Genomic DNA, 144,179 nt, shown 5'->3' with positions numbered 1-144,179 from the left:
CTCCAATCTCCTGATTCTGCCTCCTCAACCCTCCTCTCCTCCCTTTCTGCATCCTTTGACTCTCTGTGTCCCCTATCCTCCCGGCCGGCTCGGTCCTGCCCTCCAGCTCCGTGGCTTGATGACTCATTGCGAGCTCACAGAACAGAGCTCCGGGCAGCTGAGCGGAAATGGAAGAAAACTAGACTCCCTGTGGACCTGGCATCTTTTCACTCCCTCCTCTCTACATTTTCTTCATCTGTTTCTGCTGCTAAGGCCACTCTTTACCACTCTAAATTCCAAGCATCTGCCTCTAACCCTAGGAAGCTCTTTGCCACATTCTCCTCCCTGCTGAATCCTCCCCCCCCCTCCCTCCTCCCTCTCTGTGGATGACTTCGTCAACCACTTTGAAAAGAAGGTTGACGACATCCGATCCTCGTTTGTTAAGTCTAATGACACTGCTGGTCCTGCTCACACTGCCCTACCCTATGCTTTGACTTCTTTCTCCCCTCTCTCTCCAGACAAAATCTTGCGACTTGTGACTACAGGCCGCCCAACAACCTGCCCGCTTGACCCCATCCCCTCCTCTCTTCTCCAGACCATCTCCGGTGACCTTCTCCCCTACCTCACCTCGCTGATCAACTCATCCTTGACCGCTGGCTATGTCCCTTCCGTCTTCAAGAGAGCGAGAGTTGCACCCCTTCTCAAAAAACCAACACTTGATCCCTCTGATGTCAACAACTACAGACCAGTATCCCTTCTTTCTTTTCTTTCCAAAACTATTGAGCGTGCCGTCTTTAGCCAACTCTCTTGCTATCTCTCTCAGAATGACCTTCTTGATCCAAACCAGTCAGGTTTCAGGACTGGTCATTCAACTGAGACTGCTCTTCTCTGTGTCACGGAGGCTCTCCGCACTGCTAAAGCTAACTCTCTCTCCTCTGCTCTTGTCCTTCTAGACCTGTCTGCTGCCTTTGATACTGTGAACCATCAGATCCTCCTCTCCACCCTGGGCATCTCCGGCGCGGCTCACTCTTGGATTGCGTCCTACCTGACCGGTCGCTCCTACCAAGTGGCGTGGCGAGAAGCTGTCTCCGCTCCACGTGCTCTCACCACTGGTGTCCCCCAGGGCTCAGTTCTAGGCCCTCTCCTATTCTCGCTATACACCAAGTCACTTGGCTCTGTCATATCCTCACATGGCCTCTCCTATCATTGCTACGCTGACGACACACAACTAATCTTCTCCTTTCCCCCTTCTGATAACCAGGTGGCGAATCGCATCTCTGCATGTCTGGCAGACATATCAGTATGGATGACGGATCACCACCTCAAGCTGAACCTTGGCAAGACGGAGCTGCTCTTCCTCCCGGGGAAGGACTGCCCGTTCCATGATCTCGCCATCACGGTTGACAACTCCGTTGTGTCCTCCTCCCAGAGTGTGAAGAGCCTTGGCGTGACCCTGGACAACACCCTGTCGTTCTCCGCTAACATCAAGGCGGTGACCCGATCCTGCAGGTTCATGCTCTACAACATTCGGAGAGTACGACCCTGCCTTACAAAGGAAGCGGCACAGGTCCTAATCCAGGCACTTGTCATCTCCCGTCCGGATTACTGCAACTCGCTGTTGGCTGGGCTCCCTGCCTGTGCCATTAAACCCCTACAACTCATCCAGAATGCCGCAGCCTGTCTGGTGTTCAACCTTCCCAAGTTCTCTCACGTCACCCCGCTCCTCCGCACACTCCACTGGCTTCCAGTTGAAGCTTGCATCTGTTACAAGTCCATGGTGCTTGCCTATGGAGCTGTGAGGGGAACGGCACCTCCGTACCTTCAGGCTCTGATCAGTCCCTACACCCAAACGAGGGCATTGCGTTCATCCACCTCTGGCCTGCTGGCTCCCCTTCCTCTGCGGAAGCATAGTTCCCGCTCAGCCCAGTCAAAACTGTTTGCTGCTCTGGCACCCCAATGGTGGAACAAGCTCCCTCACGACGCCAGGACAGCGGAGTCACTCACCACCTTCCGGAGACATCTGAAACCCCACCTCTTTAAGGAATACCTGGGATAGGATAAACTAATCCTTCTACCCCCCCCCCCCCCCTAAAAAAATTAATAAAAAATAATAATAATAAAAAAAATTAAGTGGTTATCCCACTGGCTATAGGGTGAATGCACCAATTTGTAAGTCGCTCTGGATAAGAGCGTCTGCTAAATGACGTAAATGTAAATGTAATGATAATGGTATATTTCGTTTCATGTGTACTATGGCAGCTAAACGCTGAATTACAATAACACATACAATATTATTTTTTTATATGGTCCCGGTTGTTCTGTGTAAAATTAGCTACCTGAATTATTTAGATCTAGCTAGTGGTCGACCACAAAACAATAAATAGTTTTGTGAAAATATTCATGGTTGACCCTATACAGTCAACAGCTGCTGTGTTCGTTCATTGAAAACAAATCTATAAAAAAATGAAAAATAAACTATAAATATCATGTAAAATAACGTTCTATATGTTGAATGATTAGTGTTTCCAGCTGACCCCATTCCTCACTTGAACACAATGTAAAGTGATGTGCTCTACTCAGACTGTTCGCAGCCAGAAACTTATGTGTGACACAACAGTTATCACTCATAATAACATATTATTTGTTGAACAACAATTACAGTCCATCCATTCTGGTTTACAATACATTTGAACTTTCCACTAATAATAACTACAGTGAGGAGAACAAGTATTTGATACACTGCCGATTTTGCAGGTTTTCCTACTTTCAAAGCATGTAGAGGTCTGTAATTTTAAACATAGGTACACTTCAAATGTGAGAGACGGAATCTAAAACAAAAATCCAGAAAATCACATTGTATGATTTTTAAGTAATTAATTTGCATTTTATTGCATGACATAAGTATTTGATCACCTACCAACCAGTAAGAATTCCGGCTCTCACAGACCTGTTAGTTTTTATTTAAGAAGCCCTCCTGTTCTCCACCCATTACCTGTATTAACTGCACCTGTTTGAACTCGTTACCTGTATAAAAGACACCTGTCCACACACTCAATCAAACAGACTCCAACCTCTCCACAATGGTCAAGACCAGAGAGCTGTGTAAGGACATCAGGGATACAATTGTAGACCTGCACAAGGCTGGGATGGGCTACAGGACAATAGGCAAGCAGCTTGGTGAGAAGGCAACAACTGTTGCCGCAATTATTAGAAAATGGAAGACGTTCAAGATGACGGTCAATCACCCTCGGTCTGGGGCTCCATGCAAGATCTCACCTCGTGGGGCATCAATGATCATGAGGTCAGGTGAGGGATCAGCCCAGAACTACACAGCAGGACCTGGTCAGTGACCTGAAGAGAGCTGGGACCACAGTCTCAAAGAAAACCATTAGTAACACACTACGCCGTCATGGATTAAAATCCTGCAGCGCACGCAAGGTCCCCCTGCTCAAGCCAGCGCATGTCCAGGCCCGTCTGAAGTTTGCCAATGACCATCTGGATGATCCAGAGGAGGAATGGGAGAAGGTCATGTGGTCTGATGAGACAAAAATAGAGCTTTTTGGTCTAAACTCCACTCGCCGTGTTTGGAGGAAGAAGAAGGATGAGTACAACCCCAAGAACACCATCCCAACCGTGAAGCATGGAGGTGGAAACATCATTCTTTGGGGATGCTTTTCTGCAAAGGGGACAGGACGACTGCACCGTATTGAGGGGAGGGTGGATGGGGCCATGTATCGCGAGATCTTGGCCAACAACCTCATTCCCTCAGTAAGAGCATTGAAGATGGGTCGTGGCTGGGTCTTCCAGCATGACAACGACCCGAAACACACAGCCAGGGCAACTAAGGAGTGGCTCCGTAAGAAGCATCTCAAGGTCCTGGAGTGGCCTAGCCAGTCTCCAGACCTGAACCCAATAGAAAATCTTTGGAGGGAGCTGAAAGTCCGTATTGCCCAGCAACACCCCCGAAACCTGAAGGATCTGAAGAAGGTCTGTATGGAGCAGTGGGCCAAAATCCCTGCTGCAGTGTGTGCAAATCTGGTCAAGACCTACAGGAAACGTATGATCTCTAATTGCAAACAAAGGTTTCTGTACCAAATATTAAGTTCTGCTTTTCTGATGTATCAAATACTTATGTCATGCAATAAAATGCAAATTAATTACTTAAAAATCATACAATGTGATTTTCTGGATTTTTGTTTTAGATTCCGTCTCTCACAGTTGAAGTGTACCTATGATAAAAATTACAGACCTCTACATGCTTTGTAAGTAGGAAAACCTGCAAAATCGGCAGTGTATCAAATACTTGTTCTCCCCACTGTATAAGTATAATGTAAAACAATATTCTATAGGTTGAATGATGAATGTTTCCAGCAGACCCCATTCCTCACTTGAACCCCATGTAAAGTGATGTGTTCTATAATACATGTCTTCTTATTTGTCTCCCTATCAGCAGACTCTGTCTCTCCACCCTCAGCCTCTCTGATGGACTGTCTCCACCTTCCACCACCGTGCGCCAAATACTCAAAATGTGAATCTGAAGACTGGCACCCTGAGCCTGAGATGGTGTGTCTGGACAATAAACGAGTCAATCTCAAATGTGAAAACTGTTCAAAGGTGTGTAGACTTTCACTAGGCATTGATTCTTGAAGAAACTAGGTTATAAATGCTTGTTGAGCTTAGTTGAATTGTTCTTCCCCATCAGAACCAAACATAGGCCTGTTTAACTGAAAACAAACACTGTATAGCCTCAAAACATGGTTAAAACTATAATTTGTATATAATGGATGGCCAGTCCTTGCATCCATAGCTCTTATGTTTATGATCAGTGCTATCTGGAATCCTTGGGACGTCCCTACTCTAAACCATAACACTAATCTTAACCTTTACCCTAACCTTACACATAACCAAATCCCTTACCTAACCTTTACCATTTTAAATGTCAACTTCAATGGGGTAGGGACGTCCAAAGGATTCTGAATTGCACGCACCATATGTTTACACTCTGAGAGCTGTACCCATGAATACTGGCAGGGGACACAAGATAAGAGAGACTGGTGTGAGAGACTGACAGTGGCCAGACCATAGAATTAGATATTAGAATACTATTATGACATAGCCTGACCATAGATCACAGAAAATAGTATTTTTCTGAGGGAAATTGATCTGGGGACTTCTGTGCATAGGTCCCTCTTCTTACAAGGACCCATAAGGTCTGCCATTTTTATTTTTGAAAACCACTCAAATTACATCTCCTCCGGAACCACAGGGCCGATCTGGATAAAACTTAATATATGGAATTTTTTGGACCAAGGCCTTTCAACACAATATTTTCCAGACTAGTATGTCCAACAACTGACCAATAAACATTCATGTGGGCGTGGTCTAGCACATACAGTGCCTTCGGAAAGTATTCAGACCCCTTGACTTTTTCCACATTTTGCTACGTTACAGCCTTATTCTAAAATTGATTAAAACAAAAACATGGTCATCAATATACACACAATACCCCATAATGACAAAGCAAAAATAGTTTAGATATTTTTGCAAATGCATTACAAATAAAAAACGGAAATATCATATTTACATAAGTATTCAGACCCTTTACTCAGTACTTTCTTGAAGCACCTTTGGCAGTGATTACAGCGTCGAGTCTTCTTGGGTATGATGCTACAAGCTTGGCACACCTGTATTTGGGGAGTTTCTCCCATTCTTCTCTGCAGGTCCTCTCAAGCTCTGTCAGGTTGGATGGGGAGTGTTGCTGCACAGCTATATTCAGGTCTCTCCAGTGATGTTTGAACTTTGCTCCGCCCATCTTTGCCTCGATCCTGACTAGTCTCCCAGTCCCTGCCGCTGAAAAACATCCCCACAGCATGATGCTGCCACCACCATGCTTCACCGTAGGGATGGTGCCAGGTTTCCTCCAGACGTGACGCTTGGCACTCAGGCCAAAGAGTTCAATCTTGGTTTCATCAGACCAGAGAATCTTGTTTCTCATGGTCTGAGAGTCTTTAGGTGCCTTTTGACAAACTCCAAGTGGCTTACATCTGACCACTCTAACATAAAGGCCAGATTGGTGGAGTGCTGCAGAGATGGTTGTCCTTCTGGAAGTTTCTCCCATCTCCACAGAGGAACTCCGGAGTCTCCCACAAGGCTTTTGGCGAACACCAAACATGATTGCTTATTTTTTCCTTTAAGCAATGGCTTTTTTTCTGGCCACTCTTCCGTAAAGCCCAGCTCTGTGGAGTGTACAGCTTAAAGTTGTCCTATGGACAGATACTCCATTCTCCGCTGTGGAGCTTTGCAGCTCCTTCGGGGTTATCTTTGGTCTCTTTGTTGCCTCTCTGATTAATGCCCTCCTTGCCTGGTCCATGAGTTTTGTTGGGCGGCCCTCTTTTGGCAGGTTTGTTGTGGTGCCATATTCGTTCCATTTAAAAAAAAAATGGATTTAATGGTGCTCTGTGGGATGTTCAAAGTTTCTGATATTTTTTTATAACACAACCCTGATCTGTACTTTTCCACAACTTTCTCCCTGACCTGTTTGGAGAGCTCCTTGATCTTCATGGCGCTTGCTTGGTGGTGCCCCTTGCTTAGTGATGTTGCAGACTCTGGGGCCTTTCAGAACAGGTGTATATATACTGAGATCATGTGACAGATCATGTGACACTTAGATTGCACACAGGTGGACTTTATTTAACTAATTATGTGACTTCTGAAGGTAATTGGTTGCACCATATCTTATTTAGGGGCTTCTTAGCAAAGGGGGTGAATACATATGCATGCACCACTTCTCCGTTATGTATTTTTTTGAATATTTTGAAACGTCACCAATTTTTACTATTTTGTGTATGTCCATTACATGAAATCCAAAACAAAATCCATTTAAATTACAGGTAATGCAACAAAATAGGAAAAACGCCAAGGGGGATGAATACTTTTGCAAGGCACTGTATTTTGTGTAGATTGCTGAGGATTTTTTTCAAATGTAATCCATTTCAGAATAAGGCTGGAAAGTTACAAAATGTGGAAAAAGTCAAAGGGTCTGAATACTTTCCGAAGGCACTGTTAATGCATATAAATCATGCACAGATATTTGTTTGGTACCGAACTTGGTACACATGTTCCAAACCCTTTCAAGACTCAACATATGTAAGCACATTCAGATTGACCACACGGTGGCACTACCACAGGCACATATTTATATCTCTTGATCTGTTTGACTCAGTGTTGAAATTGAAAACCTCTGTGGTTATTGTCTTGTGTTTATGTGCTTCCCATTTGTGGTCTGGATTGTGATTCCTGGGATTTTTGTGTGGTGTCAAAATCTGACTACTTTTTTTGCTCTTTTGTTCTGTTATTCAAAGGCGCTGTCAGAAGAAACACTTTCACATCCAAGGCTACAGATGGAGAGACGGAGAAGATGAGAAGTCATAAGGTGGCTGTGGCTTGCACCAGACAGAGGCAGAAAGGAGAGGACCGAACACAGCAAGGAAAGGGTGCATAGACCCAGAAAGACATACTGTACGTACATTTAGAATTGAGTGGATTTGGGTCATTGCTGGCCTGATTCTGGCCCTAAAATGGCAGCTTTGGCTCAGTTCAGGCTGCCAGATCTGTCCCGAATGACTCTTGCCTAGTCTGTACCGTCATTCATCTCAGACTCGGGCCGGCAGTTTTAGATCTGGCATGCCGGAATCAGGCCAGATGTGGGCAAGACGTTTGTGCTACCTGGGTAGTCAGATAATTCATTTAATGGACTAATTGCTAAGACTTATTACGAGTCGCAAGTGAGGTGTATATAGTATGAAAATATGATAACTATTACCCCACTACACTTCCGCCTTTAACACTTGTACTTGTCTTTTCTTACTCACACTGATTTAGCTAATAGCTGCTTTATTGGGGAAAGTTTCTACTTACTATGACTGTGATATGAGGTTGACCTACCAAGCTACCTTAAGTGTGATGCACTAACTATACGTCACTCTGGATAAGAGCGTCTGCTAAATGTCTAAAATATCAAATGTTTGAAATTAGCTTTTTATGTGTGTGCTACTTAATTTAATTAATCAGAATGCTCCACATAAATTGCAGGTTGTCACAGCTACAACCTTTGATTCATCGCTCTGAAATAGTGCTCTTTGTCGCTATACAATTAACCCTCAATTAATAATTAATTTGTCTCTTGTTTGACATTACATGAAGTCACTTAATTGTGTCCTTGAGTGTTGACTCATTCTTTTGTTTCAACATTAAAAACTAATTTAACTCCTTTCGAGTTTGCAGCAAATTGACAATTCCAAGCAGCAGACTACTTTCTGATTGGTTGACCTACATGGAGAAGACAACCGGCCTATAGTATAGACAAAATACAAAAAATTGAATGCTGGGAATACTTACTGAAAGTACTGCATTGTCTTATAAACTCATGCAGTGCTGTATCATGATTGCCTTGGGGTCAGGTTGGGGTCAGGCCCAATATTGGCAATTCACCCAAGATGGAAAGAGGTTGGGCCATCCTAAAAAATAAATCTGTATGACACAACAAAGTTATAGATGCTTGGTGAAGGCACAATTTAATATGATTTATAAAGCCTTTATTAAGCAGTGCTTATGTCAACTGCTTCCACTGATTTGTCATATTTGACATAGTGGGTTATGTCACATTTGACATTGGTGGTTATGTCACACAGTTATGCCACATTTATGAATCCTTTATAGAGCATGCCATACGTTTAAAGATGATTTGTGACCCATTTATGTTTCTTATGAAGCCTTTATAAGTTGCACTTCTTTAAAGCAATTGCTGCTCAAGGGGGTAGCCACCAAATATTGAAGCAAAAGGAGCAAATACTTTTTCACACTAGGACACTGAATGTTGAAACATTTTTGTTTAATAAATGTTAAAAGAGTATCATGTTTTGTAGTCATGTATTATTCAGGTTATCTGTATCTGTTATTAGGATATTTGTATTTTTTATCCTAAGGGGTTCACAAACTTTTTCATAGCACAGTTTAGGCTATCAATTAACCAATCAGTCAGTCATTAAAAAGGCATGGAATTGTCCCACAATTAATATCACAAAACACGTGTTATCGATGTAAAGGGGGAATTTGTGTGTGAGTGTGTGAAGCTGCCTCTTGGGCACTCTAACGCAAGAGCATCTTGGGTTTCAAAACAAAACTGTCAAAATTAACACTCAAGCGCCAGCTACTGGACTGGCCATACTACCAGACCAAGTGGAATAAAATTGCCCATAGATGCTGTTCTAAGATCTGTTAACAGTTTTCCCCAACCACCATAGGTTACACTTAGGATTTGAGGAGGGTAAGCTGACCCTATACACACTCACTAGACTATATATACACACTCACTCACACACACTACATTGACACTCCCACACAACACCCACACACATTCACATACACTACATACGCACACACACACACACAACACAACACACATACATACACATTACACACACACTTTTATCTTGATCACTGTCCGGTAATATGGTCAGGTGCAGCAAAGAAAGACCTAGCAAAGCTGCAGCTATTCAAAACAAAGCAGCACACCTTGACCTTAACTGCACACACAGAACCAACATCAACAACATGCATGATAGTCTTTCATGGTTGAGGGTTGAGGAAAAATTGACTACTTCCCTTCTAGTGTTTTTAAGAAACATTTGTGTGTTGAAAATGCCTAACCACTTGTATAATCTATTTTCATACACTTCAAAACGGACATACAGTGCCTTCGGAAAGTATTCAGGCCTCTTGACTTTTTCAACATTTTGTTACGTTACAGTCTTATTCTAAAATGGATTACGTTTTTAAAAAATCCTCAGCAATCTAAACACAATACCCCATAAAACAGAAATACCTTTTTTACATAAGTATTCAGACCGTTCGCTATGAGACTCGAAATTGAGCTCAGGTAGGTGCATTCTGTTTCCATTAATCCGTTTCTACAACTTGATTGGAGTCCATCTGTGGTAAATTCAATTGATTGGACATGATTTGGAAAGGCACACACCTGTCTATATAAGGTCCCACAGTTGACAGTGCATGTCAGAGCAAACTGCGAATAACGAATAGCTCAACAAAAAACGGAATGGATTCAGCGGAGCAACAGCGGCGCCTAAACCATCAAGAGGAGTGTATTGAGGAAATCTGCCATCTTCTCCGCCAGCCTATCCCTACTCCTCCGATGCCTGGTATCGTAACCCATAGCCCTCCTTCATTCATTTCCATGCCTGGAAAGTATGACGGTTCACCTTGGAAATGTCAGGGATTTCTGATGCAATGCAGCAAATGCATAGAGCACAACCCCACTAATTTCGCCACCGACAAGAGCAGGGTGGATTTTGTTGTGTCTCTACTCACAGGCAAAGCCCTGGAATGTGCCACCGCCATATGGACTACCAACAGCACAGAACTCGGATCCGAGACCCATTTCCACACCCTCTTCAAAGAGGTATTCGCTCGCTCTCCTTCCGGTCGTCCTATAGGAGACCTCCTCATAGAACTTAAACAAGGATGCAATTCAGCTGCCGAGTATGCCCTCGAGTTCCGCACCATGGCTGCAGGGAGTGGATGGAGTGAGGCTGCTTTACTTACCGTCTACCGAAGAGGGCTCAACAGGGAACTTCAGGCAGAGCTGGCCTGTAGAGGTGACCTTCAGGATTTAAATCAATACATTCGTATGTCCATCTCCATCGACCACCTCATCGCCGACTGTCGAAGAACTCTGCCACCCAGGAACCTGAAACCTTCTCTTTCCATGATTCCGTCATCCCGTCCGAGTCTTCCAGAGCCCATGCAGTTGGGCCATGCTCCTCTCCCGCGTATCGAACGTCAAAGGCGGATCCAAGAAGGGCTCTGCCTATAATGTGGAGGGAAAGATAATCTACTCAGCCATTGCCCTGTTCGCCCCCCACGGAGAGATGAGAAGGGTCCCTCTACTGCCATGCAGGTAGGCATGTCCTTATTTCTAAATATCTCCCAGAAGCAATTCTCCATCCCAGTATTGATAACCACGAAGGGGGTTACTAAGTACGTAGAGGGCTTGATAGATTTGGGAGCAGCAGGTCATTTTAACGATCACCAGCAAGTACAAGAGCTTGACATTGATCTGACACCTGTCACACAGCCGTGTTTACCCCTATCTAACCTGGAAAATGAGGCAATGGAGAACTACATTGATGATGGACTCGACCGGTTTAAATTCATCCTTCTTCTTCCCCGGCTGCATCCAGCTTCTTCTTCGTTGGAAAAAAGGACGGTGGTCTCCGTCCATGTATTGATTACCGTTCCCTGAATGACGTCATGGTCAAGAACCGTTTCCCTCTTCCTCTGATCCCAGCGACCCTTGAACAAGTGGGCCGCGCCAACATCTATATAAAACTTGACCTGCGAAGTGCATATAACCTTGTCCGTATACGTGAAGGCGACGAGTGGAAGACGGCCTTTATCACCACACGAGGGCACTACGAATACCTGGTCATGCCCTACGGCCTTACTAACACCACCGCCGTCTTCTAATCCTTTATGAACAAGGTTTTCCAGGATATGATCAACCGCTTTCTCATCGTCTACATTGATGACATCCTGATTTACTCCCACTCCCTGAAGGAACACATACAGCATGTACAAAAGGTTATTCAATGGCTCCTTGACCACAACCTTTATGTGAAGACTGAAAAGAGCACCTTCCATGTAACCTCGGTAAACATCCTCGGTTTCGTACTGACACCTGAAGGGGTCAGCATGGATGAGAACAAAGTCACCGCCATCAGTAACTGGCCCAAACCCACCACCGTTAAGGAACTCCAACGTTTCATTGGGGTCTCCAACTTCTATCGCTGGTTCATTCTGAACTTCAGTTCTACTGCCGCTCCCCTCACTGCCCTTACCAGCCAAAAGACCCTTCAATGGACTGATACCGCCCTGACTGCTTTCAGCAACTTGAAACACCTCTTCAACTCAGCTCCTGTCCTTCGCCAACCTGATCCGACCCTTAATTTCACCCTGGAGGTGGATGCCTCCGAAATAGGAGTAGGAGCCATACTCTCTCTTCCAAAATCACATCCCTGTGCCTTCTTCTCCAGGAAGTTATCTGCCGCTGAGAGGAATTACGATGTGGGGAACAGAGAACTCCTTGCCATCAAGCTGGCACTTGAGGAGTGGCGCCACTGGTTGGAGGGCACACAACATCCCTTTCTCGTCCTAACAGATCATCGTAATCTGGAATATATCAGAGGGGCCAAGAGGTTAAACTCCAGACAAGCCCACTGGGCTCTCTTCTTCACACACTTCCATTTTCATGTTACTTACATCCCTGGAAAGAAAAACGTAAAAGCTGATGCTCTCTCCCGCCAGTTTGACCTTCCAACCAGTAACTCAGACCTTACACCCATTCTTCCTTCCTCTTGCATTATGGGACCCGTACAGTGGGAGGTTCACTCTGCTATACAAGAAGCCCTAACCTCAGACCCGGCTCCGCCTGAGACAGCAGCTGGGAAGAGTTTCGTACCAGCAGCTGTTAGACCCCAACTGATGCAATGTTGTCACAGGTCCTTGGGGTCAGGACATCTGGGCATTACACGAACTCTCCTGTCCAGTCAGCGCCCAAACCAAAAGCCCTCGTCTGGTTCCTCTTCCTCATTTACCTAATGCCATGGAATTGGCTGAGTGTATGTTCCAGCAGGTGTTCCGTCTGTAAGGGATTCCGGAGGACATCGTCTCTGGCCGCGGGCCCCAGTTTGTCTTCCGGGTGTGGCGAGCCTTCTGTGACCAACTGGGGGGTCGCCCTCTGCCTCTCCTCTGGGTACCATCCCTAGACCAACGGAACGCCTGAACCAAGAAATAGGGAAGTACCTCCGTCAACAATGTTCTGCCTCTCCACACGACTGGAGTCGGTATATGGCCTGGGCCGAATAAGCTCAGAACTCACTCATGCATTCATCCCTTCGCCTTACTCCGTTTCAGTGTGTACTTGGTTACAACCCCCCATGTTTCCCTGGGAGGCGGAGCCTGGTACTGTCTCAGCTGTCGACGACTGTTTTCGGCATAGTGAGCGGGTATGGGAGACCGCTCACAAGCTTCTGCAGGAAGCCTCTAATACCCAGAAACGCTTTGCCGACAGACGCCGTTGACCTACGCCACTCTTTCACCCCGGACAGCGTGTGTGGCTCTCTATCAGAGAAATCCGGCTCCGCCTACCCTGCAAAAAGTTCTGTCCTCACTTCAAGATCACCCGTCGCATCAACCCTGTCACGTACCGCCTCCAGTTACCCCGTCATTATAAAATCTCCTTGTCATTCCATGTGTCTCTGTTAAAACCGGTCACCTTCAGTCCTCTTCATCCTCCAGTCTCAATCCGCAGTGTGCCCCCACCGTTGGACGTCGGAGGGGAACCTGCCTACGCCATTCAGGCCATCCTTAATTCCAAACGCCTGAGAGGTCGCATCCACTATCTAGTGGACTGGGAAGGTTGTGGGCCTGAAGACCGGTCCTGGGTTCCCGACCAGGACATCCTCGACCCAGAGATGATTCTGGCATTCCACCGTAACCGTCCAGATCGTCCAGCTCCACGACCTCGGGGTCAACCCCCAAACAGACACACTGGACATCAGCCTCAATGCAGAACGTCGGGTCAGTCCAGGACCTTGTCGAACCAGCCTGCCGGACCTCGCCCCTCAGGGTAGGGGGGATACTGTAAGGTTCTGTATTTATTTTCTTAGTCAACCTTGTGTTCTTGAACGTAGCCCTGTATTTCATTTTTTGTTCATTGATTTCACCTGTGTTTGTTACTCACCTGGTCTCATTAGCTCCTTATATAGTTCAGTTCATTCTGTTTTTGCCTTGTGAAGTATTGTTCGTTTTGACTCTACTAAGCCTTTTCCTAGCTCGTTTCTGACAATCAGTTATAACCTTCAGTCCTAGTTTTTGATTCTCCTGCCTGTTTGCCTACCTGTGTATGACCATTGCCTACCTGTGACCACGATTCATGCCTTTTGCGAAGGCGAAATAAACACCTGCCGCGCTCTGCTCGTGAATCTACCCCTTTTTCTCCTTGAGTATTCATTACAGCAGCGATAACAGCAGTGAGTCTTTCTGGGTAAGTCTCTAAGAGCCTTCCACACCTGGATTGTGCAACATTTTCCCATTATTCTTTCAAAATTCTTCAAGCTCTGACAAATTGGTTGTTGACCATTGCTAGACAACCATTTTCAGGTCCTGCCATAGATTTCCAAGTATATTTAAGTCAAAACTGTGACTCAGCCACTAAGGAACATTCACTGTGTTCTTGGTAAACAACTCCAGTGTAGATGTATGAAAAATGTATGCACTCACTAACTGTAAGTCGCTCTGGATAAGAGTGTCTGCTAAAATGACTAAAATGTAGATTTGGCCTTGTTTGAGGTTATTGGCCTGCTGAAAGGTGAATTAATCTCCCAGTATCTGGTGAAAAGCAGACTGAACCAGGTTCTCCTCTAGGATTTTGCCTGTGCTTAGCTCCATTATTTATTTTGGGAAAACACTTTATTAAGATGAACATGTACTCTTTATGTCAAATAGTTGTTTTTGACAAATCAAATTGAGTTGGTCGCATACACATATTTAGCAGATGTTATTGCAGGTGTTGCGAAATGCTTGTGTTCCTAGCTCCAGCAGTGCAGTAATATCTAACAATTCACAACAACACACACAGATCTACAAGTACATTTTCTGTTGTATTTTTTACTTTGTTTTGTTTACCCCATATGTAACTCTGTGTTGTTTTTTTATCGCACTGCTTTGCTTTATCTTGGCCAGGTCGCAGTTGTAAATGAGAACTTGTTCTCAACTGGCTTACCCGGTTAAATAAAGGTGAAAAAAATAATAAAAAAAGCTTCCTCAAGGCATCACAACTTGCCATACATTATTTTGTCTCTTTGGCCTACTTGCCTCTGCTCGCCAGTCTTTCCCCTATCCCCATTTTTCTACCCCAAACCCTGAGCTAATTAATCAGTTCAGTTATTGCCTTAATTCAACACACCTGGTCTTCCAGGTCAGTTAATCAAAAACATGAAGTGCCTACAGCACTCCAGGACCAGGGTTGCCAACCTCTGACATACTGTTTCGGAGGGAACAGGCACACACTGCTTTCATTGTGAGATTTCTGCAATACAACCCAACAAAAGTGGCCCCGCTGTTGATCCCTCACTTAAACCACACATGCATGCAAACATTTCATTTAAGATTACATTAAATACCGGTACTTTATTTGAATCCACAAATAACATTAACAATTATTAAAACATTTCAAAAGGTCTTGGATAAAAGGACAAGGATACAAAAATCCCCTTTCTCCACACAGCTAGGCTGCCCATAACAGCTGAAACAGAGCAGTACCTTCTCTACCACACAGCAAGGCTGCCCATAACAGCTGAAATAGAGCAGTACTTCACCAGTTGCTTTGCTCTACTCTTAGACAGGCCTGCAATCTGAAGGCCACATACCGTAAGCCTATGTACGTGGCCGAGACGGCCAAATATCAGCGCCATCAACTTGCACTTATATCCAAGGCTGTCCGAGCGTGATACAAGGTTATGGTATTTCAGATGCTTGTCAGCAAAGGTCTGATCCATTTAATAGTGAAATGAGCAGCCCACTCCCCCAATAACAATATTTGTTGTATTTGGTACAGAGGAAACCACAAACATCATCATCATACCAAATCAAATTGTATTGCCCACATGCGCCGAATACAACAGGTGCAGACATTACAGTGAAATGCTTACTTACAGCCCTTAACCAACAGTGCATTTATTTTAAACAAAAAAGTAAAAATAAAACAACAACAAAAAGTGTTGAGAAAAAAAGAGCAGAAGTCAAATAAAATAACAGTAGGGAGGCTATATATACAGGGGGGTACCGGTGCGGGGGCACCGGCTAGTTGAGGTAGTTGAAGTAATATGTACATGTGGGCAGAGTTAAAGTGACTATGCATAAATAATTAACAGAGTAGCAGCAGCGTAAAAGGATGGGGTGGGGGGGCAGTGCAAATAGTCAGGGTAGCCATGAGTAGCTGTTCAGGAGTCTTATGGCTTGGGGGTAGAAGCTGTTGAGAAGTCTTTTGGACCTAGACTTGGCACTCTGGTACCGCTTGTCTATGACTAGGGTGGCTGGAGTCTTTGACAATTTTGAGGGCTTTCCTCTGACAACGCCTGGTATAGAGGTGCTGGATGGCAGGAAGCTTGGCCCCAGTGATGTACTGGGCTGTACGCACTACCCTCTGTAGTGCCTTGCGGTCGGAGGCCAAGCAGTTGCCATACCAGGCGGTGATGCAAACAGTCAGGATGCTCTCGATGGTGCAGCTGTATAATTTTTTGAGGATCTGAGGACCCATGCCAAATCTTTTCAGTCTCCTGAGGGGGAATAGGCTTTGTCGTGCCCTCTTCACGACTGTCTTGGTGTGTTTGGACCATGATAGTTCGTTGGTGATGTGGACACCAAGGAACTTGAAGCTCTCAACCTGTTCCACTACAGCCCCGTCGATGAGAATGGGGGCGTGCTCAGTCCTCTTTTTTTTCCTGTAGTCCACAATCATCTCCTTTGTCTTGGTCACGTTGAGGGAGAGGTTGTTGTCCTGGCACCACACGGCCAGGTCTCTGACCTCCTCCCTATAGGCTGTCTCATCGTTGTCGGTGATCAGGCCTACCACTGTTGTGTCGTCGGCAAACTTAATGATGGTGTTGGAGTCGTGCCTGGCCATGCAGTCATGGGTGAACATGGAGTACAGGAGGGACTGAGCACGCACCCCTGAGGGGCCCCCGTGTTGAGGATCAGTGTGGCAGATGTTGTTACCTACCCTTACCACTTGGGGGCGGCCCGTCAGGAAGTCCAGGATCCAGTTGCAGAGGGAGGTGTTTAGTTCCAGGATCCTTAGCTTAGTGATGAGCTTTGAGGGCACTATGGTGTTGAATGCTGAGCTGTAGTCAATGAATAGCATTCTCACGTAGGTGTTCCTCTTGTCCAGGTGGGAAAGGGCAGTGTGGAGTGCAATAGAGATTGCATCATCTGTGGATCTGTTGGGGCGGTATGCAAATTGGAGTGGGTCTAGGGTTTCTGGGATAATGCTGTTGATGTGAGCCATGACCAGCCTTTCAAAGCACTTCATGGCTACAGATGTCAGTGCTACGGGTCGGTAGTCATTTAGGCAGGTTATCTTAGAGTCCTTGGGCACGGGGACTATGGTGGTCTGCTTGAAACATGTTGGGATTACAGACTCAGTCAGGGACATGTTGAAAATGTCAGTGAAGACACTTGCCAGTTGGTCAGCACATGCTCGGAGTACACGTCCTGGTAATCCGTTTTGCCCTGCGGCCTTGTGAATGTTGACCTGCTTAAAAGTCTTACTCACATCGGCTACGGAGAGCGTGATCACATAGTCATCCGGAACAGCTGGTGCTCTCATGCATGCTTCAGTGTTGCTTGCCTCGAAGCGAGCATAGAAGTGGTTTAGCTCGTCTGGAAGTCTTGTGTCACTGGGCAGCTCGTGGCTGTGCTTCCCTTTGTAGTCTGTAATAGTTTTCAAGCCCTGCCACATCCAACGAGCGTCAGAGCCAGTGTAGTACGATTCAATCTTAGTCCTGTATTGACTCTTTGCCTGTTTGATGGTTCGTCGGAGGGCATAGCGAGATTTCTTATAAGCGTCCGGGTTAGAGTCCCACTCCTTGAAAGCGGCAGCTCTACCCTTTAGCTCAGTGTGGATGTTTCCTGTAATCCATGGCTTCTGGTTTGGGTATGTATGTACGGTCACTGTGGGGACGACATCATCGATGCACTTATTGATGAAGCCAGTGACTGATGTGGTGTAATCCTCAATGCTATCTGAAGAATCCCAGAACATGTTCCAGTCTGTGCTAGCAAAACAGTCCTGTAGCTTAGCATCTGTGTCATCTGACCAATTTTTTATTAACCGAGTCACTGGTGCTTCCTGCTTTAGTTTTTGCTTATAAGCAGGAATCAGGAGGATAGAGTTATGGTCAGATTTGCCAAATGGAGGGTGAGGGAGAGCTTTGTATGCGTCTCTGTGTGTGGAGTAAAGGTGGTCTAGAGTTTTTTTTCCTCTGGTTGCACATTTAACATGCTGGTAGAAATTAGGTAGAACGGATTTAAGTTTCCCTGCATTAAAGTCACCGGCCACTAGGAGCGCTGCATCTGGATGAGCGTTTTCCTGTTGATTTATGGCCTTATACAGCTCATTCAGTGCAGTCTTAATGCCAGCATTGGTTTGTGGTGGTAAATAGACAGCTATGAAAAATATAGATGAAAACTCTCTTGGTAAATAGTGTGGTCTACAGCTTATCATAAAATACTCTACCTCAGGCGAGCAAAACCTCAAGACTTCCTTAGTATTTGATTTTGTGACCAGCTGTTGTTTACAAATATACACAGACCGCCACCCCTTGTCTTACCGGAGTCAGCCGTTCTATCCTGCCGATGTAGCGTATAGCCCGCTAGCTGTATGTTATCCATGTCGTCGTTCAGCCACGACTCGGTGAACATAAGATATTACAGTTTTTAATGTCCCGTTGGTAGGATAACTGTAATCTTAGGTCATCCAATTTGTTCTCCAATGATTGAAGATTGGCTAATAGGATTGATGGGAGCGGCAGTTTACTCGCTCGCCGTCGGATCCTTACAAGGCACCCCGACCTACATCCACGATATCTCCGTCTCTTCCTCATGCGAATGACGGGGATTTGGGCCTTGTCGGGTGTCTGTAGGATATCCTTCGCGGCCGCCTCGTTGAAGAAAAAATCTTCGTCCAATACGAAGTGAGTAATAGCTGTCCTGATATCCAAAAGCTCTTTTTGGTTATAAGAGACGATGGCAGAAACATTATGTACAAAATAAATTACAAATAACGCGGAAAAACACACATAATAGTACAATTGGTTAGAGGGCTGTAAAACGGCAGCCAGGTGTGTTTGCTGTTGGTGAGGCTACATTTCTCACCTCAGTGGCTATCTGGTCATTGAGGCGGTCATGTCTATTTGGTCATTGAGGTGGTCATGTCTATCTGGTCATTGAGGTGGTCATGTCTATCTGGTTATTGAGGTGGTCATGTCTATCTGGTCATTGAGGTGGTCATGTCTATCTGTATAAAAAAACCTTGTATGAACACCAACCATTCAACACACACCATTACATTTGGCAGTGTATAGGATAGTGGGGGAAAAAAGTATGTAGTCATCCACCAATTGTGCAAGTTCTCCCACCTAAAAAGATGAGAGAGGCCTGTCATTTTCATCATAGGTACACGTCAACTATGACAGACAAAATGAGGAAAAAAAATCCAGAAAATCACATTGTAGGATTTTTAATGAATTTATTTGCAAATTATGGTGGAAATTAAGTATTTGGTCAATAACAAAAGTTTCTCAATACTTTGTTATATACCCTTTGTTGGCAATGACACAGGTCAAACGTTTTCTGTAAGTCTTCACAAGGTTTTCACACTGTTGCTGGTATTTTGGCCCATTCCTCCATGCAGATCTCCTCTAGAGCAGTGATGTTTTGGGGCTGTCGCTGGGCGGCAACACGGACTTTCAACTCCCTCCAAAGATTTTCTATGGGGTTGAGATCTGCAGACTGGCTAGGCCACTCCAGGACCTTGAAATGCTTCTTACGAAGCCACTCCTTCGTTGCCCGGGCGGTGTGTTTGGGATCATTGTCATGCTGAAAGACCCAGCCACATTTCATCTTCAATGCCCTTGCTGATGGAAGGAGGTTTTCACTCAAAATCTCACGATACATGGCCCCATTCATTCTTTCCTTTACACGGATCAGTCGTCCTGGTCCCTTTGCAGAAAAACAGCCCCAAAGCATGATGTTTCCACCCCCATGTTTCACAGTAGGTATGGTGTTCTTTGGATGCAACCAAAAAGTTATATTTTGGTTTCATCTGACCATATGACATTCTCCCAATCCTCTTCTGGATCATCCAAATGCACTCTAGCAAACTTCAGACGGGCCTGGACATGTACTGGCTTAAGCAGGGGGACACATCTGGCACTGCAGGATTTGAGTCCCTGGCGGCGTAGTGTGTTACTGATGGTAGGCTTTGTTACTTTGGTCCCAGCTCTCTGCAGGTCATTCACTAGGTCCCCCCGTGTGGTTCTGGGATTTTTGCTCACGGTTCTTGTGATCATTTTGACCCCACGGGGTGAGATCTTGCGTGGCGCCCCAGATCGAGGGAGATTATCAGTGGTCTTGTATGTCTTCCATTTCCTAATAATTGCTCCCACAGTTGATTTCTTCAAACCAAGCTGCTTACCTATTGCAGATGCAGTCTTCCCAGCCTGGTGCAGGTCTACAATTTTGTTTCTGGTGTCCTTTGACAGCTCTTTGGTCTTGGCCATAGTGGAGTTTGGAGTGTGACTGTTTGAGGTTGTGGACAGGTGTCTTTTATACTGATAACAAGTTCAAACAGGTGCCATTAATACAGGTAACGAGTGGAGGACAGAGGAGCCTCTTAAAGAAGAAGTTACAGGTCTGTGAGAGCCAGAAATCTTGCTTGTTTGTAGGTGACCAAATACTTATTTTCCACCATAATTTGCAAATAAATTAATAGAAAATCCTACAATGGGACTTTCTGGAAAAAAAAATCTCAATTCGTCTGTCATAGTTGACGTGTACCTATGATGAAAATTACAGGCCTCTCTCATCTTTTTAAGTGGGAGAACTTGCACAATTTGTGGCTGACTAAATACTTTTTTCCCCCACTGTATGGTTTGCAGTGCACCAGAGTGCTACATTCTTTAACTTTTTTTCTTACTTCAGGTCTCACATTACCAGAAAAGGTGAGAATGTCCTTGACAATAGCACAATTCTGGTAAATTGGATGGGAGACAGGGGTCAGCATAGTCCAGCAGTGTTTCCCCTGCAGCCTCAGGCTCATCCAGTGCTGCCACACACACAGTTGTTCAATATGGCTTATTTGTCTTCCCACTAACATGCCATTCAGTAATATAAGATGAAGATGAATACTGGCCAGGGTCCAGTGTTTAGAAGAATCTGCAGGGACATTCAAGTATGAATGTAGAGTATGAAGAATGATTTATCTTATTATTTTACATTACATAATAAACATCAACCACTACTGAAAAACAGGAATTATTCTAAACTTTTCTGTGTTTTCTGTGTTGCTTTTTTTCACAGGGAAATGCACAAATAGTCACCATGCAGTATGTCCTGACCTGGGGTTTGTCTGAAATTGGGAAGCAGCCTCACCTGGGAAATACAAATGGGCTGTTCACACAAGCCAACACTTTGAGTGATACTTTGATATCCAGTCACGACCATGTTCTGTATCAGAATCAGCATTAGTCTGTCATTATGAATTGCTTTGTCTTAAAATCCATTTTCCTTACCTTATCCTGACACTTTTTGTGGAACCTTTATATAGAAATGTATTGTGTGGAACAAACATGCCTCGCTGACTATATAATAACAAATCATGTCAGCTCTATTCATGGCATTTCTATCTGCAACATTCCACAACTTTAGCCTACTGAAAGTGCCCCAGGAAATAGAGGGGTCCAATCAGGGGTGTATTCATTACACAAATTCTATTGCAAAACATTTAGTCTGTCACAAAATGTTTACTGCAAATGCTGTTCAGTTCCGTTTTGTTCTGAACTCCCTTTCCTCTACTATTCATTTTCCTAGCTTCCTTTCCTATTGTTTGTGCTTCCTTTCCTTTTCTCCTTTCCCGGTTCCCTGTCATCATTTATTTTCCTCATATCCAAGCTCCCTTTCTTTATTTTCTTTGCCATCTCCCTTTCCTTTCCTCCTTTTCTATTCTAGCGCCTCTACCTTTCCTAGCTCCCTTTGCTTAGCCATTAGTGTTCTTGAAATTAATATCTAGTGTATTGATATGTTCAACATTATTTGGATTGGGATTATTATAAATTGCTATGATTTCTTTATTTTTGTTTACATTTGTGAATGATGTATGCAAGGTGGCTGACTATATAAAAAAAGCAATTTTATGTCCGTTTTAAATTAAATTACACTTCAATTGTTGTGGCAATGGGGGCTTCAAATAGTGATCAAATAAAATAAGTACAAAGTTTAGCATATCAAAGTGCATTTGGAATTTTACACCGGTGACAAAGTGTACACACTACTTATTTTCCCCAATGTAGTGAAACATTTTTAGATATGTACATTTTAAGTATTGTATAACATATCATGGCCTAGCCTACTGCTTGGGCTTATTAGTCACCCACAAATAATTAAAAATGCCTATTTCCTATTTAAATAGGATATTTATTTTGTGCAATGGCTTGAATAATTTGGTTATGCTACTTTGTTGATAAAGCAACACACACAGTATTTAAATACTTAGATGGCTCACAACTTCCTCCAGCTATATCAAGACAAGACCGAGGTACTTATTATTGGAGCCAAAGCACAGAGAATCTGGCCGCACATTTTAATTCACAGCCAATAAAGATAAAACACCAGGTAAAACAACTGTGGACATATTTAAAAGGGATCTTAGGGTGCTTTTTTAGTTTAAAATAGTTATTTTGTTTCTTGTGTAGTAAATATTAACGTTTTTATTTTCATAATTTTTTCCTGTGAAGTGCATTGTTGCATTCATGTCTGAAATGTGCTATATAAATAAAGCTTGATTTGATGTATTACTCTGTTCCAGAATAAATTGGCTTTGGAATGACCCATTTATGGTTTTGAAAAATCTATTCAGTTCCTCCACATTGAAATGAATGGCAGCCAACTTGAAAATAGGCTGCTGTGACTGATTTTACACTAAATCTATGATGACTCTGAAACTTTTCCAATGGGTCTCCTTGTTCTGTGGGAAGTTTGGTGTAGTTATTATCTAGGGTACCATGTAATAATAAAGCACAGGGCAGGGGTTAAGACCCCTCTGGGGGTTGGCCCCCCTTCACTGGGCCCTCTACCCCCAACTCCTTGGGGCAGGGAGCTGGCTGGATGAAGTGGCGGAGGTCAGCCCCCCTTGTTCGGGGGTCGGCTCCCGCTCCCTGGGTCGGCCCCAGCCCTCTCTGGGTGTATTTAGTGGCGCCCCTTGGTGGCCACGGGCAGGGGTTGGCCCAGCCCTCTCCCCCGATCTCCCTAGTACAGGGAGCTAGGTGGATGTAGTGGCGCACCCTGGTGGCCCTGGGTGGGGGGGTCGGACCCCTCCCTGGGTCAGCCTCAGCTCTCTCTGGCCGTCTCCCCCCATATCCCTGGGGCAAGGAGCTGGCTGGAAGTAGTGGCGCCCCCTGCTGGCGGGGGTCAGGCAACCTCCCTGGGGAAGGGAGCTGGGTGGAAGTATTGGTGCCCCCGGTTGCTGTGGGCGGGGGACGGTCTCCCCTCCCTTTGTCGACCTCAGCCCTCTCCCCTCATCTCCCTGGTGCAGGAAGCTGGCTGGATGTACTGGTGGCCATCGGCAGGGGTAGGCACCCCTCTCCGGGGGTCAGGCCCACCCTCACTAGGTCAGCATCTCCCCTCTCTGGCCCTCTCCTCCCATATCCCTGGGGAAGGGAGCTGGCTGGATGTAGTGGTGCCCCCTGGTGGCCTTGGCCAGCGGCGAAGGGTCGCCCCCCCTGGCCGTCGGCCCACCTAGTCTCGAGCGAGACTCTAGACAGAGTCTCTGGGTTAGAGCGTTAACATCACCTGTAAATGCGCACTGAACAGGTGTAATGAACACGTGTAAAAATGACCAAAACAAGCGTTTGCTACACCTGTAAATGCACACTAAACAGGTGTAATGAACATGTAAATATAACTTCTGACACTTTATAAAAACAAGTGAAAAATGATCATTACAAGCATTCAAATCACCTGTAAATGCGAAAAGTGAAAAAAAAGCATGTAAAGAAAATGACATTTGACACTTGAAAAAAGCAAGTGAAAAATGATCATTACAAGTGTTAAGACGTCTTCCGGGTAAGACGATTTTAACCTTTTGGCCTACCATAGATGTGCAGTTCGCAAACGAGTTAGATTTTTTTTTACTGACTCGAGAGTCATGATTAATTTATTTTAGTCGTTCGTTTGACCTGCTGGCTTGAATGAATTCTACAGTATGATTAATACGCGCTGCTCCGGTGACATGCTCCGACAAACAACTGTCATATATGCACGCAGGCAAAATAGATTAGAAAAATAGATGTTTAGAACTGATAATTGATCGCATGGTGCAATAATTAATGCAATTAATTGATTATTGAATGTGATGTAGAACCAAAACATACAGCCTCTACTCAAACTTGAACTCGTGAATGAATCATTTGGGGTGCTGCAGTTGGCAAACGATATGGTGCTCATCAGCCTCAGGGCAGTCAAGCAATTAATTCTGCCAATACTTTAATACTACACAAAAATATAAAACGCAACAATTTCAGTTACACTTTACATGAGGAAATCAGTCAATTTAAACAAATTCATTAGGCCCTAATCTATGGATTTCACGATTGGGAATACAGATACCTTTAAATAAATGGGCCTCAGGATCTCATCACAGTATTTCTGTGCATTAAAATTGTCATTGATAAAATGCAATTGTGTTCGTTGTTCGTAGGTTATGCCGGTCCATACCATAACCCCACCATGGTGCACTCCGTTCACAATGTTGACGTCAGCAAACTGTCGCCCACAAAACACCATACACGTGGTCTGCAGTTGTGAGGCTGGTTGGACATACTGCCAAACTCTCTAAAAAGACTGAGGCGGCTTATTGTAGAGAAAATAACATTCAATTATCTGGCATTAGCTCTGGTGGACATTCCTGCAGTCAGCATGCCAATTGCACGCTCCCTCAACTTGAGACATGTGGCATTGTTGTGACAAAACTGCACATTTTAGTGGCCTTTTGTCCCCAGCACAAGGTGTATCTGTGTAATGATCATGCCATTTAATCTGTTTCTTGATATGCCACACCTGTCAGGTGGATGGATTATCTTGGCAAAGGAGAAATGCTCACTAACACTAACAGGGATGTAAACAAATTTGCACACAAAATGAGAAACTTTGTGCGTATGGAACATTTTTAGCTTATGAAACCAACACTTCACATTGCATTAATATTTTAGTTCAGTGTACAATCTAGTCCGGTTGCAGCCACAACTAGACCTCGTTTCTAATGTACCAAGAAGTAATCTTATTTGTATGCCAAGCAATCAACAAATGTACATACACTGCCCAAAAAAATAAAGGGAACACTAAAATAACACATCCTAGATCTGAATGAATGAAATAATCTTATTAAATACTTCTTTCTTTACATAGTTGAATGTGCTGACAACAAAATCACACAAAAATTATCAATGGAAATCAAATTTATCAACCCATGGAGGTGTGGATTTGGAGTCACCCTCAAAATTAAAGTGGAAAACCACACTACAGGCTGATCCAACTTTGATGTAATGTCCTTAAAACAAGTCAAAATGAGGCTCAGTAGTGTGTGTGGCCTCCACGTGCCTGTATGACTTCCCTACAACGCCTGGGCATGCTCCTGATGAGGTGGCGGATGGTCTCCTGAGGGATCTCCTCCCAGACCTGGACTAAAGCATCCGCCAACTCCTGGACAGTCTGTGGTGCAACGTGGCGTTGGTGGATGGAGCGAGACATGATGTCCCAGATGTGCTCAATTGGATTCAGGTCTGGGGAACGGGCAGGCCAGTCCATAGCATCAATGCCTTCCTCTTGCAGGAACTGCTGACACACTCCAGCCACATGAGGTCTAGCATTGTCTTGCATTAGGAGGAACCCAGGGCCAACCGCACCAGCATATGGTCTCACAAGGGGTCTGAGGATCTCATCTCGGTACCTAATGGCAGTCAGGCTACCTCTGGCGAGCACATGGAGGGCTGTGCGGCCCCCCAAAGAAATGCCACCCCACACATGACTGACCCACCGCCAAACCGGTCATGCTGGAGGATGTTGCAGGCAGCAGAACGTTCTCCACGGCCTCTCCAGACTCTGTCACGTCTGTCACATGTGCTCAGTGTGAACCTGCTTTCATCTGTGAAGAGCACAGGGCGCCAGTGGCGAATTTGCCAATCTTGGTGTTCTCTGGCAAATGCCAAACGTCCTGCACGGTGTTGGGCTTTAAGTACAACCCCCACCTGTGGACGTCGGGCCCTCATACCACCCTCATGGAGTCTGTTTCTGACCGTTTGAGCAGACACATGCACATTTGTGGCCTGCTGGAGGTCATTTTGCAGTGCTCTGGCAGTGCTCCTCCTGCTCCTCCTTGCACAAAGGCGGAGGTAGCAGTCCTGCTGCTGGGTTGTTGCCCTCCTACGGCCTCCTCCACGTCTCCTGATGTACTGGCCTGTCTCCTGGTAGCGCCTCCATGCTCTGGACACTACGCTGACAGACACAGCAAACCTTCTTGCCACAGCTCGCATTGATGTGCCATCCTGGATGAGCTGCACTACCTGAGCCACTTGTGTGGGTTGTAGACTCCGTCTCATGCTACCACTAGAGTGAAAGCACCGCCAGGTGACCAAAACATCAGCCAGGAAGCATAGGAACTGAGAAGTGGTCTGTGGTCACCACCTGCAAAACCAGTCCTTTATTGGGGGTGTCTATAATTTGCCTATAATTTCCACCTGTTGTCTATTCTATTTGCACAACAGCATGTGAAATGTATTGTCAATCAGTGTTGTTTCCTAAGTGGACAGTTCGATTTCACAGAAGTGTGATTGACTTGGAGTTACATTGTTTTGTTTAAGTGTTCCCTTAATTTTTTTGAGCAGTGTAGTTTAAAGCACGCGTTTACAAGCCCCTTATGATGAATGAGAGACTAGTACATTATTTTTTAAAGTTTTCAGTTCATCGCTAGCCGGTACGGGGTCCTGGGCATTACGGACTCTAATGAAACGAGTCGAAGACTTGTTCTTTTGACTGAACGAGTCAAAGATCAGAGTCAGTAAAACAAGCCAAACTTTACTACTGTGCAGGGGCACACCACCAAAATGTCTAGCAAAACCCAGACTGATGCACAAACCCCACTGTTGCCTAAAGGTCGATCATTTGTCCGTCGCCCAAGTTGATCCTTTCACAACTAAAATTGAGACATTCAAATTCCTTTGCACATAATTATTTTGGAATTGCCCACTGCGCGCTCTGATGGCGCTTATGAAAGAACTAAGAATGTGGTCAAATGCAGCTGAAAATGTAAGATCTCTTGCTACAAACCCCCACCCACCCAACATAGCATCAGGGGGTCTCAATGAGGAACTGGACCTTTACCCTACCATTTTCAGCCTTGTACATGAAGAACAATTCAAGATATGTCAAACTTTATTTATATAATACAAAACATGTATAATCCATACAAACATTACATCACACATTCATCACACACCCCTCACCTTCATCGGGAATAACTGATTGCATACACCTCTCAAACACTCCATTTATACTATGTGCATTTGTCCTTTACGCCACCAGCATCCCATGAGAAAGAGAGCAGCCATTTGTTTTTTGACGATTGCACCCTTATTGAACTATTTTGTCATCATCAAGCCAAACGTGACAATTTCATAAGGAGTTGGCAAGAGCAGAAACCGACCCAGGCACCCAGGCTAATTTATTGTTGGTTGCCCTTGATCTTCTGTAGTCTCTTCATGAGGTCGGCTAGGTTGCCCGTGGAGGCGGAGTCGGGGTTAGTGGGCCGGGAGGGGCTCTGTGGGCGGGGCTGGTCCTGTGATTGGCGGTTGTGGAGGATCTGGGACATTTTGCTCTGGAGCACGACCATAGAGGAGGAAGGGGTCATGGGGGGCTTGGAGAGAAGAGTGGCGCGCTTATCCTCATCCTCCCTCTGCTGGGGCTACACGGGAGAGGGGATAAAGGAGAGAAAGTAAATCCACTCACTATTTACAATCACAGCAACAATCAAACTACTAGAACGAAAAATATGATTCAGTAACCACATTTCCATCCACTGTTTTTATGCGAGTAAAGTCATAATGTACATAAAAAAGTTTTGGTGTAATTTAAAAAATCCCGACGGATGATTTGGTTGTTCGTCATGGTGGGGTCTTTTTGTGTCAGTAAAATTAAAGTACGCGGTAAATGGCAGGGGAAACGCCTTTATGCGCAAATATTGATAAAATAACCATTATATCGAAGTAAATTTGGAGTCACGCGATGATATGGTGTGTGGTCCTCCCACTATGACTCAGAAAACCATGCAGTTCAAATTAAACTACGGATTAAGTAAATGATGATGATGAACTCCACAGGGTGGTGAAAGTGCACAGTGATGAGCTTGATGCTGCTTTCCAATAAATCAAGGGTCTTATTCTGGTGAATCGATGCTTGACAAATAAAAAATATTTTCGCTCTTATCCATAATAATCTCATGTAGACTAGCCAATCCGCACAGCCTACCTGTGAGCTGTTGGCTAGAACGCAGGTGCCAAGACCAGAGCAGGCACATTTGCTATTTAACGCAACAGTTTGTGACTAAACTAAATCGGTAGAGTTGAAAATGCGATGGAAACACATTGAACTTCAGATTTTTATTCGGTACATGAAACCTTAAGCGAAATAGTACATTGTGTGCACTACATCATCACACACTGATTTTTATCTGCAACAAATTTATTTGGTGGAAACATACAGTGGGGACAACAAGTATTTGATACACTGCCGATTTTGCAGGTTTTCCTACTTACAAAGCATGTAGAGGTCTGTAATTTTTATCATAGGTACACTTCAACTGTGAGAGACGGAACTAAAACAAAAATCCAGAAAATCACATTGTATGATTTTTAAGTAATTTGCATTTTATTGCATGACATAAGTATTTGATACATCAGAAAAGCAGAACTTAATATTTGGTACAGAAACCTTTGTTTGCAATTACAGAGATCATACGTTTCCTGTAGGTCTTGACCAGGTTTGCACACACTGCAGCAGGGATTTTGGCCCACTCCTCCATACAGACCTTCTCCAGATCCTTCAGGTTTCGGGGCTGTCGCTGGGCAATACGGACTTTCAGCTCCCTCCAAAGATTTTCTATTGGGTTCAGGTCTGGAGACTGGCTAGGCCACTCCAGGACCTTGAGATGCTTCTTACGGAGCCACTCCTTAGTTGCCCTGGCTGTGTGTTTCGGGTCGTTGTCATGCTGGAAGACCCAGCCACGACCCATCTTCAATGCTCTTACTGAGGGATGGAGGTTGTTGGCCAAGATCTCGCGATACATGGCCCCTTCCATCCTCCCCTCAATACGGTGCAGTCGTCCTGTCCCCTTTGCAGAAAAGCATCCCCAAAGAATGATGTTTCCACCTCCATGCTTCACGGTTGGGATGGTGTTCTTGGGGTTGTACTCATCCTTCTTCCTCCTCCAAACACGGCGAGTGGAGTTTAGACAAAAAAGCTATATTTTTGTCTCATCAGACCACATGACCTTCTCCCATTCCTCCTCTGGATCATCCAGATGGTCATTGGCAAACTTCAGATGGGCCTGGACATGCGCAGGCTTGAGCAGGGGCACCTTGCGTGCGCTGCAGGATTTTAATCCATGACGGCGTAGTGTGTTACTAATGGTTTTCTTTGAAACTGTGGTCCCAGCTCTCTTCAGGTCATTGACCAGGTCCTGCCGTGTAGTTCTGGGCTGATCCCTCACCTTCCTCATGATCATTGTTGCCCCACTAGGTGAGATCTTGCATGGAGCCCCAGACCGAGGGTGATTGACCGTCATCTTGAACTTCTTCCATTTTCTAATAATTGCGCCAACAGTTGTTTCATTCTCAACAAGCTGCTTGCCTATTGTCCTGTAGCCCATCCCAGCCTTGTGCAGGTCTACAATTTTATCCCTGATGTCCTTACACAGCTCTCTGGTCTTGGCCATTGTGGAGAGGTTGGAGTCTGTTTGATTGAGTGTGTGGACAGGTGTCTTTTATACAGGTAACGAGTTCAAACAGGTGCAGTTACAGGTAATGAGTGGAGAACAGGAGGGCTTCTTAAAGAAAAACTAACAGGTCTGTGAGAGCCGGAATTCTTACTGGTTGGTAGGTGATCAAATACTTGTCATGCAATAAAATGCAAATTAATTACTTAAAAATCATACAATGTGATTTTCTGGATTTGTTTTAGATTCCGTCTCTCACAGTTGAAGTGTACCTATGATAAAAATTACAGATCTCTACATGCTTTGTAAGTAGGAAAACCTGCAAAATCGGCAGTGTATCAAATAATTGTTCTCCCCACTGTACCACTGGTGGGAAAATGCTGATATTTCCTTTGAGGATTCTAGATTATTCGCATAATCAGGTTCGTCAGAGGATGTTGCTTGCAAATAGGGATGTTAATTGTTAACTGTAAACCGCCTAAATACATGTAACCAGTCATGCTTGTCGGATTATAGGTGAATTTGAATAATGTAGTAAAATTAAATAAGTGTGTGTATTTGTATAATTCGCTATACATCTTAATTATCACACACCCACCGCATACAGAGCAAAGTTTAAGCGGAACATCACCTGGTCAGCAGCGAGAGCTCGCAGCTCCTCAAATAGCTGGTTGCTATTTAAGCCTGGTCCTTGCGCAACATTTCTAAATGCAATCGCGTGAGAAAACAGTTTTGATGGTCACCATTAAAAAAAAGGGGGATCACTGCTTTCCATTGCTACTATATTTATTTCTCAACTTGTAATATCAAGCAGATTGCACTGTTTTATAACCTGAGTAGCTTATCTGGCATGGCTTATATTAAAAAGGAACCACGGGATGTGCATCCTCCATTCGCCATTCCAGTGCATAGGCAATACGGTGGGGAATAAGACAGACAACATTGTCACTCTGAAAATAGACAACTCACACCCCCCCCGTTACATTCATTTGTTTTATGATACAATATTTTTTCCAGTTGTTGGACAAGCTGATTGTGTAAAATTTGCCAATAGGCTTTTTTTTTTTTACATTGGCTATTTCATTTCAGTAGTTGAATGAATGTTCAATAATATAGCCTCTTGACTGTGATGATAGGCTTGCTATTGTCACGTTTCAGCTCTTAATGAAAAATTTAAGTTCCTTGTACGCATGCATTAGTATTTTCTGTGGGTCACGTCATTTTACTAGTTGGAACGAGTTTATCCAGTTGTTAACCCCTAGAGTTGATCTAAGTTACATAACAAAAAAAAATCCATACAAATCCATCAGTGTAAGGATTTTTTTGCATTGGATGAGTCTCAACCCACCGCCTCCGCCTTCTGCATCTGCGGTGGAAGCTGGCAGAGCCAAGTGCGGTGTTTGTCAGACCACGAGACATCCCAAAAATTGGTCTTCTTACAAAAACGTCTGTAGCGTCCGAACGGTTTGACATAAAAACTATTATGACCACTCTATGGAAAGGGGAGATTCTCACAAACATGGTGTTCTCGGTTTTGATCTACGACCCCCACAAGTGTCATGGGACTCGTCTGAAGGTAACCGGTACCGGTTTAAAAAAACAAATGGAAGTATGAAGGTATTTTATGCCTAGCCAAAAAAAGGGGTTAAATATGTGTAAAAAAAATAATTTTCCAGATTTACAAAATATATATATCTACTAGATTTAGGACAGACACCTTGTTTCTTACACAATTTTTGGTGTCCTTTTTGCCATTTATGAATGTGTTGAATGCGTTTCTATGGGCTTTAGTTGTAAAGGCCAAAACCAATATTGTGGTCCTCTGTAGCTCAATTGGTAGAGCATGGCGCTTGTAACGCCAGGGTAGTGGGTTCGATTCCCGGGACCACCCATACCTAAAAATGTATGCACACACGACTGTAAGTCACTTTGGATAAAAGCGTCTGCTAAATGGCATATTATTATATTATTATTAATACAATTCTAAATCAAATAGCTAAATGATTCATAGTACGACCATCTTAAAACAACTACATGTCAGCTTAGCAACCCACCCTCCCCCATCGTCTTAGACTAAAGAATTCACCAGTTAATGGGGGTCGGTTAGTCGGCAGCAAAATTGACCAGAATTTGCATCCCTTCCTACAAATACTGTACCTTGGTGGTGTTCTCCAGGCCGTGCAGCTGTCGGAGTATCTTGAGTCTCTCCTGGTAGACTGAGGGTCTGAGCTCCTCTCTGCCAGGAGTAGGGTCCAGACCTACACCTAATGAGGATAAATAATAGGTTAGAACAGGTGGTGTTGAGAAGCATTTGTGTGCACCTATTGTGAGGGGCTGTATCCGCTATGCCTCCCCTCTTTTTTTAGTCATTTAGCAGACGCTCTTATCCAGAGCGACTTAGCTAGTGAGTGCATACATTTTCATACTGGCCCCCCGTGGGAAACGAACCCACAACCCTGGCGTTGCAAGCGCCATGCTCTACCAAATGACCTACAGGGGACTGTTGTGTGTGTACCTGTGGTGGGCGATGGTATCCTGGCCTTGTCTCCTCTCTCTGTGCAGAGTATGTTCAGGCTGTGTTCTACAAAGGTCTGAAAGGTCTGTGGCAGCTTCTTCAGGTGGGAGGCAAGGTCCACCTCAGGGTGTCTCTGCTTAAACTCCCACAGCTTAGACAGACCCTACACACACACACAATTAAAGAGAGTCATGCTGTCAGGGAAACACTATGGCAGAGCATGGAAAAACCCAGACCCATCACACTGGGTAGGAAGACCCACTCACACACACGGCTGATGCCAAACCTCTCATCCCTAACCTAAGGCCCATATTTTGTAGATAACGTTCTAGGGTGCAGTTTGCCATTGGGTTAGATTGTCTGACAGTAATTACATGGAATCTGAACCTCACCTCTTTGCTGTTCACCTTGGAAGATATATTTTTGAAGATCTCCCCCAACACCTCTGCATCCTTTGATTTGTGAACCTTTTAGGAGACAACAGATAGAAGATATGAGGCTTTATACTCAGTAACAAGCAGCATTCAGAGTGTCCTTGATGGAAATGTAGAACCATTTCTGTCATGATGGAAACAGAGCCCGTGAACAAACTAGATGGGTAGGAGTGTACCGTGTGTGCAGTCTCTCTTTCCGTCTTGGCAGACTTGACAACCTTCTTCAGATGAGCCTCCAACTCAGACTCAATCTTGTCCTCGATAAGTGACAGGTGATCCAGGATCTGTTTGTGGAAAAGACAAATACTCAAAACAAACAAAAACTATTGGGATAAATGTTTAAATCAAGTTTTAGTAAATGTATCGCGCCAAGTCAGTGAACATGCATATAATCATGACATAATGGGTCTGTCATGAAAGCCAACAACCTGAGTAAACTGGCTGCGTGTGCACCATCACGTTTATGTTGATTTTGTCCATCCACACCAGACATGATAATGATACACAGGTTAAAATATCTACACCAACTGTGAATCAATTATATTAATTTGGGGGCAGCTGGAGAAACACATGAAACGTTAATGGACATTTAGCTAGCTAGTTTGTGTCCTGGGAGATTAACAGTGGGGTGTTATTTAACCTGAAATGCATATGGTCCTTTTTTTGGTGGCCGGATCTTTGTATGATTTGACCCAGAGTCATACAAAATCATGCGTTTCTCTAATCTGATGATTAAGCCACAGATAAAAGGGGAAACCTAGTTAGTTATCTTTGATTAATCTCTCCTCGATCATCTTCCAAGCACCAACGTGAAAACCAATGAGTAGATGGGAGAAGCTGTGCCGAGTGTCTCAAATAGAACCAAGTTCTATTTTAGCGTTTTGCAACAAACGGTCGTTGACACGCGCAAGCAGTGTACATGCAATGAATAACATGTACACGTTAAATTATTTTGCAACGCTCGCAACACGCCCAGTGTGGTTGGGTGTAATATAAAATAAGCAAATTATGAGGAGCAAAGGAGAATCCAATGGTGTTTAAATAAGCAAATTACACTACATGACCAAAAGTATGTGGACACCTGCTCGTCGAACATCTCATTCCAAAATCATGGGCATTAATATGGCGTTGGTACCCCCTTTGTTCCTATAACAGTCTCCACTCTTCTGGGAAGGCTTTCCACTAGATGTTGGAATATTGCTATGGGGACTTGTTTCCATTCAGCCACAAGCGCATTAGTGAGGTTGGGCACTGACAGGCGATTAGGCCTGGTTCGCTGTCGGCGTTCCAATTTATACCAAAGGTGTTCAATGGAGTTGCGGTAAGGGCTCTATGTAGGCCAGTCAAATTCTTCCGCACCAATCTTGACAAACCATTTCTGTATGTACCTCGCTTTGTGCACAGAAGCATTGTCATGCTGAAACAGGAAATGGCCTTCCCCAAACTGTTGCCATAAAGTTGGACGCATAGAATTGTCTAGATTGTCAATGTATGCTGTAGTGTTAAGATTTCCCTTCACTGGAACTAGCCCGAACCATGAAAAACACTGTTGGCACTATGCATTGGGGCAGTTAGCGTTCTCTTGGCATCCGCCAAACACAGATTTGTTCGTCGGACTGCCAGATGATGAAGCGCGATTCATCACTCCAGAGAATGCGTTTCCACTGCTCCACAGTCCAACGGCGGCAAGCTTTACACCACTCCAGCCAACACTTGGCATTGCACATGGTGATCTTAGGCTTGTGTGCTGCTGCTTGGCCATGGAAACCCATTTCATTAAGCTCCCGACGAACAGTTATTGTGCTGACGTTGCTTCCAGAGGCAGTTTGGAACTCGGTAGAGAGTGTTGCAACCGAGGACAGACGATTTTTATGCGCTAAGCGCTTCAGCGGTCCTGTTCTGTGAGCTTGTGTGGCCTGCCACTTTGCAGCTGAGCAGTTGTTGCACCTAGACGTTTATACTTCACAACGGCAGCACTTACAGTTGACCGGGGCAGCTCTAGCTGGGCAGAAATTTTATGAACTGACTTGTTGGAAAGGTGGCATTCTATGACGGTGCCACATTGAAAGTCACGGAGCTCTTCAGTAAGGCCATTCTACTGCCAATGTTTGTCTATGGAGATTGCATGGCTGTGTGCTCGATTTTATACACCTGTCAGCAACAGGTGTGGCTGAAATAGCCGAATCCAGTCATTTGAAAGGGTGTCCACATACTTTTGTGTGTGTGTATATAGATAGATAGATAGAGAGTGTATGAGGATGCAAAGGGGAATCTAATGGTGTGTGTGTGTGTGTGTATGTGTTCCCACCGTGGGCCCTGCCAGGCGGCAGAGTGTGTGTAGCAGAGTTTTGAGTGTGCGGTGGGGCATGTCAGTCTTGAGCTGCCGTAGGCGGTCTTTGGGGAAGAGCTTCATGAAGTTGTGCACATCCAGCAGGATCTTGTCCAGATTAAGACGGTTTATGGTATCAGGCAGGAACTTGATCATACGCCACAGACACTACACACAGAGAGAGAGAGAGGTTTAGATTACATACACAAAATCATACACAGGTCCTTGATGGCAGGGAGCTCGGCCCCAGTGATGTGCTGGGCTGTCCGCACCACCAAGTACATCACTGGGACTGAGCTCCCTGCCATCCAGGACCTCTATATCAGGAGGTGTGAAAGGAAGGCCCAGAAAATTGTTAAATACTCCAGCCACCCAAGCCATAGCCTGTTCTCTCAGCTTCCACACAGCAAGCAGTACCGGTGAATCAAGTCTGACACCAATAGACCCCTGAACAGCTTCTATCCTCAAGCTATAAGACTGCTAAATAGCTAACAAAATGGCTACATTGACATCTGCATTGACCTTTCCATTTAACTTTTGCACTTTTTGCGCACACACACACACACACTCCATGCACACTCTACACACACACACTTAATTTGCTCACACACACACATTCATACTGACACAACACGCACGCACACACTGACATACAATCATCATATACACTGCTGCTACTCTGTTTATCATACACTGAGTATACAAAACATTAATAACACCTTCCTAACACTGAATTGAGTTGTGCGCGCAACCCCTCCCCACACACACACCCCTTTTGCCCTCAGAAAAGCCTCAATTTGTCAGGTCATGACTCTGCAAGGTGTCGAAAGCATTCCACAGGGATGCTGGCCCATGTTGACTCCAACGCTTCCCACAGTTGAGTCAAGTTGGCTGGATGTCCTTTGGGTGGTGGACCATTCTTGATACACATGGAAATTGTTGAGCGTGAAAAACCCAGCTGCGTTGCAGTTCTTGACACTCAAACCAGTGCGCCTGGCACCTACTACCACACCCTATTCAAAAGGTACTTAAATATTTTGTCTTTCCCATTCACCCTCAATGGCACACATACACAATCCATGTCTCAAGGGTTAAAAATCGTTCTTTAACCTGTCTCCTCCCCTTCAGCTACACTGATTGAAGCGGATTTAACAAGTGACATCAATAAGGGATCATAGACTGACCAGGTGAAAACCATGTCATGGGAAGAGCAGGTGTTCTTAATGTTTTGTACACACAGCGTATACCCTGATGCCCAGTCACCTTACCCCTATACATATCTACCCTACCACTCCAGTATCCCTGCACATTGTAAATACGGTATTGGCACTGACCCTGGAACTGACCCTGTGTTTTTGTTCTACTTGACTTATTTTTTATAGTACTACTGATATTTGATTACTGCATTGTTGGGAAAGAGCAAGCAAGAAAGGCATTTCAATGTACTAGTGCACGTGACAATAACTTGAAACACAGGACAGTGGACAAAAAGGGAAGCGATATTAAATGACAGTTTTTCACAAATTGGACCAAACATTTTTACCTTCATAATGAGTTCAGAGAATTTTGGGGAGCCAGCGGAGGACAGGAGGCTGTCCTGCAGTAGCACCAGAAGAGCACTGGAGAAAAAGCGGTGACAGCACATTAATAAACATAACAGTACCTGCTAGAAGACCATCTGATCAGTCCTCTCCAATACTACATTATACAAATGAATAAACTAATACAATTATTTGATGCTTACAGGTCTGCTTTCTCCAGCGTGCAGTACACACAGAGCATTTGGTGCCGTTCAAGATTAGGGAGATTATTTTTTTTTGGGGGGGGGACCATGGCCTCATTTCCATTACAGCATATTGGATAACTGTCATTCATATTCGATTCACCCAGCTCAAAGTAACAGCGATAGGTTTAGGCTACTACATCATACTCAAATTTGCCCTAAACCAATCAAGAGATTGCTACAACCTAGCCTACAAATGAAATGTTATAACGTAGGTTCACAGGTCGAGAGACAAATTGGAGTAGTCAAGGTGACCGACAGTGACACATTCAATACCGCCTTGAAGTGGCACAGTGGTCTAAGGCACTGCATCGCAGTGCTAACTGTGCCACTAGAGATCCTGGTTCGAATCCAGGCTCTGTCGCAGCCGGCCGCGACCGGGAGACTCATGGGCGGCGCACAATTGGCCCAGCGTCGTCCAGGGTAGGGGAGGGAATGGCCGGCAGGGATGTAGCTCAGTTGATAGAGCATGGCGTTTGCAACGCCAGGGTTGTGGGTTCAATTCCCACGGGGGGCCAGTATAAAAAAATAATAATATATGTATTCACTAACTGTAAGTCGCTCTGGATAAGAGCGTCTGCTAAATGACTAAAATGTAAAATGTAAATGTAAACACGCTTGCCTGCATCTAGCTGATCTGAGGTGTAATCATTTGTTCAAACAGTTGCAAAACAAGAGTTTCTATTGGACAAATTCAGGTAAGGTCCCTCCACATTTTGTTTGCTTCCGTTTAGCTCTGATCACCCGCACACAGTTCACTTCCATAGCAGCCACATCCAGCATTATCACTTTGCTTATTGTATAATTACTTCTTGCATCTACGCGCTTTCCTCCTCACCTTTTCCCTTCGCTTGTGGACTTCAGTGCACAACACAACAAATCAAATCAACAGTCTGACCAGTCGCAAAAACCTATCCAAGCCAAACCTTCATATCATAATGGCTAACCAGCCTAAATTGTTGTCACCATATTGTTAGCCAACAAACTAGAACTAAACGTGTTAGTAAACCCACAATCCAATCTGTGTAGTTTAGCAGTTACACTGGCCAGCCCCGGTGACAATAATTAATAAAACCGGAAGCTTACATTGACTTGGAAGTTGCAGTGCTTGATAGCAAGCCAACATATGCAGTACCAGTCAAAAGTTCGGAAACACCTACTCATTCAAGGGTTTTTCTTTATTTTTGTAGAATAATAGTGAGGACATCAAAACTATTAAATAACACATGGACTCATGTAGTAACTAAAAAAGTGTTAAACAAATCAAAATATATTTTAGATTTTAGATTATTCAAAGTAGCCACCCTTTGCCTTGATGACAGCTTAAAAAATTATTGGAATTCTCTAAACCATGCTTTTCCAACAGTCTTGAAGGAGTTCTCACATATGCTGAGCACTTGTTGGCTGCTTTTCCTTCACTCTGCAGTCCAACTCATCTCAAACCATCTCAATTGGGTTGAGGTTGGGTGATTGTGGAGGCCAGGTCATCTGATGTAGCACTCCATTGCTCTCCTTCTTGGTTAAATAGCCCTTACACAGCCTGGAGGTGGGCTGAGTCATTGTCCTGTTGAAAAACAAATGATAGTCCCACTAAGCGCAAACCAGATGGGATGGCGTATCGCTGCAGTAGCTATGCTGGTTAAGTATTCCTTGAATTCTAAATAAATCAGAGACAGTGTCACCAGCAAAGCACCCCCACACCATCACACCACCATGCTTCACGGTGGGAACCACACATTCTGAGATTATCCGTTCACCTACTCTGCGTCTCACAAGACACGGCGGTTGGAACCAAAAATCAAGACTCATCAGACCAAACGACAGATTTCCACCGGTCTAAGGTTCATTGCTCGTGTTTCAAGGCCCAAGCGTCTTCTTATTGGTGTCCTTTAGTAGTGGTTTCTTTGCAGCAATTCAACCATGAAGGTCTGATTCACGCAGTCTCCTCTAAACAGTTGATGTTGAGATGTGTCTGTTACTTGAACTCTGAAGCATCTATTTGCGCTGCAATTTCTGAAGCTGGTAACTAATGAACTTATCGTCTGCAGCAGAGGTAACTCTGGGTCTTCCTTTCCTGTGGTGGTCCTCATGAGAGCCAGTTTCATCATAGCGCTTGATGGTTTTTGCGACTGCACTTGAAGAAACTTTCAAAGTTCTTGAAATCTTCCAGATTGACTGACCTTCATGTCTTAAAGTAATGATGGACTGACGTTTCTCTTTGCTTATTTGAGCTGTTCAAGCCATAATATGGACTTGGTCTTTTACCAAATAGGGTTATCTTCTGTATACCACCCCTACCTTGTCACAACACAACTGATTGACTCAAACACATAAAGGAGGAAAGAAATTCCACAAATTAACTTTTAAGAAGGCACACCTGTAAATTGAAATGCATTCCAGGTGACTACCTCATGAAGCTGGTTGAGAGAATGCGAAAAGCTGTCATCAAGGCAAGGGGTGGCTATTTGAAGAATCTCAAATATAAAATATATTTTGATTTGTTTAACACTTTTTTGGTTACTACATGATTCAATGTGTTATTTCATAGTTTTGATGTCTTCACTATTATTCTACAATGTAGAAAATAGTAAAAATAAAGAAAAACCCTTGAATGAGTAGGTGTGTCCAAACTTTTGACTGGTACTGTATATCATTCCTCTCAGAGTCAGGTTGTTGAGTAGGCCAAATGAACGAAGGAAAATATATATATATATATATATAGCTAGCTCTTGCTGCTGCTTGTCCTTAATATTTGAAGAAATTAATTTGTTAAAAACTGTTCAACTATTGTCTCGCTGTAGCTTATGCTTTTAGTACTAAACAGAAACGTCCTCTCTGTCAAATTAGTTTATTTTCAGCAAACTTAACATGTGTAAATATTTGTATGAACATAACAAGATTCAACAGACATAAACTGAACAAGTTCCACAGAAATTGAATAATGTGTCACTGAACAAAGGGGGGGGGGGGGTATCTGGTGTGGCCACCAGCTGCATTAAGTACTGCAGTGCATCTCCTCCTCATGGACTGCACCAGATTTGCCAGTTCTTGCTGTAAGATGCTACACCACTCTTCCACCAAGGCATCTGCAAGTTCCCTGACATTTCTGGGGGGAATGGCCCTAGCACTCACCCTCCGATCCAACAGGTCCAAAAATGCGCTCAATGGGATTGAGATCAGGGCTCTTCGCTGGCCATGGCAGAACACTGACATTCCTGTCTTGCAGGAAATCACACACAGAACGAGCAATATGGCTGGTGGCATTGTCACGCTGGAGGGTCATATCAGGATGATACACCGCCCCAGACCATGACGGACCCTCCACCTCCAAATCGATCCCGCTCATTCCTTCGACGATAAACGCGAATCCGACCATCACCCCCGTTGAGACAAAACCGCGACTCGTCTGTGAAGAGCACTTTTTGCCAGTCCTGTCTGGTCCAGTGACGGTGGGTTTGTGCCCATAGGCGACGTTGTTGCCGGTGATGTCTGGTGAGGACCTGCCTTACAACAGGCCTACAAGCCCTCAGTCCAGCCTCGCTCAGCCTATTGCCGACAGTCTGAGCACTGATGGAGGGATTGTGCATTCCTGGTGTAACTCGGGCAGTTGTTGCCATCCTGTACCTGTCCCGCAGGTGTGATGTTCGGATGTACCCATCCTGTGTAGGTGTTACACGTGGTCTGCCACAGTGAGGACGATCAGCTGTCCGTCCTGTCTCCCTGTAGCGCTGTCTTAGGCATCTCACAGTACGGACATTGCAATTTATTGCCCTGGCCACATCTGCAGTCCTCATGCCTCCTTGCAGAATGCCTAAGGCACGTTCACGCAGATGAGCAAGGACCCTGGGCATCTTTCTTTTGATGTTTTTCAGAGTCAGTAGAAAGGCCTCTTTAGTGTCCTAAGTTTTCATAACGCTGACCTTAATTGCCTACCGTCTGTAAGCTGTTAGTGTCTTAACGACCGTTCTACAGGTGCATGTTCATTAATTGTTTATGGTTCATTGAACAAGCATGGGAAACAGTGTTTAAACCCTTTACAATGAAGATCTGTGAAGTTATTTGGATTTTTACAAATGATCTTTGAAAGACAGGGTCCTGAAAAAGGGACGTTTCTTTTTCTGCTGAGTTTAGATTCATTCTCTGATCATTTGATTGGATGGACAACATGTCAGTTCATACGGCAAGAGCTCCGAGGTTGGAGGACATCCTCCGGAAGTCGTCATAAATCACTGTGTAAGTCTATGGAAGAGGGTGAGAACCATGAGCCTCCTAGGTTTTGTATTGAAGTCAATGTACCCAGAGGACGGAAACTAGCTGTCCTCCAGCTACACCATGGTGCTACCCTAGAGGGTGCTGTTGAGGCTACTGTAGACCGTCATTGCAAAACAGTTTTTTAAATCAGTCATTTGTTGACGTGAATATATTTAGTAGTTTTAACTAAAAAGGATACCTTTAATGTTTCACTATTTTTATGAAATTCACTGATTGTCCTCCCCTTCCTTCACTGACACATACACACACCTGAGTATGTTGGTCTGGTCTGAGCCCTCGAAGAGTCGTCTCAGCAGCATGTTAACAGAGCGGATGAGCTGTTGTCCCTCCTGGCTCTCCTCTATCCGGGGGTCCAGCAGAACTGTCACCAGACCCTGGACCAGGTCCTTTAGCACCCCCATGGAGGCTTCCCTCGCCAGCCGTGCCACACCAAACAACTAGGGAGAGATGGTATAATGTACACTATTATATAAGCAGCCCCTGATGGAAATAAGGTGCAAATAAGTTATTTTTGTCTTACTCTCATTCATCTTAAAAGCAGTGTATTCATTTGTGTGGCAGAACACAGTCCATATTACTCAACTACAATCTCTTTAAATCTGTGAAGGACCTAAACAGACCAATTTCTAAATCTTAAAGATGAACTAAACAAAACAAAAAACAGGAATGGGCAATGATTTAAATAGCTACAACCATGTTTGTGAAATTCATGGCTATCTATGTTGCAGTTTAATAAAAATAAGTGGCTGCAGTTCCGGATTTTCTTGCCATAGCTAATGAGAGATTTCTCTGCATGTGCAGGATTTTTTTCCCGTACATAACTGCTGCCCACTCAACTACAATCTCTAAGTCTAAACCATGCATGAAACTCCAATTCTAACTGCATTCGTAAAACAATGCCACTCGCACAATTGAAGGAGTAAATCAATAAGTCAGCAATGGAAAACTGGGACCTCCCTCTTTTTAACAAAAGTCCAAACTGCTTTGAAGTGTTTTCCCACGAATGCATTACGATTTGTTTCCCCTGACTGCTTGTCAAAATACGTTTCCCTCCCCATGGCTCTCGCAACTTGAATGCGCCTCTAGAGGATTATTTATCTTGCATAGAACACACAAGCTGACTAGGTAACTATTCTACTATAGGGTAGGTAACAATACTGATACGCTGATCCTCAACACGGGGGCCCCTCAGGGGTGCGTGCTCAGTCCCCTCCCGTTCATCCATGACTGCATGGCCAGGCACGACTCCAACACCATCATTAAGTTTGCCGACGACAACTGTGGGAGGCCTGATCACAGACAACGATGAGACAGCCTATAGGGAGGAGGTCAGAGACCTGGCCGTGTGGTGCCAGGATAACAACCTCTCCTCAACGTGATCAAGAAAAAGGAGATGATTGTGGACTACAGGAAAAAAAGAGGACTGAGCATGCCCCCATTCTCATCGACGGGGCTGTAGTGGAACTGGTTGAGAGCTTCAAGTTCCTTGGTGTCCACATCACCAACAAACTATCATGGTCCAAACACACCAAGACAGTCATGAAGAGGGCATGACAAAGCCTATTCCCCCTCAGGAGACTTGGCATGGGTCAAAGATCCTCAAAAAGTTATATAGCTGCACCAGCGAGAGCATCCTGACTGGTTGCATCACCGCCTGGTATGGCAACTGCTCGGCCTCCGACCGCAAGGCACTACAGAGGGTAGTGCGTACGGCCCAGTACATCACTGGGGCCAAGCTTCCTGCCATCCAGGACCTCTATACCAGGCGGTGTCAGAGGAAGGCCCTAAAAATTGTCAGACTCCAGCCACCCTAGTCATAGACTGTTCTCTCTGCTACCGCACAGCAAGCGGTACCGAAGCGCCATGTCTAGGTCCAAACTGATTTTTAACAGCTTCTACCCTCAAGCCATAATCATGGCTACCCAGACTATTTGCATTGTCCCCCCCACCCCATCTTTTACGCTGCTGCTACTCTGTTTATTATCTATGCATAGTAACTTTAACTCTACCCACATGTACATATTACTTCAATTACATCGACTAACCGGTGCCCCCGCACATTGACTTCGGGAATAAACAGTCATGCTTCGGTATTAGGCTGTCAAACCAGCCACCACCCCCCCCTGAGATTTTCATTGCAGATCTACACTGGTCTCAAAAACAACTTCCAGAATCCATGACAGAAATCCATTGCAGTGATGGAGACCTTTAACCCGAGTATTGCAAACATAAGCACGACACACAGGCAGTCTAGCGATTATGTTCTTCTTAGCTGCTGAGTTACATGTAGATATTTAGGCAAGCATATCAAACAAGCAAAACAGATAGGCAGTCAAAATAGCGATGCAATGTTATTTTCTCATCATTGCAAGCATTGGCTCGTTCTTTTTTCAGCAACTCTCGTTATGATATGGCAGCATACTATTAAGATAATCATCACAAATAGTAGGCAGGTTAAAGCAGTAGGTGACAAACGACATAGGGAATAATAGTGCACAGGGCTATGCAAAACAAACTTGCCCATTGTCAGACTGGTTATAGGTCCGGATACATGTTCGGCTGCCCAGAGGCGGAACAGCTAGGTAGCCTACTCGTGTGGGACTTGCATGATCATTGAGAAGCGAAATAGCAGATAGTAGGGCCCGTGTGTGGTTAAAACGCAGTTGCAAAACTCAAGTGGGGCGTTACATGCAGTTATCTAGGCAGGATATCAAACATAAGCGAGACACAGACACACAGTATAATTAGCGATTTAATTTTATTTTTTTATCATCATTGCAACCATTGACTAGCAGGAGGCAGACATGCAGTCAAAGTAGTAGTGTTCATTTTTCAGGAACTCTGGCTAGTGGCTACGATATGGCAGCAACTATAAAGATTAGCCTACACCACAAAAAAAGCATTTCACTACACCTGCAATGACATCTGCTAAACATGTGTATGTGACAAACAAAATTGGAGTTGATTGACTGTTTTTGCTCCAATGCAATGTGTAGGGACAGTGTCCTGCTTGTGCAACGGCAATATCCATTACAACAGACTGGTTGTATAGCCTTCATAATATAATCGATCTATCCATCTATATATTGGAATGCTTGTTCAAATCGCCACAAGGTTTTTATTTCAACTGTTCAGAAATACGAGGCAGAGACATACATATAGGCTACACCATCATGGTTCAGAAGAGGGTGAGTAAAGAGAAACAAAGGGAGTGGGAGTGTGTGCAGCAGCTACGTAATAACACATGCGCAGAACGTGATCCGGATCCTTAGCTTTGAGAAATACAGTGAGGGAAAAAAGTATTTGATCCCCTGCTGAGTTTGTACATTTGCCCACTGACAAAGACATGATCAGTCTATAATTTTAATGGTAGGTTTATTTGAACAGTGAGAGACAGAATAACAACAAAAAAATCCAGAAAAACGCATGTCAAAAATGTTATAAATCTATTTGCATTGTAATGAGGGAAATAAGTATTTGACCCCTCTGCAAAACATGACTTAGTACTTGGTGGCAAAACCCTTGTTGACAATCAGAGGTCAGACGTTTCTTGTAGTTGGCCACCAGGTTTGCACACATCTCAGGAGGGATTTTGTCCCACTCCTCTTTGCAGATCTTCTCCAAGTCATTAAGGTTTCAAGGCTGACGTTTGGCAACTCGAACCTTCAGCTCCCTCCACAGATTTTCTATGGGATTAAGGTCTGGAGACTGGCTAGGCCACTCCAGGACCTTAATGTGCATCTTCTTGAGCCACTCCTTTGTTGCCTTGGCCGTGTGTTTTGGGTCATTGTCATGCTGGAATATCCATCCACGACCCATTTTCAATGCCCTGGCTGAGGGAAGGAGGTTCTCACCCAAGATTTGACGGTACATGGCCCCGTCCATCGTCCCTTTGATGTGGTGAAGTTGTCCTGTCCCCTTAGCAGAACCCCCCCCCCCAAAGCGTAATGTTTCCACCTCCATGTTTGACGGTGGGGATGGTGTTCTTGGGGTCATAGGCAGCATTCCTCCTCCTCCAAACACGGCGAGTTGAGTTGATGCCAAAGAGCTCCATTTTGGTCTCATCTGACCACAACACTTTCACCCAGTTCTCCTCTGAATCATTCAGATGTTCATTGGCAAACTTCAGACGGGCATGTATATGTGCTTTCTTGAGCAGGGGGACCTTGCAGGCACTGCAAGATTTCAGTCCTTCACGGCGTAGTGTGTTACCAATTGTTTTCTTGGTGACTATGATCCCAGCTGCCTTGAGATCATTGACAAGATTTTAAATGTTTTATATTTTAGTCATTTAGCAGACGCTCTTATCCAGAGCGACTTACAGTTAGTGAGTGCATACATTTTTATTTTTTTCATACTGGCCCCCCGTGGGAATCGAACCCACAACCCTGCCGTTGCAAACGCCATGCTCTACCATCTGAGCTACATCCCTGCCGGCCATACCCTCCCCTACCCTGGACGACGCTGGGCCAATTGTGTGCCGCCCCATGGGTCTCCCGGTCGCGGCCGGCTACGACAGAGCCTGGATTCGAACCAGGATCTCTAGTGGCACAGCTAGCATTGCGATGCAGTGCCTTAGACCACTGCGCCACTCGGGAGACATCCTCCCGTGTAGTTCTGGGCTGATTCCTCACCGTTCTCATGATCATTGCAACTCCACGAGGTGAGATCTTGCATGAAGCCCCAGGCCGAGGGAGACCGACAGGTCTTTTGTGTTTCTTCCATTTGCGAATAGTCGCACCAACTGTTGTCACCTTCTCACCAAGCTGCTTGGCGATGGTCTTGTAGCCCATTCCAGCCTTGTGTAGGTCTACAATCTTGTCCCTGACATCCTTGGAGAGCTCTTTGGTCTTGGCCATGGTGGAGAGTTTGGAATCTGATTGATTGATTGCTTCTGTGGACAGCTGTCTTTTATACAGGTAACAAACTGAGATTAGGATTACTCCCTTTAAGAGTGTGTTCCTAATCTCAGCTCGTTAACTGTATAAAAGACACCTGGGAGCTAGAAATCTTTCTGATTGAGAGGGGGTCAAATACTTATTTCCCTCATTAAAATGCAAATCAATTTATAACATTTTTGACACACGTTTTTCTGGATTTTGTTGTTGTTATTCGGTCTCTCACTGTTCAAATAAACCTACCATTATTTATTATAGACTGATCATGTCTTTGTCAGTGGGCAAACGTACAAAATCAGCAGGGGATCAAATACTTTTTTCCCCCTCACTGTATATTTTTTTTATTATGTTTTAGAACACCTACTCATTCAAGGGTTTCTTAATTTTTTACTATTTTCTACATTGTAGAATAATAATGAAGACATCAAAACTATGAAATAACACATATGGGATCATGTAGTAACCAAAAAAAGTGTTAAATCAAAATATATATTTTATATTTGAGATTCTTCAAATAGCCACCCTTTGCCTTGATGACAGCTTTGCACACTCTTGGCATTCTCTTGGCATTCTCTCAACCAGCTTCACCTGGAATGCTTTTCCAACAGTCTTGAAGGAGTTCCCACATAAAATTAAAAAAATAATGTATGCACTCACTAACTGTAAGTCGCTCTGGATAAGAGCGTCTGCTAAATGACTAAAATGTAAATGTTGAGCACTTTTCGGCAGCTTTTCCTTCACTAGGTCTACAGAGCACAGCAGGACAGCACGCAAACAACATGGGGCGAGCCTTTGGCCATACAGTGGCCAGACAAAAGCAGGCGATAACCGATGCGGACGTGTGAAGGCTGGATGAGGGAGAGCAGCCAGGAGCCCTGTCGTGATGCAAGGCTTCAGTAAATCACTAATTCCCCTTGTGCAAAACCAGAGCTCCACTCCCAAGCAACAAGAGAGGGAGAGGCCTCCTCTACCTTCAACCCTTTAGGCAAATGATTCCAATTGTAGTACAGTAGGACCTTGTAACTAGTACAAGTTGAACATGGATAACCTATAATAGCTGTATGATATTTTCTATCAGATCTGGCTGAGATGTCTTAGAATACAGTTTATTTTGTTTTCTTCCCCTATAATAAAAATACACTACATGACCAAATGTATGTGGACACCTGCTCGTCAAACATCTCATTCCAAAATCATGTGCATTAACATGGAGTTGGTACCCCCTTTGCTGCTATAACAGCCTCCACTCTTCTGGGAAGGCTTTCCACTAGATGTTGGAACATTGCTGCAGGGACTTGCTTCCATTCAGCCACAAGCGCATTATGAGGTCGGGCACTGAAGTTGGGAGATTAGGCCTGGTTCGCAGTCGGCGTTCTATTTCATCCCAAAGGTGTTCAATGGGGTTGAGGTCAGGGCTCTGTGCAGGCCAGTCAAGTTCTTCCACACCGATCGACAAACCATTTCTGTATAGACCTTGCTTTGTGCACGGGGACATTTTCATGCTGAAACAGGAAAGGGCCTTCCTCAAACTGGAAGCAGAGAATCATCTAGAATGTCATTGCATGCTGTAGCATTAAGATTTCCCTTCACTGGAACTAAGGGGCCTAGCCCGAACCATGTAAAAACAGCCCCAGACCATTATTCGTCCTCCAAACTTTACAGTTGGTACTATGCAGTCGGGCAGGTAAGCGTTCTCCTGGCATCCGCCAAACCCAGATTCGTCAGTCGGACTGCCAGATGGTGAAGCGTGAATCATCACTCTAGAGTCCAATGGCGGTGAGCTTTACACCACTCCAGCCGACACTTGGCATTGCGCATGGTGATCTTAGGCTTGTGTGCGGCTGCCGACGAACAGCTATTGCGTGGACGTTGCTTCCAGAGGCAGTTTGGAACTCTGTACTGAGTGTGTTGCAACGGTGGACAGACGATTTTTACGCGCTATGCTCTTCAGCACTTGGCGGTCCCATTCTGTGAGCTTGTGTGGCCTACCACTTTGTGGCTGAGCAGCTGCTGCTCCTAGACATTTCCACTTAACAATAACAGCACTTACAGTTTACCGGGGCAGCTCTAGCAGGGCAGAAATTTGACAAACTGACTTGTTGGAAAGGTCGCATCCTATGATGGTGCCACGTTGAAAGTCACTGAGCTCTTCAGTAAGGCCATTCTACTGCCAATGTTTGTCTATGGAGACTGCATGCCTGTGTGCTCGATTTTATACCCCTGTCAGCAACGGGTGTGGCTGAAATAGCCGAATCCACCCATTTGATGGGGTGTCCACATACTTTTGCATATATAGTGTATATTGTACCTACAACCCAACGGAAAATGTTTAATTGAAACAGCTTTAATTAGGGCCAAATATTAGCTATTTCTCAAATTAAGATTTCTCAATTACAGCAAATCATGCTATTAATGGAATTCATTTTTATATCGTATGACATCCCTAACACACACACCTTTCATCCAGTACTCACTGTAAGCATGTTTCCAATGGCACAGCTGTAGAGTTTGAAGATGTCCTCCTTGGGAAGGCGTGTGTCAGCCATGTGTGTGCTGTGGGCCAGACGGAGCTGGAGGGAGGTAGCGATGAGGAACTGGTCTATGTGACCAACCATCACCTCCGCCCTGCTCTCCTGACGAAGCACCTCATCTATCTACAGGGGGAGAGGAGAGAAGGTAATGGAAATACAACTGCGTGAGTGAGGGTGAGAGGATGAGGAAGAAGAGAAGAGAGATAGGTGAGCATGTGGGTGCATTCATGAGTGTATAGCTGCATCCAAGCGCACACACACCATAGCACATCTGTGTATACAAATACACTAATACACTTTGGAGTTGGACACTGGCGTTGTTGAAGAGAGATTAACTATGTGTGTACCTGTGCAAGGGCCTGCATGCTAGTGTTAATATCTCCAGAGGCCACCTGGGAGATAACCAGGTTGATGGTGGAGGGGGGGCCTGCGTGCAGCTCATCAAAGTTGGCAGGAACTGGGCGGAGCCTGGGGAGGAAGTACATCATCACTGAGGCACAGGACGACAGAGGCACAGTGCTGAAGTGCTTGGGCTCTGACATGCAGTGGGTGAATGCGTATGTTACTTGCTTGGGCAAGAGTTGCTTGCTGAGTTGCAGAGGTTATCAACTCAGACCTGGGCTATGAGCTACACTACATGACCAAAAGTATGTGGACACCTGCTCGTCGAACATCTCATTCCAAAATCATGGGCATTAATATGGAGTTGGTCCCCTCTTTGCTGCTCTAACAGCCTCCACTCTTCTGGGAAGGCGTTCCACTTGATGTTGGAACATTGGTGCTGGGACTTGCTTCCATTCAGCCACAGGAGCATTAGTGAGGTTGGGCACTGGCTGAAATAGCCGAATCCACTCATTTGAAGGTGTGTCCGAATACCTGTGTGTTTATGTTGCACTAGGTCAGGCAGCATGCTGACAGAGGTGTGTTTATGTGGTAACCTCTTACTTGGGCTCTGGGATGATAACGGGGTCCAGCAGGTTATCTAGTTGGTGTTGCACCAGGTCAGGCAGCTCATCAGAGGTGTGGTCACTCTCCAGCTGCTCCAGCAGCTCCAGGTCCAGATGGAACTCCCCAACAGGGATAACATGGGAGGGCTCAGCCTGCTGGTACTGGACCAGGGTATTCAGACGGATCTGACTGGAAGGGGGAGGAGAATATAAGTTGCAAAAAAGCAAAACATTTGAAATCATGTCTGTGCCAGTATTACTTAAATTGACCCACTCAAAGCTTTCATCTTTTTGTGAAATTATTTTATTTCAATGTTAAAGGAATGCAGTCAAATAAGGTAGTAGAAAATGTAAGTGAAAAGGTGGGTGAAGAGAATACAGTTCGAGATATAAGTAATGTATTCTTGGTACAGATTAATTGAGGGGAACGTTGCGTACCTGAGTTTTATAGGGGGCTGCACTCTGTTGGAGGGCTTCAGTAGGAGGCTGGCATTGGAGTGAGCAGGCAGAGCCTTCTCCTCCCCCTGTTTGGGGGTAGGGGCTGTGGAGGCTGGAGTCTTCTTTGCTGAGCGTTTGATCCTCTCCTCCAACATGCTCATGTCCTTCTCCGACAGCTAAAGAGGACGAAGCGCGTGTTTGAGATGTACTACACTGCAGTCAGACTCCACAGTCCGACTGTAGTGTAGTCATTGTAGAGCAGTGATTTTGCGCAGTCGGACTGATCGACAATGACTACAGAGCAGTTGGACTGCGCTGAATCATTGACAAACCTGTGCAGAGCCTTGCACCAACCGATCCCCTCAAACACTTAGTAGGATGAAACGACACCAACACTTGTATGCACATAATTTGAATTAGGGATGTGACAAATTTACAATTGTGCTTAAGGTTTAAACCGCCATAAAATTCCATGTCAATTCACAATGCAGAATAATGGTCCCATTACGTATATGACCGCTAGGGCCAGGCAATGAAGTTATATCGACCGCAGTCATAGATCCTTGAAAATGCCTTGACTACGTCATGTTTGTCTGCAAGGGTACACTATGACTTTTTAAATGCCGACATGAAACCTTCTGAGATGAACAGGCATTTTACTTGTCTGTAAAGGAGTCCCACTTCAGAAGCGGCATTAACGTCCATCACTAGGCGACCATACCACTCTCTCCTAAGAAAGTACTTTAAAGTTTGTTAAATACTGTGACTTACCAAGACATTTAGTATAAAGAAAACATCTTCTGCTAGGAATCGACTCCTAAGAGTCAGTATTTTTGGAACGGAGAAGAGTGATTAGTACTTCCAAGAACAACATCTTTCATAGCGAGCTAGCGAGGGACAGAGAGAGGAGAGGGGCACAGTAGATTTCTTGGCTTGCAATGTCCTGCAACTTCAGTAAAGGAAGGCTTATCATCAATGAATAGGCTATGATATTCTACAAGCAACAGACCGAAGATTAAACACACTCTCGTATCATTAGTGAAGAGAAAGCGCAGGCGAGCCCAGCTGCACTGTGATAAAAAAAATATATATATATATTGTTTTTCTGTTAGGGATTTTTCTGAACGTTAAGGATCCCAATTTTGTTTTAACATTCACACCCCTAATTTGAATGGCAAGAATTTAACAGAATACAAAACATCCACACAGGAACATAAAATGGACAGTGTGATCAATGTTGGCATGTATTTGTTTGCACATGGGCAATGGCTTCTCTAAACATACAAGGGAGAGACAGTTAAGTCAGGCTGGAGGAGTGCTGTTATTTTCAAAGCAAGGCACTCAAAATTGCCATGTAGAAATGATAATGGACCAACATTTCTATTATATTTTTTTTTACTCAAACCACCAACATTGAATCGACTTGTGGCCACGGGCCCCATCTTTAACATGACAAGTCTGTATCTGATGGTGGATGGCGGGTCAGATGGCCTGTGTATCTGGGTTAGTATCTACCTCAACTCCGTTATGCTGTTGATAGATGTGGTGCTGGAAGTGACAATGTGTATGTGGTGCGTGTGTGTTGCCTCATGTCTCTAGATACAAACCACACCCACATAACGATTTAAAGAGTGATAGACTGAGGCGTGAAACCTACATTGCCGATGAGTTTGTAGACTTGCTCCCCGCAGACGTTGTAGACAGTCACCATGGTGTTGAGGGCTGTGTTGCGGACGGACGTGTCTCGATCTCCGATGTGTACAGCGATCTCTTTGAGGGACTTGGCGGCAGTCGGCTGGCAGACAGACATGCCGTAAAAGCCAATGAGACAACCCAGCTCCTCCAAGCACTCTGAGGACGGGAGAGGGATAATTCCAGGGAGTTAGATAGAGAACACTATCAATATTTGTGATAAAATGAGCTAATGTTGCCTTTGAAGATAAACATTGTGGTAGGTAGTCCTGGGGTAGGTTAGGGCTGTTAGTCAGTTTTAATAGTACTTGTGACAAAAAATCCTTGTTTAACACTTTGTGTGTGTGTGTGTGTGGGGGGGGTCAGATGGCCCCTGTACACGTGTGTGTCCCCAGAGAGGTATACGGGACGCCTGTGCCACTGCAACCAGCACCCCGACAGAGTGCAAGTTAGTGGTTACACCAACAACATCAGTCAGCTTGGGTGTGAATTGGATAAGTACCTGGCGGGCCGTGAAGGGCTTAACAAAGGTAAACCCATTTTTGTATTCCTAGCTCAGACCTCAAAATGGCTTGACAATGACACCCTAGACTCTGGCAAGTGCGCTAGTCCAGTGTCACTTTGATTATGCCTGCACAGCATGGTTCACCAGCAGCCCCAAACATCTAAAGAATAAGCTACAGAAGAATTGTACTTAAAATCCTGCAGGTAGCCAACTCACTGTTGTGCAGCATGCACCATGTGATCTAATTACAATGTGGAATTCACAACTAAATGTTTGCCAGCAAGATATCTTATACCTATTAAGTTAATTGTCTAAAATGTGCTAAATGCTCTGCAGTTGTGTATTTGGTTTGCTAATTTAGTAGCTAGCTAGCTAAGCTTCTTCCAAAATCAAGCATTCGCTTGGTGACAGCAGAGAATCCCCTCTTGGATCCTTGCTGGCTAATATTTGTTATGTCCGTGAAGCAAACTGAGTAGCATTTTTGAGTTACTTGTATCGTTTATGTCAGACACTGTATCAGATGTTCGCAATGCAGTCATTAGCATTTAGTAAGCATTCTCTATGGGATTTTACATGTACTTGTTAACATTGCTAACCTTTGGATTACAGAGTATCTGTGGGGTTTGAAAACAGCGCCCCTATGTGTTCAGTGCCAGTATTACCGAAAATCCCAGTATGGCACAAGGTCTGTATGAAAGTATGACAATCTGGATACTGCCAAAGCCTATTAGCAGCCTAGTGTTGACATATGGCTATAGCAAGAGAACAGATCAATAACTGATTTATTAACATAGGTCTAATAAAACAAGACAATGGCAGAAATGGAAACAGGCACAACTTACTCAAATCAAGGTGGGTCCATAGTTTCAAACTCTGGGTTAACCCTCTGCTTAAACATTTTGGAAGATCTGCAGCAGCTGTGAGCTTTTCCCATAGGAAAACAAGTAGCAGCCTTGCTACCATGAGCCACACGTGCGCAGTTATATTTCCGGGGAGAAATAGTGCACCAACCAATCAAAGTTCTTAATATAGGTCAACTTGCGCATCAGAGATAGCTAAACCTCCATATTCAAAGTTTAGCTTGTTTCCACAGGTCTGAAAACGAGGGCTGGACAAATGTATTTGCATGCATCCTTGACAAAATTCAAGGCACATTTTTACATCCTTGACAAAATGCCAAGTTTTTCCAGTTACAAGCACAGGCGTGTGCTTTCAAAGAAAAAGATGTAGGACGATTACACAAAATGTATGCATAAAAAAAAAGCATGCAAAAAAAATTAATATATATATACAGTGCCCGTAATTATTGGGGCAGTGACATTGCTTTTTTTGTCTCTGTACTCCAGCACTTTGGATTTGAAATAGGGCTGTAAAAGGTTCACGTATTCATACCTATCCCTTCGGTACAGGGAGCTCGGGTCGGTCCACACTGACCCCAAATGAACACAAAATATTTTTCAAAATAAAAAACACTAGGCCTATAGGCTATGCCTACGCTGCGTTGTATGCCATTGCTTCGTGAGTAAATCTGAGCTGAAAAAACATAGTAGGCTGTCCCGTTAAAACCTATGCGGACGTTGTAATCAATATCCTAACCTTAACTGGCAGATTTCAAATTATCCTTTTGTGTGGTGCAGCCGGGAACCCTGCAGATATCGAGTGGTGGGATTGATAAATCAGAATTGGAGGATCCTCCATCATTGTTTAAAGTCTCCAGTTTGGGAACAGTTTGGCTTCACAGTCGATTACAACGGCGATGGACAGAGTTGTGGATAAAACGTAAATAGCATGTTCTCCACTGCTCAACGAGAATAGCCCAGAGTGGCGCGTGTAGCTTGTGGTCGGCTAATTACAAGTCATGAAAGTGCCACTACAGGCAGAGCCTCAGTGTATGGCAAAGCAAGCTGGGAGACTATCTAATCAACGGAAGATACAATTAAAAGTTATTCGAAGTATATGGTAGAACGACCAAGAGCCAACCGGTCGGCTGCTATTTAATAAATCTGAATGGAGGTGTTATTTGTAACTGTAGATCAGGAAAAAAGCGCATGCAGACTCGATTAACCAACTAGCTTCTCTCGGTTTGATGCAGTCAAGACAAGTATTAATTAATCATATTGGATGATAAATAACCTAGCTATGACAAGGTAGTCTCTCTCTCTCTCTCACTCTCTCTCTCACTCTCACTCTCACTGGGGCCAAGCTTCCTGCCATCCAGGACCTCTATACCAGGCGGTGTCAGAGGAAGGCCCTAAAAATTGTCAAATACTCCAGACACCCTAGTCAGACTGTTCTCTCTGCTACAGCACAGCAAGCAGTACCGGAGCGCCAAGTCTAGGTCCAAAAGGCTTCTTTTTTAATCGTTATTTTAACAGGGAAAAACAGACAGACCTGGATCTCTTTTACGGCTGTGCCCTGTGTAAACATGTTGACATGTACAGTTTTAGACATACAGACAAGAACATTTCAAACATACAAAACAAAAACACAATTCAACAGAAACAATCACAGACAACATCATATTGATCCTCCATAACATTTTTTAAATGGCCAAGGGACACCAGAGTGTCTAACTTAAGTTGGATCTGCAGTTTGTTCCATAAATAAAGTGCAAAGGAATCTCTAATGTAATCCACATCTGTGATCTGGTTTTAAAATTAGTATATCTAGTGGAAATTAATGATGATATATATGGAGGTAGTTTTAAAAGAAGTGCTTTATAAATAAACAAGAGAGCATGTTGCTCTCGCCTCACAGATAGAGGCCCAACCCACATGTTGATATAGGAAACAGTGATGAGTTTTGTAACTATCACCCGTGATAAACCTGAGTGCACAATGGTAAATAGCATCCAGTGGTTTTAATGTGTTTGCCGATGCATGCATATAGATAATATCACCATAATCTAAAACGGATATAAAAGTAGCCTGCACTATTTGTTTTCTATTTACGGAGGACAGACAAGCCCTGTTTCTGTAAAGGAACCCTATGTTGAATTTAAGCTTTTTTCCCAATTCAGTAACATGTTTTTTAAAAGAAAGCCTATCATCTAACCATACCCCTAAGTATTTATATGCAGAGACCTGTTTGATTTGAGTACCATCCAAGCTAGTGATTACAAAAGTGTTTCTAATTGAGAGTTTAGACCTAGAAAAAAACATGACATTTGTTTTCTTCGCGTTTAAAACAAGTTTAAGCTGTAAAAGAGACCCCTGTAGTATCCTAAAATCAGACTCCAACTGCATTAAAGCTTGGTCCGCTGTTGGAGCAATAGAGTACATCACTGTGTCATCTGCATATACATGGAATTTACAATATCTGACATCATCACCAATGTTGTTTATATAAAGTGAGAACAATAGTGGGCCAATTATTGAACCCTGAGGGACCCCTTTAAGTAACTAAGGGGTCAGACTTGACCCCGTCGACCATGACGGCCTGAGTTCTATCTTTAAGATAGTCATAAAACCATCGACAGGCATCAGTGCCCAGTCCTATAGATGACAGCTTACTCAAAAGGATAGCATGGTCTACAGTGTCAAAAGTTTTTGACAAATCTACAAACAACGCAGCACAGTGCTTTCTATCATCTAAGGCATTTGCAATATCATTTACAACAAGCATAGTGGCCGATGTGGTACTGTTTTTAGATCTAAAACCAGATTGATTGGTGCTAAAAATACTGTTAACAGAAAGAAAAGATTGTAACTGTTTGTTGACTATAGATTCTAGGATCTTTGCCAGACAAGGGAGCCTAGAGATGGGTCGATAGTTATCCAAATCACTACCGTCACCTCCCTTATGTAATGGCAGAACAAAAGCTGCTTTCCACACCTTAGGGATATTTCCTGTGCTTAATGTTAGATAAAAAATGTGTGTCACTGAACCAGCAATGATAGGTGCAGCACACTTAAGTACGGGTCTAAATTGTCAGCGCCTAAGGATTTCTTAGTATCAATGGCACACAGGGCAGCTAGAACCACTGCTTCAGTTATTTTCTGGAAACTAAAAACAGGGTTACCATTTTTCAGAGTAACGGTTGAAAAGCAAGACGAAAAATCAACTAACTGGCCAGTACCACAATAGGCACTTTTCTTTTCAAATAAAAAACCAGCAGAGATGAAATGCTTATTAAAAGCATCACAAATATCATTTTTTTCACTTAGAATACAGGAGTCTGAGATAATTTGCTTAGGAAGAGAAACAGCAGAATTCCCCCATTTCAGTGAATTAACGGTTTTCCAGAATTTTGCAGGATCTCCTGCAGAATCTGTCATAGCATTAAGGAAATAATTGGATTTTGCCTTTTTGACAGCTGCAGTACATTTATTTCTCAATAGCCTAAAAAACAGCCAATCAGCTGGAGTACCTGTTTTCCTCACCAAGGCCCAGGCCCAATTATTTTGCAGAAAAAGACCTGACAATTCAGGAGAGAACCAAGAACTGGTTCGGTTTCTTACTCTGTGATTCTTAAACGGGGCATGTTTATCAGACATAGAGGTAACAATAGAAGAGAAAAAAGCAAGGGCTAAAACCGGGTCCAGAAAGCAGCAAGTGGATAAAAGCTCAGAGTGATATAAGTCAAGGGTAAAAGCTTGCTGTGAGAAATGTTTATAATTTCTCTTAGAGATTATACAGGGATCAGAGTGTTTCAGCCTGGTATCTCTAATACAAGCAATAGAGCAGTGGTCACTGATATCATTTGAAAAAAAAAAAAAAAAACACTGGCTGTGTATTTATGGGGGGGGGGGGGGGGGGGGGGGGGGGTCTTTGTTAGAATAATGTCTAGTAGAGTAGATTTGACTGGATTCTTAAAGTTGGGACGGGTTGGTTTAGTTGGGACGGGTTGGTTTAGTTATCAGCTGAGTTAGATTTAGCTCAGTACAAATATCTTTTAATTTATCGGATACTGGTGAAAGCCAATCCAGGTTAAAATCTCTCAAAATCAGTAATTCAGAGTTTGCATAATTAGACAGTATATCAGATAATTTGCATAGAGTACAAGAGGAGCTGAGGGGGGGCAATATACCCCTGCTAGAGTTAAATGAGCATTATTACCAAGTACCACATTTAAAACTAGACATTCATATTGCTTTGGGACAGAGGTTGATATGGACACAAACATTTAAGCAGCATTTTACATAAATCGCGATACCACCACCTCTACCAACTATCAGCTCTATAAATATTGTACCTAATCAACTGAACATCTGAATCAGGCACAGAATCACACAGCCACGATTACAATCAGATACAATCAGTACGTCAACATTTGATTGTGAGACCAACATTTCAATAAAGTCAAATTTTTGGATCAGGTTTCTAGCATTCAAAAGGAATTATTCCAATGCCATTGCTACGGGAATTCATATCAGATGGAGTATCCAAGGTAGCACCTGAAGCTGCACTGATTGAGCAATAAACAATTTGAGCTATTGACAGAACTCAATTTTATGGGGACAAGATTACTACTAACAATACCTCTCTGCATGTAAGTAGTATTCGCAATACGGTGATTGGACAATAATCTAGGAATTGCAGAAAGGTTGTTAGCTGAAGTTTGTTCCATATTTGCAATTGAGGGACTAATTAATGAAACTGGGAGAGGAGCATTGAACATAGTCTGATAGGGTAGCGTACAATCCCAAAAGTCAACCCCCGAAAATACACAACGTCAGGTATCAAAGGCTCTACATGAGGCAAGAGTAAGAGACATGTTGGTGGAGAGGACGCTGGAGCCATACCTGTTAAGATGTAAATTGTCCCGAAGAAATAGACCTGGTCGGTCTGTAAAAGCTGCAAAGTTATCCACAAAAGGAATTCCCATCGTGCAGCAGTATCCCTTAAGCCAGGTGTTTAATTGGCGTATACGACTAAAAACCATATCCGTGTAGCGTGGGGATGGAAAAGGACCGGAAACAACACACTGCTTCCCAGAAGCGTATTTATCAAGGTTTTAAAATCGTCTCAATTTCTCTGACTGCTGGAGTTTAATGTCATTTGACCCAACATGGACAATGACAGTTGAAGCGGCAGAGTGCTTGCTAATAAGTAGCGGTAGCATGGAATTTAGGTCAGGGATTCTAGCGCCAGGGTAGCAGAAAGTCTCAGCTTTCCGGATTGAAACGTTTCGGACCATGGGTGAACCCACCACGAGAATGGAAGGAGTACAGATGGGTTTATTGGGTAAATGACGGGGCCTCTCCCGGGTGATCTGCCTCCTAGCAGGTTGAGGGGGGCTAGCAGCTGAGACTGACGACCTAGCGGTAGGCAAGGAGCGCAGATGAGTGTGCTTGGGCACTTCCACCTGAGAGTGAGACGGCAGCAGTAGAGATGTAGCGGAGGGACCCTGTACAGTATGATTGGAATGCACTTCCAGTTTCTTCCAGGACCTTGAATCTCCTCCCCAATTGTAGCACTTCCGAAACATTTGATGGATTCCGTTTCCTGGAGTGCTTCACTCCCCGGACAGCAATCCAGAAATCCTGAGGCGGAGCAGAAGAGGTGGAACAGACCGGGCCCTTCGGTTTAGCTCCTAGCCTGGGCCATGGCTCATTTAAGGGAACCGAATGGAGTTTCTCTGTTACAGGCTCCCCAGAAGTGGAGGTGCCGGGCCAGGGGCAGGTGACGTCGTCGATTGTGGAGGTGGTTTGTGCAACCATGGAGTCCAGGAGTTCTTCATCCTCCTTGATCTGGCGCAAGACAGATACTCTCCCCTCCAGCTCAGCGACTCTCTGGCTCAGGTACTGGCAGGTGGTACATCCAGGGGTGAGCGAAGACATGAGAGACATCCAACTTTCAGCTTGCTCCTCTCTGTAGGTCGTCTCGTCTTTGTTGGTAACCAGGAATCTGGGACACAAACTTGCGGTCCCAGCCGTAAAGGCTGACCGCGTCGCGGAATCAGTAGCAATACAAACTTTAGCTATGTTTAAAAACGATTTCATAAAAACAGGCAGTACACAGTTCTGTGTAGCTTCTACCCCCAAGACATGACTCTTGAACAGCTGATCAAATGGTCACCCGGAATTTTTGCATTGTCCCCCCCACCCCACCTGCCTCTTTTACAGTGGTCCTACTCTCTTTTTATTATCTGTAAACAGTCACTCTACCTACATTTACATATTACCTTAACTAACCTGTGCCCCCGCACATTGACCCCCTTGGCATTTTTCCTATTTTGTTGCCTTACAACCTGGAATTAAAATGGATTTTTTGGGGGTTGGTATCATTTGATTTACACAACATGCCTACCACTTTGAAGCTGCAAAATATTTTTTGGTGTGAAACAAACAAGAAATAAGACAAAAAAATAATAAACTTGAGCGGGCGTACATTTGCCCACTGACAAAGACATTATCAGTCTATAATTGTAATAGTAGGTTTATTTGAAATGTGAGAGACAGAATAACAACGAAAAAATCCAGAAAAACGCATGTCAAAAATGTTATAAATTGTTTTGCATTTTAAGGAGGGAAATAAGTATTTGACCCCCTCTCAATCAGAAAGATTTCTGGCTCCCAGGTGTCTTTTATTCAGGTAACGAGCTGAGATTAGGAGCACACTCTTAAAGGGAGTGCTCCTAATCTCAGTTTGTTACCTGTATAAAAAGACACCTGTCCACAGAAGCAATCAATCAATCAGATTCCAAACTCTCCACCATGGCCAAGACCAAAGAGCTCTCCAAGGATGTCAGGGACAAAATTGTAGACCTACAAAAGGCTGGAATGGGCTACAAGACCATCGCCAAGCAGCTTGGTGAGAAGGTGACAACAGTTGGTGCGATTATTCGCAAATGGAAGAAACACAAAATAACTGTCAATCTCCCTAGGCCTGGGGCTCCTTGCAAGATCTCACCTCATGGAGTTGCAATGATCATGACAACGGTGAGGAATCAGCCCAGAACTACAGGGGAGGATCTTGTCAATGATCTCAAGGCAGCTGGGAGCATAGTCACCAAGAAAACAATTGGTAACACACTACGCCGTAAAGGACTGAAATCCTGCAGCGCCCGCAAGGTCCTCCTGCTCAAGAAAGCACATATACATGCCCGTCTGAAGTTTGCCAATGAACATCTGAATGATTCAGAGGAGAACTGGGTGAAAGTGTTGTTGTCAGATGAGACCAAAATGGAGCTCTTTGGCATCAACTCAACTTGCCGTGTTTGGAGGAGGAGGAATGCTGCCTATGACCCCAAGAACACCATCAAACATGGAGGTGGAAACATTATGCTTTGGGGTGTTTTTCTGCTAAGGGGACAGGACAACTTCACTGCATCAAAGGGACCATGGACGGGGCCATGTACCGTCAAATCTTGGGTGAGAACCTCCTTCCCTCAGCCAGGGCATTGAAAATGGGTCGTGGATGGGTATTCCAGCATGACAATGACCCAACACACACAGCCAAGGCAACAAAGGAGTGGCTCAAGAAGAAGCACATTAAGGTCCTGTAGTGGCCTAGCCAGTCTCCAGACCTTAATCCCATAGAAAATATGTGGAGGTAGCTGAAGGTTCGAGTTGCCAAACATCAGGCTCGAAACCTTAATGACTTGGAGAAGATCTGCAAAGAGGAGTGGGACAAAATCCCTTCTGAGATGTGTGCAAACCTGGTGGCCATCTACAAGAAACATCTGACCTCTGTGATTGCCAACAAGGGTTAATACTTTGTAGAGTCACCTTTTGCAGTAATTACAGCCGCAAGTCTCTTGGGGAATGTCTTTATAAGCTTGGCACATCTAGCCACTGGGATTTTTGCCCATTCTTCAAGGCAAAACTGCTCCTTGAAGTTGGATGGGTTCCGCTGGTGTCATACCACAGATTCTCAATTGGATTGACGTCTGGGCTTTGACTAGGCCATTCCAAGACATTTAAAAATGTTTCCCCTTACACCACTGGAGTGTTGCTTTAGCAGTATGCTTAGGGTCATTGTCCTGCTGGAAGGTGAACCTCCGTCCCAGTCTCAAATCTCTGGTTTCCCTCAAGAATGTCCCTGTATTTAGCGCCATCCATCATTCCTTAAATTCTTTAAATTCTGACCAGTTTCCCAGTCCCTGCCAATGAAAAACATCCCCACAGCATGACATGTAGCTAGCTAAACAATGAACCGGCATTATCCCAACTCATACTACTACCACCAATACAAACATCGTCATAACTGTAGTATGAATCTGCAGGTTGCTAAAGCTAACAAACTAGGTTCAATGTTATGTAGCTAACATTAGGCTATAACTAGCAATGCAAATTTCTGATTCGAATAATATTACTACACAGATCATACATGTAACATTAGCTAGGGAGCCAGCAAGCTAACGTTTGCAAGCTAACTAACAGTACTTTTTAACTTGCAATAAAAACGACTGACAAAATCAGAAACGTATATCTGAAAATATAGCTAGACTCTCACACGTATACATGGATCAATGTTTCACGGCAGACTGGAACCATTTAACTCAGGTTTGTTTGTAGCTACATCTTGTTTGGCCAGCGTTGTGTCAAGTCACTCCGGTTCACACTGACCATGGCGTGTGCAGAAAGTAGCCCATCACTTTTCCCAACTGATCTGTCGATAGCGCGTGCAAAATTCAGGGCTTCAATGTTTTTGAGAAAAGTAGAAAAACTTTTGTAGTTCTTGATGGCTAACGTTATATATCTTTCAAAAATGGCGGGGTAGAAAGGACACATACTGAACAGCTCACGTTATAGACAGAAGCTTGCTACATGGCAGACCAATCCAAACTCATATCCCGGCATGTCCAGCCCCTCCATTATCTCAGCCAATCATGGCTAGCGGGAAGGTTCCTGTCTTTTTCCATGGCAAAACCAACTAGGCTAGCAATTTAACAAGTTTGTTATTAAGGCACATGAAAGTTTACGTTCCAGAAGGCATTTCTGCCAAAAAATGCATTTTGATTTAAAAAATATTATGTTTACATTCAAATGCCGCTCCTGTGAAGTAGTGACGTGCGACATACACCTTGTCTCCTGAAACAAGTCATATATATATATATATATATATATACATACACACACACACACATTAGGGGTGTAACGATTCGTTTTAACAACGATTCGATTTGTATCACGATTCGTGGTTGTCGATACGATTCAAGGACGATATTGGTTCATTTAGAACGATACGATCCGAAACGATTCAGTGACTTGAAATCGATTCAGTAACCTTTTAGCCAAAAATTCAACCAGTGTGACTGAAATAAATACCTGGATACTGGACAGTGCAGGTGAAGTTTCCTAGATTCCTGTTTCTTGTAAGGACCGCAATGGTGGCTTGATAATTTCTCGCTCGTCGGCTTCTCCTCTGTCGTCCGCCATGCTATGTTTTGTTGTCTTTGCGCCGCTGCTGGCGCGGGGCGATGACGTCACGGATAGGCAGACTGAATCGAGTAATGTTTAAAGCCTTTATCGTTAAAAGTGCTAAGAAAAAACATCCATATAAAGTCAGATGTGCTTAAATCCAATGGGTTATTTCCTAGTATCGATACAATCGATTTATTACATTTTAAAACGATGTTAGATTGATATATGTTGTCCAAAAGGCCAACTCGCCGAGCACAGATCGATGTAGTTGGATCATAGGAATATAAATCGATACATCGATGTAGTAGATGGATCGTTACACCCCTAATATATATATATATATATATATATATATATATATATATATATATATATATATATGATTATTTGTAGCAGTGTGTTTGTCTACAAGGTTGAAGAAAGAAGCAGTTCCTTTTTAAATATATTTTAAAAGTTCTTGGCTGCTCTACACACTACCACAATAAGCGTAATATCTATCTACTCTGAACAAAAATATAAACACAAAATGTAAAGTGTGGGTTCCATGTTTCATTATTTATTTCTTTCTTACATTTTAGTCATTTAGCAGACGCTCTTATCCAGAGCGACTTACAGGTGAGCGCATAAATTCCCCCCCCCCCCTCATACTGGCCCCCCGTGTGAATCGAACCCACAACCCTGGCGTTGCAAGCGCCATGCTCTACCAACTGAGCTACAACTGAGCTACATGAGCCTAAATAAAAGATCCCAGAAATGTTCCATACGCACAAATAGGTTATTTCTCAAATTGTGCACACATTCGTTTACATCCCTGTTAGTGAGCATTTCTTCTTTGCCAAAATAATCCATTCACCTGACAGGTGTGGCATAACAAGAAGCTGATTAAAGAGCATGATCATTACACAGGTGCACTTTGTGCAGGGGACAACAGGCCACTAAAATGTGCAGTTGTGTCACAAGTTTGAGGGACTGGAATGTCCACCAGAGCTGTTGCCAGATAATTTAAATGTTAATTTCTCTATCATGAACCGCCTACAATGTCATTTTAGAGAATTTGACAGTTTGTCCAACCGGCCTCACAACCGCAGAGCACATGTATAGAGTTGTGTGGGCTAGCGGTTTGCGGATGTCAACTTTGTGAACAGAGTGCCCCATGGTGGCGGTGGGGTTATGGTATGGGCAAGCATCAAATCAAATACACATATTTAGCAGATGTTATTGTGGGTTTAGCGAAATGCTTATGTTCCTAGCTCCAACAGTGCAGTAGTATCTTACAATTCACAACTATACACACAAATCTAAGAGTAAAAGTATGGAATTAAGAAATATATAAATATTAGGACGAGCAATGTCAGCGTGATATTGACTAAAATACAGTAGAATACAGTATATACACATATGAAACGAGTAAAGCAGTTATGTAAACATTATTAAAGTGACCAGTGATTAAATGCCTATGTACAGTTGAAGTTGGAAGTTTACATAAACCTTAGCCACATACATTTAACCTCAGTTTTTCACAATTACTGACATTTAATCCTAGTAAAAATTCCCTGTTTTAGGTCAGTTAGGATCACCACTTTATTTTAAGAATGTGAAACGTCAGAATAATAGTAGAGAGAATGATTTATTTCAGCTTTTATTTCTTTAAATCACATTCCCAGTGGGTCAGAAGTTTACATACACTCAATTAGTAATTGGTAGCATTGCCTTTAAATTGTTTAACTTGGGTCAAACGTTTTGGGTAGCCATCCACAAGCTTCCCACAATAAGTTGAGTGAATTTTGGCCCATTCCTCCTGACACAGCTGGTGTAACTGAGTCAGGTTTGTAGGCCTCCTTGCTCGCACACGTCTTTTCAGTTCTGACCACACATTTTCTACAGGATTGAGGTCAGGGCTTTGTGATGGCCATTCCAATACCTTGACTATGTTGTCCTTAAGCCATTTTGACAACTTTGGAAGTATGCTTTGGGTCATTGTCCATTTGGAAGACCCATTTGCGACCAAGCTTTAACTTCCTGACTGATGTCTTGAGATGTTGCTTCAATATATCCACAATTTTCCTTCCTCATGATGCCATCTATTTTGTGAAGTGCACCAGTCCTTCCTGCAGCAAAGTACCCCCACAGCATGATGCTGCCACCCCCGTGCTTCAAGGTTGGGATGGTGTTCTTTGGCTTGCAAGCATCCACCCTTTTCCACCAAACATAACGATTGTCATTATGGACAAACAGTTCTATTTTTATTTAATCAGACCAGAGGACATTTCTCCAAAAGGTACAATCTTTCTCCCCATGTGCAGTTGCAAACCGTAGTATGGCTTTTTTATGGCGGTTTTGGAGCAGTGGCTTCTTCCTTGCTGAGCGGCCTTTCAGGTTATGTCGATATAGGACTCGTTTTACTGGGGATATAGATACTTTTGTACATGTTTCCTCCAGCATCTTCACAAGGTCCTTTCCTGTTGTTCTTTTCGCACCAAAGTACGTTCATCTCTAGGAGACAGAACGCGTCTCCTTCCTGAGCTGTATGACGGCTGCGTGGTCCCATGGTGTTTATACTTGCGTACTATTGTTTGTACAGATTAACGTGGTACCTTCAGGCGTTTGGAAATTGCTCCAAAGGATGAACCAGACTTGTGGAGGTCTACAATTTCTTTTTCTGAGGTCTTGGCTGATTTCTTTGGATTCTCCCATGATGTCAAGCAAAGAGGCACTGAGTTTGAAGGTAGGCCTTGAAATACATCCACAGGTACACCTCCAATTGACTAAAATGATGTCAATTAGCCTATCAGAAGCTTCTAAAGCCATGACATCATTTTCTGGAATTTTTCAAGCTGTTTAAAAGGCACAGTTAACTTATAGATAGAGCCGTGCTCCCTCTGCTGTTTCCTGAAGTCCACGATCAGCTCCTTCGTTTTGTTGACGTTGAGGGAGAAGTTATTTTCCTTGCACCACTCCGCCAGGGCCATAAACTCCTCCCTGTAGGCTATCAAGCCTACTACGGTTGTGTCGTCTGCAAACTTGATGATTGAGTTGGAGGCGTGCGTGGCTACGCAGTCATGGGTGAACAGGGAGTACAGGAGGGGGCTGAGCATGCACCCTTGTGGGGCCCCTGTGTTGAGGATCAGCGAGGTGGAGGTGCTGTTTCCTACCTTCACCACCTGGGGGAGGTCCGTCAGGAAGTCCAGGACCCAGGGCCCTGAGCTTAATGATGAGCTTGGAGGGTACTATGGTGTTGAAGGCTGAGCTATAGTCAAGGGACAGCATTCTGATGTAGGTATTCTTCTTGTTCAGATGGGATAGGGCAGTGTGCAGTGTGATGGCGATTGCATCGTCTGTGGATCTATTGGGGCGGTAAGCAAATTGAAGTGGGTCTAGGGTGTCAGGTAAGATAGAGATGATATGATCCTTAACTATCCTCTCAAAGCACTTAATGATGAGAAAAGTGAGTGCTACGGGGCGATAGTCATTTAGTTCAGATACCTTTGCTTTCCTGGGTACATGAACAATTATTGACATCTTGAAGCAAGTGGGGACAGCAGACTGGTATAGAGAGAGATTTAATATGTCTGTAAACACTCCAGCATGCTCTGAGGACGCGGCTAGGGATGCCGTCGCAGCCTTGCGAGGGTTAACACGCTTTAATATCTTACTCACGTCAGCCACGGAGAACGAGAGCCCACAGTTCTTGGGAGCGGGCCGTGCCGGTGGCACTGTGTTATCATCAAAGCGGGCGAAGATGTTTAACTTGTCCGGGAGCAAGCTGTCGGTGTCTGCGACGTGGATGGTTTTCCCTTTGTAATCTGTGATTGTCTGTATACCCTGCCACATACGTCATGTCTGAGTCGTTGAATTGCAACGCCACTGTCTCTGTACTGACGTTTTGCCTGTTTGATTGCCTTACGGAGGGAATAACTGCACTGTTTGTATTTGACCACAGTCACCTTGCCATGGTTAAATGCGGTGGTTCGCGCTTTCAGTTTTGTGCGAATGCTGCCATCTATCCACACTTTCTGGTTTGGTTAGGTTTTAATAGTCACAGTTGGAACAACATCCCCTATACACTTCCTGATGAACTCAGTCACTGTGTCCGTGTATACGTCAATGTTAATAGCAGACGCTACCCGGAACATATCCAAGTCCGCATGATCAAAGCAATCTTGAAGCATGGATTCCGATTGGTCAGACCAGCGTTGAATAGACATTAGCATTACATTTTTAGTCATTTAGCAGATGCTCTTATCCAGAGCGACTTACAGTTAGTGAGTGCATACATTTTCATACTGGCCCCACGTGGGAATCGAACCCACAACCCCTGGCGTTACAAGCGCCATGCTCTACCAACTGAGCTACACGGGGGGCTCCCAGACCTGTTTGAGTTTCTGCATATAGGAAGGGAGGAGCAAAATGGGAGTCGTGATCTGATTTGCCGAAGGGAGTGTGGGAGGGCCTTGCAGGCCTCCCCGGAAGTGGGAGCAGCAGTGGTTGAGCGTTTTTCCAGCGCAAGTATTACAGTGTTGATAGAACGACGGTATCGTTTTCCTCAAATTTGCTCTGTTAAAATCCCCAGCTACAATGAGGCCTCAGGATAAGTGGTTTCCAGTTTTCACAAATGCTAGTGTAGTTCCTTGAGGGCCGTCGTGGTATCGGCTTGAGGGGGAATATACAATTCTCTTCGGAGGTAATATGGTCGGCATATGATTGTGAGGTATTCTAGGTTGGGTGAACAAAATGACTTGGAGGGAGCTGAAAGTCTGTATTGCCCAGCAACAGCCCCGAAACCTGAAGGATCTGGAGAAGGTCTGTATGGAGGTGTGGGCCAAAATCCCTGCTGCAGTGTGTGCAAACCTGGTCAAGACCTACAGGAAACGTATGATCTCTGTAATTGCAAACAAAGGTTTCTGTACCAAATATTAAGTTGTGCTTTTCTGATGTATCAAATAGTTATGTCATGCAATAAAATGCAAATTAATTACTTAAAAATCATACAATGTGATTTTCTGGATTTTTGTTTTAGATTCCGTCTCTCACAGTTGAAGTGTACCTACAGTGAGGGAAAAAAGTATTTGATCCCCTGCTGATTTTGTACGTTTGCCCACTGACAAAGAAATGATCAGTCTATAATTTTAATGGTAGGTTTATTTGAAAAGTGAGAGACAGAATAACAACAAGTATTACCTACAATAGGAATACTTTTTTCCCCTCACTGTATGATACAAATTACAGACCTCTACATGCTTTGTAAGTAGGAAAACCTGCAAAATCGGCAGTGTATCAAATACTTGTTCTCCCCACTGTATGTGCATGGAATGATGAGCAAGGCATTGAAGATATTCGATCACATCCTGTTACCAAAAATAAAACTGTGCATGCCCAAAGACGTTCCATAAGGTTTAACCCGGTGGTTTAAGCCAGATGTTGTAAGTATAGACCCAGTGTGTCTTAATATATTTTAGAAAAAGACCAAAATACAAGACCAAAATACAGATAAAGCGATAGAAACATTCTAATACAAGGGGTGATGCTCTCATCCCATGCCCAGAGTATTGTGTCATCTCACCGGCTCTCTGTTTGGAATTCTTGGATTTGGTTCCCTCCATGAGAAAAGGGAAGATCCTGCTGGCAGGGTAGACCTTACACAGCATGCCCATGATAGCACGCACGTCCTTCCTAACCACGTCCTTAGACTCACCCACCTGAGGGGGGACACAGAGCAAACAAATAAGTAAACCCTCAGGAGGGCTAGAGTTATAGACCAGTCAGGGCAGTTCAACTGCAATCTGGGACTGTTTCCATCCCTCCTACTGTAGGTAATACTTGTCAGATTAGAGTTGATTAACTTGAAAAAAAATTTGGTGGGGGTGAATCAGATGGCCCCTGTGCACATGGTGTGTCCCCAGAGAAGTGCGGGACGAGACGCTCGTGCCACTGCAACCAGCGCCCCGACAGAGTGCAACTCATCACTCTCACACCCCACCACAGCTAATTACATGTTGCTAGCGAATAAACAACTCCTTATTATCGTATATAACAAATCTATACCCAGGCCAGCATAGTAGAGCTCAGCTCGGAGTGAAAAAGGTATCAGTGAAACACAGGTCGAGTCTCAAACGCCACCCTATTCCCCATGTGGTGCACTACTTTTGACCAGGGCCCATAGTGCTCTGGTGAAAGTGGTGCACTATATAGGTATTGGATGTCATTTGGGACGTAGCCTTGATCCCCCAGTGACAGACCTTGAGGACGAGGTAGGGGATGAAAGAGGTGGCCTCCTGTTCACTCAGGTGGTAGTTGTGCTTGCTGAGGCTGAGGAAAAGGAGCTTCAGATACTCCAGGGCCTTCATCAGCACGCTGGTGTTTGTGTCGAAGAAGCGCAACGTGTACCACTTCAGGACCAGGTCCAGGCAGGCCACCGTTGCCTCGTGTTCCTCCTCCAGACACTAGCCAAGGGATGATGGGAGGAGAGAGAAGGGGAGAGGGTGAACTTTATTCATTCATACATGTAGGATTGCTACCGAATTAAAGGTAGGGTCACCATGATGTTTATACTGGTTATTTCCTACTATTCATCAAGTACTATGGAAATCATGTGTGGCTCAGTTGGTAGAGCATGGCACTTGCACCAGGGTGGTGGGTTCGATTCCCACAGGGGACCAGTATGAAAAGGTACGCTCTCACTACTGTAAGTCGCTTTGGATAAAAGTTCCTGCTAAATGGCATATTTTAGTATTAAAAGGGCTAGCTATGGGATTTTGCTTTTATTGCAAGAGAAGTCCGTCTCACCTCGTACACATCATCGAGTACGGTTACATGCACACAATAATGCAATTGTGGATAGTCAGATTAAAACGTTTACATGCTTTGCAAAAATAAAGATTTCCCTAATATTCCTTCTTACATGGACACATCTGAAATCAGGCTACCTAGCCAATCAAAATAAACGTTCTACCCCATGTCTGATTCTGAGTTTGGACATAAAGTTTATGTGAAAACTACTTCTAAAACGTATACATTCAGTTTTCTGAACTCACTTCACTCGTGCTAAAGAGGGAGGCTCGCTCGGCTGGTGCTAGCATACGTGCAGATCAAATACACAGCTGGAACGCCGTTTAAGGTGTTTACATGTCCTAATAATTTTAACGATTGCTCAGAAAACAAGGTTTTTAATCGGCGTATGCTTACTTTGATTCTGACCTTACGCTGATTAAGATAAGCAGAGTAATGTGTTTACGTGACTATTGCATAATCTACCTACTGCCATAAATTTTATATCAAATTATTACTGTGCATTAGGGCTGGGATGTATCCAGATTTTCATACCGTTTCTGTACCATACCGGGGTATACAGTATTATCGGAAGTGCGCACAAGGGGTGCCATTTCAAAAAAATAATTTTAGAAAACGCACAAACAATTTAGGCAAAGGGATCTTGATCCTGGAAGGGATTCGATGTCTAGTCTGGGTACCAGTCTTTTTAGCTAACATTCCACTCCATGTCATTGCCAAAGAGACTGGCCTTTCAGCAATCTCAACGTTCAATATGCAGCTGGATTTACTGCGGAGTTGCTTGTTGGTAATAACATTAATATTGGAAAGAACAACATTATCCATATCCATGACATGTGGAGCCACGAAAATAGAATTCCAATTATAACAAAGTCAAAAATAAACATTTAGCTAGGCAAGTCGTATTTTGAGGCTTAAAATCAAAGCAAAGAGTTTTTGTGGCTGGATTTGCAGTATGTATTTAGTTTGGGAATTTACACGAGCCAGCTATTTTTGACAGACTGGACAAACAAACAAAAAACTTGCATAGCAACCGGATATCAACATGTTCTATGGAGAGAGAAAAAGTGAGCGTTCCAATATTTTGATAATCGTTGTGATTGGAGGATAGCGGTGAGGATTATCGAATCAGGATCAACTCCGAGCTCATTAATGATAGAATGTTCATATTTGAAGATGGCAGAAAGGCCAGTCTCTTTGACAATGAGAAGGAGTAGAAAGTTAGCTAAAGAGACTGGTGCTCAGGCTAGAATGTCTCTGCTGTAACCAAGAAGCTTGATCTTGACATCTAGCCACTTAGCTAGCAAGTTAGCAAACCAAATGCAAAGCTGGAGCCCTGAGCTGGATGCAATTTGACACACTTGCGGTCTTACAGTTATACTTACTTCATAGTTATTAGCAGTGGCGGTGCACTACGTTTTTAAATGTTATATTGAAAATTATACCGTTGGCATTTCGAAATACACTACATCACCAAAAGTATGTGGACACCTGCTGGTCGAACATCTCATTCCAAAATCATAGGCATTAATATGGAGTTGGTCCTCCCTTTGCTGCTATAACAGCCTCCACTCTTCTGGGAAGGTCTTCCACTAGATGTTGGGACATTGCTGTGGGGACTTGCTTCCATTCAGCCACAAGGGAATTAGTGAGGTCGGGCAATGATGTTGGGCGATTAGGCCTGTTTCGCAGTCGGCGTTCCAATTCATCCCAAAGGTGTTCGATAGGGTTGACGTCACGGCTCGGTGCAGGAGAGTCAAGTTCTTCCACACCGATCTCGAAAACAACATTTCAGTATGGACCTCGCTTTGTGCACAGGGGCATTGTCAAGCAGAAACAGGAAAGGGCCTTACCCAAACTGTTGCCACAAAGATGGAAGTACAGAATCGTCTAGAATGTCAATGTATGCTGTAGCGTTAAGATTTACCTTCACTGGAACTAAGGGGCCTAGCCCAAACCATGTAAAACAGCCCCAGACCATTATTCCTCCTCCACCAAACTTTACAGTTGGCACTATGCATTCAGGCAGGTAGCGTTCTCCTGACATCCGCCAAACCCAGATTTGTCCGTTGGACAGCCAGATGGTTTAGCGTGATTCCTCACTCCAGAAAACGCATTTCCACTGCTCCAGAGTCCAATGGCGGCGAACTTTACACCACTCCAGCCAACACTTGGGATTGCACATGGTTATCTTAGGCTTGTGTGCAGCTGCTTGGCATTGGAAACCCATTTCATGAAGCTCCTGACGAACAGTTCTTGTGCTGACGTTGCTTCCAGAGGCAGTTTGGAACTCGGTATTAAGTGTTACAACCGAGGACAGACGATTTTACGCGCTTCAGCACTCGGCGGTCCCGTTCTTTGAGCTTGTGTGGCCTACCACTTCGCGGAAGAAATTTGACGAACTGACTTGTTGGAAAGGTGGCATACTATGACGGTGCCACGTTGATATTCACTGAGCTCTTCAGTATTGGCCATTCTACTGCCAATGTTTGTCTATGGAGATTGCATGGCTGTGTGCTCGATTTTATATACCTGTCAGCAACGAGTGTGACTGAAATAGCCAAATCCACTAATTTGAAGGGGTGTCCATATACTTTTGTATATATAGTGTACCCCGGTATACGGTATATCGCCCAAGCCTACTGTGCATGTAATTGTACTCATTGATTGATTTATCGTGATGCTGGAGTAAGTCTGTGTTTTGGTGGTGGTGTGTGTGGGGGGGGTGAGTCAGATGGCCCATGTGCACATTGGTGTGTCCCCAGAGAGGTACGGGACACATGTGCCACTGCAACCAGCCCGCTGACTGAGGGTGCAACTCATCCCTCACCAATTCACTACATCTGGGTCAGTATGTAGCTTACCTGTTATGGCGGTGAAAGCTCCGAGTTAGTGCTGGAAGTCTATGTATGCGTAGGATCTCACCTCTATCATGGAGTTGATGGCTTTGATGTGGTGCTGAAAGTCGTGGGAGAAGAGTTCCTCCTGAAGCCACTTGGCCACACAGGGAGCCATCTGAACTTTAAGCTGCTCCACATACTCATCGCGAGGAGACCCAAAGTTCCACTTTAGCACCTACAACACACAGGGGATACATTTAACTCAAACAGTGTTTACTCAACAAGCAAAAGTGAACTACACTTCCGAATCTGCACCACCAAGCACTTTTGCCCATAGATGTGCACACACTAGGGCTGACCCCATTTAGTTGGTACCCAGATTTATTTTGGGGGAGCGTCGCAAATATATTATTTTTGGGGAGGGTTTTGCACACGAGACACCCATCTGAGTTACGCCTTATTAGCGGACTGACTAATCCATTGCAGAGGACGAAGGGATGGCACAGTCCATCACTAAGACATATGTGCTATTGAAATTGTATATGGTTATATTATGTAAGAACAGTGGTGCAAAACTAATAAAAGGTATATTATTTTATAAATTGTGTTTTCAGAATTGTATGTTTACTATACTGAACAAAAATAAAACAACAATTAAGATTTTACGGAGTTACAGTTCATATAAGGAAATCAGTCAATTTAAATAAATTCATTAGGCTCTAATCTATGGATTTCACGACTGGGAATACAGATATGCATCTGTTGGTCACAAACAACGGGCCTCACAATGGACCTCAGGATCTCGTCACAATATCTCTGCATTCAAATTGCAATTGTGTTAGCTGACAGTAGCTTATGCCTGCCTATAACATAACCCCACCGCCACCATGGGGCACTCTGTTCACAACGGTGACATCAGAAAACCGCTCGCCCACACGACGCCATACACGTGGCCTGCGTTTGTGAGGCCGGTTGGACGCACTACTAAATTCTCTAAAACGACGTTGGAAGTGGCTTAAATTAACATTAAATCCACTGGCAACAGCTCTGGTGGACATTCCTGCAGTCAGCATGCCAACTGCATTCTCCATCAAAACTTGAGACATCTGTGGCATTGTGTTGTGACCAAACTGCAGCCTTTTATTGTCCCCAGCACAAGGTGCACCTGTGTAATGATCATGCTGTTTAATCAGCTTCTTGATATGCCACACCTGTCAGGTGGATGGATTATCTTGGCAAAGGAGGAATGCTCAATAACAGGGATGTAAACAAATTTGTTAAAAAAAATTGAGAAATAAGCTCTCAGCGATATGATGTAGATGCAGAAAGCAAACGGCATAGTGGGCACGATGCTCAACTTCTCTGCTGTTTTGGTGCCCTGGCTAACCAAGCTGTAACAGCGTGATACTGTGAGTGACTGTGTGAGAGTCATGCATCTCGCTCATCTCAATATCTGTGGCGCTGCTCGTGGCAACGTCCTTTCGCTGAGTCGCTGAATTTTTTGTTTGCAGACGGCACACACACACACACAAGCCTAATTGTAGCCTAAGACATACCTATCGGTACATACGGTAGCTACTTATTAGGCCTACTTAAGACAAAATGTATAAAAGTCTGCAGTACAGCAGCATTTCATTGTTGTAAAGGATTACGTCAAATAAAATGGAATGCAAACAGCGGTTTGCATACAATAGTTCGATAACGAATATGACAAACCACTTGAACAGTAAGTTTGCCTACTTTGTTATTCTTCTGGTTATCTTAATCTTTGGCTCCCGAGTTATTTGTGGGCCTTAATTATTTCATCAAACAGCATCAGACAAGCTCAGTACATATAGTTTATTATAAAAAAAACACATAGGGTGTGTCTATGGACAAATATGTAAAAAAAATTCCACCAATCGATTGGTTGAGGACTAGCCCTATTGCACACACACACACCTTCAAGCTCTTCTCGTCTTTGACACGTAGATCCTTGCCATTGGGCACCAGGGTGAAGATGGGACCAGACTTGTCCTCCTCTTCTTTGCCCTTACCCAAGGGCTTCTTCCCAGCAACAGCCTGGAGAGAGGTGGGGGATATAGGTTCAAAGGAGCATCAAAGCAGAGCGATGGAGGAATGGAAATTGACCCTTATCAAATGAATGAGGGAATGGGGGGGGGGGGGGGGGTAGATGAGAACAGTGACCAATTAGGCAAGAATGCACCAGATAAGCACCGTTGTGAGTCACCTCTAACGCCGTGTGCCTGGAAAAAGAGATGGGTGAGAGTGGTGTAGACTTGGACCATAGGTAGTTCCTAGAGAAGAAACACAGCTAAGCCCAATTTTTACACCTCAATTTGTGTGCAATTCCGTTAAAAGAAAACACTGTGCGTGTCATCAACTGGAAAAGAAACGTGCATGTCATCCACAGTAGCAGATAGTCCGAGTCCCCTTCCAAGTGCATTCCCTTTCAGGCAGAGCCACCTGCTGTTTACGGTTCTTTCCCCTGGCTGAGCCTTTGGCTTGACTGGCACTAGGCTCCTTGTCCAGACTGGTGTTAATGCCCCCGTTGGAGCTCCTGCTGCTTAGGCTGGAGTCAGCTCCTGAGACCTCCACTAGCCACACAAAACACCAGGGTCGTGTTCATTTGGCATGAAACGGAACAAAACTGATAGACGGAGGGAGCACCTGTACTTGTAGTTCAACAAACGCTTGCTTTCAGTTGGTTTTGCTACAGCATGCCCTAATAAACAGTCCATTTGAATCACACGGATTGTAAAGAAACTCCCTCCATTCTGGATGACCACAGTCTTAAGTGACTGATTCATCAAAGAAAAGTTACATTGTTCTGAATTCACCTGTAGACGATTAATAATTGTATCTGTGATCAATATAAAACGAGCACACTGCCTAGGTGGCCGTCATCAAAGGGAGAATTAAAGTGAAACTTTGGCATGTTCTAGCACCATGATCCAACTATCTGAGCCATGCGGTACAGTACATGTAACACAAATATGGATATTGGTGAAGCTCTTAAAATGGTGAAGCTCCTATTGAGATGCAGGAAAACACGAGAACAGCTTTGACTCACTCACCTTTCCTTTGGCCGGTAGTGCCCCTGGTTTGGCTTTCTTTGGGTCGGCGACTGCAGAGTCTTCAATGGGAGCCTTGGTTTTGCTCAGAGCTGAAGGGAATCGACGGAGAGAAACATGGATTTTAAGAACACAGGCTTTTCGTACAAAAATATGGCATGTTTGTTAGAGATGCCTATGGGTCAGGAGACAAGTTGAGTTGGTTTGCTTTTAGTGTTAGCGATGCTAGCTATATTTGAGGTCAGGATTGAAGAAATGAAAGCTAATCAATTTCTACTTATTGCTCAGGGATGGCCAACATCAATGCTCGAGGGACACATCAGGACTTAGTAATTCAACTGTACGGCAGCATTAAAAAAATTAACAATCACATAATCCACCGCGGCCGCATTTCGTCCACCTGTTGGCCCTCCCTGGACTATATAATGCCTTTAGTAGTGCTGTATGTGAACCCACCTGCAAGGGCTTTGGCTGGGGGGACGCTGGCAACAGGCTTGGTGGGGGCAGCTTTAGCAGGACCAGCTGATTTAGCAGGCATCACAGCCCTGGCCTTGTCCAGCATGGCAACCACCTGGTCCTTAGAGGCAGGCTAGACAAGAATTATATTATCAATTAACTTCAAGACAGTATTTATTGCAAGCATATTGGGAGTGGATTAAAAGATACAGGTAATGGCCAAAATAAAGGAAACACCAACATAAAGTGTCTTGAAAGGGTGTTGTGCCACCATGAACCACCAGAACAGCTTCAATGTGCCTTGGCATAGATTCTACAAGTGTCATTCTCGATGAGAAATTCCATAATTTGGTGTTTTGTTGATGGAAAACACTGTTTTAGGGCTGGGCGATATAGCCTAAAAATCTTAATAAAAAAACAATATATACATCTCGATTTTGTAAAAATGTTTCCTAAATAAGCGTTGTACAATTAAAGGTCAAATACACTGCATTTCAAACAGACAGCAATAATCTAATGCATTCATGGCTTGTGAAGTTATACCTAGGTTAAATATAAGCCTTCTACAACCATAAGACCCCCTAATCATTTAATTATTTTATCAAAATAGTTTACTTTGCTTTTTTTGTTGTTGCAATAAAATCACTGATCTGGCTTTCAAGTCAGTCTATACAAATGCAATTTCTTTGTTAAAAATGTAACTAGAACCATGCATAATGCACATTCACTAATAATGACTAACTTCTTATTGCAGGCATTAGGCTATAGAAATTAACACAGATCTAAACAACCTCTCAAGCACACGTGCTAGTGATTAGCCAGCTAATCTTTATATTTAAAGTTTAGCCAACTTGGATCTATTTGCTAGCCAACAAGGTTGAACAGTTGAATTGTTATGAACACAACCTTCTGTCTCCAACTGTTTGAAAGCATATTAGCCTTTCCACTTGTTCAGATGTTGAAATCAAGTGGCCTACCTTATTTCTCAGAATGAGAACGAGATGACAATTCCTTATATAATTGTGTTTTATGCTTATTGCACATTTATAAAAACTGACTAGACAGCTAGTATAACAGTCTTTCGCTAAAATGCTGCTAGCGGTACCTGGTACCACAATGCAGCACGCGACAAACTGAGCATTCATTTTCAGGAATCAATGTTAATTGATACTATCTTTTTAGTAGTGTCTGCTCTGCGCGCAATTTGAGAAGTTGAGACATAAAAAGGGTATCGTCTGAAAAGTTAACTTCTCTATTACAGTAAAATAATGTCTCAATGTGTTTGTGTCCATATTGCCGATTCTGTTGGACCAAACCTCAAATGCAAATTGCGAGTTGAAACCACTTGCCAGAGAGGAACTTTGTTGGCGTGAGAGACAAGGGGAGGGGCTTGGGGTGTGTGTGTAAACCATAGAGGAAGAGGCATATGTCCAAAATAAGGCCAATGCGTTTCTATGGGCTTATTTTGGACCTAAGCTTGTCGCCTGCCTTTCCGTTTTTGGGACAACAATTCCCATTGTTAGGGCGGAGACGTACATCTCGTCATTATATACAGATCTCTGGTGTAAATGGGGAAGGTACACACAGCACAGAGAAGTGAAGGAGACGAGACCAAAAATACAACTAGAACAAGCGGACAAACGCTCATAAAAACAAAAAATAACAAAACCTTGATTCTTGCAATACAGGCATTTGGAATATCTCGTAAAAACAATTCAAAATATCTCCCAGCCCTATGCCGTTTCAGGTGCCACTCCAGAATCTCCCATAAGTGTTCAATTGGGTTGAGATCTGGTGACAGACTGCCATGGCATATGGTTTACATCATTTTCATGCTCATCAAACCATTCAGTGAGCACTCGTGCCCTGTGGATGGGGGCATTTTCATCCTGGAAGAGACCACTCCCATCAGCACAGGAAATGATTCACCATAGGTTGAAGATGATCACTCACAATAGCTGTGTATTTATTGGCGTTTACCTTGCCCTCTAAGGGGTTGAGTGGACCTAAACCATGCCAGGAAAATGCACAGTAGATTAAAAACAAGGTATGCACAGTAGCTCTCCTTAGTCCCCTACCTTCAGTTTGCCTGTGGCCTTGTTCATCTTGTCGAAGCCCAGGTGCATCATGAAGACAGGCAGGGCATCCTGGGCTCGCTTCCTTACGTCAACGTTGCGGTCCTCCAGGCAGCCGAACAGGGGGGGTACACACAGCATGAGGTCGGAGGGCACTGAGCGCATGGTGGGCAGATGCACTGCCAGCCAGCCAAGCACCTAGGGAGGGACGAGCGGGAGATTGAACCAGGTGTCACCAAAGCCATAAAATTAGAGTTTGGCCAATTTTTATAACAGACTATTTTAGAGGGCGCCTCTGACCATTCCCTTTGAGATGACCTGCAGCAAATAAGAAATACAGGGCCACAAATGTAACAGTTATATTGATATCCTGATAATGTGTATCTAAGTCTAATCACAAACCCTATCCATAACAACCCCCCTCCCCACACACACCTCCTGTCTGAGGAAAGGGTTCTCCCTCTTTAGCTCTTCAGACAGCTCTTCTCCCTCCAGCCACTCCTTCATACCAGTCTGCTCCACCCAGGAGTTCAGGGTGGCCATGGCTGCAGCACGCACGGTGTTCTGGGGAAAGACAGTGAGAAGTGTGTGGGTTTGACCATACGTTTGTGCGCATTTCAGTCTGTGATAGAGAGAAGGGGTGTTTGTGACGTGTGTGTACCTTAATATCCCCCAGCACAGTGATGACTGGTATGCCCAGGGTCTTGACATGCTGTTTGAGGGACGGGCCCATGGCAGTGGCCATCTGCTGCATGATCGACAGGGTCTGCTGGACCTGAAACAGAGAGACACATACGAGGTGATCACATATACAGTCATGGCCAAAATTGTTGGCACCCCTGAAATTTTTCCAGAAAATGAAGTATTTCTCACAGAAAAGTATTGAAATTACACATGTTTTGCTATGCACATGTTTATTTCCTTTGTGTGTATTGGAATAACACAAAAAAAACAGGAAAAAAGCAAATTTGACATAATTTCACACAAAACTCAAAAAATGGGCCGGACAAAATGATTGGCACCCTTAACTTAATATTTAGTTGCACACCCTTTGGAAAAAATAACTGAAATCAGTCGCTTCCTATAACCATCAATAAGCTTCTTACACCTCTCACCCGGAATTTTGGACCACTCTTCTTTTGCAAACTGCTCCAGGTCTCTCATATTGGATGGGTGCCTTTTCCCAACAGCAATTTTAAGATCTCTCCACAGGTGTTCAATGGGATTAAGATCTGGACTCATTGCTGGCCACTTCAGAACTCTCCAGCGCTTTGTTGCCATCCATTTCTGGGTGCTTTTTGAAGTATGTTTGGGGTCATTGTCCTGCTGGAAGACCCATGATCTCGGACGCAAACCCAGCTTTCTGACACTGGGCCCTACATTGCGACCCAAAATCCTTTGGTAATCCTCAGATTTCATGATGCCTTGCACACAGTCAAGGCACCCAGTGCCAGAGGCAGCAAAACAACCCCAAAACATCTTTGAACCTCCACCATATTTGACTGTAGGTACTGTGTTCTTTTCTTTGAAGGCTTCATTACATTTTCGGTAAACAGTAGAACGATGTGCTTTACCAAAAAGCTCTATCTTGGTCTCATCTGTCCATAAGACGTTCTCCCAGAAGGAATTTGGCTTACTCATGTACATTTTGGCAAACTGTAGTCTTGCTTTTTTATGTCTCTGTGTCAGCAGTGGGGTCCTCCTGGGTCTCCTGCCATAGCGTTTCATTTCATTCAAATTTCGACGTATAGTTCGCGCTGACACTGATGCACCCTGAGCCTGCAGGACAGCTTGAATTTCTTTGGAACTTGTTTGGGGCTGCTTATCCACCATCCGGACTATCCTGCGTTGCAACCTTTCATCAATTTTTCTCTTCCGTCCACGTCCAGGGAGATTAGCTACAGTGCCATGGGTTGCAAACTTCTTGATCATGTTGCGCACTGTGGACAAAGGAACATCTAGATCTCTGGAGATGGACTTGTAACCTTGAGATTGTTGATATTTTTCCACAATTTTGGTTCTCAAGTCCTCAGACAGTTCTCTTTTCCTCTTTCTGTTCTCCATGCTTAGTGTGGCACACACAGAAACACAATGCAAAGACTGAGTCAACTTCTCTCCTTTTTATCTGCTTTCAGGTGTGATTTTTAGATTGCCCACACCTGTTACTTGCCCCAGGTGAGTTTAAAGGAGCATCACATGCTTGGAACAAACTTATTTATCCACAATTTTGAAAGGGTGCCAATAACTTTGTCCGGCCCATTTTTTTAGTTTTGTGTGAAATTATGTCAAATTTGCTTTTTTCCTGTTTTTTTTTGTGTTATTCCAATACACACAAAGGAAATAAACATGTGCATAGCAAAACATGTGTAATTTCAATACTTTTCTGTGAGAAATACTTCATTTTCTGGAAAAATTTCAGGGGTGCCAACAATTTTGGCCATGACTGTATGTAGAATCACTTAACTGGTCACATGATGATCACATCAAGGCAGTAATGACAAAGCACTGGGAAAAAAAATCACTGTTCCTGTGTCAATTCGGGAGACGTGGAAATGACAGTCCCAGCTCCGACAGTACTATTTTATTAAAAATGTTGTACACATGTCTGACATGCAATTTATACCGGTGCGATTAATAATCCACATATAGGCCTAAGCGACGGTACGGTAGTCGTCCCGCATCTCTGAAATGTAAACCCACCTAAACATTCACTCACATTTAGAGAAACACACTCAGGATGTAACACTCACCAGGATCTTGTTGGAGTCGCTAAGGCGTCCCTTCAGTGTGATGGGCAGGTCTCCCACACTGGGCTTGATGAACTTGGCCTCGGAGAGCACTGCAGCCACCTCATTCAAACCCTCCTTACGGATCTTCCAGTTCTTATCGCCCACCTTCGACACCATGTCCTCTGTGATCTTATCACTACAGCGAAAGAGAGAAAACTGAGGTGTTAGAAGAGCCATTTCTTAGACCATGATGAAATGCATCCAGTTCTTTCAGTTCTCATCTAAGCACTGATCTGACCAGATCGGATTTGTGAAAGCAATACAGTACAAATGCCAGTACATTACTTTAACCTCAGAACAATGGCTGCCTGAAGGATAATACCGCTGACAGTCTTGGTATCATTCTACCCGGGAAGTTTTCTATTTTTATGTTTGCTTAACAGAAAAAAACTCAGGTGCACCACCTAATTTTAGATGGGGGCGTCCAGTGTGATGCTAACCCATAGAGTTAAAGGGTACACGTGAGGTTTGGGATAAAGGGAGATAGCTCTCAATTGTGCTGCCCATGCACTCACAGAAGCAGCCATTGCAAAGCTTGAGATAAGCTCTTTAGTACAGTGTTTACCAACACTCTCATCAGGAACCCCCAGATGTTTCACATTTTTGTTGCAGCCTTAAACTGGCACACCTGATTCAATTGGTCTACTAATCATCAACCCCTTGACTAATATAATCCGGTCTGCCAATTTAAGGCAGCAACAAAAATGTGAAAGGTGAAACGTCTGGTGGCCCCTGAGGAGAGGGTTGGGAAGTACTGCTCTAGTACACGGTTTTGCCAAACTCGGTCCTGGGGCCCCCCCTGGTGCATGTTTAGTATTGTTGCCCTAGCACTACACAGCCGATTCAAATAACCAACTCATCATCAACCCCTTGACTAATTGAATCAGAAGGGCCAGTTAAGCGCTTACTCAAAAAGGTGAAAGGTCTGGTGGTCCCAGAGGAGAGGGTTGGAAGTACAGCTCTAGTACATCTACAGTACCAGTCAAAAGTTTGAATATACCTACTCATTCCAGAGTTTTTCTTTATTTTTAAAATTTTCTACACTGTAGATTAATAGTGAAGACATCAAAACTATGAAATAACACATATGGAATCATGTAGTAACCAAAAAAAAAAAGTTAAACAAAACAAAATAGATTTTATGTGAGATTCTTCAAAGTATCCACCCTTTGCCTTGATGACAGTTTGCACATTCTTGGCATTCTCTCAACCAGCTTCATGAGGTAGTCACCTGGAATGCATTTCAATTTGTGGAATTTATTTCCTTCTTAATGCATTTGAGCCAATCAGTTGTGTTGTGACAAGGTGGGGGGGGGGGGGGGGGCAAGAACAGATCAAATAAGCAAAAAGAACAACAGTCCAGCATTACTTTACAACATGGTCAGTCAATCTGAAACTGGCTCTCATGAGGACCACCACAGGAAAAGAAGACCCAGAGTTTCCTCTGCTGCAGAGGATAAGTTCATTAGCGTTACCAGCCTCAGAAATTGCAGCCAAAATAAATGCTTCAGAGTTCAAGTAACAGACACATCAACTGTTCAGAGGAGACTGCGTGAATCAGACCTTCATGGTCAAATTGCTGCAAAGAAACCACTACTGAAGGACACCAATAAGAAGAAGAGACTTGCTTGGGCCAAGAAACACACGCATTGGACATTAGACCGGTGGAAATCTGTCCTTTGGTCTGATGAGCCAAATGTGAGATTTTTGGTTCCAACCGCCGTGTCATTGTGAGATGCAGAGTAGGTGAAAGGATGATCTCCGCATGTGTGGTTCCCACTGTGAAGCATGGAGGAGGTGGTGTGATGGTGCTTTGCTGGTGACACTGTCTGTGATTTATTTAGAATTCAAGGCACAATTAACCAGCATGTCTACCACAGCATTCTGCAGCGATACGCCATCCCATCTGGTTCGCGCTTAGTGGAACGATCATTTGTTTTTCAACAGGACAATGACCCAACACACCTCCAGGCTGTGTAAGGGCTATTTGACCAAGGAGGGAAAGTGATGGAGTGCTTCATCAGATGACCTGGCCTCCACAATCACCCGACCTCAACCCAATTGAGATGGTTTGGGACGAGTTAGAGTGAAGGAAAAGCAGCCAACAAGTGCTCAGCATATGTGGGAACTCCTTCAAGACTGTTGGAAAAGCATTCCAGGTGAAGCTGGTTGAGAGAATGCCAAGAGTGTGCAAAGCTGTCATCAAGGCAAAGGGTGGCTACTTTGAAGAATCTAAAATATATTTTGATTTGTTTAACACCTTTTTGGTTACTACATGATTCCATGTGTTATTTCATAGTTTTGATGTCTTCACTATTATTCTACAATGTAGAAAATAGTAAAAATAAAGAAAAACCATGGAATGAGTAGGTGTGTCCAAACTTTTGACTGGTACTGTATGTGCTAACCTGATATCAGTGCGAGGCAGGAAGTCCATGATGTCACCGGCACCCCCCTCTTCCTCCTGTTCCTTGGCCTCTTCTCCCTCCTCCTGCCCCCCTGTCCTTTTGGTGGACCCTCTAGTGGGGGAAGGGGGAGTCTGGCCCTGCATCTGTGACACAGCAGAACCAAGATGGAGTCAATCACAGAGCCAATATGGAAACAAAGTTACGCCTGGCAACAATGTCAAAGAAAAAAAACAAAACAAGTAGGCATTCTTAAACTGATAATATTTAATGTGAAATTCATTTATAGGCATTTAAGATGCTATAATCCAATTATTTCACAATAGGTTACTTACTTCACAATAAGAAAAGTATTTGATCGAAAGGCACATTATTTAGAAGCTACATTTAAGGATAGATACATCAACATACTAGGTACTCCAAGTATCAAGTAAGCTTGAGAGAGATGTATGAAGATGTGTCAACTAAAATCCTACCTTCTCAAACTCTGCGTCGATTTGAGCGAGCAGCGCAGCCTTCTCGTCCTCAAAGAACATACGCAGTGAGGCGCCCATGTACAGGTACATCATCCCCAGCAGAGAGATGGCTGCTGTTCGTATAGCCTGGTAGAAACACACGTTAAAAAGGCAGAGACTCATTAGTTTCTTCACCGTTATTTAAATAACTACACCAGTCAAATTGTCAACCAATCCATCTACCACAGAGCTCTATAAGAGCAAGGAATGAAGACCCAGAAATGTCAATCTAAGGAAACATAGCAAAGTACAAATGTTTTTAACCATAATGCATACAAGCTGACTGACAAATTCCAAATAGCAGCAGACAAATAAAGCCAGACACTCAACAAATAGATATTAGCTCGAGCAGCAGTAACACTCACAGGATTGGAGGCACCCAAAGCAGTCTTGATGTGTTTGATAAAAGCTTTCACATTGATTCTGGAAAAGGAGAGGACATGCTTGATTGATTCAATACCAATTATTGAGACAAGAAAGCGCTGACAACACTCCAATGGAATATAAGACCTGACCTGTGATGATAACTTACCCTGTGAAGCCAAATTCCTTCATGGCATTGGCCAGCCAATTCAGTGTCTCAGCTTGGTTTTTCGGGTTCTTCTGGGCAAAGGCCAATGACACAACCTGTAGTGGTCAGAGCGGTTAGTGGATTGTCTGCAGTTTGGTTCACAAAGTAAATCAATGGTGTCAGGTAATCTCAGTGAGAAAAAAACAAAAACAATCGACAAACTGCACCAGTATGTGATATCCAAGGAATGTTCACACGCATCCTTCCCTCTTTTCTTTAAGTAATAACTGACCAAAACAAAAGCACATTTTGAAGCAAGCCATGGGTTCCAGTTCAACTACTTGGCACTCACAGACCTGGACTTGTACAATACATTAATTTTCCTTTACAGTTGCAAACTGTTTTCTGTTGTGTTCCCTAATGAACATGACCCTGGCCATGTTCAGTGTATCCAGTCTGTTACCTGTTCAGCAATCCAGGACAAAGAGCAGGCCTCTCCTATGGCCGTCAGGGCGTCCTTGGCCTTCCCTCCACACTTGACATCTCCCACTTTCTCCACCAGGGCATCCAGCACCACAGAGGCAGACGTCTTAGAGAACCTGCCCCTCTGGGCCACCACTGCCACCACCTGGAGCTTTAGCTGCATCACCTGGAGGCATGTCACAACACTGAACATTTTGTAGGCTGTTTAAGCACACTTCAACCAACTAATTTTAAATACAGTATGCAGGTGAAATCATCCTGTTGACATGTTTGGACACAGTTGATATTGTGACTCTATTATAAAATAGTTTGTTTTGCTCGCCTGCAGTTGGTCTTATCACTAGACCATTAAATAGCATCTTTCATTGGCAAGAGGCACCATCAACTATTATAGAGACCCAAAACATTTAGGCAGAAATCTACTCTCTCTGGACAACCCCCAGTTGAATGTGGTAGGTATGTTAGGTACCTGGAAGTTGGTCTCCTTCCAGCCAGGTTTCTTGGCCAGCAGGCGGACCAGAGCCTGACAGGGCATCTCACTGATGTCCATTTGCTCCGCAACCTGGAGGCGAGAGGTTAGAACAGATGGGTTAGCATCATGTACTCATACAGGATGACTTTGAATGTGTAACGCCTGGTGTGTGTCTCAATTAAGCATTAAGGGTGTGGTATATGGCCAATATACTGTACACCACGGCTAAGGGCTGTTCTTGTAACAACTCAGTGGCCTTGTGGGTAGAGTGTCCACCCTGAGATTAGAAGGTTGGGAGTTCGATCCAGAGTCATTGCAAAGATAGTAAAAATGGGATCCAATTAGGGTTGAATAGCAGGAACCGGGTTACTGAGATTTCCCGCCCAAACCCACTACCATTTCCCAGGATAAATATATTTGAGATCCAGTAAATTATTTCTATGAACATCATGACGTGAAATGGTACTTAAAATGTTGTGCTGGCTTCTCTACAGCCTTCTCTCTGCTATTTGCATGATTAATCAGGGAGGGGACAGACAGAGCATCTCCATAGGGAGCACAGTTCACAATGCATCATGGCAAAAACAATCTGTGATAGGTAGGCCTACATTTGCTGCAGCATAGCCTATGCAACAGTAATATAAGGCCAAATTTACACATCTCTATCTGGCTTTCGGGGGTCACCTTATTTATTATAAAGATTTTTAAGCTGCAATGTGTCACTATTTCGGCGACCTGACCAAATTCATATAGAAATGTGAGTTATAGATCTGTCATTCTCATTTAAAGCAAGTCTAAGAGGGGGTAGATACAGTTGAAGTCGGAAGTTTACATACACTTAGGTTGGAGTCATTAAAACTCGTTTTTCAACCACTCCACAAATTTCTTGGTAACAAACTATAGTTTTGGCAAGTTGGTTAGGACATCTACTTTGTGCATGACACAAGTACTTTTTCCAACAATTGTTTACAGACAGATTATTTCACTTATAATTCACTGTATCACAATTCCAGTGGGTCAGAAGTTTACATACAATAAATTGACTGTGCCTTTAAACAGCTTGGAAAATTCCAGAAAATAATGTCATGGCTTTAGAAGCTTCTGGTAGGCTAATTGACATCATTTCAGTCAATTGGAGGTGTACCTGTGTATGTATTTCAAGGCCTACCTTCAAACTCAGTGCCTCTTTGGTTGACATCATGAGAAAATCAAAAGAAATCAGCCAAGATCTCAGAAAAACAATTGTACACCTCCACAAGTCTGGTTCATCCTTGGGAGCAATTTCCAAATGCCTGAAGGTATCACGTTCATCTGTACAAACAATAGTACGCCAGTATAAACACCATGGGACCACGCAGCCGTCATACCGCTCAGGAAGGAGACAAGTTCTATCTCCTAGAGATGAACATACTTTGGTGCGAAAAGTGCAAATCAATCCCAGAACAACAGCAAAGGACCTTGTGAAAATGCTGGAGGAAACAGGTACAAAAGTATCTACATCCACAGTAAAACACATCCTATATCAACATAACCTGAAAGGCTGCTCAGCAAGGAAGAAGCCACTGCTCCAAAACCGCCATAAAAAAGCCTGACTACGGTTTGCAACTGCACATGGGGACAAAGATTGTACTTTTTGGAGAAATGTCCTCTGGTCTGATGAAACAAACATAGAACTGTTTGGCCATAATGACAATCGTTATGTTTGGAGGAAAAAGGGGAGGCTTGCATGCCGAAGAACACCATCCCAACCATGAAGCAAAGGGGTGGCAGCATCAAGCTGTGGGGGTGCTTTGCTGCAGGAAGGACTGGTGCACTTCACAAAATAGATGGCATCATGAGGAAGGAAAATTATGTGAATATATTGAAGTAACATCTCAAGACATCAGTCAGGAAGTTAAAGCTTGGTCGCAAATGGGTCTTCCAAATGGATAATGACCCTAAGCATACTTCCAAAGATGTGGCAAAATGGCTTAAGGACAACATAGTCAAGGTATTGGAGTGGCCATCACAAAGCCCTGACCTCAATCCTATAGAAAATGTGTGGGCAGAGCTGAAAAAGCGTGTGCGAGCAAGGAGGCCTACAAACCTGACTCAGTTACACCAGCTCTGTCAGGAGGAATGGGCCAAAATTCACCAAATTTATTGTGGGAAGCTTGTGGAATGCTACCCGATACGTTTTACCCAAGTTAAACAATGTAAAGGCAATGCTACCAAATACTAATTGAGTGTATGTAAACTTCTGACCCACTGGGAATGTGATGAAAGAAATAAAAGCTGAAATAAATCATTCTCTACTATTATTCTGACATTTCACATTCTTAAAATAAAGTGGTGGTCCTAACTGACCTAAGACAGGGAATTTTTATTAGGATTAAATGTCAGAAATTGTGAAAAATTGAGTTTAAATGTATTTGGCTAAGGTGTATGTAAACTTCCGACTTCAACTGTATGTTCTGTGTGTGCTATATTTCAAATGCTTCCCCTGCTTTAGTTTCATTTTTGCGTCTTACTTTCGGTTTTGTACACCAGCTTGAAAACAGCTGAAAACACAATATTTTTGGGATGCCTAAATGGTCCTAAAATAAAAAATCAAATAGCTAAACGATCCATGGTATGACCTTAAAACAATTCCATATGTCAGCTTAAAACTGCATCTGCAGTTTAAAGATGCACTATGCAGAAATCCCTCCGCCATTTCCTGGTTGCTAAACTTCTAATAGTTTGCCTAATTTCAGTTCTTGTGACAAAACTAGCAAGTATTTTTATTAGGATTAAATGTTAGAAATTGTGAAAAATTGAGTTTAAATGTATTTGGCTAAGGTGTATGTAAACTTCCGACTTCAACTGTATGTTCTGTGTGTGCTATATTTCAAATGCTTCCCCTGCTTAAGTTTCATTTTTGCGTCTTACTTTCGGTTTTGTACACCAGCTTGAAAACAGCTGAAAACACAATATTTTCAGTTATGGGAAAGATATTTCACATCGGTTTAGATTGTACAATGACTGCACTATACTTGCTAGTTTTGTTACAAGAACTGAAATTAGGCAAACTATTAGAAGTTTAGCAACCAGGAAATGGCGGAGGGATTTCTGCATAGTGCATCTTTAAACTGCAGATGCAGTTTTAAGCTGACATATGGAATTGTTTTAAGGTCATACCATGGATCATTTAGCTATTTGATTTTTTATTTTAGGACCCTTTAGGCATCCCAAAAATGTTTTGGGATAAAATATTCAATTTGGCCTTTATTACTGTAGCCCATAGAAACGCATTGAATAACATATTCAAAAATGGCAAAAAAAACAAAGTGTAAAAAAAATCTATAAAATAAAAATACTTCTTGGCCCTAGGACAGACACTTCAAAACATGATTTTCTTACTGCCATTTATGAATGTGTCTGTCCTAGGCACAATAAGTATTATGTATGTTTTAACATATTTAACCCCTTATTTTTGTTGGCACAAAACGACTTCCATTCATTTGTATGGGTTACCTTCAGACAAGTCCCGTGACACTTGTGGGGGTCGTAGAGCAAAACGGAGAACACCATCGTGAGAGTCTTCCGTATAGAGTGGTAGGCCAAACCGTTCGAAGCTACAGACGTTTTTGTGAGAAGACACATTTTCGGGACACCTCCTGGTCTGACAAACAGCGCTGTAGCTCTGCCACTTTCCACCGCAGATGCAGCGACATAGGCGGATGCGGTGGATTGAGACGGAGCCCATACAAAAAAATACATTTTAGCTTAAACTGACGGATTTTGATGGCTATTTTTGTATAATGTTACTAAGATTGACGCACTGGTGCGTCAGACTCTAGGGGGTTAATATATGGATCATCGGACTTATGTAGCATCACGCTTTCATTTTCATGACGGTCAAAGCTCTAATCAAATCCAGACATACACTGAACAAAAATATAAACACAACATGTAAAGTGTTGGTCCCATGTTTCATGAGTTGAAATACGCACCAAAAGCTTATTTATCTAAAATGTTGTGCACAAATTTGTTTCCATCCCTATTAAGTGAGCATTTCTCCTTTGCCAAGATAATACATCCACCTAACAGGTGTGGCATATCAAGAAGCTAATTAAACAGCATGATCATTACACAGGTGCACCTTGTGCTGGGCACAAAAGGCCACTAATATTAGCAATTTTGTCACAACACAATCCCACAGATGTCTCAAGTTGAGGGAGCGTGCAATTGGCAGGCTGATTGCAGTAATGTCCACCAGAGCTGTTGCCAGATAATTTAAAGTTCATTTTAAGCCGCATCCAACACCGTTTTAGAGAATTTGGCAGCATGTCCAACCGGCTTCACAACCGCAGACCACGTGTATTACATACACTTTTGCTGATGTCAACATTGTGAAGAGTGCCGCATGGTGGCGGTGGGGTTATGTATGGCCAGGCATAAGCCATTGACAACGAACACAATTGAATTTCATCAATGGCAATTTGAGTGCACAGAGATACCGTGATGAGAACCTGAGGCCCATTGTCGTGCCATTCATCCGCCGCCATCACCTCATGTTTCAGCATGATAATGCATTTTCCACCGCAGATGCAGCGACATAGGCGGATGCGGTGGATTGAGACGGAGCTCATACAAAAAAATACATTTTAGCTTAAACTGATGGATTTTGATGGGTATTTTTGTATCATGTTACTAAGATTGTCGCTAGGATCTGTACCGAATTCCTGGAAGCTGAAAATGTCCCAGTTCTTCCATGGCCTGCATACAGACCAGACTTGTCACCCAATGAGCAAGTTTGGGATGCTCTGGATCGACGGAGCGTTCCAGTTCCTACCAATATCCAGCAACTTCGCACAGCCATTGAAGAGTGGGACAACATTTCAAAGGCCACAATCAACAGCCTGATTAACTCTATACGAAGGAGATGTGTCGCGCTGCATGAGTCAAATGGTGGTACCACCTAGGGCTGTTACAGTGACCGTATTACCACTACACCGGCAGTCAAGAGTCATGACCCCAGTCAAATTCCACGTGACCGTTTAGTCACGGTAACTAGGCTTCTACAAGCTCTGATGCTATTGATGGTCATTAGTAGCCTACAAAACTTGCTAACAGCCTTGTACAAAGCACTAATTTTTGTCCCTCTAATCACTCTGACATCAATGCAGATGTTATCGAAAATCTAAATCAAATCACTTCATGAGAGCCCTTGAGCTCATGTTGAGCAACATTTCTATAGGCTATGCAATTGCACGAGAAAACAGTTTTGGATGGCCTCTATTAAAAAAAAGAGGATCCCATCAACTTTCTATAAGCTAGGCCTACTACCTTTATTTCTCAACTTCCCTAATATTAAGCACACTGCTTCGCTTTACAACAGGAGTATAGCCTACCTGGCCAGCATGAATATTAACCACGGGCAAAGTGTCCTCTATTCACTATTTTGTTCCCCTGCCCCTGTTCTGAGACAGCGGCATGATAATGGTCTACTTTAAATCAAAACTGATTTCACACATATATTACTTAGTATATGTAAAGACAAGATTAAATCAAGAATCGTCTGATGGGTCACAATATTAGCCTATGACTTGTGAATGATGCCCAGCTTGTATGCAGTAAGGCAAGAAACGGCGCATGCCTTTTATTTTTTTATCATAAACCCAACACCTCATGTTGCCTAGCCCAAAGGCTTATATGTTTTGATAAGGTTTGTATCACAACTAAAGTGGCCAAATTACTTCTAAAATGGAAGCACATTACCCGCTTTACAACCGGTGTAGAGCCTAACTGGCAGACATAGGCGGAGCGCGAGTTTCATGTTTGGTTAAGATCATTTTTCACCATAAAATGCACCTTTATAATAAAGCATTACATGCATAAAATCGCTTTTGTGGTCACTTTGAGAATGGCGTTTTCCCGCTAATTGATTGTATTATGGAACATTAGCTCTTGTAGTCTACTGCTGCGTGCGCATTGCTGCACTTACGTGAAGAAATAGCCTAATAGTTTATCAACATTTAAGCTATACATTCTGATCTATTGCATTACATTTACATTACATTTTTGTCATTTAGCAGACACTCTTATCCAGAGCGACTTACAGGAGCAATTAGGGTTAAGTGCCTTGCTTAAGGGCACATAGACAGATTTTTCACCTAGTCAGCTTGGGGATTAGAACCAGCGACCTTTCGGTTACTGGCACAACGCTCTTACCCACTAAGCTACCTGCATCAGCTTCATTGCTTTTTTGATGCGAGTGGTTGTATTAATTTAGGGATATATCACATCCCACAACTGTCCCAGAGTATGTTTGGAATATTTATTTCTCGTACAGAAGGACAAGTTGACCAATAGAATAGGTCAACTTTTGTACTATGGGGGATAGTAGATTGACATAGGCTAGTGCTTTTGCTGTTCGTTAGGCCTACTCATCTTGTTGGCTGACGAAAAGTAAAATGTGGACAGTTCTAACATCTTCAATATGAACCTCGGAATTTGATAAGGACGCACTTAGTTGCGTCCCCGATGTGTCAGTCTTCACTTTTAGCCTTCTTCGGAGCTGAGATAGATGCCTGTGAGAAGAACCTGATCATGTGACGGGCATTGGCTACTAAGAATTGAGATATCTGAGGGAGCCATGTGAGTGAGAGGCGCTTCGGAAAATGCAGCCGGGAGAAGGGAATTATTATTTTCAGCCCAAGGGCACAACGGCCACTGGCCGCAAAAGGCATGGATTTTTTAAAAGGGCATTACAGCCACACTAGGGGGATGCCACTGGGAAATTCGAGGCATTATCAAGTGCTTGTCAAATTGTGAATGAGACTGATGAAGTACGTGGAAGAAACAAAGCAGAGCTCATGCCTTTCATGCAACTTTTTTCAAATAATCACTAGTCGCATCATGCAGCCTTAGAATGTATTGAAAATCCAAACATATAGCCCAACGTTTGTATCACAACTAAAATTGCATACATAACTCTAAATTAAGCATATAGGAGGACTTGTTTTTTTGTTAACCGCTCACAGAATCGCCGCATGTACGCACTACCTCAAATCGTAATGAGAAAACATTATTTCTATTTTATTTAGCTGTTTAATTGTATTATTTTATTTACATTTTAGTCATTTAGCAGACGCTCTTATCCAGAGCGACTTACAGTTAGTGAGTGCATACATTTTTCATCCTTCGTACTATAAAATAATGCCACGGAATTCTAAGCCAATATTGTCTGCTAAATTAACTAGTGTAGCCCACAGCTATATGGCATAGCCGGATCAGGGCCTAACATAAGGACAACTCAGAGTATGCTATTCCGTTCTTCTGAAATAGACTACATTTTCTTCATATGTTTCTTTAGACCTGTCTAAAATAATGGATTTATTGTGATGGTGTAGGCTATATTAAAAGGATTTATTAGACTTTTTAATGTTCCAAAGGTCTGTAGGCTATGGGTGGAAGCCAGGAGACGCTAAATGTGTTTATTTTATTTTGTATTTTATTTAACTAGGCAAGTCAGTTAAGAACACATTCTTATTAACAATGACGGACTACACCGGCCAAACCCGGACGACACTGGGCCAATTGTGCGCCGCCCTATGGGACTCCCAATCACGGCCGGTTGTGATACAGCCTGGAATCGAACCAGGGGGCCTCAAGCAGTGAGATGCAGTGCCTTAGACCGCTGCGCCACTCGGGAGCCCACTATTTATGTTAATTAATAGTAAATTACCTTGAAATCAGCATTTATTTGCTTGACAATCACCGGCTGACAAAATTTCATGACCGGCAAAACCCTAGTCACATCAGATACTGAGTGATTTTCTGATCCACGCCCTTACCTTTTAAGGTATGTGTATTCCCAGTCATGTGAAATCCATAGATTAGAGCCTAATTAATTGATTTCAATTGACTGATTTCCTTATATGAACTGTAACTCAGTAAAATATTTGTATATATATTTATATGCTTTAGAAGAATGACACTTTGGGTTTGGGCGGGAAATACCGGGGTACCCAGGAGAAATGGGATTTATTCTCGGGATGGAACATTTGTAAAATACCAGGAAAATATTCAACCCTAGACCTGATGACACTCAGCATTAAGGAGATAGATTGGGGGTAAGGCCCTGCGATAGATCAGCGTCCTGTCCAGGTGGTGTACTTGTACGTCTAGCTGCCTCACGATACAGAAACAGGCGATATGCTCCTGCTCCTATGAGCCATTCCTACTCTCACACAAGCCAAGGCTGGTGCAAGGCTACTCAAGGGCTGTTCTTAGGCAGACTTTTGCTGCGAGAACGAATGTTGTAAGAGAGTAGATGTAGAAACAACGACGAGAAAGTGAATACATAAATACTGCTGACCTTGTAAAATTCTTCCATGCTGGCCAGCCTCTCCTTCCAGTTGGAGCTGTCCAGCATCTTCACACAGGAGGCAGGCAGCACCGCTGCGGCCAGCTCATCACACACCTCCACCTGAGAACACAGTTAATACGTACTTTTGACCTGAGCCGTATCAAATGACACCCTATTCCAGAGCTAAATATTAGTGCACTATAGGGGGAATGGGCTGTCATTTGAGACTTGTATCTATTTAATATTGAGTAATTTATTGATGACTATATAGACACTTAAGATGTGAGTACTCACCGAGAGCTCAGTCTCCATGATCTCTTTGGTTTCGGCAGGCTTCTTACTATTGGCTCCTGGTCCTCCTGCTGCCCCAGGCTTCCCTTTCTTAGCAACGCTAACATCCTAGACAACAGATCAAACCAGATTTTTGAACAAACAGATCCTTGTATTTTTATAACACATTAGGGAAACATTTTTAAAACGTATATTGAGAGCAATTTTAAAAAACAGGAAAACCACAATCCAGCCTTTAGCCATGACCAAACACTGGCTGCAACCCACCATTGAGGAGCCACTGCTGTAGAATAAAACAGCATAGATGACCACATAGATGCTTTGGGAGTCAGCAGAGATTACATTGTCCCACACTGCATTCATTGCACTAATATTACCAGCAGGTTGTCCATATGTCCAGCTTCAACATTAAACCCCCCACCTATCATGGTTTTGACCAAAGCCTTTTAATGAAGAGGAGACCCTACAAGCATCTCAGCTCTGTGCTTAGCTAAAGAAACACTGTCCCTGGGGCTCTAGGTACTCTGTGGTCACTGGTTTAGTGGATCACACAAGAACGTGTTGAAAAGCATTAATGCAAATACCTCCTAGCGTCTTTCCCATGGATTGTTCACTGGTTTTCAAGCTCTATTGGTTAGAGTGAAAAACAAGCTGCTCTACTGTACTGTATATAGTCAAAATGATTACAATGAACTTTAAAAAGTTAAAGTTCAATTGAACCCCTCTAAAGACACATTGAAACATTTTGTGCAACAAACCTGACAAGGACCACCATGGCATGCAAACACACTACGGAGAGACAAAACATACAATAAGAGTCACGCCCTCTCACCTTAGACACAGGGGCCTTTTTAGGGGGCCTTGAGGGTTTGGCTGGGGCCTCGGACTGTGGCTGCGCCTTGGAACCAAGTTTCACTTTCTCCGCTCCTCTTCCCTTCTTTCCTTCAGCCAGCTCCACATTGTCTGCACTTTCTTTAATCTTTGAGAGGAAAATAGCATTAAGAAAACACACTTGGATTTTATCCATCTGAGCAACAAGATGGCCTGAGGGCAACAACAATGACATATCTCTAAAACAAAGATAACAAATCAGAAATATGTCAACAATACTAACACTATATATTTCCATAAGAAACTCGCTCTGAAAGCACTGCAACAGCTATTTTATTTGAAGTTGAATAAAGGCAGGTAGGAAGTGACCAAAAGCAGGGATCCAGAGTGATTATTTTGCTTAATGTTTTAATTGGGTGCGTCAGTGTGAGCTGCAAATTCTAGTTGGTCACTTCACTCAAAACGTTATATTTTTGGGGTGGCTAAAACTATGATTTGGTCAAACAGTAGCCTTCAGTGCAATAATATTCTGACTTCTGCATGAAAGTGTCTGGTCTGCCCCTGTGCCAGTTTCTCCCTGTGCGCTCAGAGTAGAAAATATATATACAGTGTGTGCAAATGTAGCAAGTTATGGAGGTAAGGCAATAAATAGGCTATAGTGCAAAATAATTACAATTAGTATTAACACTGGAATGCTAGATGTGCAAGAGATTATGTGCAAATAGAGATACTGGGGTGCAAAAGAGCAAAATAAATAACAGTATAGGGATGAGGTAGTTGGGTGGCTAATTTCAGATGGGCTGAGTACAGGTGCAGTGATCGGTAAGGTGCTCTGACAACTGATGCTTAAAGTTATTGAGGGAGATAAGAGTCTCCAGCTTCAGAGATTTTTGCAATTCGTTCCAGTCATTGGCAGCAGAGAACTGGAAGGAATGGCGGCCAAAGGAGGTGTTGGCTTTGGGGATGACCAGTGAGATATACCTGCTGGAGCGCAGACTACGGGTGGGTGCTGCTATGGTGACCAATGAGCTAAGATGAGGCGGGGATTTGCCTAGCAGTGATTTATAGATGGCCTGGAGCCAGTGGGTTTGACGACGAACATGTAGTGAGGACCAGCCAACAAGAGCATACAGGTCACAGTGGTGGGTAGTGTATGGGGCTTTGGAGACAAAACGGATTGGACTGTGATAGACTACATCCAATTTGCTGAGTTGAGTGTTGGAGGCTATTTTGTAAATGACATCGCCGAAGTCAAGGATCAGTAGGATAGTCAGTTTTACGAGGGCATGTTTCGCAGCATGAGTGAAGGAGGCTTTGTTGTGAAATACGAAGCCGATTCTAGATTTAACTTTGGATTGGAGATTCTTAATGTGAGTCTGGAAGGAGAGTTCACAGTCTAACCAGACACCTAGGTATTTGTAGTTGTCCACATACTGTAGGTCAGACCCGTCGAGAGTAGTGATTCTAGTCGGGTGGGCGGGTGCCAGCAGCGTTCGATTGAAGAGCATGCATTTAGTTTTAAACCAAAGTATCTGGTGGCTTTGAGATATACGGAGCGCAGGAAGCATGAGTCTGTTTTTAGGACATAAAATGTACTGTTAGATTAATAAATTACATGGCTAACAAGCAACATATTATATTTAGTGATCTAGCTAATGTGTATTGTGTCTCAACTTCCCCAGATGGTGAACTAGCCCCAACTTTTGTACAAAAAAGTTAAGTAAATTCATCTCTATTGAACAAAAGAAATCTGCGATTCTGGAGCCCTACTTTGAGATTAAAATATATCAACAATAGCCTAATTGTCAACCCAGAAATGTATGACAATCACTGGTTTAGGTTGCACATCAGAATAAATTGATCACGCATTCCTGCTTGTTTAAATCAACTTATTTCTTAATAATAATAATAATAATAAGCCATTTAGCAGACGCTTTTATCCAAAGCGACTTACAGTCATGCGTGCATGCATTTTTGTGTATGGGTGGTCTCGGGGATCGAACCCACTACCCTGAATCATACCGTCTCAGTAGCACAGTGAATAACATCGTAAAATTAATGCCCTTTTATTAAGTGACGCAGCATCAATTTTGGTGCGGCCAAATCATGGGCTGGTGCCACCATCTGAAAATGTTAGTGGCACCAGAGGAAAAAGTTTGGAGCCCTGAAAAGTGTAAAACCATTTATCCATACTAGCAGTGGAGATAATAGTGCCTTCAGAAATAATTCAGACCCCTTGACTTTTTACACATTTTGTTACGTTACAGCCTTATTCTAAAATATATTAAATATTTTTCTCAGCAATCTACACACAATACCCCATAATGATAAAGCGAAAATAGGTTTAGACATTTTTGCAAATGTATTACATAAAAAACAGAAATACCTTATTTACAAAAGTATTCAGACCCTTTGCTATGAGACTCGAAATTGAGCTCAGATGCATCCTGCTTCCAATGACCGTCCTTGAGATGTTTCTACAACTTGGTGTCCACCTGTGGTAAATTCGATTGATTGGACATGATTTTGAAAGGCACATACAGTGAGGGAAAAAACTATTTGATCCCCTGCTGATTTTGTACGTTTGCCCAATGACAAAGAAATGATCATTCTACAATTTTTATGGTAGGTTTATTTGAACAGTGAAACAGAATAACAAAAAAATCCAGAAAAACACATGTCAAAAATGTTATGAATTGATTTGCATTTTAAATTAGGGAAATAAGTATTTGACCCCTCTGCAAAACATGACTTAGTACTTGGTGGAAAAACCCTTGTTGGCAATCACAGAGGTCAGACGTTTCTTGTAGTTGGCCACCAGGTTTGCACACATCTCAGGAGGGATTTTGTCCAACTCCTCTTTGCTGATCTTCTCCAAGTCATTAAGGTTGAGGCTGACGTTTGACAACTCGAACCTTCAGCTCCCTCGAAAGATTTTGTATGGGATTAAGGTCTGGAGACTGGCTAGGACACTCCAGGACCTTAATGTGCTTCTTCTTGAGCCACTCCTTTGTTGCCTTGGCCGTGTGTTTTGGGTCATTGTCATGCTGGAATACCCATCCACGACCCATTTTCAATGCCTTGGCTGAGGGAAGGAGGTTCTCACCCAAGATTTGAAGGTACATGGCCCCGTCCATCGTCCCTTTGATGCGGTGAAGTTGTCCTGTACCCTTAGCAGAAAAACACCCCCAAAGCATAATGTTTCCACCTCCATGTTTGACGGTGGGGATGGTGTTCTTGGGGTCATAGGCAGCATTCCTCCTCCTCCAAACACGGCGAGTTGAGTTGATGCCAAAGAGCTCAATTTTGGTCTCATCTGACCACAACACTTTCACCCAGTTCTCCTCTGAATCATTCAGATGTTCATTGGCAAACTTCAGAGGGGCATGTATATATGTGCTTTCTTGAGAATAAACCTACCATTAAATTGATAGACTGATCATTTCTTTGTCAGTGGGCAAACGTACAAAATCAGCAGGGGATCAAATACTTTTTTCCCCTCACTGTACCTGTCTATATAAGGTCTCACAGTTAACAGTGCATGTCAGAGCAAAAAGCAAGCCATGACGTCAAAGGAATTGTCCATAAAGCTCCGAGACAGGATTGTGTTGAAGCACAGATCTAGGGAAGGGTACCAAATAATTTCTGCAGCATTGAAGGTCCCCAAGAACACATTGGCCACCATCATTCTTAAATGGAAGAAGTTTGGAACCACCAAGACTCTTCCTAGAGCTGGCCGCCCGGCCAAACTGAGCCATTGGGGAAGAAGGTCCTTGGTCAGGGAGGTGACCAAGAACTCGATGGTCACTCTGACAGAGCTCCTCTGTGGAGATGGGAGAACCTTCCAGAAGGACAACCATCTCTGCAGCACTCCACCAATCAGGCCTTTATGGTAGAGTGGCCAGACGGAAGCCACTCCTCAGTAAAAGGCACATGACAGCCTGCTTGGAGTTTGCCAAAATGCACCTAGACTCTCAGACCATGACAAACAAGATTCAACTCTTTGGCCTGAATGCCAAGCATCACGTCTGGAGGAAACCTGGCACCATCCCTACCGTGAGGCACGTGGTGGCAGCATCATGCTGTGGGGATGTTTTTCAGCTGCAGGGACTGGGAGACTAGTCAGGATCGAGGCAAAGATGAACGGAGCAAAGTACAGAGAGATCCTTGATGAAAACCTGCTCCAGAGCGCTCAGGACATCAGACTGGGGCAAAGGTTCACCTTTCCAACAGGACAACAACCCTAAGCACACAGCCATGACAATGCAGGAGTGGCTTTGGGACAAGTCTCTGAATGTCCTTGAGTGGCCCAGCCAGAGCCCGGACTTGAAACCGATCAAACATCTCTGGAGAGACCTGTAAATAGCTGTGCAGCGACGCTCCCCATCCAACCTGACAGAGCTTGAGAGGATCTGCAGAGAACAAATGGGAGAAACTCACCAAATACAGGTGTGCCATGCTTGTAGCGTGATACCCAAGAAGACTCGCGGCTGTAATCGCTGCAAAAAGGTGCTTCAACAAAGTACTGAGTAAAGGGTCTGAATACTTATGTAAATGTGATGATATTTCAATTTTTTTATTTGTAATACTTTGTCATTATGGGGTAATGTGTGTAGATTGATGAGGGAAAAAAAGAATTTAATCAATTTTAGAATAAGCTGTAACGTAACAAAATGTGGAAAAAGTCAAGGGGTCTGAATACTTTCCAAAGGCAATGTGTGTGAGTGAGTGAGTGAGTGAGTGAGTGAGTGAGTGAGTGAGTGAGTGAGTGAGTGAGTGAGTGAGTGAGTGAGTGAGTGCGAGCAGGTGTGTGTGTGTGTGTGTATATACACACATACACAGCTCTGGAAAAAATTAAGAGACCACAGCAAACGTTTACGTTTCTCTGGTTTTACTATTTATAGGTATGTGTTTGGGTGAAATTAACATTTTTGTTTTGTTCTATAAACTACTGACAACATTTATCCCAAATTCCAAATAAAAATATTGTCATTTAGAGCATTTATTTGCAGAAAATGAAAACTGGTCAAAATAACAAAAATGATAGTGTTGTTAGACCTCGAATAATGCCAATATATTAAGTTCATGTTCATTTTTAAACAACACAATACTAATGTTTTAACTTAGGAAGAGTTCAGAAATCAATATTTGGTGGAATAACCCTGCGTCTTGGCATGCTCTCAACCAGCCTTTCACATTGATGTTGGGTGACTTTATGCCACTCCTGGCGCAAAAATTCAAGCAGCTCGGCTTTGTTTGATGGCTTGTGACCATCCATCTTCCTCTTGATCACATTCCAGAAGTTTACAATGGGGTTCAGGTCTGGAGATTGGGTTGGCCATGACAGGGTCTTGATCTGGTGGTCCTCCATCCACACCTTAATTGACCTGGCTGTGTGGCATGGCGCATTGTCCTGCTGGAAAAAACAATCCTCAGAGTTGGGGAACAATGTCAGAGCAAAAGGAAGCACGTTTTCGTCCAGGACAACCTTGTACGTGGCTTGATTCATGCATCCTTCACAAATACGAATCTGCCTGATTCCAGCATTGCTGAAGGACCCCCAGATCATCGATCCTCCACCAAATCTCACAGTGGGTGCGAGACACTGTGGCTTGTAGGCCACTCCAGGTCTCCGTCTAACCATTAGACTACCAGGTGTTAGGCAAAGCTGAAAATTGGACTCCTCAGAGAATATCACCTTACTCCAGTCCTCTACGGTCCAATCCTTATGGTCTTTTGCAAACCTCAGCCTGGGTCTTCTTTGCTTCTCATTGATGAAGGGCTTTTTTCTAGCTTTGCACGACTTCAGCCCTGCCCCTAGGAGCCTGTTTCGAGCCGTCCTCGCCATACACTTCATCCCAGCTGCCGTTTGCCATTCTTTTTGTAGGTCACTCGATGTCATCCTACAGTTGTTGAGTGACATTCGAATGAGTTGGCGGTCATCCCGGTCAGTAGAGTCGTTTTCGCCCTCTGCCGGTCTGTAGCTTTGTTGTCCCCAATGTCTGCTGCTTGACCTTGTTCTTATGAACCGCCGTCTTTGAAATTTTAAGGATGGAAGCAACCTGACGCTCACTGTATCTCTCTGCCAGTAAAGACAGAATTGAACCCTTCTTTTCCTACCTCGAAACTTTCCTTTTCAACCCTTTTGGCATGGTCAATAGTTATTTTTTGATTAATATTCCATTTGAGGTACTATTAGCACTGTTTTGCCATCCTCCTGGTCCTATTGCAAGAGGACAGTGATGACCACAGCAGTGGTTTTTATACTTTTCCTCGTTAAATAACATTTGGTTCAGGTGATCACCTAATCAGTACCTAATTCAGTAGAATGAGGTGTGCCTTTGTTGGAATTCAACAGACACTGGAATGGAAGTCATACATGTAGAGATGGTGATTGAAGAAAAATGTGCAGTGGTCTCTTAATTTTTACTAGAGCCAGCCAGCATATGCATGCATGCATGCATGCATACATGCATACATGCATACATGCATACATGCATACATGCATACATACATGCATACATGCATACATGCATACATGCATACATACATACATATTACCACCTCCAGCATCTTTTAATTTAGTCTGCATCTCACAAATGTTCTTCTTTGTGATCCGACCACCTCAAACTTCGATTCGTCTGTCCCGGAGTCGCCTCTTCACTGTTGACGTTGAGACTGGTGTTTTGCGGGTACTATTTAATGAAGCTGTCAGTTGAGGACCTGTGAGGCATCGGTTTCTCAAACTAGACACTAATGTATTTGTCCTCTTGCTCAGTTGTGCACCGGGGCCTCCCACTCCTCTTTCTATTTTGGTTAGAGCCAGTTTACGCTGTTCTGTGAAGGGAGTAGTACACAGCGTTGTACGAGATCTTCATTTTCTTGGCAATTTCTCGCATGGAATAGCCTTCATTTCTCAGAACAAGAATAGACTGACGAGTTTCAGAAGAAAGTTATTGTTTCTGTCCATTTTGAGCCTGTAATCGAACCCACAATTGCTGATGCTCCAGATACTCAACTCGTCTCAAGAAGGCCTGTTTTATTGCTTCTTTAAATCAGCACAACAGTTTTCAGCTGTGCTAACATAATTGCAAAAGGGTTTTCTAATGATCAATTAGCCTTTTAAAATGATAAACTTGGTTTAGCAAACACAACGTGCCATTGAAACACAGGACTGATGGTTGTTGATAATGGGCCTCTGTACGCCTATGTAGATATTCCATAAAAAATCTGCCGTTTCCAGCTACAAGACATTTACAACATGAATAATGTCTACACTGTATTTCTGATCAATTTGATGTTATTTTAAATGGACAACAAAATTGCTTTTCTTTTGAAAACAAGGAAATGTCAAAGTGACCGCAAACTTTTGAACGGTAGTGTATACACACACACACACACACACACACACACACACCCTCACCTTGTCAAGCTTGAGTTTGTCGAGGTCTGCCAGGAAGGGGTTAACAGCCTTCTCTCCCGCCACCTTCATGGCCGTGCCTAGAGCCTCGAACGCAGCATCTCTCACCTCTGGGGCAGGGTCATTCACTTGCTGCCATGAAGAAGAAACAACCAACAATATGTCATACATTCAGACAGAGCCATATCCATATTCAAATGGGGATTTATAGAAATAAGTGTAAAATAAGTATTTTACGATATACCAGTATTGATGCACTGACTGGTTTGGGTTTTTACTTTACCTTCTATAACGGTATTTGAATGTTTGGTTTGTTAAAATGGGATACGCGGTGTGTAACGTCCATTTTTATAGTTTACTTCACTACTCGAGTCATCTCTCTCCGCTCCCACCATGCCGCTTTCCACACAGACCTAGCCCCGCCCCGTCACTCAAGGAGCGCATTTGTTGTTCCTCGACCACGAGACTTGTGTTCAGTCTGGTCAATGAAGCACATGCAACAATGTTGATGACAACAATGCTTTATTCACTTTGCTTCTTAATGTAAATCCACTAGCGTTCTATAATTACACTATTAGTTCGTGTTTCTTACATCTGCAAACAGCTAGTATGTATTTTCTTAGCAAGTCGGACCTAAATTGTGTTAGCCACTAATACTAATTGCTAGCTAGCTAATAAACGTACTGAGTCAGAGCAAACGTAATTAGCTATACAGCCTGATAATATCAGTGATGGTGTAGACCTAAATCTGCATGTTTGTGCAAGAGTATCTTCTAAATCAAAGAGGAATACACAAAGCATGAATATGTTACCGATATGAAGTAGCTAAGAGAAAACATTGAATGTAGCCAAAGATTATAGGCTCACCTAGGTTCGTACCCTGTCACAATAACTCCTCCATGGCATTTTCATTCATTGTCATGTCAAACACTGAATTCAAAGTAATAATCATTCTATTTCCATGATTCCAACAATTCACCCAAGTGTAAATATAAGGCCTATATTGTTTGCCCATATCATGCAGTCCTACGTGGCAGTGTGGAAATCATCTCAAATGAGTGCAGGAAATGCAGAAATAAATTATTTTTGGTTGAAGTTTAATTGAACAGTATAAAACAATCAGAATGTAGAAAGACCCATTGAAACCACTTAGAATGTATGCGTTGCCACCCTAGGGTCACAAACTACTCAAAGCAAATTTAGAACTTGTATATACACACCTTTAAATATATATATATATATATATATATATATATATATATATATATATATATATATATATATATATATATATATATATATATATATATATACATATATATATACACACACACACACACACACAGTGGGGGAAAAAAAGTATTTAGTCAGCCACCAATTGTGCAAGTTCTCCCACTTAAAAAGATGAGAGAGGCCTGTAATTTTCATCATAGGTACACGTCAACTATGACAGACAAAATTAGGAAAAATGAATTTATTTGCAAATTATGGTGGAAAATAAGTATTTGGTCAATAACAAAAGTTTCTCAATACTTTGTTATATACCCTTTGTTGGCAATGACACAGGTCAAACGTTTTCTGTAAGTCTTCACAAGGTTCTCATCTGACCATATGACATTCTCCCAATCCCCTTCTGGATCATCCAAATGCACTCTAGCAAACTTCAGACGGGCCTGGACATGTACTGGTTTAAGCAGGGGGACACGTCTGGCACTGCAGGATTTGAGTCCCTGGCGGCGTAGTGTGTTACTGATGGTAGGCTTTGTTACTTTGGTCCCAGCTCTCTGCAGGTAATTCACTAGGTCCCCCCGTGTGGTTCTGGGATTTTTGCTCACCGTTCTTGTGATCATTTTGACCCCACAGGGTGAGATCTTGCGTGGAGCCCCAGATCGAGGGAGATTATCAGTGGTCTTGTATGTCTTCCATTTCCTAATAATTGCTCCCACAGTTGATTTCTTCAAACCAAGCTGCTTACCTATTGCAGATTCAGTCTTCCCAGCCTGGTACAGGTCTACAATTTTGTTTCTGGTGTCCTTTGACAGCTCTTTGGTCTTGGCCATAGTGGAGTTTGGAGTGTGACTTTGAGGTTGTGGACAGGTGTATTTTATACTGATAACAAGTTCAAACAGGTGCCATTAATACAGGTAACGAGTGGAGGACAGAGGAGTCTCTTAAAGAAGAAGTTACAGGTCTGTGAGAGCCAGAAATCTTGCTTGTTTGTAGGTGACCAAATGCTTATTTTCCACCATAATTTGCAAATAAATTCATAAAAAATCCTACAATGTGATTATCTGGATTTTTTTTCTCAATTTGTCTGTCATAGTTGACGTGTACCTATGATGAAAATTACAGGCCTCTCTCATCTTTTTATATGGGAGAACTTGCACAATTGGTGGCTGACTAAATACTTTTTTTCCCCACTGGGTGTATAATACTTCACCCGACCGACCAATAACCTTTATTTTGTGAACATTTGTCATGTTTAACTCTGATCATTGCGTGTTTACAAAATATTTTCCCCCAGTGGACATGTACAGTTAGAAGCCTATAGGATGGTTGAGATCAGACCAACCTTGATCAGGGCAACACAGAGGGGTTTGAGCAGGCTCTTGGGCAGGGTGGAGGGGGTCGAGAGACGGATACTCCTGGCCAGGAACAGAGAGGCCTGCTGCTTGATGGACGGGTTCTTGTTGTCCATCACGGCCAGCATGTCCTCGCTCAGGTTCTGGAGAGTGGTCTGGGGGGGGAGAACAAACTAGGCCATTACCCTGTTTTTCTATTTTACTTTTTTGTTGTTGTTACCATTCAACAATTTGTTGTGGATAAAGTGAAAAAAAGATATGAAAGATATGCTGGCTTGTTTGTCATCTTGGAAATCACACAAATTACCCTTGGCCAACTTCAGACCCATGCAAAAAGCAAATATCTTCACTCTTACCACTGTCCATCAATCAAGGGTGGATTTGCTCCTCTAATGGAGTCTTGAATTACGTTTGACTAAATAAACATCTATCCACATTAAAAAGCTGTAGTAAATTCTAAGTGAAGGAAATGCAGTAATAGGTGTACATGCCCACAGATAATCACATGCATTGACCATCTAGACTAGCATACACCTGCTTCTCAAATGGCAACTATAGAAAGGAAACAGGAACTATTGATTAGCACAAGGCCTATACAAAGGACTGAAGAGAGCTGCTAAATAAACAGATATTTCACCTTATTAACAGTAAATTACACATTGTGTTGAGATCCACGGCCAAAGAGATACTGCATTGACACAGATTTAAAGTGCATTGCAAGCTATGAGCCAAAAGGATCATCAGTGGGAATAAAATTGGCCTACTCACTGTCAGGAAGACTGCATTGATGGCCTCTTGCAGGGACTGGACCACAGCAGGTTTCTTCTCCTTAAATTTGTCCAAAATAGTTGGCACCACCTTGAGGAAAATAAACATTTTAAATAACCAAATCAGTCAAAATTGGAGATTAGCAAACAGTTTCCATTGTAGAAGAGTCTTGCACAATAAAGCAATAATCTTAAGTATCTCTAGTTTCTCAGTCACTGTCTAAAGGGAGAACTTACCTGGCCAGCATACGTCCCAAACTTCTTCCTGAGACCAGAGGCCAATCCAGCCAGGCATTTTGCAGCTAGAGACACCAGCATGACATTTGTGTCTTTACCAATGACCTACAATAGGCAAACAGAGTTTAAGTGGCTATTCAGTGCACTGTACACATACTGTAACTTCACTCACTCAGAGTTAACCAAAGAGTTGCCTACCCTTTTGAGTGCTCGAACCACATCTCCATAGTCTCCATTATCCAGTTTGGGGTGTTTAGCCAACTTCTCCAAGGCTTCCAGGGCCTCTTTCCTCTCCTGCCATTTCTTTGCCTCCTGCAGTGACAGAGAGAGGGAGGCTCAGCCACAGGCCCAATACACAACAATGACAAATAGAGTATCGGCTCTATAGCTTTAGTTTATTGTGTAAGCTCTTATCTTAGCAGGAAAGATTAGATTTTATGAAGACAGGCAGTGTCCGAAATGTCTTGTTTACTACAACTAAATTACATACTGTGTACTACTACATATTATTTAGAATGTACTGTTTAGTAAACATTTATGCAGTAAGCAACAAATATGGTAATGTTATCACTGTTTGAACCCATGGATTTGCAGCAATCGGAATACCGGGTGGGTACTCCCACTCCTTTCTATTCTGGTTAGAGCCAGTTTGCACTGTTCTGTGAAGGGAGTAGTACACAGCGTTGTATGAGATTTTCAGTTTCTTGGCAATTTCTCGCACGGAATAGCCTTCATTTCTCAGAACAAGAACAGACTGACGAGTTTCAGAAGAAAGTTCTTGGTTTCTGGCCATTTTGATCGTGTAATTGAACCCACAATTGCTGATGCTCCAGATACTCAACTCGTCTCAAGAAGGCCTGTTTTATTGCTTCTTTAAATCAGCACAACAGTTTTCAGCTGTGCTAACATAATTGCAAAAGGGTTTTCTTATGATCAATTAGCCTTTTAAAATGATACAATTGGATTAGCAAACACAACATGCCATTGGAACACAGGACTGATGGTTGCTGATAATGGGCCTCTGTATGCCTACGTAGATATTCCATTAAAAATCTGCCGTTTCCAGCTACAATACACATTTACAACATTAACCATGTCTACACTGTATTTCTGATCAATTTGATATAATTTTAAAATGGACAAAAAAAATTGCTTTACTTTCAAAAACAAGGACATTTCTAAGTGACCCCAAACTTCTGAACGGTAGTGTACATGAAACAAAACAGCTGGACAGTGTGCTGTCTCTAGATGCCGAGAATGATTTTGACAGGCTTGAATGGCAGTACTTGTGGTCTTGGATTAATTTGGTTTGGGAAATAATTTTATCGATATGGTTTCTGTTATATGCTAACCCTGTTGCTATGGTTTTTACTAAATGGCATACACTCAAGTCCATTCCCTATTTTTCGGGGATGTAGACAAGGAGACTGCCTATCCCCAAAGTTTTTCATTTTGTCGCTAGAGCCTTCAGCACAACATCTAAGGCAGAATGTAATTTCTTCTCCTATACTGATTAAATCTTCCTCTAATATCACCATGAGTGAGTCACTCAGCTTTATGCTGACAAATCCTCGCTGGATTCTTTCATTACGTTTCTTCTTCACATCAGCAAAGAAGGACTCGGTGTTTCAGAAACTCACTTTATATAGAGGGGCTATCAGTCTTTCACACTGTGGTAAATTAAGCCAGTTTGTTATTTAGAATGATTTATGTTTTTAGAGGGAGAGAAACCAAAAGCCCACGTGCCTATTTTTCAAAAATCATCAGTCCACATGTTAGGTAAATACAATGGGGGAATTAAAGCTAAGTTCTCTCTCAACTCCAGGACCACCGCCAGCTACATACACTACTCAAAAAAATAAAGGGAACACTAAAATAACACATCCTAGATCTGAATGAATGAAATAATCTTATTAAATACTATTTTCTTTACATAGTTGAATGTGCTGACAACAAAATCACACAAAAATGATCAATGGAAATCAAATTTATCAACCCATGGAGGTCTGGATTTGGAGTCACCCTCAAAATTAAAGTGGAAAACCACACTACAGGCTGATCCAACTTTGATGTAATGTCGTCAAAATGAGGCTCAGTAGTGTGTGTGGCCTCCACGTGCCTGTATGACCTCCCTACAACGCCTGGGCATGCTCCTGATGAGGTGGCGGATGGTCTCCTGAGGGATCTCCTCCCAGACCTGGACTAAAGCATCCGCCAACTCCTGGACAGTCTGTGGTGCAACGGGGGGTTGGTGGATGGAGCGAGACATGATGTCCCAGATGTGCTAAATTGGAATCAGGTCTGGGGAACGGGCGGGCCATAGCATCAATGCCTTCCTCTTGCAGGAACTGCTGACAAACTCCAGCCACATAAGGTCTAGCATTGTCTTGCATTAGGAGGAACTCAGGGCCAACCGCACCAGCATATGGTCTCACAAGGGGTCTGAGGATCTCATCTCGGTACCTAATGGCAGTCAGGCTACCTCTGGCGAGCACATGGAGGGCTGTGCGGACCCCAAAGAAATGCCACCCCACACCATGACTGACCCACCGCCAAACCGGTCATGCTGGAGGATGTTGCAGGCAGCAGAACGTTCTCCACGGCGTCTCCAGACTCTGTCACGTCTGTCACATGTGCTCAGTGTGAACCTGCTTTCATCTGTAAAGAGCACAGGGCGCCAGTGGCGAATTTGCCAATCTTGGTGTTCTCTGGCAAATGCCAAACGTCCTGCACGGTGTTGGGCTTTAAGTACAACCCCACCTGTGGACGTCGGGCCCTCATACCACCCTCATGGAGTCTGTTTCTGACCGTTTGAGCAGACATGCACATATGTGGCCTGCTGGAGGTCATTTTGCAGTGCTCTGGCAGTGCTCCTCCTGCTCCTCCTTGCACAAAGGCGGACGTAGCAGTCCTGCTGCTGGGTTGTTGCCCTCCTACGGCCTCCTCCACGTCTCCTGATGTACTGGCCTGTCTCCTGGTAGCGCCTCCATGCTCTGGACACTACGCTGACAGACACAGCAAACATTCTTGCCACAGCTCGCATTGATGTGCCATCCTGGATGAGCTGCACTACCTGAGCCACTTGTGTGGGTTGTATACTCCGTCTCATGCTACCACTAGAATGAAAGCACCGCCAGCATTCAAAAGTGACCAAAACATCAGCCAGGAAGCATAGGAACTGAGAAGTGGTCTGTGGTCACCACCTGCAAAACCAGTCCTTTATTGGGGGGTGTCTTGCTAATTGCCTATAATTTCCACCTGTTGTCTATTCCATTTGCACAACAGCATGTGGAATTTATTGTCAATCAGTGTTGCTTCCTAAGTGGACAGTTTGAGTTCACAGAAGTGTGATTGACTTGGAGTTACATTGTGTTGTTTAAGTGATCCCTTTATTTTTTTGAGCAGTGTATATATGTTTTGCCTGATGCAGGACTCTAGTGCCAGAGAAGAGAGACTCAAGGACAAAAAACAATTCCATTAATTTACGAAGACTTGTGCCACAGTTTAGACTACCGATAGATCAGCGCTCTAACTCCCTCTGGTGAAGTGTGGTGCAATGACAGTGACGCAATTTACCACCACCTGCCACTACATTTTACATTACATTACATTTTAGTCATTTAGCAGACGCTCTTATCCAGAGCGACTTACAGTTAGTGAATACATTATTTTTTTTATACTGGCCCCCCGTGGGAATCGAACCCACAACCCTGGCATTGCAAACGCCATGCTCTATCAACTGAGCTACATCCCTGCCGGCCATTCCCTCCCCTACCCTGGACGACGCTGGGCCAATTGTGCGCCGCCCATGTGCCTCCCGGTCGCGGCCGGCTGCGACAGAGCCTGGATTCGAACCAGGATCTCTAGTGGCACAGTTAGCACTGCTAGTGCCTTAGACCACTGCGCCACTCAGGCTCACTACCACAAATGGACGCGGCATAAGCTCGAAACTTTTAAAGGAAGAACCACTGTATACGCAGATATTTTCCTCCTGTATTCAGTGCCTTCGGAAAGTATTCAGAACCCTTGACTTTTTCAACATTTTGTTACGTTACAGCCTTATTCTAAAATTGATTAAATAAAAAAACATCTTCAGCAAACTACACACAGTACCCCACAATGACAAAGTCAAAACCGGCTTTTAGAAATGTTTACATATTTATTAAAAATAAAAAAAACAGAAATGCATACAGTTGAAGTCGGAAGTTTACATACACCTTAGCCAAATACATTTAAACTCAGTTTTACACAATTCCTGACATTTGATCGTAGTAAAAGTTCCCTGTCTTAGGTTAGTTAGGATCACCACTTTATTTTAAGAATGTGAAAATGTCAGAATAATAGTAGAGAATGATTTATTTCAGCTTTTATTTCTCATCACATTCCCAGTGGGTCAGAAGTTTACATACACTCAATTAGTATTTGGTAGCATTGTTTAACTTGGGTCAAACGTATTGCGTAGCCTTCCACAAGCGTCCCACAATAAGTTGGGTGAATTTTGGCCCATTCCTCCTGACAGAGCTGGTGTAACTGAGTCAGGTTTGAAGGCCTCCTTGCTCGCACACGCTTTTTCAGTTCTGCCCACAAATGTTCTATAGGATTTAGGTCTGGGCTTTTTGATGGCCACTCCAATACCTTGACTTTGTTGTCCTTAAGCCATTTTGCCATAACTTTGGAAGTATGCTTAGGGTCATTGTCCATTTGGAAGACCCATTTGTGACCAAGCTTTAACTTCCTGACTGATGTCTTAGATTGCTTAAATATATCCACATAATTTTCCTTCCTCATGATGCCATCTATTTTGTGAAGTGCACCAGTCCCTCCTGCAGCAAAGTACCCCCAAAGCATGATACTGCCACCCCCATGCGTCATGGTTGGGATGGTGTTCTTCAGCTTGCATGCTCCCCCTTTTTTCTCCAAACATAACGATGGTCATTATGGCCAAACAGTTCTATTTTTGTTTCATCAGACCAGAGGACATTTCTCCAAACCGTAGTCTGGCTTTTTTATGGCTGATTTGGAGCAGTGGCTTCTTTCTTGCTGAGCGGCCTTTCAGGTTGTCGATATAAGACTTGTTTTACTGTGGATATAGATACTTTTGTACCCGTTTCCTCTACCATCTTCACAGGTTCCTTTGCTGTTGTTCTGGGATTGATTTGCACTTTGACAGAACGCGTCTCCTTCCTGAGCGGTATGACTGCTGTGTGGTCCCATGGTGTTTATACTTGCGTACTATTGTTTGTACAGATGAACATTGTACTTTCAGGCGTTTGGAAATTGCTCCAAAGGATGAACCAGGCTTGTGGAGGTCTACAATAATTTTTCTGAGGTCTGGAAATCTTTTGATTTTCCCATGATGTCAAGAAAAAAGAGGCACTGAGTTAGGCCATGAAATACATCCACAGGTACACCTCCAATTGATTCAAATAATGTCAATTAGCCTATCAGAAGCTTCTAAAGACATGACATCATTTTCTGGAATTTTCCAAGCTGTTTAAAAAAGGCACAGTCAACTTAGTTTATGTACACTTCTGACCCACTGGAATTGTGATACAGTGAATTATAAGTGAAATAATCTGTCTGTAAACAATTGTATGTGTCATGCACAAAGTAGATGTCCTAACCAACTTGCCAAAACTATAGTTTCTTTACAAGAAAGTTGTGGAGTGGTTGAAAAACGAGTTAATGACTCCAACCTAAGTGTATGTAAACTTCCGACTTCAACTGTAAGTATTCAGATCCTTTGCTATGCGACACGAAATTGAGCTCAGGTGCATCCTGTTTCCACTGATAATCCTTGAGATGTTTCTACAACTTGATTGGAGTCCACTTGTGGAAAATTCAATAGATTGGGAATGATTTGGAAAGGCACACGCCCGTCTATAAGGTCCCACAGTTGACAGTGCATGTCAGAGCAAAACCAAACCATGAGGTCGAAGGAATTGTGCATAGAGCTCCGAGACAGGATTGTGTCAAGGCACAGATCTGGGGAAGGGTACCAAAGAATTTCTGCAGCATTGAAGGTCCCCAAGAACACAGTGGCCGCCATCATTCTTAAATGGAAGACGTTTGGATCTACCAAGACTCTTCCTAGAGCTGGCCGCCCGGCCAAACTGAGCAATCGGGGGAGAAGGTTCTTGGTCAGGGAGTTGACCAAGAACTCGATGGTCACTCTGACAGAGCTCCTCTGTGGAGATGGGAGAACCTTCCAGAAGGACAACCATCTCTGCAGCACTCCACCAATCAGGCCTTTATGGTAGAGTGGCCAGATGGAAGCCACTCCTCAGTAAAAAAGGCACATGACAGCCTGCTTGGAGTTTGCCAAAAGGCACCTAGACTCTCAGACCATGAGAAACAAGATTCTCTGGTCTGATGAAAACAAGATTCAACTCTTTGGCCTGAATGCCAAGCATCACGTCTGGAGGAAACCTGGAACCATCCCTACCGCGAAGCACGGTGGTGGCAGCGTAATGCTGTGGGGATGTTTTTCAGCTGCAGGGAGACTAGTCAGGATCGAGGCAAAGATGAACGGAGCAAAGTACAGAGAGATCCTTGATGAAAACCTGCTCCAGAGCGCTCAGGACATCAGACTGGGGAAAAGGTTCATCTTCCAACAGGACAACAACCCTAAGCACACAGCCAAGACAACGCAGGAGTGGCTTCGGGACAAGTCTCTGAATGTCCTTGAGTGGCCCAGCCAGAGCCCGGACTTGAACCCGATCAAACATCTCTGGAGAGACCTGTAAATAGCTGTGCAGCAACGCTCCCCATCCAACCTGACAGAGCTTTAGTTTCCTGAGCATGATGATCCCACTCCCTCAACCAGTAGGCTATTGGGGAATGATTGATAAACGAATACGTAAATACCTTTGGAATGGCAAACATCCAAAGATTAGGTTTGAGGTGTTACAATGACAGAAGTGTAATGGTGCCCTTCCTTGCATTACCTTTTTACCACCAGTCTTTCCAGTTACGCCCACTTAGAGCATGGTTTGATCAGTCTACATCAGTCTCTTGGAGAACTATTGAGAAATAACTTGTTTCACCTACTAGATTGCAGGATATGCTATTTTCTGGTATATCTAATAAGAAATCCATGCTATATTTTGGTCCTATTATTTCTAATACAACAGAGAATTTTAGGAAGGTTGAGAAGTGAGTAGGTGGTAACTGGAAATTACTTCCGGTAATAAACCTTTTGAGTCTAGAGCCTGGTCTGGAAAAGGGGTCAATAATCTAGGGGACATATTCAACTTAAAGGCTCTTCTTAGTTTTCAGGAACTTCATCTTGATTTGCAAGGGTCGTCATTCTTTCTATATCTTAGACTACGGTCAGCACTTCGGGCCTATGGGGTCAGCAAACAAAATATAACCGCGCAAACCTTGTGTACTAAGCCGATAATACCGTAAATGCCGGGATGAGAGAAGGACGGTATGACAATATGAAAATCTGGATACCGCCCAACTCTAACGGCCATAGGCACCTTGTAATACATCCAACATGTTCAGTAAGGTAGGTGCTTACAATCTTCTCGTAGAAGTCTTTGGGCAGTTTGGAGAGGATCTCCACTGGGTCCAGAAGCTCATAGGGGTCGACCTGAGGAGCAGAGTCTGCTACGTCCTCACAGTCTCCGTCGGACCCTGCCTCGGCCTGCTGTTCCTCAAACTTGGCCCTCAGGTCCTGCTGGGAGCGTAGGAAACGACTTTGTCTGGGGGCCGACGACGGCACCTTCACCCACTCCTCCTCCAGCTCCTTCAACTGGGGACATATACAACACAGGCAGAGTGGTGCATGCTTGTTTGCAGATACATAGTTACAAAAAAGGGCTATTGTATAAAAACACCACTCCCAACAATTATCAAGTTTGTCAAAAGCAAAAGGGCCTTCACAGGAAAGAAGTCTGAATTCCCCAGCATAGTGAGTAACCAAGACGAAAACTTATTAAAAGGTGCAGTATGCAAAAATCACAATTTCCTGGTTGCTAAAATTCAAAATAGTAGTCATTGAAACAAGTAGTCATTGTGTAGAAAATCCTTACACCATCTAAACCACTGTGAAATGTATTTTCCATAACCAAAAATATTGTATTTTCAGCTGGTGTACAATACCGAAAGTAAGAAGCAAAAACGATACTTAAAACGGGAAACATAAATAGCGCACAGAACAGATCTATAACTAACATTTCTATGTGAATTTGGTCGGGTCGCCTACAAAGTTAAATATTGCAGCTTTAAACACCCCCGGTGCACATTTTGGTTTTTGCACTAGCACTACACAGCTGATTCAAATAAACAACTCTCCATCAAGCTTTGATTATTTGAATTAGCTGTGTAGTGCTAGGGCAAACACCAAAACATGCACCCAGGAGGGGCCCCAGGACTGAGTTTGGGAAACCCTGCCCTACAGCAAAGATGTCCTGAGAGATTCTATCCAAAATACTGTTCAAAGACATCTTAGAAGACTTTCCAATATACAGCGACAACGCTGGTCCACTCTTCGCATTCAGGTAATGATGAAATACCATGTTTTGGATCGACCCTTAACCCTCACCTGTACAGAGTTTATGTTTTGAAGAGGAGATCTTAGTGAGTCCCTGATCCACCTGTAGACCTCCACAGCCAGCAGTTTGGCCTCATCTCGGACTGCCTTTTCTCTGGACTCAAAGAGCTTTGGCAACACTTTAACTATGGGCTTTAGGGTCACAGTCTTGGATCCAAATTCACTGGGGAGGCAGATAAGCATATTAATTAAGTTTCATTTTTGTTTTGAGTTACATTTAAATCAAAGCAGGTTGTACATGCAAGACATGAGCAGGTCTTAATCCCAAAATTGGGCATGTGTGTGTTGTCTTTGGTAAAAGACCCAACATGTCACATCTTCGCAATCATTAACAGTATTTAAAAGTACCAGTATTTAGTACTTATCTAGGATAAGGGAGAAGGACACTTCCTTCTCTACTGCTCCAGCTCTGTCTCACCAGAGTGCTCTGCGTATGGTCTCCACACAAGCGACGACTATTTTCGGGTTCTTGTTCTCTAATCCTTTAATGAGCTCCTCCTGTACAGTGTCGCCTTTCTCAATCTCTATGTACATGAGGCAGATGTCTGAGCCCAGCTCTTTGGCCCGCGCCTTAGGCTGGTTGAATACCTTACACACCACACCTGACACCACCTCACCCACCGTCCTGCAGAGCAACAACAGATAGTAGGTTATACAACAAGAATAGCCAATCTAATGTTCATTCAAACAGGTGGGATTAAGAATCAATTCTCTTTTGCAAGGACTAGGATCCAGGAGTTCTACCTGACCATATGACCAGAAGGAAATAATCCAGGCCATAGGTCTAGTTGGTCAGAAGAAACTCCCGGGGCCGTATCCACAAAGCGTCTCACAGTAGAACATTTGTCAATTTTACTCCTACTCTTATTGGTAAAAATAAAAGCTATGCATGAAGCCTCTTTAGTCATAGCAGTCCTAGTCGACAGATATTTAGGAGACCTCATGAGCTGTCCTAAACAGTTAGAGTTACCAGCAGATGTCGTTATAATAGAAAAAAGGCAGCGAGTCAGCGGTTCCCGCACCATAGACAGGTCATTTCTTTGGAGTTGTTGAAAGTGGAGTTTTGATATTTCTATTTGATTAATTCATAATAATCTAGTCCTACACAATATTTAGTATTCAGCCCATGTCTAACTGTTATATATTTTTTCATCCCCTTACCTAGAAGCCACGTGTGCATTCTCTACATAAGCCAGAACAGCCTCCAGTCCTTTGAGCTGGGCCACTGCGTTTGAGTCAGTCACAAACTTCTTGATGATTCCCTGGTACTTGGCCCATTCTGGACTCTTATCGTCAATCCTCTGGAAGAGCTTCAGGGCCTCCTCATACCCATTCAGCCTGGACTTCCATACCTGGGACAGCAAGGAGGGACAATGAAGGGGTTAAAAGCGGAACAGTGCTAGAGTAACGTTAGCTATATAGCTAATGTTGTTAATTTGCTTTTATGGTGTTTTACCCACAACCAACTGAATTCTACCCTTCAACCTGCATCACAAAAAGGGACCCTACAGGAGCCAAAGTATAACAAATGAGAATCACCTTATGTTCACATTTCTGATCGACTGGTAACTTCATCCAGTCACTGTCATCTCCCATGATGATTTGTGTGGATTCACTTCAAAACGATATAGCCAAGCTAGATACTGTTGAAAGGAGAAAACACTGGCACATATTCATTGCAACAACAACAAAAATAATTGTGAGGGTCTTAGCTAGAATAGTTAGCTAACATTAGCTAGAAATATTCAGTTCTCTGACCTTGCTAGTATGAAGACGTATCAGACTTGTCTGCATGCACTTTGTCGTTTGACAAAAACTAGCCAGATTCCAACACAGGCCAACAGTTGTAACCAATTAAGTACATTGCCATTGGAAATTAATGTTTAAAGTAGGCTTGGGCGGTATCCAGATTTTCATATCGTCATATCGTCCTTCACGCATCCTAGGATTTACAGTATTAGCAGCATATCACACAAGGGGGCACTAAAAACGCAAGAAAAGCCTCTATTACCTCCAAACAAACTAATTGCAAAGACCGGCAAACCCAGCTCATAACGTTATACAAGCATAGCTAGTAGCTATCGAATGTCATTTTCTGTGAGTGTGGACATTTACAAGCGAAAGTTAACAAGATCAATTGTGATGCACGCTTTTCAGCGGCACGGACTGGGAGACTAGTCAGGATCGAGGGAAAGATGAACGGAGCAAAGTACAGAGAGATCCTTGATGAAAACCTGCTCCAGAGAGCTCAGGACCTCAGACTGGGGTGAATGTTCGCCTTCCAACAGGACAACGATCCTAAGAACACAGCCAAGACAACACAGGAGTGGCTTCTGGACAAGTCTCTGAATGTCCTTGAGTGACCCAGCCAGAGCCCGGACTTGAACCCGATCAAACATCTCTGGAGAGATCTGAAAAATAGTTGTGCAACGACCCTCCCCATCCAACCTGACAGAACTTGAGAGGACCTGCAGAGAAGAATGGGAGAAACTCCCCAAATACAGGTCTGCCAAGAATGTAGCGTCATACCCAAGAAGAGTTGAGTCTGTAATCGCTGCCAAATGTGCTTTAACAAAGTACTGAGTAAAGGGTCTCAACACTTATGTAAAATGTGATATTTCCAATATATATATATATTTTTTTTTATACACATTTGCAAAATTTTCTAAAAACTTTATTTTGCTTTGTCATTATGGGGTACTGTGTGTAGATTGATGAGGGGGGGAAAACAATTTAATCAACTTTAGAATAAAGCTGTAACGTAACAAAATGTGGAAAAAGTCAAGGGGTCTGAATACTTTCCGAATGCACTGTATGTTCAGAGTAAATTGAACTCTCAACATTAATTTCCAATGGCATTGTACTTTATCAGGCAAAAACTGCTGAATGTCAAAAAACGTGCTGCGATTTATTTATTTTGATGATATAGCAGAAAATTGCCAAAACGGGTTTGCCCTGCTTACTAAAAATGGACCCCGGTGGCTGTCAGTAGGCAGGGCAAACCCATGTTGGTGATGGCCAGCAACTTTAAGAGACCTCCCCGAATTACATGCTGACTAGATCGCTCGCATGTTGATTTTGTCCATCCACACCAGGAAACGCAGGTTGAAATATCAAAATGAACTCTGAACCAACTATATTCAATTTGGGGACAGGACGAAAAGCATTAAACATTTATGGCAATTTAGCTACCTTACTGTTTCTAGCTAATTTGTCCTGGGATATAAACATGGGGTTGTTATTTTACCTGAAATGCTAAGTCCTCTACTCCGACAATTAATCCACAGATAAAAGAGTAAACAGAGTTCATTTCTAGGAATCTCTCCTCCGTCAAGCTTCTTCTTTGGACTTTATATGGCGGTTGGCAACTAACTTTAAGGTGCATTATCACCACCAACTGGACTGGAGTGTGGAGCTCAGTTCATCTTTCAATCACCCATGTGGGTATATGCTTCTAAAAACCAATGAGGAGATGGGAGAGGCGGGACTTGCAGCGGGTCAAGCGTCACAAATAGAACGAAGTTCTATTTTAGCAACTGGCTACACAGATGCAAGTTGATGCGCATGAGCAGTGTGGGTGCAATAATTTAATTTTAAATGTTTTACTTAACCTTTATTTAACTAGGCAAGTCAGTTAAGAACAAATTCTTATTTACAATGACGGCCTAACCCGGACGATGCTGGGCCAATTGTGCGCTGCCCTACGGGACTCCCAATCACGTGTAAATTTATTTTGCAACGCTCGCGCACTGTGTGGTCAGCACGTTCGGTTTGAGAAAGACAATTATAGCTGCGTACCATGCACCTCCAATGTATTGAACCGTTGTAGATTTCCAACCTGTGGGTGGCAGTAATAAGTGATTTGGAGGTCCGAATAGCAATTTTTTCAGTTGCGTGTACATTTTGATTTACACCTTTTTTGGAAGTAACGTTACATACCTGCCGTAACGAGAGTAAATAAAGATAGTTTAAGCGAAACGCCATATTTGGTGAGAAACTAACGTATTGACATTTGTAAGTCGGTCTGGATAAGTGCGTCTGCTAAATTATGTAAATGTTAATTACAACGCTTGCAGAGCTGTCTAATGAACAAAAGAAACGGGAGTGTTAACATATAGACTAATGTGTTATAAATTGTGTTCTTACACTGGTACAGTTATGCCCTATGAGAGATGTACAACTGCGCATGTGCGAAAATAAAGAAAGGGCATTCCCGCGTTCTGGTTGAAACACCAACGATGAACATGTGTGTTTATTCCTCCGTTAAGTACGCCGGTATTCCTGTCCTGAAGATGACAGCACCAACAGGTTATGGGCCCAGAAGGGAACATGAAAGCCGATGGAATAGATTATGTTTCGACGGAGATGAAAAAAAAACTACGAGTTATGGGAGACAAAGTTTTTGGGGCACTTGGGTTTGCTAGGGCTAAAGGCCACCATATTGAGCGTGGATGAAGATGAAGAAGACGGAGAGAAAAATGAAGACGCCTACGCCGAATTGATACAGGTTTTGGATGATAAAAGTCTTTCCCTGATAATGAGAAGCAGCAGATGATGGGAGAAAAGCGTTGAAGATATTGAGGGAACATTATGCAGGTAAAGGGAAGCCACGTGTGATTAGCCTCTACACTGAGCTAACTTCTCTTCAGAAAGCTGCTGACAAAAGTGTTACGGATTATATAATTCGTGCTGAGACGGCTATTACAGCACTGAGGAATGCTGAAGAGACTTTAAGTGATGGGCTGTTGATTGCAATGATTCTGAAAAGTTTGCCCGAATCATTTAAGCCGTTTGCCATCCACATAACGCAGAGTGACGAGCCGACAACTTATGGCAAGTTCAAAACCAAGTTGAGGAGCTATGAAAGCACCGAGAAGTTTAGCGCCATTTCCACTGACGACAACGTGATGAAGGCAAGTAACATTAAAGTTAGCTGGCCAAGAGGAAGAGATAAAGGGACCGAGATAACCTGCTTCAACTGTGGCCAGAAAGGGCACAAGGCCCGGGAATGTACCGTTTCTGGAGAGCGCAGAGAACGGAGACAGTGGTGTAGTTTTTGCAAGAGCTCCACTCATACTGACGCAAATTGCAGACGAAAAAGAAGAGACAATGTGAAACAAGATGCTGAAGGCCACACATTTGCATTCAGAATAAGTGACTGTCAGGTTTCTGGACTGAAACAAAAAGGGCTGATGGTTGATACGGGAGCAACGTCACATATAGTCACGGACATCGGGAAGTTTAAGGAGTTTGACGAGACTTTCAAACCGGAAAAACATTCAGTGGAGCTGGCTGACGGAACAAGAACGAATGGTGTCGCGGAGAGGAGAGGTGCAGCGGAGGTTTACCTGAGAGACAACACGGGTCGTCGGGTGAAAACAACGCTGACGAAGGCGCTGACGAAGGCGCTGTACGTGCCGTTGTTTCCACAGGACATTTTCTCTGTTAAAGCAGCGACACCCAACGGAGCTTCAGTCAACTTTCGACAAGGGTGTAACAAGCTCATCCACAAGAACGGTACCACTTTTGACATCGAGGAGTACGATAGACTTTACTATCTTAACACTGTAAGTGATGAAAATGATGATGATGTCATGGGTGTTATGATATTCACACATGGCACAAAATTCTTGGCCACTGTAATTTTGAGGATGTGTCAAAGTTAGAAAATGTGACAGAGGGAATGAAAATCACAGGTAAGATTGACAAATCTACCCTCAACTGTGAAATCTGCACACAGGGAAAATTTGTTCAGAGCAGAAACAGAGAGCCTGATGAAAAGGCAAAAGCAGCTCTTGAGCTTGTGCACACTGATATGGCTGGCCCTATTGAGCCAGAGGCGAAAGATGGGTCCAGATATACTCTAGCATTTACGGATGATTATTCAGGGGCAGTTTTTGTGTATTTCCTAAAAGCAAAGAGTGATACTGTAAAAGCTACTGAGAAGTTTATTGCCGATGTGGCCCCTTAAGGAAAAATAAAGTGTGTCAGGTCAGATAATGGCACAGAGTACACAGCCAAAGAGTTCCAGTCACTGCTCAGTAAGAATGCCATAAGACATGAAACTTCAGCCCCTTACTCACCCCATCAAAATGGGACCGCTGAGAGAAATTGGAGAACACTGTTTGAAATAGCAAGATGCATGCTACTTGAGAGCAACCTACCAAAGAAATTGTGGACATATGCTGTAATGACTGCTGCAGTAATTCGCAATAGGTGTTACAATAAGCGTGTAGGACAGACTCCACACTACATGTTTACTGGGAGAAAGCCTGATCTTTCAAAGATGAAAGAATTTGGATCTGTTTGCTATGCATACAGACAGAACAAGAAAAAGTTGGACTCAAGATGTGAAAAGGGTATTTTTGTCAGGTATGATAAAAATAGTCCAGCATACCTAGTCTACTACCCAGACACTGGAAAAGTTCTTAAAAACAGATTAGTCAAGTTCGTTACAAAAGGTGTAGTCGAACGCCAAACTCAAATGAGTATCTTCATTTGAGATTTGAATCCCCCATGCCAAAAGCCAAGATGGCAGATCAAAATTCCAAAGAGACACAAGATGTGCAAATCGAGACTTCAGATAGTCAGAGTCCACGCTATCCAGACAAAGCGAGGAAGAAGCCCCAGTACTTAAAAGACTATGAGTGTAAAGTGAAGTGTGATGACCAGAGACCACCTAGTGTTGACTACTGCTACAGAGTAATGTGCAATGCACCACAAACCTTCAAAGAAGCAATGATTTCACCAAAATCAGAGATTTGGGCTACTGCTATGAAGGAGGAGATGGATTCCCTTAGGGAAAATGATACATTCACATTGACCACACTGCCAGAGGGTAAAAATGCAGTGGGGGGCAGGTGGGTCTATGCGGTCAAAAACAATTCAGATGAGACTGAGACATACAAGGCAAGATATGTTGCAAAGGGGTATAGTCAAGTGGCAGGAATAGACTATAAGGAGACTTTTTCTCCAACTGCAAATATGACATCAGTACGTTGTTTGATGCAGCTAGCAGCTCAGTATGACTTAGTTACATCAGATGGATGTCAAAACAGCATATCTACATGCTCCTATTGACTGTGAAGTGTACATGGAGCAACCAGAGGGTTTTGAAGTCAGGTCAGATACAGGTGAGCAACTAGTCTGCAAACTGAACAAGTCACTGTACGGCCTGAAAGTCACTGTACGGCCAATCTTTGAAGATAACCAAGGTGCAATTGCTCTGTCAAAGAACCCAGTATGTCGTCAGAGATGTAAACATGTTGATATCAGTTATCATTTCATTCGATCTGCACTCAGTGATGGCAAAATAAGTATTGAATATTGTCCAACGGCAGACATGGTTGCAGATGTTTTGACTAAACCTGTAACGAAGTTCAAAAATGAAAAATTATTGGGTTATATGTTTGGAATGTCAACTGACATTTGTGAGATGTATAACTGTAAGATAAATGTGTTGATAGTTAGGTTGAATACGACTTGTACAGTATAAGAGCAAGTGGGGGTGTTAACATATAGACTAATATGTTATAAATTGTGTTCTTACACTGGTACAGTTATGCCCTATGAGAGATGTACAACTGCGCATGTGCGAAAATAAAGACAGGGCATTCCCGCGTTCTGGTTGAAACACCAAAAAACGAACATGTGTGTTTATTCCTCCGTTAAGTAAGCCGGTATTCCTGTCCTGAAGATGACAGCACCAACAGGGAGAAAACCATTTTCTACATTGTCCCAACCACGGTTCGATGACAATAATCCATATTAGCAAATTCGATTGTTTTCCTGGCTTGCTTTAGAGTGCCATTGTTGAGAACTTTAGCTAACGGTAACTATGTGCTGTTGTTAACAAACGTAACGTTAGCTAATTAACTTAAGTAGCCTATTAACGTTAGACAACAGTAGGGCTAGCTCGCAAGTTGTGTATTGTAACATTGACACTTCACAGCTAGTCATCTACCTAGCTACTGTTAGCTAACAAACTAGCTTAGGCTAAGCTAGTTTGTTAGCAACAGTAGCTAGGTAGATGACTAGCTAACGTATACTAGCGGCTCGACTTTACCAGGCTAGCTAAACGTATAATGAAAAACCAATCTAACTAGGGACATTCATTCAAGCAATGCAAATCTTACCTCACTTGCCTCTGCAATATGTAGCTAGTCGTTTACGAAATGAAAGGCAAGAAAACATGTATTATTTCTCTGCACGACAGCTGCCCTGGCTGAACACCCACTAGCGCAGAAAAATTATTTCTTTTGAAAATGTCAGTTCCACAAAGCTTACCCATGGATTGGTTATGAAAGTGGTGGGATGCGCTCGATGATTGGATGATTTAAACGCACTTCCTGTGGGTCTGTGCCACTGGCTCATTAGGCATTTAAGACAGAGAGGAAAAGGCGAACTGGGTCCAGAATCTGTCTTCTCCAGCAGGTGGCGTTTAGTTTTCTTTTTCGCTCATCAAGCGAGGAGTTTTTGTATAAAGGTCAGAGATTGTCGCATTTGGTAAAACAAATACATTGAATGGCTTGTTTGCGACGTGTGGCTTATTTGATCGAAAATACGTTTTGTAATGCTTATGTTGTTACTGATATAAGTAGCACACGTGACATACCGGCAACTTTGAGAAAACTCACTTTATGTCGGAGTTGTGCCTGTTATTCACAGTGTATCTGTCCTCTCATTAGCTAGAACGGTCCCACCTGATCTTGCCTCCTTCCGAGTCCCGACTGCCTTTCGGTTTTGATTGTGGTCAATATTTAAGCCCTGGACCGAAACCCTCTGACAGCGCTGTCTCCCAGGCTGCGTGCCGCCCACAAGACTACAGCCAATCGCATGCAAGGAGCAACAATTCAACCATTTTCCAGTGTTGCCTTATATAGCGAGTTTTCGACAAATTTTGCAACTTTTTAAGGCTGCCCCAGCGACTTTTGGTTGATTTAGCGACTTCCCTGTTAACGTGTGTGTGCCCGCTCAGCAGTGTTACTCTGCAGTCTCCTCCTGCGTGTGTGTGCACCATTACTTGCTCCCTACCCCACTTATCTCTGCTCTAGCCCCTCCGTTCTCTCCCTGCTTCTTCAATACAGCGAGTGAAGTGAATTTATTACATCGATTCCTTGTTGTTAAATGATAACACAGCTCTCTGAGCCATAAATAAAACAAAATTCAACTTTTTTCAACAACAAAAAAAGCTACCTACCTTACTGTTATGTACTGTTTAATTATAAAAATCGGTTCCTTTTTGTTCTTCAAACATTCAACTCATGCGAGTATGATGGTTAGCTTTCATGACAAATGGAGCAACCAAATGCTACTTTCCTTGCAAAATAGTTGACAACACTGCAGTTTTGTTTTTTTCTTCTTCTATGGTATAATGGCATTCCTCACAATTGGATGTGCATTCTGCCACATACTGTGCGGGTGGATAATAAGGTTCACATAAATAAATAACATATCATACAAACTTTCAAAAAATGGTTTTAACTAAACAAAAACAACCTGCTTTTCTGTAAAATAATAAAATTCCAAATGCTAATCAGGTCCCTACACAGGCTCAGAAGACTCATGTGAGGGTGGGACATTTCCTGGCGACAATAGTCATTGCAGTGCTTCTGCCTTGGAGTACAATTAATCACTGGCTATAAATGCTACAAAATGCACCTTCACATATCACTTGACTGACTTAAAACATTAGCAACTGGTTGCGATGCATCCACCGCCATATCTTCTTCAACACTGTGGCCTCTTGCCCCTTTGACTTTCTTCACCGCCTCTACAGTGAGGGAAAAAAGTATTTGATCCCCTGCTGATTTTGTATGTTTGCCCACTGACAAAGAAATTATCAGTCTATCATTTTAATGGTAGGTTTATTTGAACAGTGAGAGACAGAATAACAACAAACAAATCCAGAAAACGCATGTCAAAAATGTTATAAATTGATTTGCATTTTAATGAGGGAAATAAGTATTTGACCCCCTCTCAATCAGAAAGATTTCTGGCTCCCAGGTGTCTTTTATACAGGTAACAAGCTGAGATTAGGAGCACACTCTTAAAGGGAGTGCTCCTAATCTCAGCTTGTTACCTGTATAAAAGACACCTGTCCACAGAAGCAATCAATCAATCAGATTCCAAACTCTCCACCATGGCCAAGACCAAAGAGCTATCCAAGGATGTCAGGGAAAAGATTGTAGACCTACACAAGGCTGGAATGGGCTACAAGACCATCGCTTGGTGAGAAGGTGACAACAGTTGGTGCGATTATTCGCAAATGGAAGAAACACAAAATAACTGTCAATCTCCCTCGGCCTGGGGCTCCATGCAAGATCTCACCTCGTGGAGTTGCAATGATCATGAGAACGGTGAGGAATCAGCCAAGAACTACACGAGAGGATCTTGTCAATGATCTCAAGGCAGCTGGGACCATAGTCACCAAGAAAACAATTGGTAACACACTACGCCGTGAAGGACTGAAAACCTGCAGCGCCCGCAAGGTCCCCCTGCTCAAGAAAGCACATATACAGGCCCGTCTGAAGTTTGCCAATGAACATTTGAATGATTCAGAGGGGAACTGGGTGAAAGTGTTGTGTTCAGAAGAGACCAAAATCGAGTTCTTTGGCATCAACTCAACTCGCCGTGTTTGGAGGAGGAGGAATGCTGCCTATGACCCCAAGAACAGGTAGCTTAGTGGTTAAGAGCATTGTGTCAGTAACTGAAAGGTTGCTGGTTCTAATCCCGAGCTGACTAGGTGAAAAATCTGTCGACGTGCCCTTGAGCAAGGCACTTAACCCTAATTGCTCCTGTAAGTCGCTCTGGATAAGAGCGTCTGTTAATGACAAAAAATAAAAATAATACATTCCCACTGTCAAACATGGAGGTGGAAACATTGTGCTTTGGGTGTGTTTTTCTTCTAAGTTGACAGGATAACTTCACCGCATCAAAGGGACCATGTACCGTCAAATCTTGGGTGAGAACCTCCTTCCCTCAGCCAAGGCATTGAAAATGGGTCGTGGATGGGTATTCCAGCATGACAATGACCCAAAACACACGGCCAAGGCAACAAAGGAGTGGCTCAAGAAGAAGCACATTAAGCTCCTGGAGTGGCCTAGCCAGTCTCCAGACCTTAATCCCATAGAAAATCTGTGGAGGGAGCTGAAGGTTCGAGTTGCCAAATGTCAGCCTCGAAACCTTAATGACTTGGAGAAGATCTGCAAAGAGGAGTGGGACAAAATCCCTTCTGAGATGTGTGCAAACCTGTGTGCAAACCTGGTGGCCAACTACAAGAAACGTCTGACCTCTGTGATTGCCAACAAGGGTTTTGCCACCAAGTACTAAGTAATGTTTTGCAGTGGGGTCAAATACTTATTTCCCTCATTAAAATGCAAATCAATTTATACCATTTATTGACATGCGTTTTTCTGGATTTTGTTGTTGTCATTCTGTCTCTCACTGTTCAAATAAACCTACCATTCAAATTATAGACTGATCATGTCTTTGTCAGTGGGCAAACGTACAAAATCAGCAAGGGATCAAATACTTTTTTCACTCACTGTACATAGGAGATCTACTGTACAGCAAGTTCTCCCATTTTAAAAGATGAGAGAGGCCTGTAATTTTTATCATAGGTACACGTCAATTATGACAGACAAATTGAGAAAAAAATATCCAGAAAATCACATTGTAGGATTTGTAATGAATTTATTTGCAAATTATGGTGGAAAATAAGTATTTGGTCACCAACAAACAAGCAAGATTTCTGGCTCTCACAGACCTGTAACTTCTTCTTTAAGAGGCTCCTCTGTCCTCCACTCGTTACCTGTGTTAATGGCACCGGTTTGAACTTGTTATCAGTATAAAAGACACCTGTCCACAACCTCAAACAGTCACACTCCAAACTCCACTATGGCCAAGACCAAAGAGCTGTCAAAGGACACCAGAAACAAAATTGTAGACCTGCACCAGGGTGGGAAGACTGAATCTGCAATAGGTAAGCAGCTTGGTTTGACGAAATCAACTGTGGGAGCAATTATTAGGAAATGGAAGACATACAAGACCACTGATAATCTCCCTCGATCTGGGTCTCCACGCAAGATCTCAACCCGTGGGGTCAAAATGATCACAAGAACGGTGAGCAGAAATCCCAGAGCCACACGGGGGACCTAGTGAATGACCTGCAGAGAGCTGGGACCAAAGTAACAAAGCCTACCATCAGTAACATACTACGCCGCCAGGGACTCAAATCTTTCAGTGCCAGACGTGTCCCCCTGCTTAAGCCAGTACATGTCCAGGCCCGTCTGAAGTTTGCTAGAGTGCATTTGGATGATCCAGAAGAGGATTGGGAGAATATCATATGGTCAGATGAAACCAAAATAGAACTTTTTGGTAAAAACTAAACTCGTCGTGTTTGGAGGACAAAGAATGCTGAGTTGCATCCAAAGAACACCATACCTACTGTGAAGCATGGGGGTGGAAACATCATGCTTTGGGGCTGTTTTTCTGCAAAGGGACCAGGACGACTGATCCGTGTAAAGGAAAGAATGAATGGGGCCATGTATCGTGAGATTTTGAGTGAAAACCTCCTTCCATCAGCAAGGGCATTGAAGATGAAACGTGGCTGACAATGATGACAATGATCCCAAACACACCGCCCGGGCAACGAAGGAGTGGCTTCGTAAGAAGCATTTCAAGGTCCTGGAGTGGCCTAGCCAGTCTCCAGATCTCAACCCCATAGAACATCTTTGGAGGGAGTTGAAAGTCTGTGTTGCCCAGCGACAGCCCCAAAACATCACTGCTCTAGAGGAGATCTGCATGGAGGAATGGGCCAAAATACCAGCAACAGTGTGTGAAAACCTTGTGAAGACTTACAGAAAATGTTTGACCTGTGTCATTGCCAACAAAGGGTATATAACAAAGTATTGAGAAACTTTTGTTATTGACCAAATACTTATTTTCCACCATAATTTGCAAATAAATTCATTAAAAATCCTACAATGTGATTTTCTGGATTTATTTTCCTCATTTTGTCTGTCATAGTTGACGTGTACCTATGATGAATATTACAGGCCTCTCTCATCTTTTTAAGTGGGAGAACTTGCACAATTGGTGGCTGACTAAATAATTTTTTCCCCCACTGTAGATATAATTATCATACACACCTCTATATCTCATCATTCAAACTTCAGAGTGCGACTCATTTACACCATTTGTACCACTCTCATTCCATATTTATACAATGTTGTTCTCAAATGCGCTTAATTACTATTTGTATAACCTACAGGAATATTTTATTCTATCAAAGGGCCCAAATTTGGAATGTTAACCCTATCCCAGTTATTATTTTACTGTTGTCAATTTATCATAATACTACATCACCTCTAAATATAATTTTAGAAACATACCCTAAAAGATTGATCAAAATACAATGCATAGACCTCATATGATCACACCGGTACATGTGATCTGTTCCTCCAACAGGATTTATTCTACCCCTCCTGGTAACGTGAATTTTCTACACTCAGTTGGTCAATGAATATCCACGCACCATTTATTATTCTCTTTCCTAATGTGAGATTGGGCACGCCCTTTTCTCCATCAGACAGAAGCTTCAAACGACCTCAAATATATTTCCATTCCTTACAGAAAGGCTATTTACCTGCAGGATTTCTTATTATTCTCACTCACACAGATGAGCAGCCACTTGTGCCCAAATGAATCAGACAGTTTAATGACTCACAGTAGCCCAAGCAAACCACTCATCCACATGATCAGACCTACTCTATTTAACACTTTCTCTATATTTTGAAGCCTTAGTGACTGTTTAACCCGTTCACCTACTCAGGATGACCTATCTTTTTACCTGATCGACCCTTTCTGATTCACTTCCCCGACACAAGAAAGACGATTTCTATTTATTTAGCCCCCTAGGTGATACACTTCCTCGACACACCTGGACATCTACCTATCCTACGCTTTCCTAAGCGACCTGTAAATTCTTCCCTTCTTCTCTGATTCACTTCCTCGACACAGAAAATAAGTCGTTTTATACAAGATTTCTATTTATTTAGCCCCCTAGGTGATACACTTCCTCGACACACCTGGACTTTTACTACGCTTTCCTAAGCGACCTGTAAATTATTCCCTTCTTCTCTGATTCACTTCCTCGACACAGAAAATAATCAGTATTGCACAGGATTTCTGCCTACCTAAGCAGCCTATAAACGACACACTTCCTCGACATGTTTATAGCGGTAATCGTAGGACTTAACATGTTATTGTCTGATCGCTCAACCAGATGGACAACCGCCCGTGCCGAAATGACCCAGACAGAGCGATCAGCAGGATGAATCAAATGAATCAAATGAATCAAATCAATAAAATCAATCAAATCAATTGAACAGACGTTTCAGACGAACAACAGAGTGACATCGACATGTATTCTTAAATTCAAAAGCTCCCAGTCTCTAATTTTATGGTTCTTAAATTTGGAGAGACCTACTTGGTATTTCTGCAGCTGATGCCGTGCCCCGGATCGAACCACACAAACATTTATACTATATTAGTAAGAACTTGGCTTACCTTTTAAAAGCGGCCACTTTTGTTTGTATGGTCCGTCCAAGCCGTTTCATAACTGCAGATGTACACCGTCTCTGGCCCCTTTTTTTCAACTCCTGGCTAGCTCGCCAAATATGTCGTAGAAATATTTGACTAAAAAATAGTCAACAAAAAAATATCTCTCAAGAGACTGGAGCTTGTGAATCCAGAAATTTGACTTTATTAGTGCGTAACAAAGCCGAGCCACTCCATGGAACGGCTGTCTCTCTTTGGCTCAGAGATCTCTTTTATACACACACAAATGCATAGTCATGTATACATAGCTTATAAAGCTACTCCCCTTAAGATCACGGATTAACATCTTTAACTGCCACGCCACTATTATCTTTCAAAGTCCAATAACACATGTTGTTTACTCAAAATGGCCATAGGCGCTTTTCCTCTTTCCCTTATCTCATTATATTGGTGGCATGGCTCAGACACTTAAAAAAATTAAATACATACATTCATCAAAGCATGTTTACACATTGTATTGACTATATTCCTTATTTAGACATGCACCTGGATTATAAAATGTCAATTATGTTTACTATATTTTATCTTTGACATTTCCCAACATTTTCCTTAATGATACATAAAATATTACCATAATAGTAGTAGTAGTGATGTCTGTTTTGTTATCCGATGATTGTACGTTGGCTAATAGGACTGATGGTAGAGGCAAATTACCCACTCGCTGTCGGATCCTTACAAGGCACCCCGACCTGCTTCCCTGATATCTCTATCTCTTTCTCATGCGAATGACAGGGATTAGGGCCTTGTTGGGTGTCTGAAGAAAATATTTTGCGTCCGACTCGTTAAAGAAAAAATCTTTGTCCAGCACGAGGTGAGTAATCGCTGTCCTGATATCCAGAAGCTATTTTCATTCATAAGAGACGGTGAAAGAAACATTATGTACAAAATAAGTTACAAATAACGCGAAAAAACACACAGAATAGCACAATTGGTTAGGAGCCCGTAAAACGGCAACCATCTCCTCCGGCGCCATTCTAAAATATCCTCCGGCACCATTCTCGGTAGCAGAGGTTCTTTTGTCTTTACACCCTGTAGGCAGAGGTGGGACAAAGTCATTGTTATGCAAGTCACAAGTAAGTCTCAAGTCTTTGCCCTCGAGTCCCGAGTCAAGTCGAGTCAAAGATGAGGCAAGTCCCAAGTCGAGTCAAAAGTCAAAGCCATCAAGTCTCAAGTCGAGTCCAAAGTCCTACCATTTTAGTTTCGAGTCATTTCAAGTCCTCTTACCACAGAAATAAAATGTATACAAATCATGTATGTCTGTAAGATTTGTATTTATTTAAACCTTTTTATACAATAACATTAATCAAATACAGCAAAAAACATAACATTTAATTTTCACAAAAAAAATGCTTGTATTTGAACAGCATATTGCACTAGAACAATGCAGAGAGAGAGAGAGAGAGAGAGAGAGAGAGAGAGAGAGAGAGAGAGAGAGAGAGAGAGAGAGAGAGAGAGAGAGAGAGAGAGAGAGAAAATGGTTTACGGGGAAGGACAAACACCAAAGCTCTGGAAGTAAAAACAGTGTGGGAACCTGCACTGCAAATGAACAGATCTTACTCCATGTGAAACTCCTACCACAGGAGAGAGAGAGCTGTGTGGACAGGTGATGAGCAGAGAGTGAGTGTGTGTGCGCGCATGCGTGCTGTGGACAGGTGGAGGGAGGCCCCTATACTGCATTGCATTTGCAAAAGATCAAATTGGCCAAAAGTCTGTCAGTCATTTGTGCACGATGGGGACGCAGAATGATGCCACCATGGCTGAAAACTCGCTCCACTGGAGCACTAGAAGCAGGCACTGCCAAGACTCGGATGGCTACTTGAAAGAGTGAAGGAAGAGTCTTACTGTTCAGTGCCCAGAACAAAAGGGCATTCTGCCCTTCTGCCATGTCAATGTAGTGACTTAGCTGTACTACTGGTGGGGTCCCAACATCCCTTTTCTGCCTCTTATGGTATGCAGCAAACAGCCCTTCTCCTTCCATGTCCTCTAGTTCTTCTTCAGCAGGCACCGGCACAGGCTGCTCTGTCTCTGCAGCATCTTGCAGGATCAATTCTAAAAATAAAAATAAAAACGTGTCACAACAGCAGAAACAAAAGAGCCCTTATTTCTGATGTTGATGATACTGTTCAAGACTGAAATTTTTTATTATTGTTAAAGTCAGATTAATATCACATTAGATCCTATATCAGATTAAGATCAAATTATTGTACGTTGCATTTAAGTTGCATTGCAAGTCAATAATATTTACCTTTAACTCGTTGTGCCACCTCTGCCTTGATGTCACGGTTGACCAGCACATGGGGCTCAATCCACAGCAGACAAAAGGCTGGATCCAAGGCAGCTGCTTTCAGGTAGACTGTGTCTGAAAAGGGGGCAGTGATCCCTTCTTGAGACTGGGCCATTTTTACATTAATGAAGATCCCAAGAAATCTTTTTTTCAGGGATGCCTGCAGACCTCTGACCAGGCCACTCAGGAAACGAACTTGAGGCTTCAGCTTCTCAAGATGGTGATTGAGGGACAAGATGGATGGAACAACTGCACTGATTGTAATGACTTTCTCCCCCTGTGTCAAATCAGTTGCTTCTCCGAACGGTTTTAAGATGTCCACCAACTCCTTCAGCAGATTCCACTCTCGTGGTGTGAATGACAGTTCTTTATGCCCGGCCTTCTCAAGAACTGCGCAGAGCTTTTGCTGATCACAATGAAGGACTGCTTTTACCTGCCGCAGTGTGGAATTCCACCTCGTGCTCACTGCAGCAGGGATGCCTCTGTGCTCCCCAAATTCACCATCGAAGATGTCTTTAAACGTTGTGCTTGTGTGGAGCAGGGAGCTAAGTTTTGATAACTTGGAGAGAGAAGGACATGCCGCTTTTGTTTCTTTCAAACCGTCTCCCACAACCAGCTGCAATGTGTGTGCAAAACACTGCAGGCGCTGTTTCTTTGCCATAGCAGCATCGACGGTTTGCTGGTCTTCTTGGGTTAAGTCATGCCATAGCTCAGGATCATCAAGATTATCTCCAGCATCTTCATCTTCCTCCTGTTCGCTGGGGAAGCAGACTGTAAATGCCTTTCGCATGTTAGCAGCATTGTCACTAATTATATAGTCCAATTTAGCTTTGATGTTGTATTCATCACATATTGCCTCAAATTGGTCACAGATTCGCTCTGCTGTGTGAGAGCCTTTGAAGCGGTTGCAGGCCAAGAGATTAGTCTTTAGCTGTACCCTCTCTGCATCTCGCTCCATCCAGTGCACAGTGACACCAAGGAATCCCCTCATCTTTCGATCAGACCAAATGTCCACAGTGACTGAAACATGGTCAGTGTTGCTCAATTGAGTTTTTAACTTTGACCGTCTCTCCTCAGCAAGGCTCTCTGTTTTTGTGGTCAGCGTTCGGCGACATACTGGGGTATACTTGCTGTCCAGCACAGCCAGAAAGTGACGAAAGCTCTTATTTTCCACAATAGACAGAGGGAAATTGCAATCAATAATCAAGTCAGACAGTATCGCATTGGAGATGGCCTTCTGCTGTGGGTGGGTCAGGCTGTAACGCCCTACACGAGTGTCAAGGAATTGTGAGATTGAAGGCTGTTGTGGTTCATCTACGATGATTTTGTTCATCTGGTATTCTTCATACCTGTAACAGAGAAGAATATGAAACAGATGTCAGAAAATCCTTTACAGCCACACATGTTGTATTTGAAACTACTCTTTACTCATATCAATGTTGTTGTGTTAATATTCATTGCCTATTGTACACTACGGTTTATGATAATACATTTCAGTGTCAGTGTATGCAATATTAAGAATATTTTCACTGCTTCAAAATTCATAAGAAAGCCCTTTCCCTCAAGAAACTGAAGTCATATGCTTTATAGCAGTGGTTTTCAAAGTGGGGACGGGGACCCTTGGGTGCCGCGAGGGGGTTCTAGGGGGGCCATGGCAAGTTGGCATGAAAAGTATAGAAAAACAAAATAATTGAATAAATTAAATAACTAAAGTAAACCAAATTAAACCAAAAATAAGCTAAACAATATTCCCATTAGTTAAGAACTGCACTATAATAATCTATTGCATCTCTGAACATTACTACTATAATCGTTATTATTTTATTATATACTGTATATATCCCAGTGGTGCGCTGCCTCACAGACCTACTGTAGACTACGGTAGCACTCTGTCCATGCGCTGTCTGCTGTTTGGGCATGATATGAAAAGGGAAGGCTAATGGTGGATCTACTGTGACTGTGTTATCATTTTCCTCTTTACAATGTATACGTCTTACTATGTTTCCTGTTGTACTTGGATGGGTTTAGGGATGCACCAACTACATCCGAGTTGTGAAAGGGGGTGCATTCATTGTTTAATTGTGATATTTTGTCTTCAGCGACAGTTCAGCTTAGTTGTGATTAACCAAAATTACATAAACGACCTCAATGAGGCAGCACACCAGCAACTCTGAAACTGAATTCTAAAACGCTTAACGTGAAAAACGCTTAACGTTGCTTAATGCTTAATATACTAAGACAGTAATATTATAAGACCAAACTCTGCAAATATCATATTAATAAAGCATACTATGTACAAAACATCAGATGAGCCCAGAATACATAGTAGCCTACATAAGACATGTTAAGCCTTTTCTTATAATGGTTTTCTATGGGAGGAAAACACTTAACGTGTTGTTAAACGTGTTTGCGTTCATATTCTGGCCTCATCTGATGTTTTGTACATTTAGTATACTTTATTAATATGATATTTATAGTTTGGTCTTTTAATATTACTGTCTCAGTATATTAAGACACGTTAAGCCTTTTCTTATAATAGTTTTCTATGGGAGGAAAACGCAACGTGTTATTAAACGTGTTTGCGTTCATATTCTGGGCTCATCTGATGTTTTGTACATAGTATACTTTATTAATATGATATTTACAGAGTTTGGTCTTTTAATAACACTGTCTTAGTACATTAAAGAACGTTAAGCGTTTTTCACGAAAGCGTTTTAGAATGTCCATATAATAGCAGTTCAAAAATCCATATTTTTGTAAGCATGAACCAGCAAGGGAGACGTGCGTTTGTCTCGTTGATACAGTAAATATGCAGCAGCTAGCTAGTAAGTTACGGTATATCCGATAAGGTGCGTAGCATTCGTTCAAAACTTACCTTTCTTTGTGCAACTTCAGGTGTCGAACAAAGTTGGACGTTGTGGCAGCTCCGTCTGTAATCTTCGATCCGCATGTTTTGCAGATTGCAACTCGTTTTTTGTCGACTACCTCGTAATTTTTATAGCCAAACCAAACTATCTTCGGTATCATTTTGACAACTGGCGCGTTGTTGCTTGATGTGCTTCATTGGTTGTCTTGCAATGTGCCTGCTTAGATGCTGTCGAATCAAAACAACGTGGGACTACAGTGATTGGATAACGTGCAGGCAGCGCGCGCTCTCTGTATGCATACAGGTGGATGGTGCACATTTTTTTCACAGATGCAGATAAACGGAGAGCGGCGCGGCCGTGTGAAAATTTTTTTCCCCAGTTTTCATGGGAAGTAGCAAGTCTTCTCGAGTCATAAGGCGCAAGTCCAAGTGAAGTCACGAGTCATTGATGTTAAAGTCCAAGTCGAGTTGCAAGTCTTTGTACATTTTGTCGAGTCGAGTCTGAAGTCATCAAATTCATGACTCGAGTCTGACTCGAGTCCAAGTCACATGACTCGAGTCCACACCTCTGCCTGTAGGTATTATGTCTGATTGGAGGTTACCAATAATGCCATTGGTCAACAACTCAGATTTTGAATCCAAATAATAATAATAATCCAGATATTATCAAGGGTCTTAGATTCGTTGTCTCTTTCTCTTCCTTTGTTCCTGACCTGTGCTGGTGAGATTCAGTGCCTTGCAAAAGTATTCATCCCCCTTGGCATTTTTCCTATTTTGTTGCATTACAACCTGTAATTTAAATGGATTTTCATTTGGATTTAATGTAATGGACATAAAAAAAATAGTCAAAATTGGTGAAGTGATTTTTTTTTTTTCTAAAGATATATTCACCCCTTTTGCTATGAAGTCCCTAAATAAGATCTGGTGCAACCAATTACCTTCAGAAGTCACATAATTAGTTAAATAATGTCCACATGTGTGCAATCTAAGTGTCATATGATCTGTCACATGATCTCAGTATATATACAGTGAGGGAAAAAAGTATTTGATCCCCTGCTGATTTTGTACGTTTGCCCACTGACAAAGAAATGATCAGTCTATAATTTTAATGGTAGGTTTATTTGAACAGTGAGAGACAGAATAACAACAAAACAATCCAGAAAAACACATGTCAAAAATGTTATAAATTGATTTACATTTTAATTAGGGAAATAAGTATTTGACCCCCTCTCAATTAGACTCCAAGGTGTCTTTTATACAAGTAACAAGCTGAGATTAGGAGCACACTCTTAAAGGGAGTGCTCCTAATCTCAGTTTGTTACCTGTATAAAAGACACCTGTCCACAGAAGCAATCAATCAATCAGATTCCAAACTCTCCACCATGGCCAAAACCAAAGAGCTCTCCAAGGATGTCAGGGACAAGATTGTAGACCTACACAAGGCTGGAATGGGCTACAAGACCATCGCCAAGCAGCTTGGTGAGAAGGTGACAACAGTTGGTGCGATTATTCACAAATGGAATACACACAAAATAACTGTCAATCTCCCTCGGCCTGGGGCTCCATGCAAGATCTCACCTTGTGGAGTTGCAATGATCATGAGAACGGTGAGGAATGAGCCCAGAACTACACGAGAGGATCTTGTCAATGATCTCAAGGCAGCTGGGACCATAGTCACCAAGAAAACAATTGGTATCACACTAGGCTGTGAAGGACTGAAATCCTGCAGCGCCTGCAAGGTCCCCCTGCTCAAGAAAGCACATATACAGGCCCGTCTGAAGTTTGCCAATGAACATCTGAATGATTCAGAGGAGAACTGGGTGAAAGTTTTGTGGTCAGATGAGACCAAAATCGAGCTCTTTGGCATCAACTCAACTCGCCATGTTTGGAGGAGGAGGAATGCTGCCTATGACCCCAAGAACACCATCCCCACCGTCAAACATGGAGGTGGAAACATTATGCTCTGGGGGTGTTTTTCTGCTAAGGGGTCAGGACAACTTCACCGCATCAAAGGGACGATGGACGGGGCCATGTACCGTCAAATCTTGGGTGAGAACCTCCTTCCCTCAGCCAGGGCATTGAAAATGGGTCGTGGATGGGTATTCCAGCATGACAATGACCCAAAACACACGGCCAAGGCAACAAAGGAGTGGCTCAAAAAGAAGAAGCACATTAAGGTCCTGGAGTGGCCTAGCCAGTCTCCAGACCTTAATCCCATAGAAAATCAGTGGAGGGAGCTGAAGGTTCGAGTTGCCAAACGTCAGCCTCGAAACCTTAATGACTTGGAGAAGATCTGCAAAGAGGAGTGGGACAAAATCCCTCCTGAGATGTGTGCAAACCTGGTGGCCAACTACAAGAAACATCTGACCTCTGTGATTGTGAAGGGTTTTGCCATCAAGTACTAAGTCATGTTTTGCAGAGGGGTCAAATACTTATTTCCCTCATTAAAATGCAAATAAATGTGTAAAAATGTTTACATGCGTTTTTCTGGATTTTATTGTTGTTATTCTCTCTCTCACTGTTCAAATAAACCTACCAGTAAAATTATAGACTGATCATGTCTTTGTCAGTGGGCAAACGTACAAAATCAGCAGGGGATCAAATACTTTTTTCCCTCACTGTACACCTGTTCTGAAAGGCCCCAGAGTCTGCAACACCACTAAGCAAGGGGCACCCTCAAGCAAGCGGCACCATGAAGACCAAGGAGCTCTCCAAACAGGTCAGGTACAAAGTTGTGGAAAAGTACAGATCAGGGTTGGGTTATAAAAAAATATCAGAAACTTTGAACATCCCAATGAGCACCATTAAATCCATTATTTAAAAAAATAGTAAGAATGTGGCACCACAACAAACCTTTCAAGAGAGGGCTGCCCACCAAATCTCACGGACCAGGCAAGGAGGGCATTAATCAGAGAGGCATCAAAGAGACCAAAGATAACCCTGAAGGAGCTGCAAAGCTCCCCAGCGGAGATTGGAGTATCTGTCCATAGGACCACTTTAAGCCGTACACTCCACAGAGCTGGGCTTTACAGAAGAGTGGCCAGAAAAAAGCCATTGCTTAAACAAAAAAATAAGCAAACACGTTTGTTTTTTGCCAAAAGGCAAGTGGGAGACTCCCTAAACATATGGAAGAAGGTACTCTGGTCAGATGAGACTAAAATTGAGCTTTTTGTCCATCAAGGAAAACGCTATATCTGGCGCAAACCCAACACCTCTCATTACCGCGAGAACACCATCCCCACAGTGAAGCATGGTGGTGGCAGCCTGTGGGGATGTTTTTCATTGGCATAGACTGGAAATTGGTCAGAATTGAAGAAATGATGAATGGCACTAAATACAGGGAAATTATTGAGGGAAACCTGTTTCAGTCTTCCAGAGATTTGAGACTGGGATGGAGGTTCACCTTCCAGCAGGACAATGACCCTAAGCATACTGCTAAATCAACACTTTAGTGGTTTAAGGGGAAACATTTAAATGTAGTCAAAGCCCAGACCTCAATCCAATTGAGAATATGTGGTATGACTTAAAGATTGCTGTACACCATCGGAACCCATCCAATTTGAAGGAGCTGGAGCAGTTTTGCCTTGAAGAAGGGGGGGGGGGGGGGGGGGGGGGTGAATAGCTCAAGTTTTCTGTTTTCTTGTCTTATTTCTTGTTTGTTTCACACAAAAAAAATATTTTGTATCTTCAAAGTGGTAGGCATGTTGTGTAAATCAAATGATACAAACCCCCCTCTCGCAAGCCACTGTAAGCTCTCTCAAGTCATTTTGCACAACCTCGAGTGTACAATTGCTTTTCTACAATGGGTTTCCAATTAAATAAATACAAATATTTTGATAAATGTATTCATAGGCTACTATTTCATCCCTCAACGAAAATATAGGCCTAGTCCCGGCACATCTTTGGTTACTAGCCAAGCCGGCTGGCCATTCATTCTATCAGTTAGGTTGCCAGAGACGTGATGCGACCCAGTCATGAAGTCTTTTTATTCTATATCTATGGATATAGTAGTTTGTTCTAAATGTTCGGCAACGCTCTTATCCCTTGCTTGCTAGCTAGCCAACTACGGCTAACAATCAGGTCAAACCGTGCAGATAGAATAACAGCGAAGTAGCTGCATTTCATTTCGTTTGACCTATGTTTCTATTGGCATTTCTTTGTATATATCCATAAAAAGGATTCTAATTCATGATTTAGACTGGCTGATAAAAGATGTCCATCTCTTCCTGACTCGTTAATTCTCAATAGGATAGTGGAGATCGAATTTCAATATTGAAACAATGTTGCAAATGTTGAAAGACAAACGTTTGTACAAACCCCCAATGTTGCAAACCAAATGTTAGGCTGGAAGCAAGAGGAAATAATGTACAGATGCTTTTTACAGTGATGATCAAGTAAATGAATTGGCTGGCTGTGTTGATCGGACGGTGGATGCGCAAGGATTTCTCAGATGGAACAGAAAACAAAATGCCCATTTTGCGTCATAAGCTTACCAATGCTAAACAGGCTTTTTAGTATGGCTTAGAATGCATCTTAGCCAATCACAATGTTTGTTTTGACCAACCTGTTGTAGAATGCTTTGTACAGTAATTTAAGATTATGCCTTGTATAATGTAATCATTCATTTGACAAAGTAATTAAATACACTTGTATTTAGAATTCCATTCTCAGACATTTCTTGATTGCCTATTACTCTAACTCAACTGTAGTCTCTTGCATATTGCTGTATTATCTTTATGGAGTCAGATAAACATTTTAATAGGCCAATTGCTTAGCCTTATCATGGGTCGCATGTGAGGTATACATAATATGCACACTGAGTGTACAAAACATTAGGAACACCTTCCTAATATTGAGTTGTGCAACCTTTTGCCCTCAGAACAGCCTAAATTAATCGGGGCATGGACTACAAGGTGTCAAATGCGTTCCAAAGGGATGTTGGCCCACAGTTGTGTCAAGGTGGCTGGATGTCCTTTGGGTGGTGGACCATTGTTGATACACACAGGAAACTGTTGAGCGTGAAAAACCCAGCAGCGTTGCAATTCTTGACACACTCAAACCGGTGTGTATGGCACCTACTACCATACCTCATTCAAAGGCACTTAAATATTTTGTCTTGCCCATTCACCCCCTAAATGGCACACATACACTCTTCGAAAAAAAGGTGCGATGTAGAACAATGCTCTTCAGTTTGTACCCATACGGGAACCCTTTTTGGTGCTAGGTAGAACCATTTGCAGGGGGTTCTACCTTGAACACTCTATGTAGGGTTCTTCATAGAACCCTCTATTAAGGGTTCTTCCTAGCACCATCTGTGAAGGGTTCTGCTTAGAACCCTCTATGAAGGGTTCTACCAAGAACCCTTTTATCCTCTAAAGGTTCTTCATACAACGCTCCGAAATGGTTCTTCCTATAACCCTCTGACGGTTCGTCCAAGAACCCTTTTATCTTTGAAGGGTTCTTCCATTTAAACATTTATATAAAGTTTTTAAGATGTACAGTTGAAGTCGGAGGTTTACATAAACCTTAGCCAAATACATTTAAACTCAGTTTTTCACAATTCCAGACATTTAATCCTAGTAACAATTCGCTGTCAGTTAGGATCACCACTGTATTTTAGGAATGTGAAATGTCAGTATAATAGTAGAGAATGATTTATTGTCACGCCCTGGCTCTGGGGACTCTTAAATGTTGAGCCAGGGTGTGTAGTTTCTATGTTGTGTTTTCTATGTTTAGTTTCTAGATCGTTTAGATCTATGTTGGCCAGGGTGGTTCCCAATCAGAGGCAGCTGTAGCTTGTTGTCTCTCATTGGGGACAATACTTAGGTAGCCTGTTGGCACTTGTGGGTTGTGGGATCTTGTTCCGTGTAAGGTATGTTGTGTGTATGCTACCTTGGACTTCACGTTTCGTTTGGTGTTTTGTCGTGGTGTTTATTCGTTAAATAAACATGTATGCTTATCACGCTTCGCCTTGGTCCTTCTCGTTCGTAAACGATTGTGACATTTATTTAAGCTTTTATTTCTTTCATCACATTCCCAGTGGGTCAGAAGTTTACATACACTCAATTACTATTTGGTAGCATTGCCTTTAAATTGTTTAACATGGGTCAAACGTTTCGGGTAGCCTTCCACAAGCTTCCCACAATAAGTTGGGTGAATTTTGGCCCATTCCTCCTGACAGAGCTGGAGTTACTGAGTCAGGTTCGTAGGCTTCCTTGCTCACACACACTTTTTCAGTTCTGCCCACAAATGTTCTATGGGATTGAGGTCAGGGCTTTGTGATGGCCACTCCAATACCTTGACTTGTTGTCCTTAAGCCATTTTGCCTCAACTTTGGAAGTAAGCTTGGGGTCATTGTCCAATAGGAAGACCCATTTGCAACCACGCTTTAAATTCCTGACTGATGTCTTGAGATGTTGCTTCAATATATCCATGTAATTTTCCTTCCTCATGATGCCATCTGTTTTGTGAAGTGCACCAGACCCTCCTGCAGCAAAGCAACCCCACAGCATGATGCTGCCACACCCATGTTTCAGGGTTGGGATGGTGTTCTTTGGCTTGCAAGCTACCCCCTTTTTCCTCCAAACATAACGATGGTCATTATGGCCGAACAGTTCTATTTTTGTTTCATCTGACCAGAGAACATTTCTCCAAAAAGTACGATCTTTGTCCCCATGTGCAGTTGCAAACCGTAATCTGGCTTTTTTATGGTGGTTTTGGAGCAGTGGCTTCTTCTTTGCTGAGCGGCCTTTCAGGTTATGTCGATATAGGACTCGTTTTACTGTGGATATAGATACTTTTGTACCTGTTTCCTCCAGCATCTTCACAAGGTCCTTTGCTGTTGTTCTGGGATTGATTTGCACTTTTCGCACCAAAGTACGTTAATCTCTAGGAGACAGAACGTGTCTCCTTCCTGAGCGGTTTGACGGTTGCGTACTATTGTTTGTACAGATGAACGTGATACCTTCAGGCGTTTAGAAATTGCTCCCAAGGATGAACCAGACTTTTCTGAGGTCTTGGCTGATTTCTTTTGATTTTCCCATGATGTCAAGCAAAGAGGCACTGAGTTTGAAGGTAGGCCTTGAAATACATCCACAGGTACACCTCCAATTGACTGAAATGATGTCAATTAGCCTATCAGAAGCTTCTAAAACCATGACATAATTTTCTGGAATTTTCCAAGCTGTTTAAAGGCACAGTCAATTTAGTGTATGTCAACTTCTGACCCACTGGAATTGTGATACAGTGAATTATAAGTGAAATAATCTGTCTGTAAACAATTGTTTGAACAATTACTTGTGTCATGCACAAAGTAGATGTCCTAACCGACTTGCCAAAACTATAGTGTGTTAACAAGAAATCTGTGGAATGGTTGAAAAACGAGTTTTAATGACTCCAACCTAAGTGTATATAAACCTCAACTGTACATTGCTTCTTGAAAGTGCTAGTTTGACAACTTGTTTGTTGACATGCACACTTTTTTGGGACTGTATAAATAAATACTAATTTTCAAAAAAGATTATTACTTAAATAAACAACCAATCGTTTAAGTCAAGATGATTTAATTCATTTAAATCAGAAAAGCACAAAATAAAAAAAATTAAAACAATTGGGACAGGTTCAAAACCCATGTCACGCTCTGGTTCCGGGACTTGGTATTTTAGCCAGAGTGTGTTAAGTATGGTTGTGTTTGGGTTGGTTGGGTGGTTATTGGTTGTTTCTGTGTTTGGTTGAGTGACTCCCAATCAGTGGTAACGAGTGTCAGCTGTCGGCTCGTTATCTCTGATTGGGAGCCATATTTAAACTGTCATTGTTCACCTTGGGGTTGTGGGTTTTTGTTCATTGTTCAGTAGTTGTCACTGAGGACTTCACGATCGTGGTTTGTTTTGTATTCTCGTGTTGAATTATTAAAGTCAAGATGTTCACTCCCAACGCTGCGCTTTGGTCATACTTCTTAGGCGATCGTGACAGAAAAACCCACCACAACGAGACCAAGCAGCGTGTCCAGGAGCCAACGCCAGAAGCAACTCTAGCGGATATCCACTTCGACTGGGTCAAGCCGCGTGAGGAGGAGAGAGGTTGGACTTGGGAGCAGAGGATGGAGAGTCTGGAGAGTCTGGCGAGGAAGATAGATGCCTGGTCCACGGGGAGGAGAGACCCCCAGAACATTTTTAGGGGGGGGCTCACGACGTCGGGGCAGAAGGTGTACGGCCCGGAGGAGTGCAAGAGGTTGGCAGATATGGCCGCCAGTTTAAGGGGGCCACTGGTTACGAAGGGGATGGAAAGTGTGGAGGCACAGCGAGAGGTACTGGGGTGTGTTACCAGTCCGGTCCGGCCCGTTCCTGATCCCCGTGTAGGGCCAGGGGTGTGTGTCCCCAGTGCGGTTCTGTCTGTTCCTGTTCCTCGCATTGAACCTACGGTGCGCGTCGCCAGCCCGACTTGGCCTGTTCCTGCTCCCCGCACCAAGTCTGTGGTGCATTTCGCCAGCCCAGCCCGGCCTGTCCCTGCTCAACGCACCAAGCCTACGGGGTGCGTCGCCAGCCCAGCTCGGCCTGTTCCTGCGCCCCGCACCAAGTCTGTGGTGCGTTTTGCCAGCCCAGCCCGGCCTGTCCCTGCTCAATGCACCAAGCCTACGGGGTGCGTCGCCAGCCCAGCCCGGCCTGTTCCTGCGCCCCGCACCAAGTCTGTGGTGCGTTTCGCCAGCCCAGCCCGGCCTGTCCCTGCTCTAAGCACCAAGCCTACGGGGTGCGTCGCCAGCCCAGCCCGGCCTGTCTCTGCTCTACGCACCAAGACTACGGTGTGCGTCGTCGGCCCAACTCGGACTGTTCCTGCCACTCGCACCAGGCTAAGGGGGCGAGTCGTCAACCTGGTTCAGCCTGTTCCTGCTACTCGCACCAAGCCAGGGAGGCGAGTCGTCAACCTGAGGAGGTCCGTTCCGGCTCCACGTACCAAGCCGAGGGTGCGTATCGTCGGCCAGGTCCGGTCCATTCCTGTCTCACGCGCCAAGCTAGGGGTGCGCGTCATCAGTTTGGATCCAGCCAGCTGGGTTGGATTGGACCGGGGCCATTACGGGGGGAGTTATGTAGGGTGGTGGTCAAGCCCGGAGCCGGAGCCGCCTCCGAGGAGCAACACCCACCCAGCCCTCCCCTATTTGGGTTTTTGAGGCGCGGTCGCAGTCCGCGCCTTTAGGGGGGGGTACTGTTACGCTCTGGTTCCGGGACTTGGTATTTTAGCCAGAGTGTGTTAAGTATGGTTGTGTTTGGGTTGGTTGGGTGGTTATTGGTTGTTTCTGTGTTTGGTTGAGTGACTCCCAATCAGTGGTAATGAGTGTCAGCTGTCGGCTCGTTATCTCTGATTGGGAGCCATATTTAAACTGTCATTGTTCACCTTGGGGTTGTGGGTTTTTGTTCATTGTTCAGTAGTTGTCACTGAGGACTTCACGATCGTGGTTTGTTTTGTATTCTCGTGTTGAATTATTAAAGTCAAGATGTTCACTCCCAACGCTGCGCTTTGGTCATACTTCTTAGGCGATCGTGACAACCCATACTAACTGACCACAAATTTCCCCCCACGTTACTTAAACCATAAATAATATAATACAAACAATTGAGAAATAATGTAGCATTAAAATATACATTTAAAAAAATAATCCTTCAAATCAAGGTGGTTGCTGGCCTCCCGGGCCGCAAAGCAAGATTCTATTTGTGACCCACAGAGGTATATAGCCTCTTCACTGATATTAGGATGGTGCTGTTGTCTTTGATACCAAAAACAAATATCTCCCCAAAAAATAAGGGTTTTTGACAGCTCCTTTGGATATTTAATTCCAAAAACTAAATAAATAGAAATAATGGCAATAGGTATTGTCCTTGAACATTTCGCTACTGTCAAAGTGGTCAGACACACTTTTTTTATTTAATCTTTATTTAACACCCAGATGACGCTGGGCCAATTGTGCACCGCCCTATGGGACTCCCAATCACAGGCGGTTGTGATATAGCCTGGAATCGAACCAGAGTGTCTATAGTGACGCCTCAAGCACTGAGATGCAGTGCCTTAGACCGCAGTGGGTTGCCCTCCTTGGTCCTCTGCAGGGACATAATAGCGGTAGGTACATTTGGCTCCTGAGAAACAGCACAAACAACATAGTCACCAGTGGTGTTATATATCACCAAATAAAACAAAAATAAAACCTCACGTGTTAATACACACAGAGAATGACAATGATTTAGATCATCACATTAGAATGATGAGATGATCATTCTAATTATATGAATACCTTTTCGATGCAGAACAGAAAGGTGAGGTCGTCCTTAAAAAATTAAGGCAACAGGAGGATGTCTGCAGACAGAATGAGTCCTGATGAAAGATAACACTTGTCCTCATGTCAGCCAAAACAAACAAACATATTTTAAGAACATACATTATGATCAGTTTATTTTGAAACCA

The 144,179-nt window shown here is 43.3% G+C and overlaps 1 protein-coding gene across 1 annotated transcript; it reads right to left on the bottom strand.

Moving 5' to 3' along the window:
• Positions 1 to 27,302: 27,302 nt before the first annotated feature.
• Positions 27,303 to 122,182, bottom strand: LOC311127282 (cytoskeleton-associated protein 5-like). Its single transcript, XM_084159089.1, has 43 exons — positions 122,094 to 122,182; positions 115,498 to 115,601; positions 115,120 to 115,310; positions 114,377 to 114,583; positions 113,950 to 114,121; positions 112,924 to 113,157; positions 105,597 to 105,710; positions 105,399 to 105,503; positions 105,163 to 105,252; positions 104,385 to 104,549; positions 101,816 to 101,944; positions 94,394 to 94,540; positions 93,565 to 93,669; positions 93,280 to 93,390; positions 84,933 to 85,025; positions 84,444 to 84,629; positions 84,002 to 84,096; positions 83,835 to 83,892; positions 83,431 to 83,556; positions 82,958 to 83,100; positions 80,511 to 80,685; positions 78,422 to 78,535; positions 78,196 to 78,324; positions 77,764 to 77,958; positions 75,686 to 75,818; positions 75,233 to 75,321; positions 74,097 to 74,216; positions 72,241 to 72,390; positions 68,766 to 68,969; positions 68,090 to 68,225; positions 51,680 to 51,873; positions 50,023 to 50,198; positions 49,583 to 49,774; positions 48,985 to 49,105; positions 48,581 to 48,760; positions 41,458 to 41,645; positions 36,697 to 36,772; positions 35,133 to 35,321; positions 33,001 to 33,108; positions 32,783 to 32,857; positions 32,391 to 32,553; positions 32,033 to 32,139; positions 27,303 to 27,847 (listed from the first exon to the last, which is right to left on the bottom strand). Exons 2-43 carry the CDS (start codon positions 115,552 to 115,554, stop codon positions 27,608 to 27,610), a joined length of 5,982 nt encoding a protein of 1,993 aa, XP_084015215.1. The 5' UTR covers positions 115,555 to 115,601; positions 122,094 to 122,182; the 3' UTR covers positions 27,303 to 27,607.
• Between the last annotated feature and the right edge of the window lie 21,997 nt (positions 122,183 to 144,179).

The sequence above is a fragment of the Coregonus lavaretus genome (assembly GCF_964263955.1).
Source record: "Coregonus lavaretus genome assembly, chromosome: 4".
In the NCBI taxonomy this organism is placed as follows: domain Eukaryota; kingdom Metazoa; phylum Chordata; class Actinopteri; order Salmoniformes; family Salmonidae; genus Coregonus; species Coregonus lavaretus.
This window is presented reverse-complemented; position numbering and strand designations above follow the sequence as displayed.

Bases quoted from the DNA above. Each gene is read 5' to 3' on its own strand.
- LOC311127282 (XM_084159089.1), bottom strand. From the start codon at position 115,554: ATGGGAGATGACAGTGACTGGATGAAGTTACCAGTCGATCAGAAATGT. The intron at 115,311-115,497 runs GTGATTCTCATT...TTGCTGTCCCAG, and splicing joins ATCAGAAATGTGAACATAAG to GTATGGAAGTCCAGGCTGAA. The intron at 77,959-78,195 runs GTGTGTGTGGGG...GTCCCTCCCTAG, and splicing joins ACCCTTTCCTCAGACAGGAG to GTGCTTGGCTGGCTGGCAGT.